This window comes from Capricornis sumatraensis, chromosome 8, assembly GCF_032405125.1.
Source record: "Capricornis sumatraensis isolate serow.1 chromosome 8, serow.2, whole genome shotgun sequence".
Classification (NCBI taxonomy): Eukaryota; Metazoa; Chordata; class Mammalia; order Artiodactyla; family Bovidae; genus Capricornis; species Capricornis sumatraensis.
Genome location: NC_091076.1, coordinates 64,384,391 through 64,528,569, shown reverse-complemented (window position 1 = coordinate 64,528,569; position 144,179 = coordinate 64,384,391). Strand labels below are relative to the sequence as shown.

Here is a 144,179-nt window from a genome sequence, read left to right as displayed (position 1 = left end):
GTGATTTCTACTTTGGGACTGTTGTGAATAATCTTCAAGTGAATCTTCAGGTACCAATTCACAATCTCTTTTTTTGCTGCCTTCGTTGCAACATGCGGGAGCTTTAATTGCAGCATGTGAACTCTGAGTTGTAGCATGTGGGATCTAGCTCCCTGACCAGGGATTGAACCCAGGCCCCCTGCACTGGAAGCCCAGTCTTAGCCACTGGATCAGCAGGGAAGTCCTTGTAATCCATTCTTGACTCTGCTTCATATCTTGTGACTGCATTGAGAAAGGTCAACTCTCTTTCTTGCTTCTAGAAACTCCCTCAAAGTAGAAAGGCCCCAGGGGGATGTTGCCCCCACCATAAGAACAAAAAGAGAAGAATCATTTAGCTGGAGGAGAGGGGATACCTGGGAGCCAGGGACCTCTTTTCGGTAGATTCCTGACAACTTATGTGAGTTCCTGGGCTCTGAGGAGTTTGAAGACAATGTGAGGTTTTACCACCTGCAGAATGGGTACATGATCCCTCCACTTCCTCTCAGCAGCCTCTCGTTGAGATGTCTACATCTTGGGAAATTTGAATCCCAAAGTAACACCATAGATAGACAGCCTCTTAAGAATGGTCAGACGGTGACACGTTTGGGAAATTTCTGCCCTCTGAAATATCCTGAATTCCTTAGGTCAACCCATGGATAAGGGTGAACAAGAACAGAGCCTGCATTTTTCAGATTTTCCTCACAGTCTTCACAAGGCATAAGAGTCCTTGCGAGGAAGCTGAGCCCTCCTCCTTGGGAGTGAGGGGAGGAATCAAGATTGGCTGGAGTGAGTCACCCTTCCTCCCCTGCTGAGAGGTGCCCACCCTGGAACTCTGCCCATCTGTCTGGATTCTTTCCGCACAACCTACTGAGCACCTCCTGTTTGCCAGATGTGCAGATAAAGATATCACATCTATTGGCAAGTGGGGAAACTGAGACTCAGAGTTCCCAAGACAACACAGCAAGTGACACTGTAAAAATCTTTTTACTTTATTTTTAATGGAAGGATAATCAATTTACAGTGTTGTGTTGGTTTCTGCTATACATCAACCTGAATCAGCCATAGGCATTCATCTGTGCCCTCTCTCTTGAACCTCCCTCCCACCTCCCACCCCCTCCCACCCCTTTAGGTTGTTACAGAGCCTTGTTTGAGTTCCTGGAATCATACCACAAATTCCCACTGGCTCTCTATTTGACAAATGGTAGCATATATGTCGGAGAAGGCAATGGCAACCCACTCCAGTACTCTTGCCTGGAAAAATCACATGGATGGAGGAGCCTGGTAGGCTGCAGTCCATGGGGTCGCTAAGAGTCGGGCACGACTGAGCGACTTCGCTTTCACTTTTCACTTTCATGCATTGGAGAAGGAAATGGCAACCCACTCCAGTGTTCTTGCCTGGAGAATCCCGGGGACGGCGGAGCCTGGTGGGCTGCCGTCTATGGGGTCGCACAGAGTCGGACACGACTGGAGTGACTTAGCAGCAGCAGCAGCAGCATATATGTTGGAATTTCCCTCATAGCTCGGTTGGTAAAGAATCTGCCTGCAATGCAGGAGACCCCGGTTTGATTCCTGGGTCAGGAAGATCTGCTGGAGAAGGGATAGGCTACCCACCCCAGTATTCTTGGGCTTCCCTTATGGCTCAGCTGGTAAAGACTCTGCCTGCAATGTGGGAGACCTGGATTCGATCTCTGGGTTGGAAAGATCCCCTGCAGAAGGGATATGTTTCCATGCTACTCTCTCCATTCATCCCACCCTCTCCTTCCTCCTCCCCACCCCTGTCCATAAGTCTGCTCTTGATGTCTTGCAGCAGAAATTTTAACCTAAGCAAGCTAATTACAGAGAAGCCATTAGAGAAACTTCCACAATGATTAAAATAATCTCCTACTCTCAGGGAGATTATCATATAGTGAGGAGAAGAGTAAATAAAAACTCAGCAGGCAGATTGGTACTAGAGGTTGAGTAACACAGAGAAATCCTGGGGGTAAAACCAAGGAGACTTGAACCAGTGGTGGGAGGAGGGGAACACAAGGTGGTCAAGGAAGTTCCCCCCAAGATACCAAGGTTTGAATAAAAAGGAAGAATCTACCAGGGAAAGGAGGGGAAGAAGGGTTTCCTTGCAGAGAGAGAGGAGAAGGTATGAAGGCTCCAAAGTGGCAGAGAGCTGTAAGAAGTCTGTGGATGACCGATGCCTGGAGCAGAGGGTATGAGCAGCCATCCAGAGTGTGAGTAATGGGCAGGGGTCAATAACAAGGGACCTTCCTATCACACTGAAAGTTGGATTTTATTCTGAAACTTATGGAGAACGATTGGAGGATGTTTAAACTGACGAATGTTAAAACTCGATCAGGTTCACTTGAGCAACACTGTGGAACACGGACTGGAAGTGGGGACAGGCGGAAGCTGAAAATACAAACCTCTTCCAAAGCGGCTGGAGCCTGTAGAGTGTTCTCCAGGGAAATCACACTGCCGTCACAGTGGTGTGGTCCACGGGGTCTTCCTGGGTCGGCCCCTGTTGTCCTCTTCTTGTCCTTGCCTTGTTGGAGTAGACTGCGGTATAAAGAGCCCAAGAAAACTTGCTTTATAGGTAACATTCCTGAGTTCTCATGAGTCTGAAATATTTTCATTGCGCCCTCAGTCATTTTTCCTTCCTTCTCCTTTCTTTCTTTTTTATTTGGCTGTATTGGGTCTTAGTTGCAGCATGCAGGATTTTTAGCTGCAGCTTGCAAACCCTTGGTTGCGGCATGTGGGATCTAGATCCCTGACCAGGAATGGAACCCAGGACCCTGCATCAGGAGTGAGGAGTCTTAGCCACTGGACCCGCAGGGAAGTCCCTGCGCCCTCACTCTAGACAGAGAGAACTCCCCTCAGAACCCCAGGCGTTGCTCCATTGTCTTGTGGTGACCGCAGTCTGCTTCTCTTTCCTTGGACCTCACATTTGAAAGAGTGAGCCCCTGCGATTCTCTGCAGCATCACACTCCAGCTCCACTGGCTTTCTCATCATTCCTTGCGTGTATCAAGTTTTACCTACCGACTTGTTTCTTCTTCCTGGAATTTTCTTCCCCAACTCTGCTCATGGCTGGCATCCTTTCATTTATCAGATTTGAGCTCAAATCTGCCAGTTCTGAAGGGTCTTCCCTTACTAATTTAGCTAAACTAGCAAATATGAGCTGTGCAAAAAAAAGATTCATCCAATTAATTTTAAATGATTCATTAATTGGTTCATTTTAACTAGGATTCAGTGAGAATTGTTCAGAAAGGAGTTAGTGTTTGGGTTAGGCCAAATTTGCAATCTAATTCATTTTCAATGGGCTATGCATATGGGAAAAAATGAATCTCAAATTCCTACCTCATATAATACAGAAAAATTTATTCATATGACTTAACAAATCTAAATGTAAAAGAAATACTGGTAAATATTTTAGAATAAAACATAAAATGCCACTGGTAATTTGACAGATACTGTATTGAATCTATAGATTGCCTTGGGTTAGTTTAGTTTACTCAGTCGTGTCTGACTCTTTGCGACTTCATGGACTACAGCACACCAGGCTTCCCTGTCCATCACCACCAACTCCTGGAGCTTGCTCAGACTCATGTCCATCGAGTCGGTGATGCCATCCAACCATCTCATCCTCTGTCGTCCCCTTCTCCTCCTGCCTTCAATGTTTCCCAGCATCAGGGTCTTTTCCAGTGAGCTGGTTCTTTGCATCAGGTGGCCAAAGCATCGAAGTTTCAGCTTCAGCATCAGTCCTTCCAATGAATATTCCGGACTGATCTCCTTTAGGATGGACTGGTTTGATCTCCTTGTAGTCCAAGAGACTCTCAAGAGTCTTCTCCAACACCACAGTTCAAAGGAACCAATTCTTCAGTGCTCAGCTTTCTTTATAGTCCAACTCTCACATCCATACATCTGTTTATGTCATCTTCAATTTCTTTCATCAGAGTCTTACAGTTTTCAGACCATTAACTTTTTAAGGGCATCGTTTTGCCAAAGAAACCTCAAACCTGTCCTACAATGGTCTGTGAGAATGATTTCCAGGCCCCCAAATTCACATCATAGGAAGAGGGGGCTGCTAAAACAGCTCAGAACCCCAAAGGGGCATCCTCATGATGCACACATCATATGGTCCATGAAGGACAATTCATAGAAGAAACTTTTCCAAAGTGACAAGCAGGAGCCACAGAGGGCAAAGGGCAAAGGGGAGCCTTTCACAGGCCAGAACTGGGGCAGATACATACTTGCTGCCAGGGCAGGACATCCATGTGATTTCTGCGCAATATGACATGGGTTATGTAAGGACAGTGACCGTTGAGAGTTGTTTCTTGTTCTTTTCTTTTCCAAATGAGACTTTTTACTGTGATTACTCTGTTCTCTCTCCATTACAGTTTACGGAGTGCATAACAGTGGTTAAATATAACCACTTAGTCTCACTGGACCACGTAGGACCAAAAGAGCTCCATTTGTGAGGTTCTGTTCCAGAGAACCAGACTGGGTGAAACTGTGACTCATCCTTTTAGGAAAAGAGGTTGCTCTTGTGTTTATGTAGAGAGTGGGTATTTTTGAAGATATATTTATGGGGATATAGGTGGGTGTGGCTATTGAGTAGTTAAAGGGCGTGGACTGTGCTAGATTGATACTGTTTTTGCAACTCAGCATCCACTCACTTTACTTCTGATAAAATAACTCCTTCAAATGTGGTTTGGTTGACATCATGATCCTGCCATCCACATCTAGGGATGGGCCTTGATCCTCTTCAGCCGATCGGTGTGTCTTATCCCCTGGCTATGGAAAGAGAAAAGACCGGATGCTGGAAAAGACTGAGGTGGAAGGAGAAGGGGGAGACAGGATGAGATGGTTGGATGGCATCACCGACTCAGTGGACATGACTTTGAGCAAACTCTGGAAGATAGTGAAGGGCAGGGAAGCCTGGCGTGCTGCAGTCCATGGGGTCAAAAAGAGTCAGACACAACTTAGTGACAGAAAGACAACATAAAGAGAGCCAATGAAATTTGATCTGTGTGCAGAGTTTGGAAAGAGAAGAGCCTCTCACTTCTTCTCCACCTCTCTTCAACGGAAGTTAGTGGACAAAGGACCTCCCTTCCTCTGGATGACATCCTGTTAAGACATGAGGTTTGTGGTCCCTGCAGGGATGGGAAAGAGCTGGCCCTTGGTGACATTCCTTGAAAGTAATCATCACCTGAATCAGTCCTATCTCAGCCCTTTTCAGTTGCAGAAGTTGTAATAGCTCCAAGTGGTTTGAGCCAGTTTGAGACTGGTTCTCTGTCCCTCGCAGCATAAGAAATTCTACCAGGGAGACTCAGGATTTGGTGCTTCTGTGTGTTTTCTTTTAATATTTATTTATTTGGCTGTGTTGAGTCTTAGTTGCAGCGTGCAAGGTTTTCGTTGCATCATGCAGGATCTTTCGTCGTGGCTCACAGACTCTCTAGTTGCGGCCTGTGGGCTTAGTTTCTCTGAGGAATGTGGGATCTTAGTTCCCGACCAGAGATCGAACCTGCATTCCCTGCCTTGCAAGGAAGATTCCTAACCACTGGACCACCAGGGAAGTCCAGCTTTTATCTTTAAAAAATAAAACCTGTTATTTATCAAGAGCTTTGTGGTTTAAAGGCATTTCCATAGACTTATGTCTTGACCTTGTCACCTCCCCTGTAGGGCAGGCAGAACTTACAGTATCATCCTCTTTCTTTTCTTTCTTTTTTTTTTTAACTAGATGAGGAAACCGAGATGAGATTCCACTTTGCCCAAAGACACCCAGCCAGAAATTAGAGGAGCTGGAGCTTGGACCCAGGTCTGACCCCAGGAAAGAGTCTCCCCTGGAGGAGTTGCTCAGAAACCATCCTAAACACAGCAAGTAAAACAAGTAAGTAAGCTCCCAACCCACCTGATTTCCTTTTCACCAAAAATTCTCCATAGCAGAGCCTGGATGCCGGTTCTGAGCCCCAGCACACTTGCTTCTGCAGGAGGGGAAATGACTCCGTTTGAGATATCTCTGGTGCAGTCAAGCGAGAGGTCATTTTCCCTTGTGGTTTCATTGATTTTATGACAAGGGAGTCTGTGATCTTAGTTGGAAATATTTCTGCTTCAAGGAGAGAGACTCGGGGGGGATCGGTCGTGTCTGTAGGCCAGTGACTCCCAGGGACCTTCTTAATTTAGGGATTCCTCTTCCTCTGCCCACCCCCCCACCCCCCACCTTCTCTGTCCATCTTCCTTTACACAGGGCAGGGCTGCGTGGGTGATGTATTTATGAGACTGGAGCTCCAGGGCCCACGTGGAGGAGTAAATTACAAGTGAGTGCACCTCCAGGATGGGGCAGCCTCCCTTGCCCTGGCGGCACTTCAAAGCTTCCTGAAAATTCCCCCAAGAACAGTCAGTCTCGGCAGGGCCTCCCTGCAACCCTCTAATGGTTCTGTCGGACACCTGCGCAAGGATTCTCCGCGATCTGCAAGCGTCCACCCATCAGTTTCCATGTTGTTTGGGCATTTAGCCACATCCCTTGGCAGAAGGAGGCTCTGCAACACAGCGAGGCTGAGGCTGTAGCCTGCAGAAGTCTGTCTGGGATTCCATCTATCCTTCCACAAAGGGCCAGGAGTGTGTCTTGTCTGTCTTTAAACTCTCATCTCTAACGCAAATTACGGCACTAGCTAGGACTCATGGAGAAGGAAATGGCAACCCACTCCAGTGTTCTTGCCTGGAGAATCCCAGGGCTGGGGGAGCCTGGTGGGCTGTCGTCTCTGGGGTCGCACAGAGTCAGACACGACTGAAGCAACTTAGCAGCAGCAGCGTAGCAGCAGCAGCTGGGACTCAATACCTTTCTATGGAAAGAGTGGACTATTTTGCTATCCTGGTCTTTGTACCAGATTTAATGAAAGTCCATTTTGAATTTCCAACTCCTTGAGACTGCAGAGAACAAAGAATTCAAGATTCCGACACTTTGGATAGTGTGCAAACTGGCTCCTCAGTAACTTCCAGACATCAGAATAAACACTTTACCTTAGTGAAATTGCTTACAATTTACAAAGCCCTTTTTCTCATAGCCTGCCATTAATCTCTGCAACAACCCGCGAAGCTGGCATAACAGCATTCTCCCCAGAGATGAGGAAACTGAGACACAGAGAGATTGGGTAATTTCTCAGCTGGTAAGTGATAAAGTCAGGACTCAAACCCAGGTCTTTTCATTCTGAGCCCAGTGTTCATTCCACTCCGTCATAACAAGGGCTGTATTTCTGCCCCTGCCTTCTGAGGGGCCCTGGAGGAGCTCTTGGAGAAGGAGGAAGATGAAATCAAGATGAGAAGTCTCTGACTTTGCCTGGGGCAATGGAGAAAGAGGATGACAGTTGTCTCCACGCTTTTCCCATTTCCTGAGCACCTAGTACACCAGCCTCCCTGCCACATGCATACCTGCTTCCAGGGGAAGATATATAGGGAGCTGATGCTTTAAGCCCCTCCCTTGTGCAGACCCCTCTAATGGTCCTGGGTAACAGGTGCCATCAATTCATTACAAAAGATGCTTTGAAGTGCCCTGAGCACCTCTAATCAGAGACACATGATAGAAGTTTTCCACATTTGACAACACTGAAGAAGTGCCTAACACTACAACTAATGAATTGTAAGGCTGAATCAAAGACTGATTTATCTTTCTCTCCTGACTATGGAAAATATTGCAAAATCTTTGTCAGGTTGAGACGTGGTCAAAAAATATGCAGTCAAAATGTAGGAAAGATGATATTTTAAAGAAGTAATGATTAGGTAATTGAATTTTTTAATTATCATTTTTCTAGGTTTTGTGATAGTTGTAGTATTTATCAGCTTTAAAAATGTGTTATTTTTTGATCATTTCTAATTCTAAATAAATGTTCATTTTACACCTAACATCTAATTGTAACTTTGCCTTCTCTTTTCTTAAAGAGGGCCATGTCAATTTATAAGAGCATAGTACCCTGTACAATTTGGATCTGTCCCTCGGTAGGCCATCTCATTTAATTATTATAGTAAGTCAATGAGAGAATTACTATTATCTTCATTTTATAAATGAAGACACTAAGGTTTAGAGATGATCATTTTGCCCCAAATCCCACAAACTGAAAAGAAGCAAAGCCTTGGATCGACCTCAAATTTGACTTGAAATCTGTGCTTTTCCTTCTATGTACTTACCAAAACTAACTTTTGTGGGAATTCATCCATGGTCCTTTAGTGTTTAGGGAAATAGTGATTTTTAACTATGTACACAAATCCTTTGAAATTCTTTCCTCCCTATTTCCCCCTCCCCTTGAGTGAGGCTGGACTTGATGGCTTTCTTCTAGTGAATAAATGTGGAGGAAATGATGGTGCATGATTAGGTCTTTAACAAATTTATTTATTTATTTACTTTTGACTGCTCTGGGTCTTTGCTGTTATGCGGGCTTTCCTCCAGTTTCTGTGAGCAGGGGCTACTCTCTAGTTGCAATGTGCAGGCTTCTCATTTCGGTGGCTTCTCTTGTTGCAGAGCCTGGAGCACACGAGCTTCATTAGTTGCGGTTCTCGGGCTCTAGAACACAGAGTTAATAATTGTGGGGCACGCGTTTAGCTGCTCTGCAGCATGTGGGATCTTCCCGGATCAGGGACTGAACCCGTGTCTCTTGCATTGGCAGGTGGATTCTTTACCACTGAGCCACCAGGAAAGCCCATGATTGGGTCTTAAAAGGCACTGTGGGGACTTCCCTGGTGGCTCAGCGGTTCAGAATCTGCCTTGCAATGCAGGGGGTGCAGGTTTTGATCCCTGGTCAGTGAATTAAGATCCCACAAGCCATGGGGCAACTAAACCTGCATCCCGCAACTAAGACCCTTCAAAGCCAAGTAAGTAAATAAATATTTTTTACAAGGCGGTGGGGGGTGGGGGGTGGGGCATGGGCGTTCCATGTCTTCCCTCTTGCTTTCTGTCTCTTGGGTCACTGACTTTGGGGGAAGCTCTCATCTCATGAAGACACCCAGGCAGCCCCTTGAAGAGGTGCTATGGTGAGGAACTGAGGCCTCCAGCCAACAGCCGTGTGATGAGCCGTCTTGAAAGCAGACCCTCCAGCCCCAGTCAAGCCTTCAGATGATGCAGGCCCACCAACATCTCGACTGCAGTTTCACAAGAGACCCTGACTCATGGAAGGAGCCCTGTGGCCTCAGGAGTCCAACCTCGGAGCCAAACACCCCCAGTCCGGATGGGTCCTCACTCTCCCCCGTGATGTGCAGAAACAAAGCTCGCTCTGGAAGCAGTGCGCCAATTCTGTCAGGTCTGAGGATGCCAGAGAAGCAGCAAGAGACACTTTGTCTGAGGGAAAGAGACGCACACAGAGGCTTGGGGCAGCCACTCCGTGTGTCCCGAGGGGAACCGCCGTGCCTGGGTTCCTCTTGCTTGTGGACAAACCCCAGGGCTCTGCACAGACAGACAGACTGGATGGTGACTTGGAGACATGGAAACTGCCCTGCGCTGTGGCTGGGGTTCATCAAGGGGTCGAGAGTCTGACCAAAAGTGAGGGACTTGACAGGAAGAAGGCCAAGGCGAGGGTCTGCAGCTTGTCTGGCGGCCCTCATTTGACATGGTCTTCTGTCTGAATCCCATCTCCTCATCATCGAGGCAGGCAGGCTGTATCCCCCTTTGCAGGGTCTGCAGGGCCAGGCTTACCGATAGTCAGCAGAGTGGAAAGTGCCCCCAGGGGACCAGTTTTGATTTTCCTCCCTGAGGTGAGCTCTTCTGATTTGAAATGAGTAAATTTCCTTGCTCATTAACAACAACAACAACAACAACAAAAATACAGACACTTCCTCTGGCTGACAAGTCTACCTGGTTTGTCATTGGCATTTACAGATTACCTGGGACATTTAGAGAATTTCTGTTTGCCTGGAACTGAGAGGGTTTCCCAGGATATGAGGCTTTCAGTGTTAAAAAAGCATACAATCTGGGAAAATAGGACAGACAGTCACTTATTGGCCTTTAGATAAGTGGGAAGTCAGGTAAATACAGATAGGGGTTTTTTTAATAAAAAATTAATGATAATATTTATCACTCACCTTCAGGGGAACATATCTTAACAAGAAATAAAACCCTTGATACTGAATTTCTTCAGAAAAGTCCAGTGTTCTTGCGGGGAAGGACAAAGTTCTGTTTCCTAGACTTGACCTCTTTGCCTTAAAGTTAGTTTCTGTTAGCAGCACTTGCAAACAATAACTCACCTGAAGAACTGGGCTTTTTCTAGAAAGACAATAAGGTTAAAGGTAGGTTGTTCTGTGAGTCAACATATCTGCAAGGAAGCAAGCAAATTTAATTTAAATGCTAGCCAGGCTCTCAGAGGGACACCTGATTCTTCACAGGCTTGCATTTATCTTGAATGTGATTATCAGGGTACAAAATTCACTGTGCAAGAAAAATAACTGTTTCAAATTAAAACAATTAACTTCATGTCCTTAGGAGTATTAGGAATCTCTGTTGTATTGTGATGGTTGGAACTTGATCTTAGCCAATACCAGAGTCCTCATCTTTTCTTCAAGGTTGTATCTAAGCTCAGGGTGGTGTTGGGGTTGAGGAGGTATAAGGTGCAGGGCAAGGATGGAGGCAAGGGCCTCTATTACTCAGAGCAAACCCTCCTGAGCCCATGTGCTGCACCAGACACTCAGTGCTTCAGAGGCATTCTTTCTCTTTGTCTCAGATCAGTATTGATCTGCACTATTTTTATCCCCATTTTACAGGTGAGACACAGAGAAGGGAAGAGACTTATGCAAGGATGACAGGGAGTAAAAGGCAGAGCTGAGGTATGACACCCAACAGCCTGATTCTAGAGGCAGCCGTCCAGGGTCCTTCATTTAATGAACGTTGGTGGAGTGTTGTTACCTCGGGATGGAGCAATGAGCAAAGCAGACAGAGCCGCCTGCCCCAGAGGTGCCCCCATCCTGGCCTCTATACTCCACCGCCTCTCTTCAGCAGCCACAAGACATCCACTCCTCACTTGGTCCTGGGGCAGCATTTTCTCTGGTTCCCACTCTCGAAGGCTCTGTGTCCAGTGACCCTCTTATTCCTTCCATCCTTCTCCTAGGAAGACAGACATTCATTCTGCTCTGTGCACCATGCTGGCCACAGTGGTCAGCTTTTGCAGAGCTAAGAGCCCATCTCCTTCCAACTGCCCTCAAGCACAGGGCACCCTTGCTCTTGCCACATCAGGGCCCAGGGAGAGGTCTGATCCCCGGGACCCACCGCACGTCTGGCTCAGGTGGATGCAGGGGCTAGCGCTCGACTTCCCAGAGCATCCATGCTTGCGTCTTTCCTCTTCTCATTCCCCTTCTCAGTGGACAGAAAACTGGCTGTAATTTACCCAGTTTATTCCATGTTCCATGTGACTTGACAGCTATAGATTTTCAGTTTCAAAACTCTAAAGCCTTCTCTGCTCACTGCAAAGAATCCCTTCCTCCAGCTGGATGTGTGTGGCTGATCCCAAGTGGCAGAAGAGTCAAGTAAGGAATAACCACAGTGGCTGCCCTGGTAGCTCAGATGGTAAAGAATCTGCCTGCAATGCAGGAGATGTGGGTTTGACCCCTGGGTCAGGAAGATCCCCTGGAGAAGGAAATGGCAATCCACTCCAGTATTCTTGCCTGGGAAATCCCATGGACAGAGGAGCCTGGCACGCTACAGTCCATGGGGTCGAAAAGAGTCAGACACGACTGAGCAACACTCACTTTCAGGGAGAAAAAACCAGCTGTTAGCAGTGCAGGATGACGGCCTATCCTCATCTTGACATCTCAGGCCCTGTAAATAAGCACCATTTGGGACTTCCCTGGAGCTCCAGTGGTTAAGACTTCACCTTCCAATGCTGGGGTTGTGGGTTCCATCCTGGGTCAGGCAGCTAAGATTCCGCATGACTCACAGCCAAAAAACCAACACAAAAAACAGAAACAATATTGCAACTGATTCAATAAAGGCTTTAAAAATGATCCATATCAAAGAAATCTTTTTAAAAATAAGGTCTATTCATGCATTATTAACGCTCACAATACCTCTTCAGCATACACCCTTCTTTGTGCCTCTGTTTCCTCACTTGTAAAGTAGGAATAGAGATAATACTCACCTCAGAGTTTGTTGGGAAGATTAAAATGAGTTAAAAGTTTCAAGTGCTCAGAACAGTTTCTGGCAAAGAGCTGCTGTGCGCTATCAGCTGCTGTCACTGTGATAATTTCGTGCCATATCTGTCTTTCCCTTTACATATATGCCAGGGTAAAGGACAATGTTTTAAAAGTTTATTTCTGTATCCTCAGCACATGCCATGGCCTGGCATGTAGTAGTTATTCAATACATGTTGAATTTTAATTGAATGAACAAACCCTGTTATATTTCTCTCTCTTAATGTTAAAAAATCATATTTGATGCAGTAAAGTCGGTAACTTCTCCCCAAAATCCCTCCTCTCCCATTCCTTAAAGAAGATGACATTCCTTAGAATGTCAGGGCTGGGAGGTCATGTGTGAAGTATTAGTCACTCAGTCCTGTCTGACTCTTAGGGCTCCCATGGGCCATAGCCCACCAGGCTCCTCTGTCCATGGGATTCTCTAGGCAAGAATACTGGAGTGGGTTGGCATACCCTCCTCCAGGGGATCTTCCTGACCCAGGGATCGAACCTGGGTCTCCTGCATTTCAGGCAGATTCTTTACTGAATCTGAGCCACCTGTAGCTTAACCTTAACTTACAAAGACAAGTCATGAGCCCCTGGAAGGGGAAGTGAGGCGCCTGTGGTTACCTGGTTATAATGCAGTGAAGGAAGAATCGCCAACCAGGGAGACAGGGGCAGGGGCTTCTCACTTTCTTTGCACAGCTCTTCGATGAGAAAACAAAGCTTATCCCTTCCTGGTACTCATCACTCACTGACGCCACTGCAGGAATACTTCACAAATAGGCTCTGGGGTGGGAGAAGAGTACAGACCGCACGATGCTAAAGAGATCAGTGTTCAGACCCTTGTTCCACCACTCACTGGTTGTGTGCTCTTGGATAAATGAAGCCCCACTTTCCTTGTTTATAAACTGTGGACAATAAGCCAGAGTCTGCAGGAGTTTTGTGAGGACAAGAGGAAAGGACGTGTGAGTGCTTCTAGCAGAGCAGACATGCTTGTCTCCTCCTCACCTCCCCTACCACCACCACCTGCTCTGGTAGCAAAGCAGAGAAGTGGAAGACAGGACCCTTTTCCTCCAAGAGAACACAATCCAAGATCATCGAACATCTTTCTGAGAAGGAAGAAGCTTGAGCGAAGATGAGCTGAAGGGCAGAGTCACTGGAGAGGCAACATGAACTGGGGAAGTTTCATGGAAGAGGCAGTCCTGGTTTTAAAGGAGAAAAAGCAGACAGATCACCAGCGTGGATGGAGCACAAAGCTTTTCCAAAGGGCTTTGCAGAGAGACACTCCCTCCCCCGACGAAGTAGCCACCCTCCCTCTCTACCCCTCTCTCCCAGCTTGGCTTCTGCGCAGCACTTACACCGCTCACTCACACTTGTCTTTCTATAATTGTATCCCCAAATGAGGGGCTTCCCTGGTGGCTCAGATGGTAAAGAATCTGCCTGCAATGCAGGAGACCTGGGTTCCATCTCTGGATCGGGAAGATCCCCTGGAGGAGGGCAAGGCAACCAATTCCAGTATTCTTGCCTGGAGAATCCCATGGACAGGGGAACCTGGTGGGCCACAGTCCATAGGGTTGCACAGTCAGACACGACTGACCGACTTAGCACAGCACAGCACAGCATCCCCAGCGAGAACATGAGAGACTCTCTGTTTCACGTTTAGGGCTATAGCTCCCCTTCCTAGAACAATGTTTGGCACAGAACAGTTGTCCAAAGAAAACATTCTTGGAACGAATAAGGAGTGACAAGGTACAAAGGTAGAGACTGGGTTATCCTGGCAAGGAAGGGATGGTCGGACTGAGCAGAGGGTCTATGCTTAAAATATTGAGGAATGCAGCAGACAGGGCTAAGGTGCAAAGGCTGAGATTTGATTCTTTTCAGTGACAGAAAGGCTTGGCCGTGAAGCTGGTGGAGTGGCTTCCCTCTCCAGAAGGCCCACATTCCTGACCTTTGGCCAGTCCCTTTCACTCCCATACCAGCTGGTGAGGCTCGAGAGATAACCTCCAGCCACCCAAGACCCTGGGTGCCTTTAGGTCAGCCCTTTACATGGGGATCATCTGTGGTCACAAGTCATTCTCAACTGTGTTTAACTCTGGCGAGTGTTGGTCCAAGGAGAGCAAAGTGTTAGCAAAAAAAAAAACCAGACACTCAGAACCCACAGAAGAACATGGTTGAATCACCAAGCATCTTGTTTGTCTTAGAGGTTGAGGTAACCTCTAGGAGTCTTACACCCATAAAACTGTCCGCAGTATTGAAAACATGCTGTAGAAAAACTCCCTGGTGACCAGGAATGTCCCCTCCAACGTGGAATGGAACTGGAAACATTCTGAAAAACCTGAAGGACCGCGGGTTGCCCAGTGTTGCTGCTGTCCGGTAGGGGGCGCCGTTGGTACAAATTGTGTCGTTGACTCATTGATTCCATTATTCTCCTGACCGTCTGGCTGTGTTTACAGCTTTGCACAGACACTTGGCCCTGGTATTTTTTTTTAACACTGAATAGGGGACAGGTGTGCCAGGAGAAGAAAGTGGCTTGTTCCAATACTTTGAAGGAAAATGCTTTCCTGGTCGGCACCTTAATGACCCTAACTAGTTTTCTTCCTACAAAAACTTTTTCACGGCTTTCTAGTCCTCAGCATGTCAGACTGGCTTTTCTCCTAAAGAGATTATTTTATGTAGTTAATCCCAAGGGACAAGGTTTGGTGTCCCCAGAATCCCTGAATTAAAGGAATGTCGAGCTGTCGATCTGGGGGAACCCAAAGTCCCATCCATCAGCTTGAAGAAAACCTAGACGACATAGGGTCAAGCCCAAGAGATGAACTTACCAGGGCAGCAAGGGTGGTTATTTTGGAAAACTGCTCCTGGGTCCTCCTGTAAGCAATGCACAGTCATTTGAAGAAGGGAGCTGCACCCTAGAAATCCGAAAGAGGGGGTTGATGAGAGCTTCCGAATGCCAGTTACTGTGTGGATGCTTCCCTGGGGGCTCAATAAAGAAAGAATCCACCTGCAATGCAGGAGACCAGGTTCCATCCCTGGGTCAGAAGATCCCCTGGAGAAGATGGCTACCCACTCCAGTATTCTGGCCTGGAGAATTCCACGGACAGAGGAGCCTGGCGGGCTACAGTCCATGGGGTCACAAAGAGTTGGGCAAGACTGAGTGACTAACACTTCACTTTTTTTTTTAACCCCCTTAGGCACAGGATGGTAGATTTGCATCTCTGGAAGCTTCGAGCTCACAGAATAAGGGATGAATAAAGGATGCCCTCCTGAATGCTAATCCTTCACCCCTTTCTAAGCAGTAAGCCTCCAAGGCTGGCTCAGCTTCCCCAGATCCTGCTTGGGCCACCTTGGGATGCCCAAGTCAGTATACGGGTCAGAAAAGCACCAGGACTCCTGGGAACATGCAGATACGCTGATCTTTTCTGGAGTCTTGGACCTTCCCTGTCCCCAACAAACCTGCTTCTGGTTCTTCTAGCAAAGGAGGGCAGTGAATCCCCCCAAAGTTCCAGGGCTCCTCATGGCTCAAGGACTCTGAGATCAGGCATCCAGTCTGACTTGGTGTCTCAGGACGGCCAGGAAGTCCCTTCTGGCCCCTCAACTCCCTCACACACACACACACACACACACACACACACCACACACACACACAACTCCAGCGGATGGAGGTACCAGAGAAAGGCTGGGAAACAAAGGTGGCTTTCACCCAGAACCAGCTGAGAGGGGACGACCGTGGCAGGGTCTGCAGCCCCGAAGCAGGGTGCCGTCCTGTGACTCTGAGCTCAAAAATGTGTGAAATTTCTTTTTGCTGGGTATTCTACATCAAGCGGAACCTGTTCTCAGAGAAACATTCCATTTCACAGACCCTAATGGCTTTCCTCTGTGCCGATGCATTAATGAGGCTCCGGCTCGTTCTAATCAGAAGGAAGCCATGCAGATAATTGCCTGAATTTTTAATTCAGGGTTATGATAGGGGAATCAAAGTCACACTGCAGTTGCTGAGGCTGCCTCTGGTTCCAGGCCATTGACTTTTGCAATTTTCTTTGATTCCCCCTCTCCGTCTCTTTCTCCCCCACCCCCAGCTCTCTGCTTCTCCCTCTGTCTCTGGGACTTGGTGGAGACTACAGTTTCAGGTATGGGCGGGCTTGGAGTAATGGAGCAGCCTTGGGGTCTCTACACAGTCTTTCTTCTTCCTCCTCCTCTTTTAAACCCTCTCTTTCCCCACCCCACCCCCACACACACCGTAAAAGGGTGCATACAGCCTGCACCTGTCACCCCAGGGCTGGTTCTGGGAGAGTGCCCCGCACTGGCCTTCCCACTCAGGGTCTTCATGCCTGTAGGCAGAGACAGGAAATTTGCCCCAGGAGAGGATCTCCCTTGGCAATTGACTTCTCATTTCACCCCAGTTCTTTGGAACAATGGAGAGAAATGGAAAGGCCAAGGGAAAAGAAACCAGGTGACCAGGGCAGCTCAGTGACCTGCTCTAGAGGATGCGGGGACCTAGAGCAGGTGGGAAGCTGGAGGGATCTAAGCCTAGGTCTTTCTGAATTAACTCACACCACAATCCCCACACACTGGAAATTCTAAAGGACTTACAGGTCTCTGAGAGCTTACAGGTGGTAGAAAGAGGTGCAGGCAAACTGGTTAGATTATTTGCCACGCACCAGCAAGGACCCAGAGGTTGGTACAGAAGGAGGCTCCCTGATGTTGGGCAGTCTTCCCACTGTATCCAGGACCTTGGAGTGAAAGAGAATTTGCTAGGGTGAGAGTCAGTCTTTCTGGGTCAACCCCAACCAGGCAAGCTGGCTTTTCCAGGAGAGTGACTGTTCCTGCAAGGAATGTGTCTTCTCCCAGCATCCTCCAGGGCTGGCTCTACTACCACAGTGTCAGCAGATGTTTGCACGGGAAGCCAGCAGTCAGCAGAGCGACACCATCCCTTCCAGATGGGGCTGCTGAATCCCTGGTCACCAGTCATATGGGCTAACAGGAGACTTTATTTCCACATCTCTGGTTCTATACAGGTTCAGGATTCTTACTTTTAAAAATAGAGAAAAGATGTTTGCACCATGACTGAGCATTTTCTAGGTACCAAGACTCCTTTACCATCATTCCACTTAATCGCAACAAGTGCCTCATGAAGAAGAGATGACCACCTCTACCTTACAGATCATAAAAACCAGGTTCACCAGAAAGAAACGGAAATTTTGCCGCCTCCTGTATCTCCCTTTCCATTGGAACGTTTCTCCGATGGAATCCAGAAGTTCCCTTATAGTTGTGTTCTCAGGGCTTGGTGATGCCCCTACAAAGGCAGCCTTCCCAACTGCTGGCTTCCAGAAATTGTAAGGAGCAGTTAGCTTTATCATGCTGGTGGAATTTGCCCTCATCAGGTCTTTTGTCTCCTCAATAAAAAATGTCACCTCATGCTTGAGACCTGGGTTTGACTCCTAGTTTGGAAAGATCCCCTGGAGAAGGGAATGGCGACCCTCTCCAGTAGTCTTGCCTGGAGAATTCCAAGGATGGAGGAGCCTGGCGAATTATAGTCCACGGGGGTCGCAAAGAGTCAGACCCGACTGAGTAGCTAACCCTTTCACTTTGGTGCTTGAAGAGCACCCCTCTCCCTAATGTGCCCAAGCAATCCTCAATACGCTCTGCTGTCACCTAGACACTAACCGGGAAAGGGGAGAAGACTCAACTCCTTAGCAACGTTCCATCCATTTAGACCAGTGGACCTCATCTTGGCTCTGTAATATATGAAGGTAGCACAGAATATCCTAAGAAATATTTGTGAACCTCTGTTGAACTTTTTATGCAAAATCACTCTCCATTTCTTTTAATTAAAAAAAAAAAAAGTCATGTGCTTTGGAACACCTTTATGCAGAATTCAGTTCAGTTCAGTCGCTCCGTCGTGTCCGACTCTTTGCGACCCCATGAATCGCAGCATGCCAGGCCTCCCTGTCCATCACCAACTCCTGGAGTTCACTCAGACTCACGTCCATCAAGTCAGTGATGCCATCCAACCATCTCATCCTCGGTCGTCCCCTTCTCCTCCTGCCCCCAATCCCTCCCAGCATCAGGGTCTTTTCCAATGAGTCAACTCTTTGCATGAAGTGGCCAAAGTACTGGAGTTTCAGCTTCAGCATCATTCCCTCCAAAGAATTAGGGTCTTATCTATTCAGGAATAGTTTGACCCAGGAATCAAAGTGAGGTCTCCTGCTTTGGATTCTTTACCAACTGAGCTCTCAGGGAAGCCCATCACCTATTCAGCCAGTCAGCAAACAATGAGCACATACTATGTGCCAGGCTCTGCCAAACGCCGAGGATACTAAGTTAAAAGACTCAGTCCTGCCCTCTAGGAGGTCGCAGTTTATTGGGGTAGATGGATGTGTAAAGACTTACTGTGCAGGCTAAGGGCTGCAGTAGAGGCAAGCACGATATGTTATGAATATTGACAGGGATTCTGAAATCAAGTTAACAAGATGATGAGTAAACTCCAACAAAATGGAGAGGAACAGCAAAAACGCTTATTCCTGAACCCAGAGTATAGACCTATTCAGGGACAAAAGACCCCAGTCTAAACTTGGTTCCTGGGACTTCCCTGGTGGTCCAATGGATAAGACTCCATGCTCCCAAAGCAGAGGGTCAAGGTTCACTCCCTGGTCAGGGAATTAAGATCCCACATTCTGCAGCTAAACCCTTGTGCTGCAGCTGTTGAGCCGATGCCTTCTAGAGCCCATGTGCCACAACTTGAGAAGGCCGCCTGCCAACAATTGTAGAAGCCTGTGCACCGCAACGAAGATCCAGTGCAGCCAAAGGTATAAAAAATGAAAGAAACTTGAGTCCCTTCTCATCTCAAGAGCCATCTTTCTCTTAGCTCCCTGGAGACCCAGACTGCTCCCCAGGTCCTGTGCATTCCAGCTCCAGCCCTGTGAACTTGGAGTTAATGGTTAAACTGGGCATCGGTGCCATGGCTTCCTTGGGGTGAGCTGGACTGCTCAGCTCTGGAAACTGCCAAGTTCCTGGCTCTGCTCCAGCCCAGGATAAGCCAGAGACACAGCCAGCCCCCACACCCAGAGGCAGCTCTTTTTCCAAGTCGGCTGGAATCTCAACGATATGCAGTCATCGAACCTTCTGCTGCACACCTAAGGCACTGTGGTACAGTAGAAAGGGGGTGTTCGAGGAGGTGGGAGTCTTGGGTCCAAATCCTGGTTCTGTTCCTAACCAGATGGGTGACCTTGGGACAGTCTCCTTACTGTTCTGAAGTTCAGGTTCCTCATCCATAACAAAAGAAGGTTGGACCAGAGCATTCCTTGTTTTCTCACACTCCCATGACTTTGCGCATGCTGTAACCTTCCCTGGCACACCCTTCCTATCCCTTCTGCCTTCTTACTCACCCTCCAGGATGCAGCTGAAGGGTCGCCATCTTCAGCAAGTCTTCCCCAACCTTCTCCCTCCAGACTGAAAGGAGGGTGCCCCTCCTTTCACTCGATGGCACTGTGTTTCCTTTAGCCCATTGTTATCGTTGCTTTGCTTTACCCCGAGTCTGCAACAGAACAGTGCCTAGCGTCTAGTATATGCGCGTTCAGAAATTTTAAGTTTCATCCTGTTAGAGTTGTCATGATTACCGATACTGATGAAATTATTTCTACCATTTTATTTTGTGTTTGCTTTCGATCGCTTCTTTTTATGCATTCTACCAAACTGACTGTATCTTCTTTTGTTTGGTTTGGAAGTTTTCCATTTTATTTCCATTCTTCTGGTAGGAACCCTTAAAATTTTAACATAAATACTTGCTTTAAGGACTATAAAGTTAACCAGTATCTCTAACTTCTTATCCCCAAATAGAAAGACTTTAGAACATTTTAACTGTTCTTCCTAAATTCCTATTGTGCCTTAGTATTTTAGCTTTATTTTATTTTTAAACCTCTAAAATTACTTTAAAATTTTTGTAGCTGATGATTATTTAGATATAGCAATGGACTTATATATATGTTTTATTTTGCTCATATTGCTTCTTGCAAGGCACCTCCTTCTATCTGGGCTCAATTCACTTCTTGAAGCACATCCTTCAGTAGTCCCTTCAGTAAGAGTTTATGATGATAAACTCTGTCTTCGTTTGAAAATGTCCTTATTTTGCCATCTCTCTTGAATAATAGTTCAGCTGGGTATAAATTTATACACCAGTGATCATTCTTCCTTTGCACTTTGAAGATTATTTCTACTGTGTTCTGACACATTCGGTGGCTAATAAGAGGTCTCATTTCAGTCTGACATTCTGTATAGGAAACGTGTTTGTATGCATACTTTTTCATACTTTTAACATTTAACAAACATAGCTTTCAACATTTTTGTGTTTTGTTTTGTTCTATGTTACTTCTGCAGCTTCATTGTGCTGATGTATCTATGTGTATAGTTGTTTTTATTTATCTTGCATATGACTCAATATACTCCTTTAATCCAAGAACTCATTTATCTTTTTTCCAAATTTCAAAGCCAGGATCCCTTTAAATATTCCCATTTCTAAATTTCCTTTAGACTCTCTTTTAGAGTCTCTATTAAAAGTATGTTGGGTCTTCTCATTCTATATTTCATGTCTCTTAATCTCCTTCCATAACATACTTTTCTTTACTTAACCATGTTTCATTTTGGGCAATTTCCTTAGTCCCACATTTCATATCACTAATTATCTCTTCATGCGTAGCTTTTCCATCATCTAACCAGTTTATTAAGTTTTTGGTTCCAGTGACCTATATTTTTCATTTCTAAAAAGTCCACTTTTTCAGACATCCTTATTCTAAATACTAAAAACTGTGTCCCTTTCTTAGCCTTTTACCTCTTTAAATATTTTAAACACACACATTTTATAGTCTTTTCCAGAGTGTTCTATTATCAATAGCTTTGTATTGTAGATACAAATGCCCCCATTCATTATCTCTGTTAACTCTCCCTCATGGAGCTTCGGTTCCTAGTGTAGTTTGTAAGTTGTCATCATGGTCTCATCTTCAGCAGTGATTATCTTTCGTGCAATTTCGCATATGACTCTTCTAGGACCTTAGTGATATTGCTGGTTCAGATTGTTTCGTATACGGTACCACCTGGATATTATAAATTCAAACTCCACACTGACATGTGACACTGGCGTGGGCTTACAATTTCTCAAGAGCATCTATTCTTCCATCCAGAGTCCCAGGTGGGTGTTAAGACTCCTGGTAAATTCCCTAAGTTGGTGAGCAGCTCTCCAGTTCCCATTCGTATACAGAGGAACCCTTAGAATCCTCCCCACTTCCCCACCTCTCCTTATCCTCAGCTTCTCTGCTGTGCCTTCGCTTAGTACTGAAACTTAGCCTCCCTCGCCTGTCTCTGGATCTGAGAGCCCTGTCAGTCATTATGGTCTCAGGGCCTGCTTACTATGCTAACTTTGAACCCTTCTCTTTCGGTCTTTCTTACAAGCTTGACAATGTATTTTTGGGGAAATTTTTGTTCTACTCAATCCAGATTTTCTATGAATTTGTAGACAAGCCCATGTCAGTCACTCTCATTAACCAGACATTTCCAGAAATTTCATTCTGATGAATGATATGCAAGATTCCTCCAGCTCTAAAGTCTATACTCTTTTTAAAATATTTATTTATTGGGGGATAATTGCTTTACACTATTGTGCTGGTTTCTGCCATACATCAACACGAATCAGCCACAGGTGTACATATGTCCCCTCCCTCTTGAACCTCCCTCCCATCTCTCACCCCATCCCACCCCGCTAGGTTGTCACAGAGCACTGGGTTGGGCTCCCTGTGTCACACAGCACATTCCCACTGGCTATCTCTTTCAAATGTGATAATGTATACGTTTCCATGTTACTCTCTCAATTCGTCCCACCCTCTTCTTCCCCTACTGGGTTCTCTATGTCTGCATGTCCACTGTTTCCCTGCAAATAGGTTCATCAGTACCATATGCATGAGTTATTTACATGTACTCAGAGGAGAAGCTTGACATCAGAAATAGAAATCCAAGAAACTTGTCCATCTTTCTTGCTTCTGCTGCTGCTAAGTCGCCTCAGTCGTGTCCAACTCTGTACGACCCCATAGACGGCAGTCCACCAGGCTCCGCCATCCCTGGGATTCTCCAGGCAAGAACACTGGAGTGGGTTGCCGTTTCCTTCTCCAATGCATGAAAGCAAAAAGTGAAAGTGAAGACGCTCAGTCTTCATAACCCCATGGACTGCTGCCTACCAGGCTCCTCCATCCATGGGATTTTCTAGCCAAGAGTACTGGAGTGGGGTGCCATTGCCTTCTCTGCCATCTTTCCTAGATATATGGAAATAAGACATAGGGTTCAGTGACTCTGGTGGACATGTCTTAGCACATGAACCAAGGTTCTCTCCTAGTTACATTTGGTGACAATAGTCAGAAAATATACTTTTTTTGTGTTATTTAAAATGGAAGCAATTCTATTGACCCAACTTATGGAATATTAGAAGACCCAAAGAATTGTTCTAAAGAGCTTTCTGTGTATTGTGATTTATTCCCAACATTGCTAGCAGTCCAATGGCAAGGCACATTACTGATGAGCTTTTCTTCACGGGTGTTAGAAATGTGCAAGGCTTAGGTGAGAGGGGAGTTTGGAGGAGAATAGATACATGTATAGGTATGACTGAGTTCCTTTGCTGTCTACCTGAAACTATCACAACATCGTCAATCAGCTACACTCCAATATAAAATACAAGGTTTTAAAAAATGCATACGTATGAAGCAGTATATAATATAGCCTTAATTTAGAAAAAAAAAAAAGAAATGTGCAAGGCTTATAGGAAGAAGACTGGTCCTCAGAAAATTCCCATGCAAGCCTGAGCAACTGAAGGAAATAGTTTCTACAATCTGCCTTTCTAGAATGAAGACATGATAATAATTTGCTGTATCACAGGATTTTTATTTATACTGCCATGAAACTACCCCAGAGAACACTCTGTTTGTTTTGCCCATGAAAATCATTGCAGTTTGACTCAGCCCTGAAAAGTAAAGTGTGCTGGTTTTCTGTCTGACTCTTTGAGACCCAATGGACTGTAGCCCACCAGGCTCCTCTGTCCATGGGATTCTCTAGGCAAGAATACTGGAGTGGGTTGCCATTCCCTTCTCCAGGGGCTCTTCCCGATCCAGGGATTGAACCTGGGTCTCCTGCACTGTACATAGATTCTTTACCATTTAGCCACCAGGGGACACAGAGATGAACAGGATGAGGGCTCTCCAAACCCTCACAGTCTGGATGATACGAAACATGGATAAAAATGGAAACTTTTCTGTGATTTTTTTTTCATTTTATTTTCATTTATTCACCTACTTAGAATCTTTGGCATTCCTCCTAAATAGTTCTGCTTCTGGAACTTCCTTGGTGGTCCAGTGGTTAAGACTCTGCCCTTCAACTGCAGGGGGCATGAGTTCAATCCCTGCTCAGGGAACTAAGATCCCACATGCCACATGGTGGCCAAAACAAACAAACAAACAAACAAAAATGCTGATTCATACCAAGAAGTCAGTCTATGAGATTACATCTAAAATAATAAACAATATTTTTCAAAATTCCCTTTTCTCCTGAACAGTGGGAGTAGCATTTTTGGACCTCACTTCATGGTAGCTTGTAAAGTATAAGGTGTCTCAAGCCCTACCACGTGAAATTCATTTTCCCCTTGAAGCCACAGAAGGGCAGAACTTAGAACAAGCCTGCAGGAGCCTGCTCTTTCTCTGAAGCCCAGCGCCCCTGCTCTGCACATCTCTTGGGGCACCTGCCACTTTTCACTCTGTATTATCACTGCTTGCATATTTTTCTCATCTTCATCACTGGAATCAAACCCACTTGAAATCACGGCTCATGCCTGATTCATCTTATAGTTCTGTAAGTGAAAGTGAAAGTCGCTCAGCCGTGTCCGACTCTTTGTGACCCCTTGGACTTAACCTGCCAGGCTCCTCTATGCGTGGAATTCTCTAGGCAAGAATACTGGAGTGGGTAATCATTCCGTTCTCCAGGGGATCTTCCCAACCCAGGGGTCAAACCCAAGTTTCCCACACTGCAGGCAGATTCTTTACTGTCTGAGCCACCAGGGGAGCCCATAGTTCTGTAAAGTTCTGCTTAAAATGGTTTTTGTCCTATTTGATCTAGTCCAAAGGCAGTTGAGGCCCAAGACTGTTCAACTGCTTACTAAAAATTGCACACCAATGAGGGAATTCTCTGGCAAGCCCATGGTTAAGATTCCGTCCTCCCAGTGCAGGGGGGAGCTGGTTTGATCCCTGATCTGATCAGGGAACTAGGATCCTGCATGCTGTGTGGCCATAAAAAAATCTTTTTAAATTAAAAAAAAAATTATACATCAAGACGGTGGCAAATAGTGTCAGCAACACTAGGACCGTCATATACACTCAGCAAACACCTGTTCTCTAATTCAGTGCTTCTCAGACATTAACCGACCACAGATCACGCAGGGTGATTTTTTAATGCAGATTCTGATTAAGAAGGTCTGGGATAGGGCCTGAGGTTCCACATTTTTAACAAGCTCCCAGGGATTCCAGTGCCGCTGGTCCACAGACCACGCTCCGACTAGCAAGGACCTAACACGAGACAGACCCTCCGTTGTGGGCACACACCATGTGGGTTGGCATTGAGAGGTTGGAAAAGAGCAGCAACGTGTAAGAGAGAAAGACAAGACCCAGACTCTCAAAGCTGAGAGTTCAAAGGCCACAGGAACATGCAGACCGGAAACGTGTGCGGTTAGGGTGAAAGTCTGTTCATAGTATCCTAGGTGACAGGAGAAGGAAGAACCAACTATTTCCCTGGGTTAACCACAGGAAACTTCAATGTATTTCCTTGCAGGGCACTCATTTCCCTCTCTAGTGACTAATGCTAACACTTTTTTTTTTTTTTCTGAGTTTTCAAGCAGAAGTGTACCCAAGGCAGCCTCCTTCAGGCATGCGTCCTCACCGGCCCAAGGACCCCATCCTCTCCCACACCCCCAGTGCCTCTGCAGTACTGGGGCCAGTACCAGACAAATCATCTAATCAGAAGATATTGACCCAGACTTCAGCCTCTCTGGTTCCTCTGAGTCCACCTGTTTTTGAGACACCGTCCCAGACAGAGCGTGAATGCCTGACTTCTTAGTATGGTGCTGGGCAGAGGGGGAAGTTGTGATGAAAAGGGGTGGCCATCTGCTGATCGGTTATCATGTAGCTGGGGTGCTTCTAGAGTGAGAGCTCCTTAACTCTGCTACTCTGACTCCGTGGGATTTTTTTCTTACAGAATGAAAAACACAACAACAACAACAACAACAAAAACCCTTGTTTCAGTAATAATCTCATTTACATTTAATTACATCGCCCTGGGCATTTTTCTTTCACTGGCAATGATTGCAGCCTATAAACAGTGTCTAGGGCCCTCAGGTATAGTCACTTCCTGCAAATGAAACTGAGATGGGGTCCCCTGAGCCAGCCCGGAGCTGCTGGGTACCCAGAGTCTGCCTCATTCCCCCTGGGGACAGGCATGCCAACTCTGACAGCAAGTTCTCCAAATGGCTCTTTGAAATAGGCTGGGAAAGGGAACAAAGATGAGGAAGTAAATTCCTCGAAGGGGCCACCCAAGTGTTTCTGCCAAGAAAGATGCAAAAGCCTCAGCTCTCCAATTCTGTATATCTTATCCTTTCTTTCTTAAAAAAGATCCCCTGGAGAAGAGAATGGAAACCCACTCCGATATTCTTGCCTGGAGAATCCCATGAGCCTGGAGGGCTACAGTCCATGGGGTCGCAGAGTCAAACACGACTGAGTGACTAATACTACTTTCTTAAAGATTAACAAGGGGAAAGCAGCTAAGCTGAGCAGAGTGCCTCAAAGTCAACAGACCCCAAGTGCATGATCAGAGGCAGAGCACAAGAGTGGTAGCCTGGGAGTGGGAATGGAGGTCGCTCTTCTGGGGACACTGGAAGTTTGGAAAGAGAGGAGCCTGAGAAGTTGTCCAGATCAGTTTACAAATGGGAAACCAAGGCCCAGCCAGGGGAAGAGTTGACCCAAGTCTCTATGCAAATACTCCTAGTATATTTTAAATGCATTTATGAAAATATAGGGATGAGGGGACTTCCCCAGCTGGCTCAGTGCTTAAGAATCTGCCTTCCAAAGCAGCGGATGGGGGTTCAATCCCTGCTGGGGGAGCTAATATCCTACATGCTGCGAGGCAACAAGAGAAGCCTCCCGCCCCTGCTACGGATTGTAACTAGAGAAAGCCAGCACACCTCAACGATGAGCTCCTGAACCTCAATAAAGACCCAGTGTAGCCAAAATAAACCAATAAATAATGAAATAGAATATGGGCATACGTCCTTTTAATAAAATCCCCTTGGACTATTATCAAGGAGAACTTCAGAACTGATCTATGAAGGTTCAAGAGCTGTAAAGCAAGCTCAACCATCTTCAACCTTCTCTTTGATGCTATCAGGACTCCCTGGATTCACTTGGGAAAAAAAAGTCATCACATTCATGAAAGATGTATGTGACCACGTTAAGTCAGGGGCAGGAAAACTACAGCCCTCTGGTTTGGACACCCATGAGTTGAGAATGGTTTGCACATTTTTGGATGGTTGAAAAGAAAACAAACAAACAAAAATGACACTTCATGACGAGAAAATTAGGTAAAATTCAAATTTCAGTAAAGTCTTGTTGGTACACAGCCACGTGAGTTTGTTTACAGATTAATTATGGCCAATTTTATACTACAATGGCCAAGTCCATCAATTGGCCAGACTATAGCATGTTTAAAGCCAAAAATATTCACCATCTTGCCCTTTACAGAAAGAGCTTGCAAGCCCTTCATGTCGAGAATAAAGGTTTGGAGTAGGATATTGGAAGTGATCCCAGGCTTTGCTTCTCTGTCCAAGGGATTCTACAGGCAAAGAATACTGGGGGCGGGGGAGGGGGGGGGTTTGCCATTTCCTCCTCCAGGGGATCTTCCTGACCCAAGGATCAAACCTGCATTTCTTTCATGTCTTGCATTGGCAGGCAGATTCTTTACCACTGTGCCACCTGGGAAGCCCTCATCTTCTTGTAAGGACCCCAGTTAGATTAGATTAGGGCTCTACTCTTCTGACTTCTTTTAATTTTCATTATCTCTTGAAAGTTCCAAATCTCCAAATGTAGTCATATTGAGGGTTAGAGTTTCAACATATATATTTGTTGCTACTGCTGCTGCTAAGTCGCTTCAGTCGTGTTCGACTCTGTGCGACCTCATAGACAGCAGCTCACCAGGCTCCCCCGTCCCTGGGATTCTCCAGGCAAGAGCACTGGAGTGGGTTGCCATTTCCTTGAGGGGCATGCAATTTAGGCCACATCACTGACTGCCTAATACGTTTCTTTTGGAAAGCAGGAAGGAAGGATGGATAGTACGTGCAAAAATATTCACAAATGGTAGAGCAGGTTACACGTGTGTATATTTCACTATCAGGCAGTAGAATAAACCCTCCCCCTGTTTAACTTCCCCTCTCCTCCTGAAACTAACTCACGAGCCACCAGACGTGGGTTCTGTTGAGTTTCATGCAGCTGACATGAGAAAGGGGCCTGTGCCCTTCTGGTCTCCCCAAGGGCATTGACCTCAAAGCAAAAGACTCTCCAGCCCTCTCAGTCATCCTAGGGCCTCAGGGCAGTAAGGTACACGTTTTACATCATAATCTGGTGGGTATGCTTCACAAAAAATAACATTGCTCTACCATCCACTGGCATTTTCAAACATATTCTTTGAAGAATAACTGATTTCTGTCTGTGAACCAACAAATTGACTTTATATCCCATTAAATGGACCAGGACCCACAGTTTGAAAACCTTTGCTATATTCCTTCAAAGGAAAGCGAAGAAGGGCCCCTTCCCTTTTTCCCCCCAGTTATTAGTCCTTCTCTACCAAACTTAACATTGTACAGAAGAGTTCTACAGACATTATCTCATTTGATATTACAACAATCCTGAGAGATACATTTTATAAAAGAAGAAGCTGACAGCTAGAAATATTAGTTAACTATGCTCAAGGTCATTCAGCCAGAATTCTACTGAGGTTTGAACCCATGTTCTCTGACTCAGATTCAAAATACTCTCAATATATCATACCAAGTAGTTTTATTTTTGTAAAAAGGGGAAAATTTTGCTCATTTTCCTCATCCACACATTTATTTTAATGTCATCATTGATTATTCTTACCTTACTTTCTAGCATTAGAAAAATTTTAAACTTTGGGGCAATCTGATTCCTGATTAGATTAGTCTCAAAATTTTTATAAAGCCTGAGTAAACTTTTTTCTGATTATTAAAAAATAGAAATAAATTATACAAAATTTGGTAAAATATAAAAAAGTTGAAAAAAATAAAATCAACCAAAATCTGAATACCAGGACTTTCTTGGGGGTACAGGGGTTAGACTCCACACTTCCAATGCAAGGGTGTGGGTTTGATCCTTGGTTGGGGAATTAAGATCCCACATGAGAAGGCGATGGCACCCCACTCCGGTACTCTTGCCTGGAAAATCCCATGGACGGAGGAGCCTGGTGGGCTGCAGTCCATGGGGTTGGGAAGAGTCAGACACGACTTCACTTTCACTTTCACTTTTCACTTTCATGCATTGGAGAAGGAAATGGCAACCCACTCCAGTGTTCTTGCCTGGAGAATCCCAGGGATGGGGGAGCCTGGTGGGCTGCCGTCTATGGGGTCGCACAGAGTCGGACACGACTGAAGCAACTTAGTAGTAGTAGCCCCATGGCCAAGAAAATTTTAAAAGAAATAAAAAGTAAAATCAAAATATAAATACCCAGACCCAGAAAAAAGAAATCATTAAGACATTTTGGATATTTCTTTCCAGTTTTCTTTTCTATACACAGGCATGTTTTTAGTACTTAATTGACGTCATACTTGATTTTATTGTCTGAACATTATCCCAGAAGTCTTTTTCCATGTTCTTTCAAGCTCTTATGTTTTTAATGGCCCCCAAAATATTTTATGATGTGAATGTGCCACAATTTACTTAACCATCCCCTAGTGTTGGACACTGGTTTGTTTCTCTAGATATCATTTTTGTAAATCAAACTTAAGAAATAATGACCTAACTACTTTTCAATGCCCAGGTGTTTTTCCTGGGTCAGTTCCAACATTCTCTAAATCTTTTTTGGAAATAAGACCTAGATGGAGAGCTTCAATATTATGTAGTTCAGTATCTTCGATTTAAAGGTGTGGATTCCTGCAGAAGTTCCCATGGGGCTCTAGAACAGAATATGCGAACAAAGTACAGGGCAGAGTCAAGAAGCCCATGCCCTTGAACTTGGGGATTCGGGTCATTTTAGCAATTAGAAATGAAAAATGATTTTATTTATTTGTTTGGTTTTGGCTGTGCTGCTTGTCATGTGGAATCTTAGCTTCCCAGGCAGGGTTAGAACCCCCATCTCCTGCACCAGAAGCACAGAATCTTAACCACTGGACCACCAAGGAAGTCCCAGAAATGAAAAATAATTTAAGGAGACTCTGGCCCAAGGGCTATATTTCCATCAGTCACCTGTAGCATGACCCCTACAGACTTATATGAAGTAAGTCCTCATGGAGGGAAGCATCAGAATTTGTGAAAGGGGGAAGTTGCCCCCAGATTACACTGTAAGGTAACTAGAGAACGGGGCCCTGAGCCCAGATCAAGCAGTTCTCAACTCAGCGTTCTCTTCATCCCTCTGAACAGATGTAGTATAAGTCATAAGGCATCAATGAAAATTTCACAGGACTGAATTTTCCATTCCCCAAACAGGCAAATGGTACTTGTGCACTGAGGTTTACAGTCTGGCTGGGCAGAAATAAAAACTCAAAAATAAAACTCAAGTAAAAACTCAAAAAAAAAAAAAAAAAAACAACAAAACCAGCAAAGCAATAGCTTCAGAGTATTATAAAAACCAAGATTAGATACATGGGACCACTTCCATGGAGAAGTTTAACTCCCCACAGAAGTTTAAGCAGAAATTTTGTTTAGACTTATTTTTCCCCCCAATGCCAGAAATACATTGGGGGAAGAGACCTATTGTCTTTTTATTTCTAAACTGTTTATTTTGTATTGGGGTATAGCTGATTGACCATGTTGTGACAGTTTCAGGTCAACAGTGAAGGGATTCAGCCATACATATACATTTATCCAGTCTCCCCCAAACTCCCCTCCCATCCAGGCTACCACATAACACTGAGTAGAGTTCCTTATGCTACATGATAGGTCCTTGTTGGTTATCCATTTTAAATACAGCAGCATGTATTTGGGGAAGAGACACATTCTAATATCAAATACTTGAACCCTACTGGGACTGATGCTGAAGCTGAAGGTCCAGTATTTTGGCCACCTGATGTGAAGAGCCGACTCATTGGAAAAGACTCTCATCCTGGGAAAGACTGAATACAGAAGGAGAAGGGGTCGACAGAGGATGAGATGGTTAGGTAGGATCACCGACTCAATGGACATGAATCTGAGCAAACTGTGGGAGATAGTGAAGGACAGGGAAGCCTGGTGCGCTGCAGTCCATGGGGTCGCAAAGAGTCAGACTCAAGTTAGCAAATGAACAACAGCTGGAGCACATGTTTTAACAAACACCCAGACGGTAAATATCTGCCTTTGGTTGGTCTAAAACTGTGCGCTGCCTGACTTCCACAACCTCCATGCTGTCTTGCCATCAAAATTCCACTAACTGTTGCATCTTGGTTGCTAAAGAACCTACCTATTGCTGAACTCCATTACTAGCATTACTAGTCCCTGCATCTTCCTTTGCTGCTAACTTTGGATCAAATACAGGTTACACTGTCAACTCTGTGAATTGGTAGCAGCTTTCCAGAAGGCAAATTGACATGGCATATCAAAAACCACAGAGAAGTCTATACCCTTGGGCCAAATAATCAAAAGAAAAAGGGAAAGAAAATTTACAGATGATGTCCAATTTGGTGTCATTTAAAACTATCTCACAATAAGTTAACCACAGCATATCTCTCTTACTAGCTGTTATTTGTTGAAGCGGTTCTCTTACAGGCCTGGACATCCTTCTAAAGCTCACAACACCTCTGTCACAGATGTGGAAACCAAGGCTCAGAGCACTAAGCGGTCACTGAATGCCTAATAAATGGTGGAATCCAGGCTTCAACCAAAGACTTTGTTCCGCTCATCCCAAGGATTACTTGGGACCCAGACACCCGAGCGGTGAGTGTCAGGAGTGAAGCATGATGCCATGACCTCCACAGTGAGCGTGAAGACGTTTCAGCCAGGTGACAGAGGCCTTCCTGAAAGAACCTTATGGGACCAGAGAAGGACTCCAAATTAAACCCACAGTTTGATTATAATATTCATAAAAATATGTGTAAAAACTGAAAGCAGAGACTTCCCTGGTGATCCAGTGGTTAAGAATCTGCCTTTCAGTGCTTGGGAAGTGGGTTTCTGGTTGGGGAACTGAGATCCCACATGCCATCGGCAACGAAGCCAGGGGGATACCACTACTCTGAGTCCACTTGATCTAGAGACTTCGGGACACAACTACTGAGCCTGCTCGATCTGAGCCCGGGCTCTGCAGCAAGAGAAGCTTATGCAACAAAGCTAGAGAAACCCAGCGCAGCCAAAATAAAACAAATAAACCTTGAAAGCAGTCACAGAGGAAAATAGTCGGCCTAGCATCTAGGGGAGGAAATGAGTGGATGTTTTATTCTATTTATATGGCCATAAATGTTTTCATGCCAAAGTCTTCACAGCAAGCCTCAAAAACAAACAAACAAACAAACCCGACTTGGTCACAGACTGGGGCTTTATAAATGTACGTGGGTGTTTTTCTCTGTCTCCTACCTTTGAGTAACTTCTCCACCCCAGCAGTTCTCTCTCGGTTTCATGATGCTTGCACCTTGTTGAAGCCACAACTTCCCCTCCGGGGATTGCTGAGTGCTCAGGAGGGGATCACGGGGAGGACTTTTTCAGCAGAGGCGAGAGGATATTGGAATATGACATCACTATTCAAATGGCGAAGGAGAGAGGGAGGGCACCAGGTGCCCAGGAGAAAACCAGTGGGCTTTTATGGCTCTGTTTATGGGAAGCGCTCCACCGGCTGAAAGGTCAGGAGCTGACGTGTCCAACGGCACTGGAGCATCACATGAAAAAATAGAACCTTATAAAAATTCATAAGCTCACCAAGCACCCACTTGACTCGGGTAAGGGGTATGGTGGCCAGAATGTTGTCAGGCCCCAGAAAAAAAGAAGCCGAGTAGCTAGCTGCATCCTGAGGACCTAGCCCGGTGCTAGGTCCTTCTAGGAAAAGAACACTCATAGCTCTTCTCTGGTGGTCTAGTGGTTAAGAATCTACCTGCCAAGGCAGGGGACACGGGTTCGATCCCTGGTCTGGGAAGATCCTACATCTTGTGGGGCAGCAAGCCCGTGCACCTCAACTACTGCTATGGAAACCTGCATGCCCAACACCCTCTCTCGAGCTCCACCGCAACGAGACGCGCACACACTGCAACTAGAAAAAGCCCTCATGCAGCAACGAAGAGTCAGTGCAGACCAAAAATAAATAATAAATAAACAAAGAACTAAAAAAAAACACAACACTGATAACTAGTAATACACATTGGGTGCTTACCGTATACATGCATTGCAGAAGCTCCTCTTGTAGTAACTGATATAATCCTACAATAAGTACCATGAGTTTACCTTCTACTTTACAGAGGAGGAAACTGAGGCTTAAAGAGGTTAAAAAAAAAAAAAACTGGCCCAGCTGAGATTCAAGCCCAGGTCTGCCTGATACCAACTGCTGTTCTCCATAGCCTTTCACTACCCTCACTGCCCCATGGCCTTGACCTCGTCCCATCAATGACCCTATGTGGTACCAAGCACGGCTTCCTTCATATGGAAGATGTTGCCATTCCCTTAGGTCACAGGAAACACTGCCTCAGACCACTCCTCTCCCCTGGGAGATCAGAGCTGAGGGAGGAAGTTCCCTGGGCTTCCTGCCTCTTCAGTAAAAGAAAGAGGCAACATGTCCCATGACGGAAAGAGTCTGGGCTTTGGAACAAAATGGATCCAGGTTTGCATGCCCTGTTCAGTAACTTGAGTAAGTCACTGAATGTCTGAGAGCCTCATTGTTCTCACCTGTCAAGTGGGGGCCCATTTGTGAGCAGTGAGAATTGGAGTCCAGTCCAGTGCCTGGCATGAAATGGGAGTCTTTTCTCTTGGTTAGCAATCTGTCCCTTACTGATTCTGAAGGAACCTCTTCTGTCCCGGTGCCCCCTCTTCAATGGAACTGCTATGGAAGAATAGGTTAGTACCCTCGAAGAGGCACCCGTCACCTGGCATGCATCTCTGGGCTGCTAGCTTTGGCCACTTCCTTGCCCTTGACAAGATGCATCTGATCCATCCACCAGTGGAATTTCTCTTTCCTTTGATGGGAGTTCTCTCCCTTTCAGCTCTCTATTCCCTAGTCTCCAAAGACGTTATTTGACCTGGCTTTCCTCATAGCTTGGGCTTCCCTCAGAGCTCAGTTGGTAAAGAATCTGCCTGCAATGCAGGAGACCCGGGTTCGATTCATGGGTTGGAAAGATCCCCTGGAGAAGGAAATAGCAACCCACTCCAGTATTCTTGCCTGGAGAATCCCATGGACAGAGGAGCCTGTCAGGCTATAATCCACGGGGTTGCAAAGAGTCAGACAGGACTTAGCGACTAAACGCCGCCACCACCTAGCTGCTCCATGCCTTCACTGGCCTTTGCAGACCCTGGAGCCTGCACACCAGGGTGTGGTCCGCCGGGGCAGTGACCCTGTCTGCTTTCCTCACGTTCTATCCCCCACGATCTGAGCACTGTGCCTGTCATACAGTAGGTACTCAATAATTGTGTGATGAGTGACTGAACGAAGGAATGATTAACGCATAGTGTGTATGGCCTGAGTGGAGAGTGAGTCATTCTGCAAACGTTTGCAGAGGACCTATTGTTGGCTGTGGGCAGAGAGTCGGAGACAGAAGGTCTGCTAGGCTCCCTGGGAATCAGGGTAGATTATGTGCAGCTTCTCTGTTACGTGTTTTATATACATCCTCTCATTTAATCCTCGGGAGAACTCTGTACACGTCAGGGAAATCCCCATTTTACAGGGAAGACTATCTTGCCTGTTACCCGCCTGGGTGGGGTGTCTAGCCCAGGCCTCCCTGCCTCCAGCGCTTGTGTTACCTCCTCACCAGGCAGACCATCAAGCACAGGGATGAAGTGCGTGGGCTCCAAAAGTCAGACGATTCGGATTCAGAGCCTGACTTGCCTCTTACCAGCAGTGGAAATTCTGACAACTCATGGGTCTCTTCAAGGCTTAGTTATCTTATCTGTAAAATAAGGATGGGGGTATTTCCTACCTCAAGGATTGTTGGGAGAATGGAATGAAGCAATTTAAGTAAAATACCCTGAGTCAAGCACAAAAGTCTTTGGCAACAGCAGCCAGCCATAACAGGGGCAGTGGTAGTGATTGTAATAGTAATGGTGGGCTTTCCCCATAGCTCAGTTGGTAAAGAATCACCCTGCAATGCAGGAGACCCAGGTTTGATCCCAGGGTCGGGAAGATACCTTGGAGAAGGAAATGGCGCCCCACTCCAGCACTCTTGCCTGGAAAATCCCGTGGACGGAGGAGCCTGGTGGGCTGCAGTCCATGGGGTCGCGAAGAGTCAGACACAACTGAGCAACTTCACTTTCACTTTTCACTTTCATGCATTGGAGAAGGAAATGGCAACCCACTCCAGTGTTCTTGTCTGGAGAATCCCAGGGACAGGGGAGCCTGGTGGGCTGCCATCTGTGGGGTCGCACAGGGTCGGACACGACTGAAGCGACTTAGCAGCAGCAGCAGCAGCAGTGATAGTGGTAGTAGTCATTGTTGTTCAGCCACTCAGTCGTGTCCACCTCTTTGCCACCCCCAGCACTGCAGCACCCCAGGCTTCCCTGTCCTTCACCACCTCCCAGAGCTTGCTCAAACTCATGTCCATTGAGTCAGTGATGCCATCCAACCATTTCATTCTCTGTCACCCCTTCTTTTCCTGTCTTTCCCAGAATCAGGGTCTTTTCTGATGAGTTGGCTCTTCTCATCAGGTGGCCACAGTATTGGAGCTTCAGCTTTAGTATCAGTCCTTCCAGTGAATCTTCAGGGTTGATTTCCTTTAGTAGCTGTAGTAGGGTGATTTTAATTTCAATGTATGCAGAAGCCTGCACGGTGATTTGAGGAGGTCGAGTGGGTTTGTCCTCTTAGTGCCCTACCACATTACCCTGGAGACTGTGTGATCACAGGAGCAGGAGAGGGTGCGACTCAAATCCAGCACTCAGGGCCCGCCCTAGTGGCCCAGTGGTGAGGACTCCAAGCTTCCACTGCAAGGGCAGACTCCTGGTCAGAAAACTGAAACCCTGCAGGCCACGCGGCAGAGCCCAAAAAGAAGAGGAAACAAAGTCATCCAGCATCTAACTGCCAGAGCCCTGAGAGCAGAACAGCAGAGCTGCAGCTTCCAGGCACAGTCCGAGGCGGGAGAAGTTTCTCGGCACCCACGGGACCCGAGCCCACCCCCAGGGAAACGCACCTGGGTGAGGAACGGGGTGAGAGGCGTGCCCTAAGGTAACTCAAGGAGAGTTGGCTTTAGAGACAATTTTATTCCTGGCATTTCAGGCAGACCTCACGAGAGCAAGTTTGCACAGAGGAAAACAGGAAGAGCCGGGGCACAGAGGGAGCAGAGCAGCAGGGGTGACGCTCCCCTGACGGTGAGGCTGGGTGGAAGCAAAGGAGCCCCAGGTTACAGCCAGCTCCCCCTCTTTTCTCACTCATCTGGACCCTCTTGTGTGAGTTTGAGAGCCACTGGTCTGAAAAGACATGGTGGCCAGTCGATGGGGAGAGAGTTTAAAAGGTCTTAAGAGTCATATTTAAAGAACACACACACACACACACACACACACACACACACAGAGGCCTAGAGTAGGGCAGAAGGCTGAGTGGGTTGTGGATGTCAACACCAAAAATGTGGCTTTGGAGCAAGATGGACTTGGGTTCAAATTCTAGCTTCTGTGGCTATGAGACCTCAGACAAGTGGGTAATATTAGCCTGCTAGGGTCATTAGGCAGATTAAATGAGACAACATCTGTAAAGTAATTAGCATGTGCTAATAAGTAGCAGGTACTCAGGAGTAGCTTCACTGCTCAGAAAAAGGCAGCTATGATGATGATGGTGATGATGATCTTTACTACTGAGTGAAAGTCACTCAGTCGGATCCAACTCTTTGCGACTCCATGCCTGCCAGGCTCTGTTTGTTTTGCCCATGAAAATCATTACGGTTTGACTCAGCCCTGAAAAGTAAAGTGTGTTAGTTTTCTGTCTGACTCTTTGAGACACAATGGACTGTGGCCCACCAGATTCCTCTGTCCATGGAATTCTCCAGGCAAGAATACTGGAGTGGATAGCTGTTCCCTTCTCCAGGGGATCTTCCTAACCCAGGGATCTAACCCAGGTCTCCCACAATGTAGGCAGATTCTTTAACAACTGAGCTACACGGGAACCCCATCGCTATTACATCAGGGTTCCCTGAGGGTTCAAGCAGTAAAGAATCTGCCTGCAGTGCAGGAGACACAGGAGACTTGGGTTTGATCCCTGGTTCAGGATTGAAGAGGAAATGGCAACCCATTCCATTATCTTTGCCTGGGAAATCCCATGGACAGAGGAGCCCAGAAGGCTACAATCCATAGGGTCACAAAGAGTCTGACATGACTTAGCGTGCACGCAGTGTTACATCAGCACAACAGTAAAGAGACATTGCTGAGACTTCCATGGTGGTCCAGTGGTAAAGAATCCGCCTGCCAATGCAGGGGACACAGGTTTGATCCCTGGTCCGGGAAGATTCCTCATGCCATGGGGCAAATAAGACCATGTGACGCAACTGTTGCAGCCCACACACCCTAGGGCCCATGTTCTCCAACAAGAGACGCCACCTCGGTGAAAAGCCCACAAACCATTACTAGAGAATAGCCCCATGCTCACTGCAACTAGAGAAAGCCTATGCATAGTAATGAAAACCCAGCTCAGGCAAAAATAAATAATAATTAATTTGTTAAAAATTGCTTTTACATCCACTCCCACAGTCTTCTCAGTTATAGGGTCTTACGTGGGAACTGTCTCATAGTTTGCTCAATTTGTGTCACGGGTGATGGAACTGAACAAGGTTTCCAGACCCATGAAGATCAGAATAAAAACACACATATGTCTCTTGACTATTACACAATTAAATTCTGGACGTAGAGTATTTGCGTGATGGGTAAACTCATCCCTTGGCCAATGGCGAAATTGATAGCTTGCAAGTTTTCCAGCATGGCATCTACTGGGGCAATCCAACAATCACCTGTTTAGCACCTGCTGTATGCCAAGAACACTGGGAGAGCCTGGTCTGGGGAGCCTGTCCTAAGTGTCCCTCTGTCGGGGAGCATTACCAGGCCAAGATGGCCACAGTCAGGCTCTCCCAAGGTGGCGGTGGCCAGGCTCTCTCACCTCATTTCCCGTAGACAATGCCTTAGCACGTGTATGTGGTAAATGAGCTCATACAGGGTATGGTACAGGCGCACCGTTACACAGCTCTTTGGAGAGTCGCCCCTTCTGTTGGCAGCGCTAAATAAGGCCACTCGGAAAGCCCCTGGCTGCGGCATCAGCCACCCCAAAATAAAGCGTGTTTACAAGCCCCAGGGCTCCTTGAGTCTTCTTCCAGCTCCCCAGCTTGTGCCTCACCTACCCGGAGTTCGTGAATCAGCAGGACATTCCTTTCCTTGTTGTTAAGTGACGGCCCTGGGGGAGTCCTCTATACTTCCCTCTGCTCTGACCAAGCTGACCCCACTCCTGGGCAGAAACACTGGCATGGAACAGAAGGGACCATACAAGAAATTAACTTGGTCCAGTGAATTTAGGCATTTGATTTTCAAGTTCAAGATCATTTCCTCAGAGACTAGACAGAATTGATGGATCAGTTACTCTGACACTGAAGGACAGAAAGAACTGCAAGGCCTGCTTAAATAAACTCAAGAGAACCCGAAGGGGTGAAGGTCCATTTTAAATATCTTTCTTGGCCTCACTGCTCTTTCTGCCTTACTGGTCTCTGTTTCCTCATCTGGAAAATGAGGGTATGAGACCGGCTGGTCACCGAGGTCATTTAAGGAGACCCTGGACGTGGCTCCATGTGGCATCTGACGATGGGCGAATTCTGGCTCTTCTCCAGTCGTGAACTGCGTATGTGACCAGGACCCAGAGTCATTATCCCCTCTGCCCTGCCCCATGTGCCAGGGACCACTAAGCTTGCTCTTGACATCTCTAGGAACCATTCCAGCTAGATCTCTGATGCCACTTCTAAAGTTCTCCCCAGCCTTGCCTTCTCTGCTCCTAGCCATGACTCAACACTAGGGCGGGGTTGGACGGCTTGAATAATGAGTTTCACTTCTTCCTCTGTTTCTCACTGCTGGGTAATTTCATGAGGACACACTCCTCCAGAGATGGTCAGGGACACTATGGGTAGATGAAGGCAAATACAACTGTTCCTTGATGTCTGTTTCCTCATTCACAAAATTAAGTGCATGCTTCGTTTTTAATCGACAGCGTCACCCCTAAAGAAATTTTGAATGACAATCCTATCATTCAATATCTCAGGCAGAAACTTGGATCAGTGACTCCTTTTTCACAAACTACAAAATAAATACCCTTGCCTCTCCTCCTGTGCTCCTGCCCTCTCTCTTCAATCCAGAAATGCAGGGGCTCTTTCGAGGGCATTTACCCCTTTAAAGAGGAGGGGAAATGATGGGTATTCATATGAGGTTTCTTTCTTGCCTGATTCACTCTCTGTCTTTGTGGCTGAACATTTCTCATATGACCAGGCAACATTTGAATAATTATCATTCAACAAGCAGAATGGTTGGCCTTCAGTAGCTGGGTGACTCCTAAAAATGAGAGTGTTGTAGGAGAGGGGAGCATCCAGGAGTCTAGGACAGTGCCCAAGTCAACGTCCCTTGTTACAATCACAAAATACAGGTTAGTCCTGACGTTCCCAGTACCGCCACGCATCACCCAAGCCTCTTGCGAGAGCTTCTTGGGTAGGAGCTGGGCTCAGGTGAACAGGCAGTGGTAAATGAACCATACCTCGGAAGAACTGCCATGTGACTAACAATGATCTGCTCTGCAGATGATGAAAAGCTAAAACCAGGCAGGACTGAAATTCAAACACCAGGGGAGTTTTTCATTCGTTCACTCATTCATTCAGAAAACACTTACTGGGGACCACTACGTGCCAGGCATTGTTCTAGATTCTGGGGTTATATGGGTTGCCCAGGGGGCACTAGTAGATTCTACCAGCAGAGAATGAGCCCAACCTCGCTGCCCCCATCCCACTGAAAAAAAAGGAATCCCTGCCTTCCTGGGGCTTAGTGTTGAGAAAGCAGACAACAAACCAATTAAGTAGTTCAGCACATGACTTGTCAGTTAAAGATAAATGCTCTGAACAAGAAGAAAAAAAGGCAAGGGAATGGGGCTTGAGAATATCAAATAAGGGTTGGGCTACAATTTTATTAAGGGTGAGCAGGAAAAAGCCTCACAGAGAAGATGACAAATCAGTAGAGACTTGAGGGAGAGATCTTTGGGGAAAATCACCCAGGGCAGGGAAAGAGCAAGTGCAAAGGCCCTGGGGCAGGGACGTGCCTGGCAGTTTCCAGGAACAGCAAGGAGACCCTGTGGCTGGAGTCAAGTACCTTCCATCAGGCTTTTGCTCTGAGTGAGACAGGAAGCCACTGTCTATTTAGAAGCAGAGAACAGCATGATCTCTCTTTAAATTTTTATTTATTTTTTAATTTTGGCTGCACATAAGATTTCTCTAATTGTGCACAGGCTTCTCATGGCGGCAGCTTCTCTTATTGTGGAGCTCAAGCTCTATGTGCGCAGGCTTCAGTAATTGCACCGTGTGGGCTTCAGGAGTGGTGATGCACAGTTTTAGTTGCCCCAGAGCCTATGGAGTCTTCCAGGGAGCGAACCCATGTCCCCCACACCCCCCACATTGGCACATGAATTCTTAACCACTGGACCACAGGGGAAGTCCAAACATTACCTTTTGATTGGACGAAAACTCCTTGGCTGCTCTGTAGAGAACAGACTACAGGGGGCAAGAACAGAAGCAGGGGACCAGATCAGACAATAGGAAAGACGCCTGGGATGATGGAGGGGGTGTTGATGGGGGTGCCGGGAAGGGACCAGATTCTGGGCTTACTCTGAAGGAAGACCCAACAGGGGTGGCTGAAGGTAAGATACAGGTGTCAGGGACAGGGATGCCTTCTTGTTCAGAGGCACGAACCAGTCGAAAGATGGACACACCATTTATAGAACTGGGGGGTTGGAGGAAAAGTAGGTTTGAGGAAGGAAATAGGAAGCCGTGTATAAACAGTAGGAAGAGGGAGATACATGTGGCATGCTGGCCCCACCTGGAAGTGGGCGGTTCAAAAAATCCTATAGAGAAGCAAGTCAGTCATCAATGCACAAGTGATGTGGCAAGGAGGGGAAGTTCTGGTTTTTTGAGTCAGAACACCTGGTTTGGAGTCCCATATTTGCCACTCTCTAGTCGAGGGATTTTGGGGCACAGCATGTAAGCTCTCTATGCTTTTCTAAAATTATTATTGTTTTATTTTTAATTGGATGATAATTCCTTTACAGTGTTGTATTGGTTTCTTCCACACAACAGTGTGAATCAGCCATAAGTAAGTATACATATATTTCTTCCCTTTTGAACCTCCCTCCCCAAAAACCCCTGCCATCCCACCCCTCTAGGTTGTCACAGAGCACCAAGTTGAAGCTTTCTATGCTTGAATCTGCTTGTCTTCAAAATCTGAAAACATATATACATGTATACATATATAAATATATATAGACACTTTGTAAAATGCAGAAGATTATACTCAAAGTAAGAGTTTCAGGGCTAGGGGACCTGACTGTGGAAACACAGACAGCCAAACGTGAAGCCTCTTAGTATAAATATGAAGTTGGGCTGGTTTCTTTACCTCTTAAAATTCTTGTTTTCCTTGTGTATAAAGTGAAGATAACATGGCCTACCTTTCACAAGACTGTTGTGAAAATTCTTGAGCTAAAATTTTTTAAGTACCTGACAAAGAGCTTGGTACATAGTAGGTGCTTAATAAAGTATGGCCATTGTTACACATAAATGTAACTGTTATTACAGATTGATTTATTCAGACATTGGCCTTCTGAGTGTGTGGTCACCTGTACAAAAATTCAGAGTGGACAGACAATATTATTTCAGGGAAACAGACAGTGTTATTTCAACATGCATTGTAATATATAATTGATGAAAAATTTATTATGTTTCCATGTACACCCTCTGAGATTGTGAGCTTGTAGGGAACTGCTGGGAGCTGAGAAATAATAAAAGAGTTTAAATATTCAATCAACCTTTCTGAAGACAAAGAACCTATTTTTCTTTGTATCATCTGCTGCTGGCCTGGTTCAGTGACTACACCCAAGAGGTACTTTATAGACAGATTGTTGTTGTTTAGTCACTAAGTCCCATCTGACTCTTTGTGACCCTGTGGACTGTAACCTGCCAGGCTCCTCCGTCTGTGGAATTCTCCAGGCAAGAGTACTGGAGTGGGTTGCCATTTCCTTCTCCAGGGGATCGTCCCCACCCAGGGATAGAATCCCAGTCTCCTGTATTGCTGGCAGATTCTTTACTGTCTGAGGCAGAAGGGAAGCCCTTATGGATAGGTTCAAAGAGAGGGATCCTAGAGCTCACTGTGTTCAGTCATCTCCTTTTAATATTAAGAAAGTCAGAGCCCAGAGAGGGCCAGCAAGTAAGTGGCCCAGCAGATGGAGGGCTGGTGCTCAGCTTGCCTGACTGTGAGATCAACGGCTTTCCACCGTACCTCTCACAGATGAGGAATTATCGGATCCAGCGGTGGCTAAATCAGGAGACTCTCATGACGTGAACCCATACAGGTCTCTGTAATGGGCTCATTCTGTCTGACAGGGATTCAGAGGGTTTCCTTGTAGGGACAGTACGACAGAGTGTGGGTTCTGGAATGGCCCTCTGAGCCTCCTGGATTTCTCTGGGGCCGGCAGTGTTTGCACTGGCCTAGACATTTTCCACCAAACCTCCCGGCAAATATTTGAAGGCCTTGATACAATGCCACACAAATAACCGTATCTAAAGCTCTCCCGTGTAAACAGCCTGGAGTCCTTAGTCAGTCAGCAGTGATCAGAGAAAAAAAAAACCCAAAACTTAGCTCCTTGAAATAGTTTTTGAAAGGTAAACCTCAAAGACCACCTAAAAGGTGGCACATTTTTGTTGTGGTTAAATTCACAAATGTTATTTACACTATTCATTGCAAACTGGGAGAGGTGTGTGTTTTCCATGATACAGAAGATATTTCCTGTGATAGCAAAAGTGGTTTTAAAAAGAAACCTTTTTCCCAATATTTTAACCATTAAAAAAATTTTTTTAACATTTCATTTTGTTTTTATTTTTTTTTACCTTTTTATTTATACTGGAGGATAGCCTACTCACAATGTTGTGATCATTTCAGGTGGACAGCAAAGGGATTCAGCCATATAGATATATGTACCCATTCTCCCCTAAAGTTAAAAAGTAACTTTAAAACTTCAAAAAACTGTCTCTCATTCTCTCCCAAGCTTTGCATATACCATGTATTAACAACTCCTATCTGATAGGGACAGGGGAAAGACTGTAGAATTAGATTAAATGGAAGAAATTTTTTCTGCTCTGAATTATGAGATGGTTCCTATAATATTTTCCATTTTTGGCAGAGGGGTAAAAAGTACTATTTCTTCACATATTAGCAAATCCGGCAGTAGCGCTAATGCAGGTTTGGACCGGGAGATAGGGAGAACGTCACGTGAAATCTCAGTATAGTGGTTAAAGTTTAGACCAAAGAAGCCAGGGTGGTAACCACAGGTTAGAAGTCCCAGGACCATCACCCAGCCTGACTATCTGTCCGTTACCACCCACCACTCCTGACTTTCGAAGAGTCTTCATACAATCGTCTCTTCCTCTGTTCTACCTTCAAACCTTGTAAACTGAGAATCCTACTACTTTACCTCAGGTGATCACAGATTAGTTGGATCAACTAGCTAACTGTCATCAGAAGCAGGGAACAAAATAACCTTCATCTATTATTAGTGACAATAGTAGCAACGAACATTTATGAAGGCTCCGTTTGTGACAACACTGTGCATTCTCTAAGCTAATCTGCACCCAGGCTATGAATTTATACTATGGTGTATCCATTTTTACCTGTGTTGAACCTAGGTCCTAACCAGTACATCATTATAATTTAAATACATGAAACTTCTTTATAAATCATTGGTAGAATTTCCAGATTATACAAACTGTGAAAGATCATATTCTCTCATTTTTTAATGACTTTGTTTGCTCATTCATTTTACTTTTGGCTGCGCTGGGGCTTCATCGCTGCAGGGATTTTCTCTAGTTGTGGTGGGCAGGCTTCTCCCTGCGGTGGCTTCTCTTGTTGCAAAGCACCGGCTCAAACACACGGGCGTCAGTAGCTGTGTTTCATGAGCTTTGTTACTGCTCTGAGATGTGTGGGATCTTCCCAGACCAGGGATTGAACCCATGTCTCCTGCAGGCAGATTCCTATCCACTGTGCCACCAGTGAAGTCTCATATGATGTTAATTAGCAACTTGCATGTTTCTTCTCATCACTAATACTTGATTGGGAGTAATTCATAAGCTATTACTAGGGTCATACTATAAAAATGTTTGAAACTTTTTTCTCATTTAATCTATTGAAATCTCTCTAAATAAATAAGGATTTCAAAGTGTCAACAGCAGCTATGATTATTGAAACTTCTACTTTTTCATTTTGCTTTAATTTTTTTTACAATGATTATATATTCCAAGGACAAAAAAAATAAGAAAATTATTTTCGTTCTTGAAAAATTTAAAAAAAAAGAATCTGCTACTGCATGGGCCTGTGGCAAAATATTGACATAAATCCATTATCACGATAAATTAGTAATACTCATTTACACTGGATTAAGAGCTGTATGGTTTGCAAAGCACTTTTGCATTCTATGGCAGTTTAATTCTCACAGTAATCTTATATAATATGAAATACGATGCCCTCTCTCTGGGCAAGGAAACTGAGGCTGGCAGCATTACAGTTTGCATGACTCAAGGTTATTCGTTTCTATAAGGTGGAACTTGAACTTGGGCACCTTGACTCCAAGTGCTGCACATAATACACTACCCCGGTATCTTCCTAATGTTACCAATCCATGTGCCCTGGGTCCCAGATATTTTCTGGATACTGTTCTGTCACTTCTTAAAGTTTGAAATATGAGTTTTCACTCCAAGGATCTACTGTTTTAAAAAGGATATCTGTATTGTAACAGCTGCTCTCGATAGCTGGAGAGATAAAGATAAACTGTTCTTAGCTAGACCGTCTGCGGAAAGATGAAACGCATGTTGTAAATAGGCGTTTACCGCCTCCTGGAAGGTCCTCCCCCACCTTCGCTGGTGGCAGACTTCCCTGAGCCCTGATTGCTCTCAGAGTCCAGGTCAAGGGAGAAACTTCCAGAGAACAAGGATTAATGGTGTACCCATTTTCAGATGCAGAAACTGAGCTCCAGAGAGGTTAAGTCCTTTAGTCCCTTGCCACAGGATGGAATGGACATTCAGACCCAGCAATTTGTCCCCGTTGCCCGTGGGCTTGAAGTCTCTTCTGGACAGCATACAACAGAAAAGAGGGAACCAATGACCTTGGTTTGGTTTTTTTTTAAGCGCACACACACACACACACACACACACACACACAGCCCAGTGTGAGCATGCAAGCAGGAAGCAGGTAAACTGAACAGCAGACGCTTAGAGAGAGAGACACTTGGGGATTGGGAAGCAGGGAGTGCACAGACAAGAAAGGGGTCTCTCTTTTTGCTTTATCCAGTTTTGATTGTTTTCTGTTTTGCAGGGTCTGTTAGGTTCTTAAAAATTGTGGTAAAACAAACAAAATGTGTCGTCTTAATGTTCTTAAACGTACATTTCAGTGGTAGGACATGCATCACAGCGTCGTGTAACCATCACCACCATCTTTCTCTAGAACGGTTTTCATCGGGCCAGACTGAAACTCTGCACCCTTGACACAGTAACTACCCCTTCCCCACTTCCACCACCCCCACCCTACCTTGAAACCGTCGCTGTAGTTTCTCTCTATGAATTTGATTGTTCCCCGTGTCTCCTCTGAGTGGAATCATACAGTATCTGTGCTCTTGGGACTGACTTCTTTCACTTAGCATAATGTCCTCAAGGTTTATCTCTGTTGTAGCATTTGCCAGAATCCCCTTCCTGTTCCAAAGTTGGAAAATATTCCACTAGATGTGGACACCGCATTTTGCTTATCCATCCATCTGCTCTGGCCACTTGGGTTACTTCCACACGTTAGCTGTCTTTTTTCTTTGTCATCCTGCGTGGTCTGTGGGATCTTAGTTTCCTGACCAGCCAGTGAACCTGGGCCCTCAGCAGTGAAAGCGCTGAGTTCTAACCACTGGACTGCCAGGGAACTGCCCACACTGCAGCTATTGTGAACAGTGCTGCTGTGAACTTTTGTGTGCGAATATCCCCACTTTTAGTTCTTTGGGTATACCCCCCCAAAAGTGGAATTGCTGGATCTTAGGGTGAAGTTTATTAGTTTTGCAACTTAGAAAACAAAAGTTGTTTTTGTGTTTTTTTAAGTGAATACTCACATAGATTAGAAAAAATGTTTACTAACGAGCCGTGGGAGACCACGGTGAAAATGAGCTTTGGAACCAGGGAGTGGGGCTGTTTGGACACCAGGAGTGGCCGTTCGGGCCGTGCCGTTCCTGAGGGCAGGGCTGGTTTGGCACCCCAGTACTGCGCCGCAACCTGGACCCAGCACCACACCTGTCTTCTCGTAGGTGCTCGGTACAAACCATTGTCCTCACGGGATGACTTCACCAGAGCGTCTTGGCAAGTGGTAGATCTCGGAGGAGACAAAAAGACGGCTTGGAAAAAGGTGACCGTGTAGGATGGGGCGTTGCCACCAGCTTCCTCACTGTGTGGCCAGGCACTTCACTTCCTGAGACACCGTCCACCTTGACTCATCACAGGACAGTCGTGAAAATACACCGTTCACTTATTCCTTCACCCAACAAGTATCACTGCCTCCCAGGGCCAGGGCTAGATCAAATTTGAAACAGAGACATTTCTTTCAATAGATAATGCTTCAGGTGTCCTCTGGTGTAATTTTGTAATTTTGTAAAGTAATTTTGTACTCTTTTTTTCTTTTTTTGGTATTCTTTGATTCCAAACAATATTCTTTTATTCCACATTGAAGTGCTCTTGTCTCATTCCTCTTTTTTTTTCTAAGTCTTTATTGTGGTAGAATATACATAACTTTAAGTTAATATACATTACTTAAAATATGCATAAATTTACAGTATTAATCATTTTTTAAAGACGTTTTAAATGTGGACCATTTCTAAAGCTTTTATTGAATTTGTTACAGGATTGCTTCTGTTTTACGTTTTGGTTTTTCGGCTGCAAGGCATGTGGGATCTTAGCCCCTCAACGGGGGATTGAACTCACACCCCCTGCTTTGGAAAGCGAAGTTTTAACCACTGGACCACCAGGGAAGTCCCCTAATCATTTTAGCTGTGACACAATATGTGCTAGATTCCCTGTGTTGTACGGTGTCTCCTTATAGCTTCACTTCTGCCTGGCAGTTTCCGCCTCTTAATTCCCTGCCTCTTAATTGCTCCTTGGCTCCTCCATCTCTCCACTTGTAACCGCTACTTCCTTCTCTGAATCAGTGAATCTGATTCTTTTTTGTTACATTCACTAGTTTTTGTAAGTTTCAAATCTATTCCTCTGTTTTTAAAAGCAAGTCTCTTATTGAAAAAAAAAAAAAAAGTGATTTTCTAAGAGCTGTGGACATGCTTTTTTGTTCCGATGGCTCTATAACCCAGAAGGTCACCTCCCATGTCTTACGGGAGAGAACACGTGGGTCAGGAACTTCTGGGAAACCGCAGGTCCCTCTGCTCTCTGAAGAGCCCGCTGGTTTTTCTAATCCGTAATGGTCACCTCCAGCTGCAAGGAGGAGTTAATGAGGTGTGTGGGACAGTGATGGGAAACGGTCAGCCTCTATATCACTCCTGACACCACTGCTGAGCGAGGCCCGTGGAGGGAAACTAGCCATCGGGTGAGAGAGATGGACCAGAAAACAATATCCACTTCATTAGCCGGTGATTCTGAATGTGTGGAAAGAGGCCAAGGTCCAGCCCACAGACTGTGACGGAACATTCTTACCAGGCTGAGGTCTGGGCAAAGGCCGGGCGGGGAGAACGCACGCTGCCTCCGTCCGGCGGGATCTTGGGGACATTCCCCCTCACTCTCTGCCTCCCTCTCTCTGTCTCTCTCCCTCCCTGTTTATTTTTTATTTGCTGTTTAATGCCTGATTCCCTGGGGGGGATAGGGAAGATAGCAGGTTACTGTCTGGGAACCCCAGCCTGTGACTCAGTACGTGCCTGGGCACACAGCCCACCAGTTGCCAGTTTCCCCCTTGCCCAGCCACTGGAGCAAGGCACGATGCCCCCACTGAGGCTGTGGAAGTCAAGCCAAGCATCTCTTCATCCTGGGGCCTCAGCTCTAACCCACAGCAGACAGACACTGTCAGCCTGGATCAGGGATGGCCACTGTCCTGTCCTTGCGGTGCCGTGGGGCTCCAGCATGCTCTCCCCACCTCTCTGTGCCCACACCAGGCTCCCTAAGGGTGTCAAGGACGGCGGTGGTTGCCAGGTGGGAGTTGGGAAGAAAGAGGACTGGTGGGGCCTGCAGCTGGAGCCCCAGATCCCCCCCAGAAAGGATCCTCCCTGGGTCGGGAAGAGCCCCTGAAATAGGAAATGGCAACCCACTCCAGTATGCTTGTCTGGAAAATTCCACAGACAGAGGAGCCTGGTAGCCTACAGTCTGTACAGGCCATGGGCTCACGAAGAGTCGGACACAACTGAGCGTGCACGCACACACACACATTGCCTAAGGAGAGAGGTTTAGACCCCCAGGCGTGGCATCCAATGTTTGCTCATATCAGTCCTCCCTAATTTCCCAGCATCATCATTAGCAAGATCCCTCCATGGTCCAGACAACTCAGCTTGCCCTCTGCAGCCCCCATCACCTCCTCACCTACTTTCATGCCTGCAAGCCTTTGCTTAATAATTCTTTCTGCCTGAAACATTCTCTGAGTGCTTGTCGAAATTCTACTTACCCTTCAAGCACTCTGAGTCCCCACAGAACTTGGCTGATTCCCCTAGTATTATTAGCATTTGCTTCTATTTATTTGTTGTGCCAAGTGGCTTGCATATTTATCTTTCCTGCCAAATTCTACACTGTTTTCCTTTTGACCGACGAGGAAACTGAGGTTCCGAGCGGCAGCTTGCCCAGGGTCACATCTGGGAAGTAGTAGAGACAGGTTGCAAACTCAGATCAGCCTGATTCCAAGCCCTACCCTGAGTCCCCTATCATTGCTGCCTCTCGGCAAGTACAGAAAATGTGTGAAGCTAGGCAACACAAGATCTCACTGTAAATCTTGAGCTTTCTGAGCACAAATGGAGAAATCTAAAGGTAGAAGGAATAGGTTTATCTCAGAGGGCTGTTATGAAGAATAAAGGAGATGTTTCATGTGAAGCGATCAGCACCGTGCTTATTGTAAAGCCTGTTCCACCCTGTCTAGCAATAGGAGTGAGTATATGGGGCTTCCCTGGTGGTCTAGTGGTTAAGACTCTGCTTCCACTGCAGAGGACACGGGTTAGATCACTGATCAGAAAACTAGGATCCCACATGTCACACAGTGTGGCCAAAAACAACATAAAATAATTCAACAAAACATTTTTTTAAAAAGAGAAGAGGGTGTATTTGTGTCTATCTCTCCCATTATAAAACCAACTCTTTCAGAGCAGCAACGGAATCACATTCATCTCAGCACAACTAGACAGCTTCTGGAGTGCCCAGCATCCAGTAGGTGCTCAAGAAATGTCTGTTGCATTGACTCAGCAGCCCTGTGTGCTCTTCACCCCCAGGCCTGGGAGCAGGGTCTGTGTCTAGTCACCTAGCATTAAAAAAGACCTTGCTCGTCCCTTAGCTGAGGCCCAGTGGGCACTCATGCCTCAGATCATGTCACCGACCTCCTGAGCAGACACCACCCAGCAGAGCAGGGGCATGTCCACCATGGAAGGAGAAGTGACACCACTTGAGCGTGACCGCAGGACTAGAATGGGGGGGTAACTCTTTTCACCGTATCCCTAAATCTTGTATCTGTTCTGGGCTGTGCCTTGTGCTGATCTCATCTCGGTGCAAACACAATGTTGTGGAGAGGACTGTAGAGTCCAGCTTCAGAAGACTTGGATCAATAGAGGGTGGTACTGCAATCTTCGGTGGATCTTTTTTCCTCTATGAGCGTCGGTTTCCTCGTCTGTGAAGTGTGAATACTAACACCTGCCTTGCCTTCTTTGTGAGACTGTTTTGAGGATCAAATGAAAGGAGGAAGCTCTTTGCACGCCATAAAACACTGTACAAATGTTAGAGTTCTTTATGTGGCTGGAATAGCCTTAGACAGGAAAGACTTTGACCTCTCTCTCTCTAACACATCACAAGATTTCTCTGCCCTGAAACTGTTCAGGGTGCTTCGCTATGCTCTGTCTCTCCCATCCCGTTTGGGTTTGGAAGATGCAAAGGACCCAGAACGAAGGTACTTAATGGAGCACCAGGGAGTCCTCAGTTCAAGGCCAAGGTTCCACTCCTTAACCATTTGTGGGTCCTTGGGCCAGTATTTACCCTTTTAGAGCCTCTATTTCTTCATCATTAAAGCAGGTCTGATGCTGCCTAGCTCACAGGTTTGCGGGAAGAATACAGAGAAGAGTACCACGAGGATCCCTCACTAACAATTCTTTGACTATTAATCTGAAAACAGATTCCAGGAAATCTTAGTTAAGGGTATTGCCTTTCTTTCTTTTCTGAACACTAGCCTGGCCCATATTGTTGATTCAATAAACACTTATACAGCCCCTGCTGTGTGCTGGGCCCCCTGCCAACCTCACTTTTCATGGATGTAGTAGAAGAGCTAGATTATTGCTCTGGAGTGAAGGCTGTCTATGCCAGGTGTAGTATTTATTAGTTTAATATCATACTAGGTCGCTCATTTTTAATTTAATCTTTTACAAGCTCCTGGGAACACCCTATTTCTAAAAATGACCCGGCAAGAAGGAGGTGGGTTGTTGAATCAAATGAGAGAAATCTCCTTTACCCTTAGGAGTTTTCCTGGCAAAGATCATCTGATAGCAGCTTGTTTGGGGAAATAAAAGCACAGAGCTGGAAGGGATTTCTAGAAAGGAAGCTGAGGGCTGGGTGGTAGGATCTGACATCCTCCTGGAGCCATTTTTCCCAAGCTTGCAGCTGTCCCCGGAGGACTTCACAGGTAGTAGACACTTGGTTGTGTTTGTCAGTGAACTTACCCTAGAAGTTGTGCTTTAGGAAAAGGGAAGGAAGGGATACAGAAAGGAGCCCTTGAGCTGTGTGCTATGATTGAGAAAGCACTTCATTTGAAACCAAGTCCAAGCCCCCTACAAGGTGTTTTTCTGTGTTATCTAATTTAATCCTTCCAATAACCCTAGGAGATAGAAATTCCACTATTATCACCATTAACATATGGTGCTAATATGAAGACTCAAATTAAGTAACTTTCCCAAAGCCACACCCACAAACAGCTGCTCTATTCTACTCCAAATACAGGATCTCCCCGGTGTTCTGTGCTAGTATCTCCTGGGAAAGTCATTTCTCCTCCCTGAATCTGTTTCCTCATCCCAAAGACGAAGAAGTGAAGTGAGATGCCTCTCAGGTCTCTTTCGGATATATAGTTTTATCCAAGGTTCAGCAAAACTGTAGCCCACAGGCTAAATCCAGCCAGCCAATTGTTTTTCGGTTTTGTTTTGCTGTGTCCTGCCTTGCCAGGTGGATTTTTAACCACTGGATCACCAGTGAAGTCCATCCAATTGCTTTTGTAAGTAGCTTTATTGGTACAGAGCCACACATTTCATTTGTGTATTTTCTACAACAGCAGAATTGAGCAGTTGTGATGAGACTATAAGCCTCAAAAGCCTAAAATACTTGCTAACGCACTGATGTGCTCAGTCATGTCTGACCCTTTGTGACCCCACAGATGGTAGTCCACCCGGCTCCTCTGTCCATGGAATTTTCCAAGAAGGAATACTGGAGTCGGTTGCTATTTCCTACTCCAAGGGATCTTCCCAACCCAGGGATCGAACCTGAGTTTCTTGCATCTCCTGCACTGGCAGGTGGATTCTTTACCAGTGTGTTACAATCCAGCCCTTTATGGGGAATGTTTGCCCACCCCCGAAATATGCTAGTCTGTAAGTTTCAATGGTAATAAACCATACATGGCAAATGGGAAAGAATGTATAGGGCCATGCAGCAACTGTAAACAAGGGGGCAGTAAGGATGTGGCTGCCACTGTTTACGTTTGACGCTTTGGAATTATATACTTTTTACTAAGTTATCATTTGGGCTTCCACAGTGGCTCAGGCAGTGAAGAGTCTGCTTGAAATGCAGGAGACCAGGGTTCAATCCCTGGGTCGGGAAGATCACCTGGAGAAGGTAATGGCAACCCACTCCAGTATTCTTGCCTGGAAACATCCCATGGATGGAGGAGCCTGGTGGGCTACAGTCCATGGGGTTGCAAAGCGTCAGACATGACTAAGCAGCTAACATCAACAAAGTTTTAATTTATAGCAACATCCACAAATCCTAAGTGTGTAGCCCGACGATGTATCCACCATCCTGATCAAGACAGAGAACTTTCCCAGCATCCCAGAAAGCTCCCTCATTACCCATCCCTGTGAATACATCCCCCAAAGTAACCTCAATTTTTTTTAAGAGGACCATTGTAAAAGTCTTCATTGAATTTGTTACAGTGTTGCTTCTGTTTCATGTTCAGTTTTTTTTGACCAGGAGGCATGTGGGATCCTAGCTGTCCAACCAGGGATCAAACCTGCACCCCCTGCGTTGGAAGGCGAAGTTTTAACCACTGGACCACCAGGGAAGTCCCAAGTAGCCTCAAATTTAGCCTCTATCACCATGGGTTAGTTTTTCCTGCTTTTTAACTTCACATAAATGGAGTTGCGCATTATATACCCATTTGGGTCTGGGGAAGGTATTTAAACTACAACTTCCTTGCTGACAACTAGGAAAATCAAGTGTAAATAAGGACACAAAAATCACTCTTAATGGTATTGTGGAGGAATGATTACTTGCTCATTTATCCAACAAGGTTTTATTGAGCATCTTTTATGGATCAGACATCTCTCTGGATATTGAAGAATAAGTCATGAGACGGTCTCCATCTTCTTGGAGTTTCCTTTCCATGGTGTCCCATGTCTAGTATTACTCAGAGTTCCAGCCTGAGCTCCTGTATCATCTGCCCAAAAGTCTGGAAATGGATAACAGGGTCATTCTGGAATTTCAAATCACAGAAAAGATAGGGCACTTAAACAGCCATGCAGACCAAGTGGGCATCTTTCAAAAGCAGAATCAGAGAAGGTGCCCAGCCAAGCCTTTCAGGGAGGTGAAGAGTTATCCAGAAAAGAGTTTTGTATCCAGAGATGGAAACTCCGGCTCTAATGACACAGTCTAGAATGCTCTCTAGGCTGCAACGCTGCTCTCTTAACAATAAGGCTTCCAACCAGTTTCAGACTAGGATAGGGCGGTATTCATGCTTAACTCTAGAGATGCTTTCATTTTGAGACTTTCTAGAGACTCTCCTGAATCATTGTGGAGAAGGGAGCATCAAAGAACAGAGAGGACTGGGTTCTCCCAGCTGTAAGCAAATCAGGGGAACCGTGGAAAGTAGGCAGTCTGTGTGCACAAGCTCAGGAAAGCAGGGTCACCCAGGCTGTGAAGTTAGGGAGAGACTGAGTCCATGGGAACCACAAGTGCCATTCTGTGAAATTTCCAAGATGGTGCCCAGAAAACTTTCATAGACTTATGAGCCAACTGGATTTTAAATTATCTTGGATCAGGGACTACATTTCCCATAGAAAAATCTTGGGATGTGAACGAGCAGATTCATCGAGTAGAAGAACCTAATCTGGTCTCCTTAAATTCGGTAACTCAAAAAAAAAAAAAGCTGGGAATAAAAGGGTCCCAGAAGGTCAGCTGCCTTACTTCTTTGCATGTTTTCATGATGGGCTGTCTCTTTCTAAACAGGTCAGACACTTGCACCTGCAGTTACTAACTCATTATTTTTTTACCGTCACACACACACACAAAAAACAGTAGAGTATTAGGATCCTTTCCCCCTAAGGAAACTGAGGCTCAGAAGCTTATGTAATGCAAGCTTATCCAAGTTGCACAGCTGGTTAAGCAGATTGCAGAACTCACATTTAGGTCTGTTTGACGCCAACATCTGCTCTCTATTCTCTGCTGTGGATTCACAGCAGAATCCCCCCTTTCAACTTCGCATCTCCCAACGCAGTAAAACTGGAGCCCTTTCTCTTTCATCCTAAACCCCTACTCAAAAATCCTGAGCCCCAATCTCAACCCTTCTATTAACTGATTACAGGAGCTCCAAGCCACCTCTTCAAAATGTCCTGCATCTCCTTTCCCCAGTTCTCTAAAACGGGGCTACTGTGTCAGTCCGTCACTACTTCATCCTGTGTGAAGCACAAACAAGAGTATTTCAGTTATGTTCTGGCTTCCTCTGTTCGGAGGAAGCCTAACCAAAGTGTTTTTTGAGATAATTCATTTGGTGAGCATTTGTGACCCACATCCCGAAGGATCCTCTGCGGGGATCCTTACACTTTTTCTTTCCAAATCTCCATATGAAGAGATAGATAATGGGTCTGCCCACAGAATAGCTGCAGTTACTTGGTGAGCACCCGTATTGCATCAGGTAGTATATACAGATACCTGAGCAAGAGGATTACAGGAGGCTGCTGACTTTGAATAGCCAGATTACCTGGACACGCATAGGAAATTTCCCTTTGCTCTGGGCAACTTTCTGTGTGTTTCCATTGGCTGGGGTAGGGGGGAAGAATGGGTTTGCTGACACCTGAATTGTGAGAGATAAGGAAGCTTGAGAGTCAGACTGGGCACACAGCAGTCGGAACTACAAATCAAAGCTTTGTTGTTAAAAGGGAAGTGATGGCTGGTTTTTTAATGGGTTTTCCCAGCTAAACACAGAAACTGATCTTCATTACACTTGACTGCTTCTATCATGATAGCAAGTGAGGGACAGAGAAAAAGTGATTGTTCTCCAGGGACATTTACTCTGAACACTTCATTATCCCTGCTGAGGGGAGTTGGGGAGGCAAAAAATGTTCTCCCATTGGGCTGAACTGTGAGGGGCAAGGAGGTGCCATATGTCACAACAAACTCCAAGACAATTAGGTGAAATGAAGAGCCCTTGTTTCTATGAACTTCTTACCCCTTTCTCGGGGAAAGACATTGAGATGCTGTAAAGGTCACCCAGAGCTCCATGCACACAACCACCCCTTTCTCGTGGGTGGTCCAGGAGTGCAGAGCAAACCCTGCAATTTAAAAAGTCAACCTAGGTCCTTAGCGGGGCTTCCCTGGTGGCTCAGTGGTAAAGAATCCACCTGGCAATGCAGCAGACATGGGTTCCATCCCTGAGTGGGGAAAAGTCCCCTGGAGAAGGAAATGGCTACCCACTCCAGTATTCTTGCCTGGGAAATCCCATGGACAGAGGAGCCTGGTAGGGCTACTGTCCATGGGGGTCACAAAAGAGTGGGAGACGATTTAGGGACTAAACAACAACAACAAGCTCCTTAGCAGCCTGACTTGGATCAACCACATCTGAGTTTGAGCCCTGGTACCTGAACCAAGCAGACAGATCTGATGACCCTCCCCAATCCCACTCCTACTCCTGCTGAAATTCTCCTCCTCCTCCTAACCGTCTTTAAAAGGTGGGAAAGTAGGGAGACTTTGCTTAGAAGCTCTTTTGCAAATGCCCTGTTCCTTCGGAATGTTTGTCCCTAAGCTCCCAGTCCCTCCAAGCCCAGCGCTGAATTTGCTTGGTTCTGAGAATCCTGAACCTCCCTAGGGGCTGCTAGATTTTACTACTAGGAACCGACTGCCTGCCTTCTCAGAAAAGTGTGAACACTGATCCTGGAATACAGGGTTTCACAGGTGGGCTCATTCAGTGTACACAATGCCGCATCCTCTGGGCTTTAGGTTTCAGTATTTCTTAGGTGATGAACCTGAGAGAGGAAGGAGGTGTCCTCTGCCCCAGGAACTATGGGACTGTGACCCATGGGTCCTAAAAAGCCCCTGCTGCCCTGGATCTTCTGCAGGTCCTGGGCAGCCTGGAGTCGGAGCACCTCGGGGAGATGCCGGTGAAACTCCGATAGCGCTGAGAGGTTCCCGGCTTCCTTCCTGGACCGGGCGGGCGTGAACAATCACTTCTGTCCCTCGCTGGCTTGGTCTGCCCCTTCCCAACTAGGCGTAGGAGTCGCCAGTCACCGCCGCCTTGACCTCGCGTCCACAGAGATCAGTCTCTGGCCCTGGGAACTGCTGTGTCCTGGAGCTGCGAATAAACCAGAAATCAGTGCGCCCAGAAGACGTGCGGCTTCAACTGTCCAGCCAGCTTTCACCGCCAGAAAGGAGGCCCCGCAATCCCAGTTTTGCCCCGAAAGCGCGCTTTGAGATTCTGGGTTTTAAAGCCCCGGGGCCCGGGCGCCCAGCTGCCCGCAGCTTGGCCAAGCTGGGTGCCGGTGCGGCGCCGCTGCACCCAGTTAGTCGGCGCCTCCTCTTCCCAAGGGTTCTCCCGGCCTCCTTCCCGCTGGCCTACGCTCTGGGGCCGACAGTTCTGCAAATCCAAGCCGCCAGCCCCGGATCCCGAAGGCATGGGGTCGGCAGAGCGGTAACCCAGGTAGAACTCAGTGCCCGCCACCCACCCCGCATTCCACACTCACCCCCGCCCAACACGCCCCTCTTTCTCCGGGTCTCCGCGTCCACTCCCCTGCGGTCAGTTTCTTCCTCCGCTCGCCCGGCTCTCCGGGCCTACCACTTGCAGGTTGGTCGGGACGCGTGTGAGGGTCCCGCTCCTCCGTCTCCTTCTCCCAAGAGCACCCCAGCTTCCTCCAGCCCTCACCTGAGCCCCCGAGCACAGTTTCTCCTTCTCTCCGGACTTAAAGCCGGACCCGCAGCGGGTGGAAAAGTCCCGGCGCCTTGCACACCAGGCTGCAAGCTGCTTGTTTAACGAGTCCAAAGGTCAGCTGAAGTTTGGCTGATACACGGAAGCGGTACACGAATCTCTTCAGCCCCCCGGCGTGAACACCCTGGACCCCAGCGTCCCGGCTCCCGGCTCCGGCCTCGGGCTCTCGGGTCTTCCTGTCACACTCTCACTCTCTCGGTTCCCCTCCCCCGCACCCCCCCCCCCGGCTATTTGCATCTTGCCGAAAGCCGGGCCCTCCCCGCTAATTTGCATATCTTATATGGCCTAATGGTGGCGATCATGGCAAGTTAGAAGTTTTCTGACTCCTCTCGGAGGAGACTCCGGGACCCCGGGGAGTAACAGGTGTCTGGAGGCTGAAGGGTGGGGGGGTTCCTGGACTTGGGGTTAGCTTGTGAAACTCCCCTCCACCCTCTCTCGCACCCACCCGCCCACCCCCTCACCCCCTTCTTTCTCTGTCCTTGGAAAATGGTGTCCAAGCTCACGTCGCTCCAGCAAGAACTCCTGAGCGCCCTGCTGAGCTCCGGGGTCACCAAGGAGGTGTTGATCCAGGCCTTGGAAGAGTTGCTGCCGTCCCCGAGTTTCGGGGTGAAGCTGGAGACGCTGCCCCTGTCCCCTGGGAGCGGGGCCGAGCCGGACACCAAGCCGGTCTTCCATACTCTGACGAACGGCCACGCCAAGGGCCGCCTGTCCGGAGACGAGGGCTCCGAAGACGGGGACGACTATGACACCCCTCCCATCCTCAAGGAGCTGCAAGCGCTCAACACCGAGGAGGCGGCGGAGCAGCGGGCGGAGGTGGACCGGATGCTCAGGTAGGCGCGGGCCGAGGTGCGGAGGGGTGCGCCTGAACACCCGGAGCCCCGGGCCCCGTGGCTGAGCCACACGGCTCCCGACTGCTGTTGCCAAGCCTGGTTCCCACCAGAGAAGTCCCCGGGGGGCGCTCCGCTTCTCTTCCAACACCTGGACCCCTCCCAGCCCCTCAATCGGACGGCCCGAGCCCCGAAACTTCGTGAATTCCTGCCCAACCCAGCTCCCGGGACTGGCGGGTCCCTCCCGGCTGTGTTTGGGTTCGGCCTGGGAGAACCGAGCTTGCAGAGCCCTTGCCCACGCGGCCGAAGGTGCGAATGGGCGCAGTGAAACCTCGGCGATTCCCCAGTGCCGAGGCTCCGGGCCCTCAGGAACCCTAGGCCACAAGCAGTTCTCCCGGGGAGCCGCATCTGCGGAACCGCGTCCTGCGGCTCTCTGCAGAGGGACCGGCGGCTCCGGGGCTGGGATCTGGGGGTCGCCTTCTCCGATGGGCGCTCTCGTCTGCAGCGCCCGCGCAAGCCCCCGAGGTTATCCGGGATCCCCAAAGCCCGTTTGGATCTGCGAAAGGAAATGCTTGCACGTTGTCGGGTTGGAGTGGACTCGCAAGGGGCAATGAAACCGCGTCCTAGCAAGCGAGGGATCAGTGCGTTTAAGCCTCCAGTTCGCCGTGGATTTGGTGGGAGAAAGGAGGGCGTTCCCGGATCTCGCCGCTGACACCCCGGCATCCCCGGGGAATCCAGGCAGGCCGGTTGCCCAGCGGTCTGTCTCCCGGCCCCGGGTGGTTTGCTAAGCCTTTCTGAGCGGCCTAGGGCTTTGACAGCTTGTTACTGTCGCTCCCAGCCAGGCTACTCTGGGACCGAGACCCTCGCTTGGCCTCGGACCCTCCAGCGCCGCAGTCCCCAGGCAAGGCCAGGGCCGGAGTCGCGCCCGGGACCGGGGCAACCCGGGTCACCCGCCCGCAGTGGCCGTTTGGGATGCGATTTGACCTTGCATTTGAATTTGCTACCTGGGGACCCGGCGGCTTACTCTCTAGCAAAACAATCAGGGGAATTTCTAGATTTTTTTTTTTTTTTCTAACTTCCCGAAAGTCTGTTGCTACAGTTAGTTCGTAGGGTTTGAGGTTCTTTCTTGCCTAGCGGTTGCCCCCTTGGCGGCGGTTTCTCCCCGGCCTGGGCTAGGGGTGCAGGAAGGCGAGAGGGGTCAGAAGAGAGCGGCTGGGGCGCCGGGGCGGCCCGGAGATTGACCCCGGGCCGGGAGGAACCGCCGATGTCCGGCCGCCCGGCACCGGGGCCCGCGGGGCCTAAGCCCATCCGCCTAGCCGCAGGCACCCGCCTTTCAGCGGGGTTTTGGAAGAAGAACCTGGGGCGTCCCTCGACACCCAGCCCCGCGCCGGGTTAGACGTGGCAGAGATGTAATATAAACTGAAGCACGTGGAGTTAGGGTGTTATTAATTTATTTCTATAAATCATCAACAGAAAGATACACAAAAAGTCGTGATTAGGTTGAACGGAGAGGCGGGTTATTCATTGGTGAAGTTGTAAACGCGGCTTCGAGAGGGAAGGAAAGCAGAAAGCGGCCGCGCGGGGCTGTTCGCGGCCCTCAGCACACACGCATCGGGCTGCCCGGCCCTCCCAGGAGAGCCCCCGCGCCGCCCCGCGCCCCGCGCCTGACCCGGGCTGCCCCGGAGGTCGCCGACACCGCAGGCCGGGCGGGCACAGAGCCAGGCCCGGCCCTGGGCTCCGGACCTCAGCGCTCTTCGCTGCGCAGAGCTCCGGGCTCCAGGGGGCGGAGAGCCAGGCTAGGGGGCCCAAGACCCCCACCGGGGGCGGGGGTGGGGAACACACAGGACAGGCCCTAAGGTTTCTCCTCCTTTCCCCAGCGGCTGCTAACTTCCCTCCCCCACCTTCAGGAGTGGTCAGACTTGATTAAAGTAATTTTTCAAGAAATCGCTAGCGGTCCCCAGGTCACTGCGCAGTTGGCTGCTACACGCCAGAGGCGCGCACTCCCCTTTTGGTCCACCCTGCTCCGCTAAGGCGGAAAGAAAAGAACAGGACAAGTCACTTTGGGGAGCGGCTGGCCGCTCTTTCCATCTCCAAGAAGAGAGAGACGAGGAAAGCGGGTCGGGGCTGCGCGCTGCCGGTTCCGGCCCCGGCTCTAGGCTGGCGCGCGCGGTGAAAAGTTGGAAAGTTGGTTGCTCCCCAAGAAGCCCCGGTGGAGGCTTCTTAAAGAAGAAATCGCGGCGATCGGAGCCGGGGTCCAGGGCCTCTCGGTTCGTGGCATTGTTTGGAAAGGAGTGTGCTGGGCCGACCAGGCGGGCGCCGAGGTCGGGCGCTTGACACCTGCGCCCTGAGGACAAAGCCGGGCGCCCTTCTCCCGATCCGTGTGTTTACCGGGGTTGCGAACCCCAGATCACTGGCTGTATTTTTAAATTTCAAAACGCAACCGACTCTTGGGGCCCTTGCCGGTGAATCCATGAGAATTCTGTGGTCAGAGCTATAAAGGTGTAACTACGCCATCTTATCCCCAGCTCTGGTCTTTAATGCGGGCTGAAACATTTGCTATCGTTTATATAGTTTCCCTGGCCTTTTGTTTTTTGTTTTAAACCTTTCCAGTCGTTAAGCTAATTCACTTTTTCCACGGAATTATTTGCTCTCAGAACATTACACTATTTCAGTTAGGTTTCTTAAACACAAAAAATAAATACTAGTAAAAAATTTAAACAAAATCAAAAATGTTAAAGAATCTGTCGAAGCAGCATTACCTTTAAAAACCCAAATACTTTTTCTAACTTTTGAAGCTGTTGTTGGTATCTGTTGAAGCTGTTTTTTTACCCTAAAAATACTGTACAAGTATTTAGCAGAAATAAACTTTAAAAATGAGTGCTGGTGTTTACACGGGCATGTTCAAAATGTTACATTACTTTCCTCTTACTCAAGGTGAATTATCCATATTTGAAATAGACGCAGTTCCTCATTTTTTGTTCCTGTTTTTACTTAAATATCGTATTACTTGGAAGTACCTTTATAAATACTTGAGATATTAAGCTATATGTAACTTTGAGTTTGCATTTATCAAAAACATCTCTATCAAAACTTGTGTTCTCATAAATTTAATATCAAAGACTTGCTAAAATAATCCCAATTTTTCAAATGCTTACAAAAATCTGTTTAATTACTAGGTTAAAAAAATTCATGACACAAATGTGATTTTAGTTGACATAGACATCATCTAGAAATAAATCACTTATTTCATCTTCAACTGTATCTGTTTTTTTGCCCTCTGTTTTGCCCTCTGAAATTTTGCTTATTGTTACCTCTGAACCTAATTATTCCCTTCATTTTTTTCATGTTTTATCAGGCTATTATATACATCAACATACCATAAGGGGATGCTGGGGTGTTTTAAGTTAATGATGTAGCTGCCTTAAACAAATAATACATATGGATATGTTGCTTCATGAATATCTTTGTTCTATATTGTGCACTCTTCTCTTAATTTTTGTTTTCAATTAAATCGCTCACTTTTAAGCCACCTATTCAATAAGCAAGAAGAGATATTGGCAAAGTTGAAAACATTTGGAATAAATTCAGAGGCACTAATACATTGTTCTAAAGAAGTTTTTTTTTATTACCTGTGTTTATGAATGAAATGAACTTAAACGAAAAGTTTTAAGTTCTTACCCCAACCTTGGAAATTTATGAGAAAGATTAACTTCCAGACACTCTTACCCTATCCGAGGAGACATGTAAGAATATATGAAAGAAAGATACACAGTAAGAATAAGTAAGAAATAAAGTAAGAATACACAGAAAGAAAGTGGCATTTGGAATCACTCACATCTTCTTCAGAAATTGAAATTATCCGTCTGTCTGTGTGGTCTTATTTGGGAGGCGGGGCTGTGAAGAATTTTTTGATTTAATTTTATTTGCCTCGCGTCAGTGCAGTGATTCCTCAGCCCCCCAGGGGAGGAACATCATTTCTTAAAAGTTTTCTGAAACTCTGAAAACTGTTTCACATTTGGCTAAGATGTCCTCCTTGCTTCTCCAGAGGTGGCCACTTATGTTTTACTGCCATTTTATACGCAAGGAGCGGAGACGCCCATCCCAAAGGGAGGTGATGTGAGAGAAGTCCAGGTGAATCTGGAGATGCTGCCTTCTATTGTGGGGATCAGCCAGCTTAGTTACAAGCGAATGACACCCCTGCTCTCTGGTGTGCCTCTTCCTTTCAAATCTCTCACATTCCAGGAAAGTGAAGGAAAGCAAAATAAACAAAAACGTAAAACAAAAAGAAACACCCGGGAACTTTTCTTTCTGCTTCCAGAGAGGGAGAGTGCTGGGCTTGCTTTCCTATTACTGAAGCAAGGAAATCATCTTCCTCTTTATCCTCCCGATCTCAGTTGAAAGAAATGGAGTACACTATATGGGAGCTTTTATCCCCTCTTTGGTCCAGGCTCTATTTCGGCCTCGCCTCTCTCCCTAGGATGTCACTTGGGCAGGAGGAGAATTAGGGGAAGGTCAGAGTTTTGCACAGAGTTTAAGTAAAACCTCTAGAAAGAGGATATTTGTCCCCAACCTCTTCCACCAGCATCCTAACCCTCTGCTTAATCTGCCTAGCGAGGACCCGTGGAGGGCTGCCAAAATGATCAAGGGCTACATGCAACAGCATAATATCCCTCAAAGGGAAGTGGTGGATGTCACCGGCCTGAACCAATCACACCTCTCCCAGCATCTCAACAAAGGCACCCCCATGAAGACCCAGAAGCGCGCCGCCCTGTACACCTGGTATGTCCGAAAGCAGCGGGAGATCCTCCGACGTAAGTGCTTTCAACCTGCCTCTGCCTCAGCCAAGACTGACCTTTGCCCTAACTCTGACCCCTGTGGGATGCCTCAGTTTCCTTCTCATCAACAAGGTCTGCGTGGCACTTGGCAAATATAAGGAAGCTGTCAGGTGGATTTGACTACCCTGCAATGAGTTGGCTTATGTCGTTTTCTTCTCCCAAGATGCCCTAGTCCCCAGCCAGTTGATTTGACAAGCCCATCCGTGTGTGTAGCACACCTTGAATATTTTGGTCCCTGCTTCCAACATCTTTCTCTCTGAAACCAAGTAGGTAACAGCAGAATATTGAACCCGAAGTAAGCCAAGCATCTTCTCGCTGGATCAGACTTCCCAAGGAAGACATTTAGTAGCAATCAATAATATCGATCACTACTATTGTTATTTTCCTTCTGTCTTGAGGAGTATAAAAAATAGAAGGCATTCGTACAGATAGATATATTAGGAACTTGACCCTGTTGTTTGGGAGGATGAGGGGCAGGGAGTACAACTGAGTTCTGAAGCAACTTAAGAAGCTTACTCACATTTACCAAAATTGGTAGAGCTTTGAGACCCCAGTTGGTGAGGCTGTCAGAGGAGGAATCTGCTTCTGGCTAAGGCAGGACTCAGTAAAACCGTCTGCATCTGCAACTCTGAGTGATGAATTCTTATCCTTCCCATTGTCTTTCCAAAATTTCCTTTCTGTCCCAAGATTTCTTCCACACAATAACCCTGAGAGACTTTTGTTTGGAAGGCTAGGGAAGTTTGAACTGCATTTGAATGATAAAAGTATCAGTGACCTAGTGTTTTTATTTTAGGAAAATTGTACTTTTACATTATATTTGGATTATTTCAATCCAGCCCTTTTTCTAGGAAAATTTTATGTAAGTTTTTGCTCTTCCCACATACTCTCCCCTGGGCTGTGGGCTTCTCTGTCTTTGTTAAGATATGAGTTTCCACCACTTTCTGGGCTGAGTGTTTCCCATCTTACTAGAGGACTACTTCTAAAAATCACTCTTGTTTTCTGTCACACACCGCCCTGAAGTGATGGTTTCAGTATTTATTGTCTCAATGTCCATGGGCTGGAAAGGCCTTCAAAATGCAAGGAAAGGGCTAGGGGTTCACCTTATATTGCAGTGATTTGCCCTTTTGCTTGTAGCATTAGATAAGTTGGAGCTTCCCTGGTGGTTAGATAGGTAGGTTATAAGAAGCACAGTGAGAGCTCTTTGCTACTGAGAGGAAGAGGCCCCTTTTACACTCTGGGGTGATCCACCATCCATGGTGACTATGTCTTTAAGAATTTGTGTGTCTGACATGAAGCAACTCTCTGTAATTCCTGTAAAGCCCAAGAAAAAATTTCAGGAGCTGTAGTCTCCAAAGGCCAGGGAACCCTTGGGATGCGCTTTGACTCCAATCCAAGCCTCAGGCATCACCTCCCATTTGAGTTGCCTCTCTGTGTTCTCTGAGATTTCCCTCAGAAAGATGGAGGCAGGAAAGATCAACCAAAAACTTCTACAAGGTAGAAGTCCCAGAAAGGTTCTCAAGATGCTTGAGAATGACATTTTGCAAAAATGTATGACCATCTCTGCAAAGGATTTTTCAATTATTGTTATTATTGTTTTAAAGTCCCATGAAACAGAAAGCTTAAGAAGCATCCCTTCATTCTGTAAATATTATATGGGCATCTATGAGGTGCCAAGTACTTGCTGGGCTGTGAGATACACAGGTTCTTTTCTCCAGGGACTTACAACCTAGTGAGGAAGATGAGATGTTTGAATAAATGACAGCTTTCTAAGAGCTGTTATAAAAGTGTACACAAGGGACAGCCAGAGGAATTGCTAAATTGCCTAGAGACATCATGGAGGGCTTCCTGGAGGAGGTGTCATTTGAACCAATTCTTGAAGGTTAAATACAAGATATACTAGCCCTGGATAAAAAATAGGAAGAGAGATGAATAAAAGAAGGAGACAAGTGGACAAGTAACAAGTGGCAAGTAGTAAGAGAGAATCGGGAGAATAAAAAAGACATGATAACAAATATTAATAAGAAGCTAAAAGTAATAAATGGTAATATTCATGAGCCTATCTTCACAGATAGAATCTCCTTGTCCAGACTGGCTCTTGAGCCTATAAAGAGGTTACTGATGCCATCTTCTCCAAGTTAATTTTTATGGGCAACAAACATTTTCTGTGCACCACCCCCTGTCCTCCTGCCATTAATCTGGAAAGAAGCAGGGGAGAGTTGGTGGTGGGTGGAGAATGTGTGGGAGTCTGGTTCTTCAAAAAGGGCGGCCAACAGCCAGAGGCAGCCCCTACTCTGTGGGCAGCTGCGAGTGTGTCTCACACCCACCACAGGCAGAACTTCAGGAGTAGGTTCTCTTACCTCCATCCAAGGCCAGTTGGAAGGTTTTCTGGGTGTGTGCTTTGGGTTTGTTTTTAGTGAGAGGTGATGTATATGGGGCATCACCATCAAGGGTTGTGACTTCAGTGTCTACAGGCTAGGTTCACATCCTGGCTCCTGCCCCTGCCTCTAATTGGTCTGAACCTCAAATTTCTTCATCTGTAAAATGGAGATAACAATTCTTCCTAAGAGAGGTGTGAGAGTTAGTTGAAGGGATATATTTGGAGGACTTTGTATAATAACCTCACTGTAGAAATGGTTCATTACATGTTCACTGTGATGACAGGTTATCTCTTCACATCAAATGAGGAACCTTGTATTGATCCTGGGTCCTTGCGATTATCCGTAGTGGCTTGGGCTGTTATGCATGACAACTCCACAGGACCACAGGGAGGAGAGGAGACACTGAGACAGACATCCACTGAGCAGGGGGCTTCCTTCTCTCCCTCTGATTGTCCCAAACTCCCTGCACTTAGATGGCTGCCGTGAAGACCAAATAATACGGGAATTGTAAAAGCGCTTTGAAAAGTAGAACTTCCCTGGGAATTTGGATGATTGTCATTGTCATCACCATCATCCTGACCAGGGGCGTATGTTCTAAAAGACTCTTTAGGGCCCTTAAGTCCTCACCAGGCCCATTCCACAGGCAGAGAAACTAAGGGACCAGGAATTGCATAACTTGCCTGGGACCCTCATTATCCCATGGAGTCGGTGACTTCCTGCTAGTAGATATGGCAGAGATACTCTCAGGTATCTAAAGGAATTATTGGGAAACAGTGAAAACAGCCCAAAGTGGCCTGAGAATCTTCCAAAGTGGATGGGGCTCCAATCAAAGGTTCCAGTGGCATGCTCTGTCTGTCTACCAAGGACACAGCTCATTAACTCAGCTGATCAACAACTAGTTAAATGCAGGCCAGCACTACTTGTATCGAGGGTCTAGGCTTTTTAGGGACCCACCACTACTTGATGGGCCAAAATGGAAACGGATCTTTAGATCTTGGCAAGTTCCCTATTGCTAGAGGTAGGTAGGTGGAAGGCCGCACGGTAGGGTGTTATGCACAGGATTCAAGCTGTGGCCTGACTTTGGACCTTGAGAGTTTTCTGAGACATGCAGGGATGACTCCAGGAACCGAGAAAGAAAAACATCAAGGTCCAGAACATGGGGACCAGGAGTTAGGAAATGAATCTGTTATGGGTCCTTGCTCAGCAGGGTGCTTGGCCTCTCTGCTTATTCATCTGTAAAACGGAGTTGATACCATGATGAGCTCTGCTTCATGCAGATGTAAGGAAGAAAACAAGGAGGCTGCCTCTTCCATGAGTGAATATCAAATCTCATTGCAGCCACAGAGGCTAGGGGACCACCACTGAGTGATTTGTCATCTTTCATTCATTCAATCAAAATATATTGAGGGTCATGATATGCCTGGGTCCTGGGAACTGGACTGTCAGGGGGCTCCATACCATCTATATTTACTTGTCTCCAATTTCTTGAAACACCATTCTTAAGAAAGTCCTGTGTTTGCCATCTCTTGCACTTCCCATCTTTCAAATGTGTGGGCAGGTGTGTAAGACCTTTCCCTGTTGGGCTGCTCCCCTCATAAATGGAACCCTGTACACACACACACACACACACACACACACACACACACACACACACACTCCCCTTTGCCTTTGAGATGATGAGCTCTAAAGAGCTGCTGCTTATTTTTCCAATACAAAGGTTCAGTTATATTTATTTCAAAGCAGTAGTCAAAAGGTTTGCGGTTTGGGGTTTTTCAAAGAGCATAACATAATGTGGATCCCTAGGATCTATGAGTGGAGAGAGCTATTTTCAGCCTCTGAACATTTTGTCTAAGTGCAAACTGTACCTTTTAACATTTTTCCCTCTAGACCTGAGACTTGGTGGAACTCATCTCCTTGACATCAAAACACAAGACTTCAGGATTCAGAGTGTTGCTTCATGTCTGAGAGCCAGTGAGCCAATGAAATAATAATAATAATAAATTTTCCTGAGAACAATGGTCAGCCACGTTTGAGCTCCTCCAAAGAAAGGAAAGGGGTTGGTTTTGGTGGAGCCAACAGAAATGGGCAGTGAGGGCCCTGGGGTGAGCCTGCCCCCACCTCAGTATTCCCACCTATAGTTAACAGCAGACCCCAAAGCTCAGGGGAGAGACATAAAGGTATTTTTGTCCATTGATCTGTCTGTCTGTCTGTCTGTCTGTCTGATCTGCTGAGTGAAGGCTACAGACCCTATCAAATCTACTCCTTTCTCTTTTCAGAATTCAACCAAACAGTCCAGAGTTCTGGAAATTTGACAGACAAAAGCAGTCAGGATCAGCTGCTGTTTCTCTTTCCAGAGTTCAGTCAACAGAGCCAGGGGCCTGGGCAGTCCGATGACGCCTGCTCTGAGCCCACCAACAAGAAGATGCGTCGCAACCGGTTCAAATGGGGGCCCGCGTCCCAGCAAATCTTGTACCAGGCCTACGACCGGCAAAAGAATCCCAGCAAGGAAGAGAGGGAGGCCTTAGTGGAGGAGTGCAACAGGTAACGCCACCAGAAGCTCCCCCAGAGCAGGCAGGCGAGCACAGGGACCTGAGCTCCATCCCCTCGGTCCTGGAATGTTGAGACGCTAGTGGTGCTGTGCTGAGTCACTCAGTCGTGTCCGACTCTTTGCCACCCCATGGACTGAGCCCGCCAGGCTCCTCTGTCCATGGGGATTCTCCAGGCAAGAATATTGGAGTGGGTTGCCATACCCTCCTCCAGAGGATCTTCCCCACCCAGGGATTGAACCCAGGTTTCCCACATTGCAGGCAGATTCATTACCGTCTGAGCCACCAGGGACGCCCACTTACCATCTAAATGTGGCCAAATCAGGCTTTCCCAAAGTGTGTCCTGCAGAACCCTCATTTCAAGTCATTAATAAATCAGTCTGAGAATCATCATCTGTATACTTTCTCTTAGCAAGTCACAATGTGCATTCCCATATTAAAGGCTCTGAGAAGTCCTGCAGTCAAGAAACGCACTTCACTTTACTGAACTGATTGTTAACCAGGGGATGTCTTTCTGTGGCATAGCCCTATGAGCTGTTATCCCAGGGAATGATGGAGAATGATGGTCTAAAATATGCCAATGAAGGAGAGTCATGCATTTGATCCCCTACAGACCAAGGGAAAGCTATTCCTTAGCCACAGACTGTCTTCGGACTAGACCAAATGTTGGTTCAAAGGGAAACTTAGCAAGAGAGCAAGAATTGGGCAGAATTTCCTCCACTCTGCCCACACTGATTAGAGTTGGTTTTGTAGAGTTCATTTGTTTTTAATGACATGGCATTTTTTTTAGGCTTTTATTTTGTATTGGGGTATAGCCGATTAACAAATAACATTGTGATGGTTTCAGGTAAACAGTGAAGGGACTCAGCCATACATACATATGTGTATCCATTCTCCCCCAAACTCCCCTCCCACCCAGGCTGTCACATTTTAAAGAAAACTATTAGAAAATCCTCTAGATATCCTTTAGCTTCATTCCTGCCCCATCTTCTCTGATTCCAACCTTCACTTTTTAAAAACTCTGCCCTTTGCTTTGGCTAAGACCTATGGGTTCTCTCTGTCTCTGGGCTGGACCAGCTCTGGCAGGGAGCTGATGCAGCTGGGGAAGTCTGGCAGGCACATGGGGAGGTGAAACCATCTTCCCAGATGTGTCACAGAGTCCTCAGCTGTGCTCTGGCCCCCACTGATGAGAGGGAAGACCCCCAGTATCCAGTGGTGTCTAAGAATCTCCCTCACGCCTGGCCCTGGGATTTCCTCAGCGATGATGACTGGAGACCAGCTGTCTCTGCTGTGTCCTCATTCATACCTCACCCAGCCTGCCTTTTGGAAGGGATTCCTATTGTGTGGAATCTGGCTTTCATGGCACCCTTGCGGGGTGTCCAAACTCTGGAAGACCAGAAGTCATTTCAGAGTGCTATGGAGGGGCTCAGACTAGGCCAGCAAAGGAAATGGTCTTTAGTAGGACAGGAAAAAGAGTCACATATGGTGTCAGGAGGCTCACCTGGATCTTCCTCCTGAGATGTCTGCCCCTCACCTCCCTCTCTTGTTCAGAAGCCCCACCAAAGGCTAAGCCCCAGACTTCTGGGGCAGTGAGCCTGCTCAGAACCTGGGTTCTACCCTGCTCCAGCCATCCAGCCATCTCATCAGATTACTACCCAGGCTGGCCATTCCGCAGGCTTCCCATACTCTATCCTTGGCTGCTTCACACTGCGTGCCAGCACCCACCCCCCTCCATGAGAGTATGCATATGAGCTCAGTCACTCACTCGTGTCCAGCTCTTTGTGACCCCACGGACTGTATGTACCTCCCTAGGCTCCTCTGTCCGTGGGATTTCCCAGGCAGTGACTTGTCATTCCCTTCTCCCGGGGATCTTCCTGACCCAGAGATCGAACCTGAGTCTCCTATCGGACAGGCGGATTCTTTAACCACTGAGCCATCAGGGAAGCCCCCCCACTGTCATGTACCTGGGGCCAGTTGCCAGGGGGCCTCCCCCCACCCCGACCACCCTCCCTTACCGTCTCCCCTCTCTCCTGTTCTCAGGGCAGAATGTTTGCAGCGAGGCGTCTCCCCCTCCAAAGCCCACGGCCTGGGCTCCAACCTGGTCACTGAGGTCCGCGTCTACAACTGGTTCGCAAACCGCAGGAAGGAGGAGGCATTCCGGCAGAAGCTGGCCATGGACGCCTACAGCTCCAGCCAGACGCACGGCCTGAACACCCTGCTCTCCCACGGCTCCCCCCACCACCAACCCAGCACCTCCCCTCCAAACAAGCTGCCAGGTAAGCAGGGCCCAGCCCCACCGCTCGGCAGCCCGACCTTCCGGCTTCTCCCCAAGGGGTCTCATGGTGTCTCAGAAGAGGACATGCTTTGGAACGGTCCTAGGGCTGACTTCCTTCTGCTGCTGAAATGTTCTCATGAGAGCTGCATGCAGCCGTGGTCAGGTTTCCTCTGCATCTTTGCTCGGCCTCCAGGGAGCCCTGCTCCCCATTCTTCTCTAGGCTCTTTTCGTGTGTGTGTGTGTGTGTGTGTGTGTGTGTGTGTGTGTGTGTGTGTGTGTGTGTGTGTGTGTGTGTGTGTGTGTGTGTGTGTGGCTGCTGACTCAGCAGATCAGGGCCGCCACCGGATGAGATGGAGCAGCCTGTCTTGTCGGTGTCCTGGGTCCGCACCGCCGGCAGAGGGGTCGCCCGTTCATGTGCATCCCCAGGGCTCTCCAGCTGCAGCGGGAGGAGTCCAGGGGCCTCTGGGCAAGGACCCCTCTGCTTGGGGATGTCTGTGCACTGCCAGAGTTAGGGTAGGGTTGGTCACATGAAACCTTGGCAGTGATGAGTTGGTCAAAATCGGCTGAGTACCTACTGTGTGCTGTGTGTGCCAGGCCTTACCTGGCCTGGGTGAGGATGCCCCTGTTCTGGGGCGTGGGCTTGTCGGGACGGAATCCCACACCTTCCTTCCTGGTGGGAGAGCACCCCCATGTGCCGAGGGCCGCGTGGGTCCTTCCGGGAAAGCTGGCTTCTTCTTAGTGTGATGACTTTGCTGAGGTTGGTGTAGACAGAGCGTGGTACAGTGTACCTGCTCGGGGAGTGGTTTGCAGAAGGAGCCGAGCACCACTTCCAACTCCAGGGATGGTTCTAAACTGCTCCGTGCCCTCGCCGGCTGGTTGCCCTTCTGCTGGGAGAGGCCTGAGACCAGGGAGCTGACCTGAATGCCAGGGGCACTGGCTCAGAGTCCCCACCTGGACCATCTACAAGCATCCAATCCACACTGCACTCCCACCCCCCACACTGCAGGCATGACCTCCTCGGGGGTCTCTGTCCAGTGTGAAGCCTGGGCCAGGGAGGGGCGCTTTTCTGGGTGCTGTTGCCACTGAAGGGAAGGGTTCAGCCACATAGGAAGAAAGTTGGGGTCACTCCTGAGAGGCAGCGAAGCCTGCAGATGAACACTGGCCCGACGGCAAAGTAACGCAGCCCCTCTGCGGTGGTAATCCACAGAGCTGGAGCTGAGAGCTGCGGGGGGCGTGGCTGGGGCAAGGGGCGTTATTGAGAAGACAATGGCCATTGTGCTGGGACCTGTGATCTCCACACCAAAGTCAGGGAGCCTGCAAGCCAAACAAAGGCCCAGTGGCTTGCTGACAAGCTGGGGTTGTGGTGAGGTCACCACGGGGTCGTCGGCTTAGGCTTTCTGTATAGTGACAGGAGACCCAGAGAGGCGGGGCTGGAGGGGCCAGAGCAGGTACCAGGGCCTGGGCAGGGGGCCGGGAAACACCCCAAGACACCGCCGATCGATCGGTCTCAGAAGGCACGTCCCACTGGAAGTGGGTTCTCCGGAGTCCTTGGAAGTTGAGACCGTGTTATGTATCAGGGAATGTTAGAACTGGGAGGTACTTGGAAGAAGGAAATTGAGGCCCAGAAAAAGGTAGTAACTTTGCAGAGTTCCCCAAAGTGATGGTAGTGGAACAAGGTCAAGAACCCAGGGCGATAGAATCCCACCCTGTACCTTCCTACAGCACAGACACACGCTGAGTGCGGGCACCAAGCTAGTGATGAGTAAGACATGCGTGCGTCCCTGCCCCTGGGGGCTTCTGGGCTAGTTGGGAGGCTGGCGTGGAGAACTGCCGGGGATCAAGTTTATCTTCGAGAGTTTTGTGCCCCTTTGTAGGGAGGAGCTGCTATTTATGGAACGATAATTATGAGCCACTGTATATTTTTAGTGCCTACCTTTCTCTCTCCCTGAATTTTAACTCAGTTCATCACGATGGTCCACGCCCACTAGGGACTGATTCTCTGGACTTAGTTTTGAGTCCTGGTTCTAACCCTCATAACCTACAGCGTGGCCAGTTCATAGAACTTCTCTGAGTCTGGGTTTCCTGTCTGTGAAATGGAGATAGGGTACCTACCACCTGGGGTCCACGTGAGAATTCCATGAGAGACTGTGAGCATCGTCTTTCCCAGTAAACCATAACCATTCTTTGGTGTTGTTTAGTTGCTGTTGTGTCTGACTCTTTTGCGACCCCATGGACTGTAGCCCGCCAGGCTCCTCTGTTCATGGGATTTTCCAGGCAAGAATACTGGAGTGGGTTGCCATTTCCTTCTCCAGGGCATCTTCCCAACCCAGGGATCGAACCCACATCTCCTGCATTGGCAGGAGGATTCTTTATCACTGAACCACCAGGAAAGCCCAAACCATAATGACTGTCACTGTTATCATTACCGGACTTCCCTGGTGGCTCAGACGGTAAAGCGCCTGTCTACAATGCGGGAGACACGGGTTCAAGCCCTGGGTTGGGAAGATCCTCTGGAGAAGGAAATGGCAATCCACTCCAGCACTATTGCCTGGAAAAACCTCATGGACAGAGGAGCCTGGTAGGCTACAGTCTATGGGGTCGCAAAGAGTCAGATACGACTGAGTGACTTCACTTTCACTTTCACTTTATCGTTATCACAGAAAGCTAAACAAGTGGTCATGGCAAGAGTCAGTTCAGTTCAGTTCAGTCGCTCAGTCGTGTCCAACTCTGTGACCCCACAGACTGTAGCACACCAGGCTTCCCTGTCCATCACCAACTCACAGAGCTTGCTCAAACTCATGTCCATCAAGTCAGTGATGCCATCCAACCATCTCATCCTCTGTCATCCCCTTCTCCTCCTGCCTTCAATCTTTCCCAGCATCAGGGTCTTTTCCAATGAGTCAATTCTTCGCATCAGGTAGCCAAGGTATTGGAGTTTCAGCTTCAGCATCAGTCCTTCCAATGAATATTCAGGACTGATTTCCTTTAGGATGGACTGATTGGATCTCTTTGCAGTCCAAGGACTCTCAAGGCGCTCGGCTCTCTTCTTTAGAATTGATGTTCAGCTTTCTTTGTAGTCCAACTCTCACACCCATACATGACTACTGGAAAAACCATAGCTTTGAGTATAGGACCTTTGTCGGCAAAATAATGTCTCTGGTTTTTAATATGCTGTCTAGGTTGGTCGTAGCTTTTCTGCCAAGGAGCAAGCCTCTTTTGTGACAGACAGCAGGAATCTATTTCCTTTTCCATTTCACACATTGGGGCCTTATTGATAAGAGACAGTGACATGTTCTGGCCCTGAGGCTGGGGTGCAGGATGCTACACCCCAGGAGGTGTCCCCGTCATCAGCTCCCAGGGTGGGCAGCACATGGGCTGTGACCGTCTCCTGGGAAGTGTGCCTGGGGCCACCCAGATGTCAGGCTGAAGCCCAGCGCTCAGGGAAGGTTTGGTCTGCACTTCTCAGGATATACTTACTTCCCGTCATGGTCCCTGCAACCAAGGTATGGTCTCTAACCAAGCCCCAAACATACCTGGATGCAGAAAAGAGCTCTACAGTGGCCAAGGAGAAGCGAACATCCAGACTGCAGACTCCCAACTTCTAGGGCTGAGCTGGGGAGACAAAGTCCCCATCCCCAAGCCCCCACCTTCCCCCCTCTTTCCCCTCCAAACCCCAATTCCCGAGCCAGGAGGACAGGAGGCGCCTCGAGACGCATCTTCCCTTGACCCTTCTCCCTGGGGAGGAGAGCATCTCTTCTGTACCTGAGCCCCCGCCCTCGGGGCCACGCTGACAGCGCTGTGGCCCCACTTGCCCACGGTGACCACAGTGTGACCCTGGCCCTGGAATGTCCGGCACAATAGGGGTGGCAGGAGGAGCCCTTTCCCTCTGTCAGCGGCCGATTGGTTACAAGGTGCCCTGCAAGCACACGGTCAGCAGAATCAGCTGTTTTCAGCGTCGCCCCTCCCGGCTTTACAATCACGCGCCAGCATGCAGCCCAGCGTTGTCATGGCTTTGTCTCCCTCATGCATGCTTAATTGACAATTAAGTTGGGGCTTTGAGCAAGCCTGGCTGCCGCTGATGGGCCTTCATCTTTCCAGGGAGCGTCACAGGGGCACCCTTTGTTTGCTCTGCTTGGGGGCCTGGAGTTACTGTAGCCGGCTGCCAGCAGCCATTTATCTTCAGCCGGGAAGGCCTTTATCTGCAGCCCCCCATCCCAGCTCTCGCCAGCAGGAGCTGTCCCCGGTTATAGGCCCTGTGACAGCCCATTCTGAGGCCATTGAGCAGGCCCGGAGTGATGGCCCCGAACTCCATTCTGGAGCAGAATCAAGGGAAAGGCCCCCCAAAGGTCAGAGAGCAGGGCTGTGGCGAGGAAGCGGACTGGTTGGAGACTGGTGCCTGTATTGATCCGCCCGAGGAGGAGGAGGAAGTTGGCGTGGGATGGAAGCTGGGCCAGCCTTGGCTCAAGCCCTGGGGCTCGGCTACATCATCTCTGGTGGCCTTGCATACTGTCCCCTCTGCTCCTGACTGTGGCAAACTCACCCAGCTCCCTCCAGCAAGGTCTCCTGACCTCCTTGCAAGAGCAAGGGAGGGGCAGAGGTCTCCATCAGCCTTCACTCACCCAACACCTGATCTCCTGTATCACCTTTCAAGGAGGTAGAGGCTCATTCTCCTGGAAATAAAGGGAGTCCCAGAGGCGAGAAGAAGCCTCGCAGGATAGATGCCCTGAGCCCCAAAGCCTCTTTACCCAAGAGGAGATGTGTCTTTCTTTTGTGTTGTTGTTTCATTATCATTTTGCATCTTTATTTTTGGCTGTGCTGGGTCTTTGTTGCTGTGTGGGTTTTCTCTGATTAAGGCAAGCAGGAGCTACTCTCTAGTTGTGGTGCAAGGGCATCTCTGGATGCACAGGCTTGAGTAGTTGTGACTCCCAGGCTTCAGAGCACAGGCTCAATCGTTCCCTGGTGGATCAGTGGTAAAGAAGCCACCTGCCAACGTAGGAGACACGGGTTCGATCCCTGATCTGGGAAGATCCCACATGCTGTGGGGCAACTAAGCCGGTGGGCCACTACTATTATAGAGACGTGTATTTCTGTGTCTCCTTGCTCCCCCCTCCCTGCAAATGCCATTCCTCCCTCTCCTAGCCCAGGGGCTGTCCTTGTCCCACTCCCCACCCCACCATGGTCAGATCAGAGCTGGAGAACCAGAGAATCCTGCCTCCTGCCTGCCCTCATCCCCTGTCACATCTCCTTCTAACTTGCCTGCAGAAATCTAACCCTGGGCCTTAGACTAACCAGACCCTGGGTCAGGACATCCGTGTGGTCACTCTGACTTTCCCTGACAGTGGAATCTACAGAATCCAAGGAAATCTCAAAAGTGCCCAGTGGCAGGGTTGTGAGTAACTTTGAATAATCACCTAATGCTGATTGAGCCCTTCCTGGATACCAGCCCCTGGACTGATATTTACATCATCTTATTTAATCCTCACAACTTCACAGGTTAGACACTGTCCTTACCCTATTTTATAATCAAAGAAGGTGAGGTGTTTGGAATGCAAGTATTTTGTCTAACTTCCCCAGTGGCTCAATGATAAAGAATCTGCCTGCAGTTCAGGAGACGTAGGAGACGCAGGTTCAATCCCTGGATGGGGAAAAATCTCCTGAAAGATGAAACGGTAACCCACTCCAGTATTCTTGCCTGGAGAATCCCGTGGACAGAGGAGCCTGACGGACTAAAGTCCATGGGATCACAAAGAGTGGAACACGACTGAGTGACTGAGCTTGCATGCGCATAGAGTTCATAAGCAGCAGAGACTGGTTTTGAACGGATACCCCCGACTTTCTCTTTGCGTTACGCAGATGCTAAACACTTTCAAGCATGGAAATCAACACACACGGGATCCTCCCACAGTTCCTTCTTCTCCCACATTCTTACTATTCCTCTTTGAATGACAAAGGGGCTTTAAGGGTGGGGTCTCCCAGTCTGGCTATTTTGCAGCTTCCCCGCCTTATCCCACCCCCACCCCTGCAACGGTTGCCTCTGACCAAGGTGGATTCTGTGCCTTGCCCAGGGGAGAAATCAAAGCCCCCTCTTCTACCACCCCATCCCCATCTGGGTGGGGATTTGAACTGCCCTTGCAGTCGGCACTGTCTGGGGCACTAAATGCCTTAACAACTTAATGGGGCTTTGGAGACAGTGCAAGCACCTCGGCTCACCTCTGGAGTCCCGCCCACTCCCTGGGCAGCAGACAAGCTGAGGGGGTTTATGAGGGCAGTTGTAAAAATATTCATCTCCGCAGCAGCAAACCTCCCCATAGTAAAGAAGCCCCATTGTCCCGCAGTAGAAGCTTCTTTTCGTTCAGAAGAGAAGTAAACCCTGCCTTGAGTCATCTGCTATTTTAGAAAACATGTTTATAGAGATGTGGAGTTCCGGGGTGGCAGGGCTCCAGTGTTCTCCTTGTAGGGACTTTATCTGACTGCCATTTTATCTGTTGAATTCAAAGGTCATTTTATCTTGCGGGTACCACCCCATCGGCTGCCACTAGATTGGGGAAGACAATCAGGATATTAATGAGATTAAGAGGCCCAGCCTTCAGAGCATTCTGCTGGCAGCCTCCCCCTGATAGCGGGCCAGCCCTGGTCTGCATACAAAGAAGCCCAGCTGCCCTGACCAGTGGGGCTCCAGCCTCGTCACAAAGGGGCCGAGCAGACACTGGAGTCCTATCTCTGAAGCAGCCCTACCTGCCTGCCTAATCCCCTTGAAGGACCCTTAGGAATTCAAGGGCTCCTTGCTGCCTCCCGTGGGGTCCTAAGGTGGAAGGAAGCTGCCTGCAAGCACATTGCCCCCGCCTGCAGGTTATGGGAGAAGTGTCCTTGGAGTCTGTTTGTTAAAGGTTTGATGGAAACTGACAAGAACTGGGAGAGAATTAACCACCAAGGGTGCAGAAAGAGAGAGGCAGGGAGCTGTGCCAGGTTTGAATCTAACTGCTTGCCTGGAAAATCCCATGGACGGAGGAGCCTGGTGGGCTGCAGTCCACGGGGTCGCACAGAGTCGGACACGACTGAAGCGACTTAGCAGCAGCAGCAGCAGCAGCTTCATAGGAAACCACAATATCAAACAGGAATGGGGAGGGGAAAAAAGTATATATAAGCAGATATACATATACACCATAATGTATGTACGTATATTTAAAATCTAGCCGCAAAATAAAATCAAACACATTCAATCCTGGTTATCATCCTAGCTGTTCATAAGAACTCTGCTACAGAACTTCCCTGGTGGTCCAGTGGTTAAGAGTCTGCCTGTCAATACAGGGGACACAGCTTCGATCCCTGGTCAGGGGAGATCCCACATGCTTCAGAGCAACTAAGCCCGTGCACCCCAACTACTGAGCCCACATACTGCAACTACTGAAGCCCGCGTACCTAGAGCCCGCGTACCTAGAGCCCGCGTACCTAGAACCTGCATACCACGACTAGAGAAGCCACCGTGACCAGAAGCCCAGGTAGCACAGCTAGAGAGGAGCCCCACTCGCTGCAGCCAGAGAAGGCCCACCTGTAGCAGCGAAGACCCAGCGCAGCCCCTGAAAAAGCAACTCTAGTGTTGAGCTTGGCAAACTTTCTTTAAAGAGCCAGATGGTGACTGTTTTAGGCTTTCCAGGCCATACTGTCTCGGTCACAGCGGCTCAGCTCAGCCTTTGGAGAGCAAAAACAACCAGGGACCAGGTGTGAACAAATGCACATGGCTGTGGTGGGGATTAACATGTTAATTTCCTATGATTTTTGTGTATCACAGAATACTCCTTTTTTTCTTTTTAAAAACCACTTAAGGATATAAAAACCATTCGGAGCTCATAGTTCACACAAAAACAGGCTGCTGTTTGCCGACCTATGTTCTAGGACAATGGTTCCTAAATCTCACCGCACCTTAGAGTCAGCTGGAGGACTTCTAAAAACCCCAGTGCCTGGCTGTGCCATAGATGCCTGACTATCAACAACACTGACATTTAATACATGCTAAAGATACTCCAGGCTACGGTTTTTCCAGTAGTTATGTACAGATATGAGAGTTGGGCAGTAAAGAAAGCTGAGTGCAGAAGAATTGATGCCTTTGGACTGTGGTGCTAGAGAAGACTCTTGACAGTCCCTTGGACTGCAAGGAGATCCAACCAGTCAATCCTAAAGGAAATCAATCCTGAATATTCATTGGAAGGACTGATGTTGAAGCTGAAACTCCAATACTTTGGCCACCTGATGCTAAAAACGGACTCATTGGAAAAGACCCTAATGCTGGGAAAGATTGAAGGCAGAGGATGAGATGGTTTTGAATAGCATCATTGACTCAATGGACATGAGTTTGAGCAGATTCTAGGAGATAGTGAAGGACAGGGAAGCCTGGTGTGCTACCGTTCATGGGGTCTCAGAGTCGAACAGGACTGAGTGACTGAACAACAACAAAAAAGATACTCTAGGGAGATGCTGCTATAAATTTAGTGGGCATAGCAACAGAATCATGAGCTATGGAGGCCAACCCGGATTCCAACCTCAACTTGGCCACTCATCAGCTGTGTGACCCTGGACAAGTATCTGGGATCTCTAAGTCTCAGTTTCTCAATGTGTAAAATGGGGGCATCCACTCACGCAGATGGTGACTGCAGCCATGAAGTTAAAAGACACTTACTCTTTGGAAGGAAAGCTATGACCAACCTAGATAGCATATTCAAAAGCAGAGACATTACTTTGCCAACAAAGGTCCATCTAGTCAAGGCTATGGTTTTTCCAGTGGTCATGTATGGATGTGAGAGTTGGACTGTGAAGAAAGCAGAGCACCGAAGAATTGATGCTCTTGAAGTGTGGTGTTGAAGACTCTTGGGAGTCCCTTGGACTGCAAGGAGATCCAACCGGTCCATTCTGAAGGAGATCAGTCTGGGTGTTCTTTGGAAGGAATGATGCTAAAGCTGAAACTCCAGTACTTTGGCCACCTCATGCAAAGAGTTGACTCATTGGAAAAGACTCTGATGCTGGGAGGGATTGAGGGCAGGAGGAGAAGGGGACGACAGAGGAGGAGATGGCTGTATGACATCACCAACTCGGTGGACGTGAGTTTGAGTGAACTCTGGGAGTTGGTGATGGACAGGGAGGCCTGGCGTGCTGCGATTCATGGGGTCGCAAAGAGTCGGACACGACTGAGCGACTGAACTGAAGTGAACTGAACTCATGCAGATGCCAAAGGATTAAATGAGATAATATATGTAAAGCACCCAGGATGTAGCAGGCTCTCATAAATGGTACCTATTAGCAGTCCTTGCAGAGCTTAGTGGTTTGGGTTATTCCTCTTTCCTTCTGTTCCTCTTATCTTTTGATCTTGACTTTGAGACAATTTGTATAGCTCTACTAGATAATCATCTTGGTGTTTGCAGCAGACTCAGGCTGACTTCTTGGAGTAATTGGGTCTGAGGAAGGCTTCCTACTTCCAGGAAGGACTGCTCTGTGATAGCCATAGGGCATTTGCAGCACCATGGGCTTCTCCAATGACTCAGCAGTAAAGCATCTACCTGCCGTGCAGGAGACAGGGTTCGATCCCTGGGTCAGGAAGATTCCCTGGAGGAGAAAATGACAGACAACCCACTCCAGTATTCTTGCCTGGAAAATCCCATGGACAGAGGAGCCTGGTGGGTTACAGTCCATGGCGTCACAAAGAGTCGGATGTACATGACTGAGTGACTGAGAATACATCCATTGCCATAGGTTTCAGTGGTCTGATGCTAAACAGTGAGAGAAAGCTGGGAAGAACCACGGATGGCCATGGGGTACAGAGGGGTCATGACCGTGTGGCAAAAGGTCAGGTACATAAGATGACCCTGAATTTCCTCCACCTAATAAGGTATTCCTTTCCTTTAATGAAAGATGTGAGTACCCTTGCTTGTTGGTAATTAGCCCTGGAAACCTGCCATTTAGAAGGGGTGTGGTGCTTTCCTGGTGGAGGCCAAATCTTCATGACCTTTGTTCTTAGGAAGGAAGCTCCCCAAACTTCAGGCCAAAGAGCAGTAAGAAGGGGTTGGGTTGGATGCAGTTCCCGCAGTGAACGCCGGAAACCTCAGATACTCCTGAGGGCTGCGTTTCTAGAAGCGACGTTCCTCTACCTGAGCCATCTGCTTTAAGACACCTCCCTAGCACCCTCCGGTCTGGCTTCAGCAGCCCTGTCCAAACCACACCTGTGTGAGTTCAGCCATGGAGGAGCTTGACCAGCAAGGCTCAGTCTCTGCAGTGCTCTCGGGTAGTCGAGAGATTTCTCAGGATGGGTACACTTCGTGTCCCTGCCCAACTGGAGACACACTGTGCGCGTAGACGCTCTGTAGTGTTTAATGACTTTTCTAGGGGAAGCCCACATCCCCCAGGCGAGCTGGTCACAGGCAGGCCGTTGTCAGGACCGTGCTCAGAGGGGTGTGTCTGGGTAGCAAGGTGTAGCACCCCAAACAAGCTTGGGCTTGAATTGTGACTCAGTCACTCTCTAGCCATCTGACCTCGAATGTGTGACTTAGCCTCTCTGAGCCTTGGTTTCTTCATTTGTTAAACGGGGGTCATAATATATATCTCCTTCAGGCTATCATGTGAGGCTTAAACATGACAAAATGCATCCAGCACCCCCACACGGTGCTTGACCCGGAAGGAGTTATTGGGTTGACTCAGGTACCCTCAGGGCGTCAAGACAGAGGAAGAGCTTTGGTTTTCCCTGAGTTCTGGACAAGGCTGTGGTTTGCAGTTTCACCCTGGAAGAGTTTCCCTTTTCATGAACCCTGCTAGTCATTTGAGACATCAGGAAGAATGAAACTCAAGTATTGACAAGATCTGTGGTTCTCAGATCTGCTTCCCAGGCCACATCAAAGTCTGGGGAGCTTATTATTATAAAAGTACCTATGTCTGTGGGGCTTCCCAGATGGCTCAATGGTAAAGAATCTGCCTGCCAATGCAGGAGATGCAGGAGACATGGGTTCGATCCCTGGGTGAGCCCTGGAGGAGGAAAGCCATTTCATTTCCCAGCTTTCTTGCCTGGAAAATCCCATGAACGGAGGAGTCTGGTGGGCTGCAGGCCATGGGGTAGCAAAGAGTCGGACACAACTAAACAACTGAAAACACGCGCTGACCCCCATCAACTCCTTTTAGAGTCAGAATACGGAATAAGCAGACAGGCAGGGGAGGTTTCAACAACTCCCTAAGAGATGTGGATGGATAGTCAGGGCTGGACATCACAGGCTAGATGGGACAAGGCTGGAGTCTAAAGGGGGTGGAGGCAGTCCTGAAGGTCTCCTGTTGAAGTAGAAGAGGTGAGAGAGCTGGTCTGAGGGCCCTAGACTAGGATCCAGGAGCCCCGAGGCACTGAGGACCAGGGGTGACCTTGGGCCAGTCGTCTAACATCTCAGAGATTCTGGCTGAGGAGACCTTTCAGCTCTGACAGGTTATTATTTGGAGACTGGGGCTCCGGGGCTCTGCTGTTTGAAGCTGCAGAGGGAGTTTGGCCATTGTGATATTTTATTGTTAAGCTCATATCTGCCTCTCTCCCTCCTGGTCACCCTAGCTCCCTTTCTCCTTCCCCATTTCAGGAACTGTGTGCTTTCCACCTTTATTAGGGACCATTAGAGCTTTACAGCTCCAGCAGATTGGGTGGGGCCAGTCACAATAAACAGATTTATAATGGGTATAAACGAGACACCTATAACTGCTGAAAATTAACACTTTCAGGGCCTTTGAGTGGCAGCGTGCCTGCCCAGGCCTTCTGGCCCTGCCCGCTACCGGGGGCATCTTCGCAGTTGGCACCTGTTGGATCGGGCTGGCCGTGAGGCCCAGTGAGTCCTTGCTTAGCAAGGATGGAAAACCTCTGGACAGCATCTCCCATTTGTGAAACATCAGTTCACATGGTGGATACAAAATAGGAGCTTAATTTATCTCGGGATGTCTTAGGGATGGAAACAGAAATGAGCCTTTTCCTCCTTCTTTTTGAGACTCCTATTTCCAGGTGGAGAGTAGGGTTTGCATTCCTACCTGTCAAAGACAGAGAAACAAGCTGAATAAGTCTTACTCTCACCATGAAGAAGGTCGTCCCCCAAACCCGCTAAAACTCCAGCTCACCCAGGAGGGAGAGAGACAGATGCTGAGCTTAACATGCATGCCAAGTGAGAGAAACTTGGGCTGTGCTGACATCTAAGCCTGAGTTGGCGTTTTTTCACCACTGAGTTTCCAGCCCACAGCCCCATGCCTGTCACATAGTATACCTTCCATGTGTCTGTGGACTGACAGTATCTCTTCCAGAGAGCTTCCTATCCAAAAGCCTCATACATAAATGCCCTGCTTTATAAGTCTCTTATTCACTTTCAAGCTGAATGTGAAATTACTTTCATTCTATTCATAATGTATGTACATATTATTATATAAAGCATATTCTCCCCTTTCTAGAAACGATGTCATTCAGCTCCACCTCCATGAATACTGCTTAACTAAAGTATACAGTTCACCAAAAAAAATCACTCACTGGTAAACACTACCAGGAAGTTTTCAAAGAACAAGTCATTATTCTTTCTCCCTTAAGTTCTAATTTAGCTTCTCCTGGTTTGGGGTACTAGCTTGGATTACTAGTTCAGTTTAGTTCTACTAGATGACTTCCTTTTTCAAAAAATTTGTATTGGAGTATAGTCGATTTATAATGTGTTAGTTTCAGGCGTACAGCAAAGTGAATCAGTTATACATACATGAAAGAGTGAAAGTGAAAGTCGCTCAGTCGTGTCCAACTCTTTGCGACCCCATGGACTATAGAGTCCATGGAATTCTCCAGGCCAGAGTACTGGAGTGGGTAGCCTTTCCCTTCTCCAGGGGATCTTCCCGACCCAGGGATCACACTCAGGTCTCCCGCCTTGCAGGTGGATACATATCTATTCATTTTTGTAGATTCTTTTCCCATTTAGGCCATTCCAGAGTACTGAGCGGGGTTCCCTGTGCTACACGGTAGGTCTTCATTAGTTATCTGTTCTATATATAGTCGTGTGTGTTTGCCAGTCCCAGTCTCCTGGTTTATCCCTCCCTCCCACCCCTGGTGACTATAAGTTTGTTGTCTATATCTGTAACTCTATTTCTGGTTTGTAGGTAAGTTCATTTGTACTCTTTTTTTTTTTTTAAGATTCTACATATAAGTGATGTCATAGGATATGTGTCTTTCTCTGTCCGACGTACTTCACCCTAGGTTACTCCCCTTTATCATCTCTTACCAGCATCCCTTGGGGCAAGAAAAGAGCAAGAATCACTCTTCCTGAGTTTCTGTTGAGCTACTGAGGTCTAGAAAAGGGATGGGACTTACTGCCTACCAGTCACCTGGAGAGACAGTAAGGAAACCAGGTAGCTATCAGGTCTCGGGGTGCTCCCTAAGCACATTGCTGGTGCTCCCGGTCAGTGGGAGCCAGTGATCGTCCACGTTCCGTGGCCTCAGTGCCCAACACTTGCTGCTCCCTGGTCCAGCCTCCGCGAGCCTGCCGGGTGATCTGGGGCTGTCTGTCGCTGATGATGGTGATGATGATGACAGTGATGCTGGAGCTGCCCTCCACGGCAGCGAGAAAGAGGCTGGGGTCTGGCCGGGCAAGCGTCCCATAATGAGGCAATTCTGACACTTGCCAGGCCTCCAGGGATCTTCTTCTCGGGTATCACCTCCCAGTAGGGTCCTGCGTATGAATAGGTCGCAGTGGAAAACCTCTCTCTTCTAAGGCAGCTTTATTAGCCCTCCAGTCACAATACAGATCCTGTTTATGGGCCCTCACTTTTATGTGGACACCCAGTGGCTCAGCCTGCTGATGACTTTATGGCCCTCCCCATTCCCACTTCACCAGGAGCGTCACGATTCTCCCCGTCAGCCCAGCTGAGGGGGCCTTTGTTGCAGCCACATTACCCTGCCAGCAAAGGCAGCCTCTCAGAAAGGAAACCCCAGGAGCCAGACTGCAGCAGGCCTCTGTCTGCCCCCACAGCCTTTAGGCCTAACGATGTCCATCGTTAACCCTTCTTAGTTTTTCCTTAGACTCCTCTGGAGAAAAAGCCGTTTGAGTTACCCAGGTTGCCGTAGTAAATCCCCAGTAATTGATCCTCCTGACCCCCACATTAACCCAAGGGCCTAAAACTGCATTCTAACATGGCAAGACTAAATTTGGGGTTCCTGCCAGCAGCCTAACCCCTTTAGAAATGGTCAGCCCATGTTAACAGAGGTGCCTATTCCCACACTGTTAAAGGCCCCTTGTATATGCTTAGGCCTCAAGAGGTAGGGAAGGATGGGAAGGATGGGGGAGGGAGGGATAGTTAGGGAGGTCGGAACATGGACACACTGCTATATCTGAAATAGATAACCAGCAAGGACCTACTGTCTAGCACCAGGAGTACTGCTTAATGTTATGTGGCAGCCTGGATGGGATCGGGAGTCTAGGGGAGATGGATACAAGTATATGTATGACTGATTCCCTTCACTGTCCACCCAAGACTGTCACAGCCTTGTTAATCGGCCGTACTCCAATATAAAATAAAAAGTTTTTTTTAAAAAAAGGAAGTGGGGAATCGGTAGGCTCCCCACAGGCATCCCACTGGCTCTTTCCACTCTGGATAAAGCACTGTCTGGGGTCTCCAGTGGGAAAAGAAGCAGCTTCTGTGTCATACTTACTCCTCAGCACCCCCATTTCGCACCTTCCAATGTGAAGTTGCTGCTGCTGCTGCTGCTGCTAAGTCGCTTCAGTCGTGTCCGACTCTGTGCAACCCCATAGACAGCAGCCCACTAGGCTCCCCCGTCCCTGGGATTCTCCAGGCAAGAACACTGGAGTGGGTTGCCATTTCCTTCTCCAATGCATGCAAGTGAAAAGTGAAAGTGAAGTCGCTCAGTCGTGTCCGACTCCTAGCCACGCAGTGGACTGCAGCCCACCAGGCCCCTCCGTCCATGGGATTTTCCAGGCAAGAGTACTGGAGTGGGGTGCCATTGCCTTCTCTGGTGAAGTTGCTGAAATGCATCAATGCTCTCTCTTCATTTTGATTGTATTTTAATCTCTCTCTCTCCATCTCTCTCACTCCCCCTTCTTCCTCCTTAAAAATGCATGTGTCTCATCAACCTCAGAAAACTCAAGAGATTCAGAGGATCAGTGATACCGTTGTCGCTTCTCCACTGCTTGGTCAGGGTTGAAGGGCAGGTCATGCATTCATTCATCATGTCCTCTTATCGAGGGCAGAGCATAGTCTGTGCAAGGTTCTGAGGAAGGAGACTGTGGAGAAGCCATCAAGGTCCTGCCCTCATTGGACTTATGTTCCAGTGAGAGATGCAGCCAAGGAACAAGAAAAGAAACAAAGTCATTTCAGACTATTTGTGCATTATCATGGGAGGCTCAGTATGTGTGTGCATGCTAAGTCGCTTCAGCCTCGTCCGACTCTTTGCAACCCCATGGACTGTAGTCTGCCAGGCTTCTCTGTCCATGGGATTCTCCAGGCAAGAATACTGGAGTGGGTCGCCATGCCCTCCTCCAGGGGATCATCCTGCCCCGGGATCGAACCTGTGTCTCTTATGTCTCCTGCATTAGCAAGCAGGGTCTTTACCGCTAGCGCCACCTGGGAAGCCCTGAGGTTCAGTCTGGGGTCAATGTGTATCTGGGGTCCACGTGGGGCTTTCAGGAAAGAAGGAGAGAGGTCAGCTTTAGAATAGCTCTTCTTTGCTGGGAGACCCTAGCTAAGAGGTGGTAAAAATCACTTCTTCCTCTCTAAACCTTGGCTTTCCACTCTATCCAATGGGCATCTGGAACCCAATGAGAAGCAGACCGTGTAAAACACTTACAGGTGTGAGGACCTCTCAGCTTCTCGAGGGTTAGCCCAGGCTTCCACCTGTAATTGCATCTCCAGGCTGACGTGTTCCCTGCAAATCCTCTGGCGTTTGCCAGCAGAAACCCTCTCTCTGCTAAGGAACAGGCGTGCTGGCTGAGCTGGGCTTTGTGCGGAGGACAGGCGGAGTTCCTGGCGCCCTGTCCACCTCCCCACCTGGGCCATTTCTCAGGTGCATGCACATTTGCTTCTTTCCTTAGCCAAGATGCTTTTGATAGAAGCCTTTTTCTTTCCTTGGTTACATTTGCTTTGATTTTTATAAGAAAACCAGTTTGTGGGCTTCCCTGAAGTATCACTCAACTTTTACTCCTTGAGTTCAAGAATGTTTACCGTCCCCACAGGTCTGTCTGTGTTTCTCCTCTTTTGAATTGGACTCCTAACTAAGCCACCTCGGGGAGAAAGAGATCTGGAATTGAAGCCAGCCCCGTGTTTAAATTGCTTTCATCTTGCCTCAGATTTTTACTCCTAGGCTTTCAGATTTTTAATCTCCTCAGCCTTTGGCAAACATCCATCTATATCCTCGGAGAGAAGAAAATGTTAATAACTGGCGATGGTCCTGTGTGGACAGTGAGGAAACTGAGGCAGCAATGCCAGCCTCTTGGAAAGTTTTCATTTATTGAGTTCTCAATTTCAAGCCGGGTGAATTGTTCACATTCTTTCATCCCCAAATGAGTGTCTTAGAAGTTCACCAGTCTGAATAATTTGTGTCTCTGCCTCTCTCCTCAAGAAAGGGAACTCCTCGGGACTTCCCTGGTGGTCCAGGGGCTAAGGCTGAGGTCCCAATGCAGCGGACCGGGGTTTGATCCCTGGCCAGGGGACCAGATCCCACATGCCACTACTGAGTTCACTTGCCTCAAATCAAGATCCCGCAGGCGGCAACTAAAAATTAAAAAGTGACTCCTCTTTAGGAAAAGGAGGAGAGGATTTATAAGGATGCAGTACTGGACCCATCAAGACTGCCTTAATTCCTTTCTGTCGCAGCCACCACCCCCGCCAACCCAGTGTGTTTTGACTTCACAAGGAAGACAGCTCTGTCTGCTTATAATTGATGGACGTGGTTGTTTCCTTTTTGGAAGCTCTTTCTCCTCTGCACTCTTGCTCCAGCCTGATTTTTCGATTCCCATATCCAGACCCGACAGGGCCGGGCTGCGCTCTGCGTGAGGTTAGGAACACAGGGGAAGAATGTGTGTGACAGGGCCCTGGTCGGTTGAGTAATGTTTACTCTGTTGGTGGCTGGGACGAGCCCTTGAGCTGGCAGAGGTCCACCAGCCAGAGGAACATTCCTGCATTATCAGGGATGGGTGATTGGCTTGGAAATGTCAAGGGTGAAAGGCATCCCACCGGATTCTGGGTGCAGCTCACAGACCCCAGTGAGAAGGACCCCCAGGCTTCGGGGTCAAAGGCCACATGGGGTCAAGCTGAGCCTCTCACTGCCCAGGAGACCCCACCTTTTTGCTTCTTTCTATAAAAGAGCAATTCTGGTCATACTTTCTAAACTGACCCTGCTCTTTTGTTTGCCCAGCATTTTCTTTTCCAGGAAAACCCAGAGCTTTGCTAACTTTATATATTTTTTTCTAACTTCATTTTATTCATTTATCATTCTGGCTTCTGAGGAAGGGAGATCTGTATGCCTAGGTTATGGACAAAAAGGTTGAGGCCCAGAAATTGACAGGCCAGGAATCATCAGAAAGTCAAACCAGAGAGGCAGAGTATGAGTTTAAAGTGGCTGGACACTGGTGCCCAGTTGATTTCTAGAATTGTGGAATTGGGGTCTCAACTGGTTTTTTTTTCCCACCATTTAAAAAAATTGAAGTGAGCTTCCCAGGTGGCTCGGTGGTAAAAAACAAAACAAAACTGCATCCCAGTGCCGAAGCTGCAGGATACACAAATTTGATCCCCAGGTCAGGAAGATCCCCTGGAGGAGGAAATGGCAACCCATTCCAGTATTCTTGCCTGGAAAATCCCACGGACAGAGGAGCCTGGCGGGATACGGTCCCTGGGGTCACAAATAGTTGAACAAGACTGAGTGACCGCACACACACACAGAAAAACTGACGTATAAAGAACAAAGTTTTGACAAGTGGGAGGAGATGGTCAGGTTAGACCCTGCTGTTGAGCGGACTACGTGAGACAGAAGATGGGGGGTCGAGAGTAGAAAGAAAGACGGCACTTTGCCCTAGCTCATCCTGAGCAGCATGGTGCCCTGGCTCTCTGGAGCCACCAGACTCAGCTTTATGCATCCAGTCTAGTCAAGTCCTGTCTACTTTCTTCCTCCTAGAGTTGATGGGATGGAAAAGGAATTGTGGAAGGACTTCGTAAATAAAGGGTACACGGGACAGACAAAAAAAAAAAAAAATGAAGTATAGTTAATTTACAATTTTGGGTTAGTTTCGGGTGCACAGCAAAGTGATTCAGTAATACATACATATATTCTTTTTCAGTTTTCTCCCCTGTAGATTATTACAAAATGTTGGGTATAGTCCCCTGCGCTATTCAGTAGGTCCTTGTTGCTTATCTCATTTGTATTTAGTAGTGTGCGTATGTTAATCCCAAACTCCTAAACTGTTTTTTGAAACTCGTCAAGAGCTAGATTAGACATGGAGGGCTCTCTGGGGGTAGTTCTAAGCTCCTGAGGCACTGGTATGGAAAGTTCCTGTGGTTAATTACGCCCTAGGCAACTCCTCCCCAGGGTCCTCCTGACAGGCAGTTGCATCCATCTTTGAAGACAGGGGCACATTCAGTTCTCTAGAACCCGACATACCCATCATAAAAACCACCGTGCTTTGCAAGGTCACACAATAAAATTTGCAGTGCTTATGGGAAAAAATAGGGTTAAGGGCACAATACTCAAAAACTTCGTCAGTGACACCTTTTAAAAAAGATAAGAGTCTAATAAAAAAAAAAACATTAGCAGTTTTACACCTGTTAAATGCTTAGGAAATACATAAACGCTGTACAACAATAAATATGGCACTTTACCTTGAGAAAGTTCTGAAGCTTGCCTATTGAAGTGGGTGTCGGAAGCGGCGAAGCTGGTGAATTATTGAGGTGGTGGGCAGAGACTTATCTGAAATCAGAAGGAGAGTTGTAACTTCAAATGATGTGGATGGATGTGGCTATGGCACGTGCAGTGAACTGACGTGTTTGAAGGGTGTGAGAGTGTGTGTGTGTGCGCGCGCGTGCATTTAGTGTATTCCTATGTGAATGGATAAACAAGCTCCTACTGTTTAGCTCAGGGAACTCTACTCAATATCCTGGGATAACACAGAATGGAAAATAATATAGAAAAGAATGTATATAATTAAGTCACTTTACTGTACAGCAGAAATTAACAGAACGCTGTAAATCAATGATACTTCCATTAAAAAAAAAAAAAAAGCTTTTAAAAAGACTGTAGGGTTTTTCTATTGTGGCTCCATTCAGCTGGATGCAGATTTCTGAAATTGATGTTGCACTCAAGTTATTCCTTAATATATCAATAGAATTGAAGCCCATCCTCGCGTGTGTGTAGTTGCTCAGCCATGTCCAGCTCTTTGTGACCCCCTGGACTGTAGCCCGCCACCAGGCTCCTCTGTCCATGGGATTCTCCAGGCAAGAATACTGGAGTGGGTTGCCATTCCCTTCTCCAGGGGCTCTTCCCAACCCAGGGATTGAACCTGGGTCTCCTGCATTGTAGGCAGATTCTTTACCATCTGAGCCACCAGGGAAGCCCAGAGTCAATCCATACTTTTGTTTAATTTGGCCTTGACACAAAGCTTGCGAGATCTTAGTTCCCCAATCAAGGACTGAACCCACACCCCGGATAGTGAAATCACAGCATCCTAACCACTGGACTGCCAGGGAATTCCCCCAATCCACACTTTTAGTACCAATATTAGCACAGCACTGACTGTATTTTGTCCTTCTGCCAGAAGGGATGCTCCCATGTTCTGGGGCTGGGATGCTCAAAGGGCCTGAGGGCTTATTCTCTCATTCAGGGAATATTCACACATCAGCTGCTCTGCTAGGTTCTGAGGATGCACGAATGAGTAAAAAGTCATCTCTTCCTTTAAGAGAGAGAGAGAAGGAAACATATCATCCAAGCATTTCTGTGCAGGTGACCAGCCTCTGCTGTCAGAGTCACTACTGCAAGTAGAATACAAAGGATAGAACAGACAACTACCAGGATGAATCAAGGAGAGCTTCACAGAAGAGGTGACATTTAGCCTGCTTAAAGGATGGGGCATGGAGAAGAAGGGAAGAGCATTCCAGACACAGGGGACAGCATAAGCAAAGGCACGGAGGCAGGAGATGGCAGGGTTCTGACATGACTGTCTGGGATGTGGTGACAGATGATACAGGTAAGGCAGAGTAGAGTCATAATGGCCCAATTCTGACAGTCTCAGGCATAGGGGCTTTTCCAGGAGGGAGTGAAGAGCAGTGTTAAGTGTCCAAACGGGGCAGTGCGACGGTGCCGTTTCGTTCTAGAAAGAAATCCCAACGTGCAGCAATGTGAAGAGTGCCCTGGAGATGGGTGTGTCTGCAGGAATGCAGGGCATGGAGAGAGGCTGGCTTCTGAAGCCATAGGCTTGCAGCCATGCTGCATAGAAATCAAGTGACTTGTCTCTGTCCCACATGCTGTTGGCAATCCAGAAACAGCATCCTCTCCCATGATGCTGAGGACCGGAAACAGGCGAGAGTAGACACCTCCTCACCAAGGCCTCAGGGATGTCTCTCAGTTCACTTCAGTTCAGTTCAGTCACTCAGTCGTGTCCGACTCTTTGCGACCCCATGAATCGCAGCACGCCAGGCCTCCCTGTCCATCACCAACTCCCGGAGTTCACTCAGACTCATGTCCATCGAGTCAGTGATGCCATCCAGCCATCTCATGCTCTGTCGTCCCCTTCTCCTCCTGCCCCCAATCCCTCCCAGCATCAGAGTTTTTTCCAATGAGTCAACTCTTTGCATGAGGTGGCCAAAGTACTGGATGTCTCTAGACACCAGAATTTGCTGCTGGACACACTTGCTGTGGTTCTTAGGGCCAGTGAGGGGGATGTGGACAGTTAACTGAACTGAAACCAGGAATTGAGTGGGAAATACGTGGCCACTCTCTGGCCTTCTCATTGCTCCTGTGGGAGCTCTGTGGCTATCTGCCTGGCACCTTTAGCCAGCCACTGTTAAACCAGAGCATCATATGTTCATTTTCAGAGAAGGGAAGATGCCATTCCACTTCTTCCAGGCTTCCTGCCACAGTGCCTGGCATAGAATAGGTGCTCAATGAAGTTCTGAGTTCTGAAAACTCAATCTTCCTAAAAATGCCTTTTAGACAAAGACCATCTCCCCACAGGAGGAACAGATGTGTCTCGAGTAACTGTTATATGCCAAACATGATCTGGGCAATTTCACAGCCATTAACACATCTGGTCTTTTCCCCAGTGACTGAGGAGATGGAAATTGTTAACAATAAAGAAACCAAAGATCAGAGAGGTTAAGTAATTCCCCCAAGGTCACACAGCTCTTATGTGGTAGAATCAGGATCTAAACCTCGGTCACCTGGCACCAGAGCCTATTCTACTTTGGTTTTCCTTTCGAGCCCTCTTCTGAGTTTGTGAAATACACAAGGACCTGGCCTCTCCATCCTCTAAGAAGAACACATGGCTGGTCTTGCCGGGGGCAGAGACCTTGTGATATTACCCTTCACCTCGGCATCCCCTTTCAAGGCAGCTGGCTCATTACGGCCTCCCTCTCAGGAGCCTGAGTGATTGCCAAATTCCTGGTGAGAGAAGCATCAGCAGGAAAAGTTACAGGTGCCCCTGGAGCAGGTTGTTGCAATATTTGATTATCCATTTGGCTGTTACAGAAAAATTCTTAACTGTAATTGATGTTTGTTGCTGTAATAGTATATTGCCTGTATTTCTACCTCTAGTAATGGGCTTTATGTTCTAGATTTTAATATCCTTGAGCCTGGGCAAGTGCACGTGCGTACTAAGATGCTTTAGTCATGTCTGATTCTTTGCAACCCTATGGACGGTAGCCTACCAGGCTTCCCTGTCCATGGGATTCTCCAGGCAAGAATACTGGTGGGTTGCCATGACCTCCTCCAGGGGATCTTGCCGACTCAGGTATTGAACACCAGTCTCTTATGTTTCCTGGGTGGGCAGGTGGGTTCTTTACCACTGTGCTGTGCTTAGTCACTCAGTCGTGTCTGACACTGCGACCCCATAGACAGCAGCCTGCCAGGCTCCTCTGTCCATGGGATTCTCCAGGCAAGAATACTGGAATGAGTTGCTATGCCCTCCTCTGGGGTCTACCACTAGCGCCACTATTGGTAGAGGTATTTCTACCTCTAGTAATGGGCTTTATGTGCTACGTTTTAATATCCTTGAGCCTGAGCAAGCGTGCAAGTCTTTTTAAAAGAAACATGGTTTCCTTGCACAGAACTGATCAGTTTTGAAAGATCAAAATAAATGCCCTTAAAGTGGTCTTTGTAGGTGTGAAACAAATGGTGAGACTTTGAACCCTCTTAGCAGTGGGTTTCCTGGTGGCTTAGACAGTAAAGAATCTGCCTGCAATGCAGAAGACCCAGGTTCAGTCCTTAGGTCGGCAAGATCCCCTGGAGAAGGAAATGGCAACCCACTCCAATACTCTTGTCTGGAGAGAGCCTGGCAGCGGGCTACAGTCCATGGGGTCGCAGAGAGTCCGACACGACTGAGCGACTAACACTTTCACTCTTAGCATATGGTATTGAAATAAGTCTGCTTAATTTATCGGGTCATGTTCATGCTCTGATTTTATATACTTGTATCTATCAATAAATATTGTGATACTTGAAAAAAATCACCTGCTTCCCATCCCACTTTGCAGTGGTAAAAGCCCCTCCCGCCCCCCACACCAAACCAGGCAGTCCTCTGACTGAGAGCTGAAGGGGGGCTGGAGCTCACCCAAAACACTGATGGTAGAGCTGAGCTCAAAGCAGAGATCCCCTAGTTCCCAGCCAGACACTGTCTCAACCAGAGTCCTTCAAGGAGGGTGCGGAGGTCTAGGCCCACCTGCTTTTCGAGAGAGCACCTCCCTGTTACATTTCTCCCATAATGAAGTTCTGCTAGGGGAGAAAACAGGACTGCAAGGCGCCGCAGCCTTGGGCTATACCGCCTGGATTCTAACAAATGGCTCTCACCTCCCTCCTGCCAGGCTCCCATGTAAAGCAGGCTTTTGTTTCCTGTGGATACCTTTGGTTAATTATTTTTAAATAAATAATTATGTAGCCTGGGGGTAGGGGAGAAGTCTCCCCGTAACCCATATTTGATTGTCTGAGGACTGGCCCTCTTCCTTCAGCCAAATTAAATAGGGGAAAGCGAGCGTCTGTTTGACTTGAGACCAAATCGATGATGGGGACAAGCTGGGAGGTGAAAACACACCTGACTCCCCGCGTTATCACTACACTCTCAGGAGCAGAGCATCTTGGGGAGGTAAATAGCTGGTCAGGGAGTCAGAGGAAGTGGGAGAAAAGCAGGGTGAAGTCCATTTTCTCTGAAAGGAAAGAACAGGAGGGCAGGGGCCAGGCCTCCCTCCCAAGTTGCTTCCAGGACGAAGTATCAGTGGTTGCAGCAAAGTCAGATTCTTTGGGAATGATTCTCCGTGGGAAGGTAATTCCATTCAGGACTTAGAATCTACCCTCCGTTGTCCAGAATTCTGGAGTCTTAGGACAAATATCTTTGAGTCCACCCCTACACCAGCTCCCTTCCTGTAGGATCCCAAGCCGTGGGTGCTATTTATTTGACATTCTACGAGGAGTTTCCTAGATATTATTTCTGATCCAGACTAGCCATATTAAGGAAGTGATCTCTTCATTTTACGAGAGGAAACTGAACCACAGAGAGAGAAGTGATTTCCCCAAGATCACACATCTGTTAAAGAGCAAAGTTAGGATGGAAATCCAAGTTTGTCCCGCTCCAGAGCACACAATCTTCCCATTAGCCCTCCTTGTTAGAAAACCCTTCCTTTTATTGATTTGAAATCTGCCTCCCCCCTTTTCCTGTGGGCCCAGCTGCCTACTGAGCTCACAAAGTTTCAGATCTCTCTTCTCCTAGGTAAGCATCCTGCTGGGAACCCAGGGGCAGATATGAGCGGAGCAAAAGGACCTAATTTAACCCAGTGGGATGGAGTAGAGGGTAGTGGCGATGAGACCTAGGAACTGCAGATCGGTGCAGAGGCAGACAGACAGGACGAGGCAGGCGATGTTGGTTTGGAGACGTGGAGATCTTCCTTTATTCCTTTGAACTTCATGGCCCCTGTTCCCCCTAAAATATAGTGCCCCAGCCCTATAACTACTGAATTCCAGTGTTGTCCTGCTGCTGACATCAGCAGCCCCTTGAATCAAAGGAAACCACCAACAGAAGAAGCGCACACACAGAACACGCATCAAACTGCTTTGTAGTCCGACAAGCTGCTCTTGAAGGTTAGACTCCTGCCCTGGCGTGTGTTTGTTTTCTCCCCACCCTTCTTAAGCTCTAGGTCATTTCAGCCTTGGGGAACGTCCTTCGAACAATCCAAGGAAAACTGGTTTGGGTCTCCTCTTGGCAAGCTCCGTCTTGGTGAATTATAGGCTAGTGGTTATGGCAGCCCTGCCTGGCTCCCAGGGGGACTTTTGTAGCCTCCTCGAGCAGGTGCGGGGGGCTCCCCTGGGGGCCAGAGGCAGGGCAGGGGGTGAGCGGACCAACAGAACTTGTATGCTTGATGCAGTGATGTTCCATCCTGGGGGACTGGGCGGAAGGAGAAATGAAGGAGAATTTGGCCCTCCGTGCCAAATGATTCCTTAGGCATCTGGTCTCTGTCTCTTGCAGGTAGGAACAGGGTGCCCTAAACCTTTCTGTCAAATCCAAGGCAGCAAATAAGAACGTGGTCTTTCTCAGCTTTGAGCTTAGGGCAGGATGGCCTGGCTTCCCCATCGGCTTTGTCTCTGGCCGTTTCAGGGGCACATCAAACAGGACGTGAACTCTGCACACTGGCTCCAGGTTCTCTTCCCACTTCAGCTTCCTCCAGTTGCTGGGTCTTTCCTGAACACAGACTCGCATTTTGGTTCCTGAGCGAGAGGGAGAGTCAGAGCAGCGAGGCTGTACACGTGCTTGCTTCTCCCCTCCCTCGCAGACCAAACAGCAGTGGTCTACTAGGCACTCACTTCCTGCCTGCGGGTGCTGCCTGCCCCACCTCTGGGCAGACGCGCCTTCTCCTGGGCCCTGGAAGTCAGCCAAAGGGGACCCCACTGAAGGAATGTGAGTTCCAGGACCAAAGAGTCCTAGCTACAGCCCTGGCCCCGTTCTGCTCTGCTGGTGTCCCATCGGTCACTGGGCCTTGGCCACAATGGTGGTACACAGAATGATGCATTTTGTTGTGGCCCTTACAAGGGCCACGGCTTCCCTGATAGCTCAGTTGGTAAAGAATCCGCCTGCAATGCAGGAGACCCCAAGTCTATTCCTGGGTCGGGAAGATCCACTGCAGAAGGGATAGGCTACCCATTCCAGCAATCTTGGGCTTCCCTTGTGGCTCAGCTGGTCAAGAATCTGCCTGCAATGCAGGAGACCTGGGTTCGATCCCTGGATTGGGAAGATCCCCTGGAGAAGGGAAAAGGCTACCCACTCAAGTATTCTGGCCTGGAGAATGCCATGGACTACAGTCCATGGGGTCACAAAGAGTTGGACATGACGGAGCCATTTCACTTTCAAGGGTTGCTGGGCCAGGGCCTCTCTGTAAAACCTGTCAGCTCATACTCTGCAGCCCTACATAGCCAAGCAATGCCAGGGAAACATTTCTAAAAGGCATTTTGAAGAGCAAAAGAAATACTCCAGCTGGGAAGGGAAAGCCCCTAAAACCTAAAAGCACTATGTAGAAACAACAAGAAGTAGAATCCATTCATTTGTTCGTTCATTCATTTGACGTGTTTATCTTGTGGCCACCAAGAGAAGGGGCTGCGCTTCCCAGGTGGCTCAGTGGTAAAGAATCTGTCTGCCAATGCAGGAGACACAGGTTCAATCCTTGGATCAGGAAGGTCCCCTGGAGAAGAAAAGGGCAACCTACTCCAGCATACTTGCTTGGAAAATCCCACAGATAGAGGAGCCCAGCAGGCTATAGTCCGTGGAGTCGCAAAAGAATCAAACATGACCTAGCAAGTAAACAACAACCACCAAGAGAATACAGCAAGGAACAAAACACAGAGTAAAAACATGCTGCCCTCATGGAGCTTCCATTCCAGACTTCAAGCAGAGGCCCAGCCACCTCTGCCCTGGAGAATGACAGCCAATATGTCTCACAGACAGACAGGGGAAAGAAGGCAGTGTTTTCCCTCCTTGTCGGGTACCCTAGGAAACAGGGGACCCCGGGGGGTCAGGTGGCACTAATATTCCGCTCTTGGGTCTGCCTTGTTTTGCAGGAGTGCGCTACAGCCAGCAGGGAAGCAATGAGGTCACTTCCTCCTCAACAATCAGTCACCATGGCAACAGCGCCATGGTGACTAGCCAGTCGGTTTTACAGCAAGTCTCTCCAGCCAGCCTGGACCCGGGCCACAATCTCCTCTCACCTGATGGTAAAATGGTGAGTACACCTGGGCCATTGTAGCTCTGGAGCTGATAAGATAAGAGGCAAAACAAACACAACTTCTCACAAGGCCTGCCTGAAACAATGAACCATTGTAGCCCCACAGGGGAAAATGGGGGCCGTCCAGAGTTGGGACGGAAAGGGAGAGCCAGTGACCCAGCCCCCGGCGGGTGGAAGAGGTGTTCGGTTTGAACCCAGCCAATAAATCTGACAGAGCCCTGCTCTCATTTTATTGATTGAATGCCTCATAAAGGAGCAAGCCGGGTGGGACCCTGTTTGTTTTGGGGCTGCCAGTGACATTTAAGTTGATAAAAATGTTCATTCATCCCCACCCCCCTCAACCAACCCAGGGCCTCCAAAGCCAGGTTTTTTTAACCCAGGGAGCACCTCACTTTGAAACCAGCCCCCCCACCCCCCCTTTCTCTTCAGCACTCCCCTGATGCTGCCCAGGAGGGTGAGTGAAGTCAGGATTGAGTGGGTGGCAGGAGGTGGTGAAGCTTCTGGCCCTTGGGTTTTAAAGGCCACTGGGCGCCCGTGAAGATCATAACACAGAACGGTGTGTGGGGTGGGGCAGTGCTTACTGGGGGGAGAGTGGGAAACACCGACTTTGAAGTTTGCAATGACCAGGTTCCAATCCCAGCTCCGGCACTTAATAGCCATGTAGCCTTGGCCAGGTTCTAAGCTCTTTCTTTCTCGTCTATAAAACGTGGGTAATAGCACTAGGGTTGTTGGCGGAACAAATATGATAACATGAGAGGTACTCAGCACTGTGTTTGGGACGGTAAATATTCAGTGAATGACAGCATGGTGGTTCTTAGGTGAATATCAGTATTATTTTCCCCTCAATGACGTTTTCTCTACCAGTAGCCACAGCCTACCCTCTCAGATGTCAGCTGAGCACCCCAGTGAGGAACAGTCTAGGTGATGCTGAGTTTTCAAGGTTCTAAGCCGCAAGCAACACCCGCGCACCCCGGGGAGGGTGGCTTCCAAGACAACACGAGCGTGATGACACTAGGAAGGGTTGGGCGTGGAAAACTTGATTCTTCGGGTCATGCTCTGTGTTTCGGGGGAGGGAGGAGCTGTGGATTCCCGGCTTCCCAGCTTGAGATGGTGCCCTGCACCCTCAAGGGGTCTGACCCAGAGGCAGGTGGGGGGCAGGGCAGGGAAGCGAGGCCATTTTAGACCTTGACGTGTGCACCGTGTAGGCAACACAGGACTGGTGAGTCACAGGTGATTGAGTCCCCGGCTCCCTGGAGGAAAAACAAAGTGTAGTTTCCGAGGGGAGTGCCAACTCTGGTCTGGGGAATCTGAGCCAATGGCTTTCTGGTCATGGGCTCTGCAACAGAAGACAAAGATGCTTCCATGGGAGGCATTTTGCAGCCCCCTTGCCCACTCCTCATCCCTTAAGCTTCTTCTTTGGCTGCCTCGTGAGACCCAAGGATTGCCCAGGCTTCCCCGGAGGAGGGGGGGCCTCGAGGAAGAGATCATGGCTTCCCAGTGGAGGACATGTGGAGGGAGACCTCTCCTGTTGCTTGAAGGTCCTTGGTATTTCCCTGTGAGCCCTTCTTCCTCCTGAGAAGCAAACGGCCTCGCCCAGGCTGGGGCGCTGCACAGGCAGCCTCAGGACACGCTCTTTTCTTCCTCTTCTGCTCAACAGCGCCCTAATGGGCAGTCTGTTATTGGATTGATGATTGACCAGCACAGCACACCTCAACGTTAGCAAACACCTGGAAGCTTGTTTGCAGCGACCAGCTTTTCACTAGTTTCCAACACCCTGGCTTGTATGTTATGTCACTATCGCTGGATGCCCAAATTCAGGAGTCTGTTTTTGGTTAATATGTAACGAGCCCATCGCAGATCTTGGTCCACTAAAGACAGGAGTGGAGAGGATGGTTAAAAATAACGCCAGCAAGGGAGCCAGTGTGCCCACGTCTTGGGCTGTGTTGTTTATCAGCTGAAGGATGGACGTTGCCTAATTTCAGTTTCCTCATCTGGAAAATGGGGGATAACAATGCCTGCGTCATTGGGGTGGGGTGAGGATTGCTTGTAATTCTGCTGTTTTGGGGGTGAGCCCCAGCCAGGGAATGACAGTCTCTGTGTGCTGACTTCAAGTAGGATGTGCATTTGAAATCATCCCCCAGGGATTGGTTTTGGAAACAAGGGTGACCCATTTGAGCTTTCTTTTGCACTCCAGGGACCCCATCCCATTCCCGAGTGACATACATCCACAAAGAGCTGGCCAGCTTTCAGGTTGCAGTCTGTGAGTTTTGAACCTTGTGTTTTAGAAAAGCACACGCCGGATAATCTCACGGCATCAAAGCAACAGACCCTCATGGTGAAATGCTCAGCCCTAAAGGCAGATCGCCTGCCCTTCATGGCCAATGTACCACTTGCGCACATTTCTTAATTTCTCCAAACTTCCGTTCCCTTGTCTGCCAAGGAGGGGTAACAGTATCAACCTCATAAGCAATAGGCATGTGAAGCACACAGCAAAGGACTGCAGAAGGCAACGCTAATACCACCCAAACTCTCCAGATTACCCTGTGAGGATGGTGACTGATACTCTTGGCAGCTCCCTGTCTTCCATCAGTCCTGGAGGCGAAGAGGTGATGGTTGCATTTTATTCATTTTTTTACGTCATTTTTTTTAATGACATTCATTTTTTCTCTCTCTCTCTTTTTTTTTAATGTGGATCATTTTTAAAGTCTTTATTGAATTTGTTACCTTATCTTTTTTTTTTTTTTGGCCTCGAGGCATCTGGGATCTTAGTCCCCTGACCAGGGATGGAACCTGCAACCCCTGCCTTGGAAGGTGAAGTTTTAACCACTGGACCACCCAGGAAGTCCCAATGGTTGCATTTTAGAGTAGGAAGGAACTTGACCAAGGTGACTGCCCATATAGGAAGGAGATAGAATTTGGGGTCCAGCAAAACTGGGTTTGAATTCTGGCTTCCTTGCTTGCTAGTCAGGTGACACAGAGCTTCTCTCTCAACTCTTTTGAGGCTCAGTTTCCTTATTCTGTGGCAGTGGTTTAGCTGCTCAGTCGTGTCCAACTCTTGCCACACCATGGACTGTAGCCCGCCAGGCACCTCTGTCCATGGGATTCTGCAGACAATACTGGAGAGGGTTGCCATTCCCTTCCCAGGGGATCTTCCCGACCCAGAGACTGAACCCCGGTGTCCTGCATTGCAGGCAGATTTTTTACCACTGAGCCACACGGGAAGCCCTTCTTAATCTGCAAAACAGGGCAATGATCATAATGCCTTCCTACATGTGTCCTTATCTATTGAGGACAATCAGTGAAAGCACTTTAGAAATGTTAAGGCTGAGGGCGGGGCACAGAGGCTCAAGGAGGCGGGGCTAAATGAGCACTTACAGCTGAGTCACACTGTTGCAGAGCAGAAAGCAACAGAGCATAGCAAAGCAAGCATCCTCCGACTGAAAAGAGGATTCTGCTTTACGTGCATGGTTTAAAGAAAAGCAACGCTAAAGCCATACACGTTTTGTTTTTATTATCGGCACCTACTTTTCTCTTTCACCATTGAAACCAAACATTGAAATGGCAGAGATTACTGTCACTCCATTCAGTTTCTGCAAAGGACTGCATTACTCAAGAGCGTCCGAAGGCAGGTCACTGATTTTTTTTTTTTTTTTTAATGACTGACATTTTGAAAAACAAGTCCGGCAAACAAGCTGGTTCTCTCTTGTTTGATGTGGTCAGAATTCCTTCTTGGTCACGTGCCCCCTAACTCACAACGTGATGCCCATTTTAAAAACACAAACAAACCTGTTTGAGGGTTTTTTTTTTTTCTTTCTTTTTCAAATTCACTTTGGAAGCTATGGGATTGATCAGAAGGGTAGGCAGGAGATAGTGTCTTCCAGGGGTACGGGTGTGAGAGCTATAATCTGAGGAGCTCTGGGTCACAAGGAAAAGGTGACTCAAACATCTGATGTATGTATCCCAACCCTAAGCCACCTGTGAGCATTCCTGGTGCCATCAAGAATGTCTGGGTTAGTTCAGAGTGAGGGGGGAACAGTCCTTTCTTAGTAATAATTTTTAAAATTATTTTAAAACCACAAAAAGTAAGCTACTTAATCATGAATAAAAGTATGTTGTGTGTATGTGTGTGTTGTGTGTGTGTGTGTGTGTGTAAAACTGAAAGCTCCTTGTAATTCATGGGGAACTAGTGGAAGTGTTTCTGATAACAGAGAATCAAATTAAGCATGTCTATTACATCTGTTACTGGTTAATACTATTCAGAAAGTTCTAACCCATACAATATGACACGTAGACGTATTACCACTAGCAAGAAGGAGAGACCTTTTTAGCATTATATGCTTGTAATGCCATTACATACACATTCGGGAAAATGATAGTCATTAAGGAAAAGACACTATCAGGAATAAATGAAAGGATTCAATCCTTAATAAAAGGAATCAGAGTGGCCGTGGATAAAATACACAGAACTCAGTAGCTTTCTCTTACTAATCTGTCATTAAAATATAATGATGAAACAGAGTGGGAGTACCTGGGACCAAGCCTTATTTAGCAGCTTTGTCATTAAGATATTAGCTCCTTGAAAGAAAAAAAGGGGGGGTTGTTTGTTTGTTTTAATGTATAGTAGAGATTTGGGAAAAGCAGAGAAGCCCAATAATGGATAATGACTGATCTCCCCCAGATAGACCTTAATAATAATTGCAGGGGAAGAACCCTCTGTAAAAAGAACGAACTTGAATTTTAGAGTCAGACAGACCTAGGTTGGAATACCAGAGGTATCACTGATTAGGTTGTTGGTTCTCAGGTAATATGCATGTCTACTCTGAGTCTGTTTTTTCATTCATGAAATGGGAATGGCAGAAGCATCTGCCTCACGGGTATAGTGAGGTTAGTGAGTTAATCCATGAGTAGTGTGTCCCAGATCCTGTACTCAGTGACAGCTTCCATGTGCTCTAGGCTCTAGACCTGGGCCCTAATCTGCTACACTAGGGAATCCCATGGAGAAGGAAATGGCAACCCACTCCAGTGTTCTTGCCTGGAGAATCCCAGGGACGGGGGAGCCTGGTGGGCTTCCGTCTATGGGGTCGCACAGAGTCAGACATGACTGAAGCAACTTAGCAGCAGCAGCAGCAGGGAATCCCGGGGCATTTCTCCAGTTATTATTTGTAGCAATCACATATTTTTAGCACCAATAATATAGACAGCATAGAGCAGAACAGAGGATACTTTTGTTCCTTTTTTTTTCTTTTTAATTTCATTTTTTAAACTTTTTTCTTTTACATTGGAGTATAGCCAGTTAACAATGTTGTAACAGCTTCAGGTGGACAGCAAAGGGGCTCAGCCATACATATCCATGTATCCATTCTCCCCCAAACTCCCCTCGCATCCAGACTGACATATAACATTGAGCAGAAATCCCTGTGCTACACAGTAGGACTTTGTTGGTTATCCATTTTAAATATAGCAGTGTCCATCCCCAACTCCGTAACTAACCCTTCCCAGCCTCCTCCCCTCCTGACGACCATAAGCTCATTCTCTAAATCTGTGAGTCTGTTTCCAGAACCAATTCCAATATGAACCAGTGACAATCATATCATACACGTGGGCTGAAGAATCTCTAAGACAGGCTGGTGATTCAAAGGAAATCAACAAAAATGCACATGAGGGAAGGGATTATGGTCAATATTACTTGCCTCTCTCTCCTCTGCATCTAGAACGGTGCCTGTCCCTCAGTTGGTGCTTAATAATTGTTACTGAATGCATGCATGAATGCACCAGTGATTTAGCTGTGCCAAGGAATTGCTAAGCAATGTCATTTTGGACACTGCTCTTTCCTGGGTTCCACTCATGCTGCTCTTGTTTTTTCTCTCCAGCAGATCTCAGTCTCGGGAGGAGGTTTGCCCCCTGTCAGCACCTTGACGAATATCCACAGCCTGTCCCACCACAATCCCCAGCAATCTCAAAACCTCATCATGACCCCCCTCTCTGGAGTCATGGCCATTGCACAAAGTAAGCTCTGTTCTTGGTCAGAAAACTTGGGGGCAGGGAGGAGTGCTTTGGGAAAGGAGTCAACCTGATTTAAAAAAAAAAAAAAAACAGTAAAGAAGACATTCTTCCAACTCATCCAACCACTTGTAGATTTGATTCAACTCATTTTGTTCCTTACCTCTCTCCTCACGATTTGGATTGTTCAGCCTAAAATTAGAAGAAATTCGGGAATGGAGTTGAATCTGGGTCATAGCTCACCAGCTGTGCATCTTGGGTCGAATCATTGCATCTTTATGAGGCTCAGTCTTCTCATCTGTAAAATGGGTTGTTGGGGCAATCCAATGACTGGGTACATAGACATGCTTGTACATTGATAAAGTATGAATATGTATAACATTGTAGCTTCTATTTTTGTCCAGTGTTCATTCCTATCCCTGAATGTGTGGTGGGTTTTCCAGGAGGTTGGGTTTTGCTGATGTTTCTTTGTGTTGTTTGAGGTGGAGTAAGACATGAGGGGTTCCCTTCTTTTTTTTTTTAAATATAAGATTTATTAATTGATTGATCTTATTTTGGACATGCCCTCACAGCATGGCATGTGAGACCTTAGTTCCCCAGCTAGGGATTGAACCTGTACCCCTGCAGTGGAAGTGCAGTCTTAACTACTGGACCACCTGGAAAGTCCATGGGCTTCCTTCTTAATGGGGAATTCTGTATGGTCAAATGAGACCTCTTTGGCAGGTGGTAAAAACATACTGAGAAGGAACTCTGCATGAAACTGTCAGCATCGACAGATTTAAAGAGAAATAGATTGTTTGTGCCCTGAAGACAGAGCGAGGCGTCAGGTCCTTCTAGCCCTGGGGGCTCACCTTCCACAGCCAGTCTGTCCCCATCCATCACTGATGGGCCATTTCAGCGCAAGAAGGCTGCCATGGGTGTGCCTGGGGATGCCGCTCTCAGAGTAATGACATTGATGCGTATTCAGTGTATTTTCAGCCTTGTGTTGACAGCTCAGGCCAAGCCTTCCCTGTGATCCGGGGAGCACCCATGAGAGGTCTTGGGGATAGCTATGGGAGGTACATTTCCCATCTTGCTTCTACCCTGGGGATCGCCCGCTGTCTTTGTGGCCTCCCTGTGTGCAGTGCCCATGTGAACCACTTTTTTATTTGTTCCCGCCTTTTTTGCTCCTCTGTCCACTCTTCCTAAACCTTATCTAGCCTCAGATCACTTCTGAAGGGATGGACTTTTGTGCTCCTTGAGAGCAAAACAGAGCCAGGCCCATAGGAGTCGCCTGAGTTTATTGAATGAGTGCATTTGGCCCCCTCTCTGTCCTCAGCTGCTGGGAAACTGACGCCCTCCCCACTTAGTTTTATAAAAGGAACCTTTAGAGGACTCACAAAATTTAAAAAGGTATTTTAAATTTGCTGCCTTTTCACGGGGCCATCTCCAGGAATATGGTAACCACACTAAAACCAGGGTTTGAGAATGAGATCAGATTCCTGAAACCAGCTTGCTTGACTTCTAGGAGATTTGATTAAAAGGCCCATGGATAAGATATCTCATCTATCTCTCTCTCTACAACCAAAACTATACACAAACTGTCCCATTTACCTTCTTTCTTCGCACCTCCAGCTTTGGCTGACACACACAGTTCTATATTTTCTTAGGCACTATCTGTATTAAAATTTTCCCTGGAGCTGTTACACTTTTTTTTCACTTTGCACCTCCTAATTTTTCTCACCTATAATTCTCTCTATTCTCTTATAATAATCTTACTCTCCAATTGCAGACAGCCAGTACCAGAGTGCACTGACCTTAGATGGGTGTGTGTGTGTGTGTGTGTGTGTGTGTACTTGGAGTGGGGAAAGCACAAAGTATGATGAGGGTCACCAGCAAACATGGTGGAGACACAGTAGTCCTACCCCAGGGAGTGTCAGAATGAAGAATCGGTTATGGAGTCCAAGCTTGTTCTGTTCTCTGCACCACAGGCCAGTAAATCGAGAGACAAGTTGTTGGGGAATAAATAGCCAACTCCTGTCCTGTTGAGTGGGGCTTCCCAGGTGGCGCTAGTGGTAAAGAGCCTGCCTGCCAATGCAAGAGACAAGGGTTCAATCCCTGGGTTGGGAAGATGCCCTGGAGGAGGGCATGGCAATGCCCTCCAGTATCCTTGCCTGGAGAATCCCTTGGACAGAGGAGCCTGGGGGTGGGCTGCATTCCATAGGGTTGCAAAGAACTGGACACGACTGAAGCGACTTAGCACACACATCCTGTTGAGTATGTGGGCCCTGCTTGCTGACTGCAGAGGCCCAAGGAGAACGTGATAACAGACTCCCCAGCAGTGCCAATTCATCATTCCCTACTCACCTGTTGGACTGGATAACATGCTTCTTAAGCAGGAACCAGTGCCCAGAAAACAGATGGGAAAGCTAAGAGTCACACTCTGCGGGAGCTCGAATGACATCAGTGGCTTTCCATCCTGGAACTGAGGCACATTAGGGGCACAGCCTGTGTTGAAAATAAAATTCCTGGGCCTCACCTCCAAAGGGTCTGACTCATTATGTCTCGGGTGGGGCCGAGGAATGTATATTTCTTAAAGGGCTCCTCAGGACGACTCAAAAACAATAGGCTGGTTGCAGGACTAGTCCTCTAATGCCATCCACTCCAGATGGCATCATTTGCTTTTCTAGGCAGAGACTTCCTGAAAAGAGCAGTGGCGATGGGCTTGGGGAGAAAACAGCAAACCCACGGGGCTCCCTTGGAGTCTGAGACCTTATGGGAAAGTTAGGAAACAGATCAAGGTGTCAAGTGAGACAGCGCCTGGAGGAGAAGCCGAGCCCTTGGGGAGTTAGAGATAGTGCTGTTCTGAGTGATCAGAGGACCCCTCCTTCCCAGCCCCACCCAGGAGAGCCAGGAGGGGGCTTATTCCCCTTCCCTTCTCTGCTCACCTTTTAGGGTTCCGATAACGGTATCAGCTAAAGCTCTGAGCAGGCAATTGTTGAGGCCTCTGTGCTGTCTCCACGGAGCACTTCCCCCTCCTGTGAACCTGCTTATGGAACCCTGTACATCTCAGGAAAGGCTCTCTAGGTATCTATTCCCGCATCTGCCTAAAAAAGACATCTTTTTTCTGGGTTTCCGTCTGCAGCTTGTTCTAGCCCTCCCCCCACCACTTCCCAGAAAAAAGTGAAAGAAAGTGGAGTCACTCAGTCGTGTCCGACTCTTTGTGACCCCACGGACTGTAGCCTACCAGGCAAGATTCTCCAGGCAAGACTACTGGAGTGGGCTGCTATTTCCTTCTCAGGGGATCTTCCCAACCCAGGGATCAAACCCCAATCTCCCGCATTGCAGACAGGCACTTTACCATCTGAACCACCAAGGAAGCCCCCCCTGCCAAAATGAGGTCAAATCAAAGGAAACTTGGCAACTCCAAGAAAGAAGTTGGGAGTGTCTTTCTCCTCATCCTCCCATCCCCAGCCCCAACCCGCTTCAGCTACCTGCCCCAGAATCCCGCCCAGGGAGCCAACGGAGGGTGGGTACCACCTGATCTTGGCAGCACGGGCCCCAGTTCTAAAGAAACCTCAGGATATAGACACAATACAGAAACACGGAGGTCTCCGTCCTCCAGAACAGAAAGATGGCAGCACCTACTGTAACCACCAGCCTTCAGCTTATTACTTCCTCCTTCCAGTACATGGTCCTTCCATTGCCACCAGCCCTGTGCTGCCAGATGAGACACACTCTCTTCACAGACTGGCTGAGTCGCAGTCTTTTATCCCCTCTCTGCTCTAGTTAAGAGAATGAGCATCTGACCTCTCTCAGGTCATTGCACAGCTGGCCGAAGGAGGGTCTTCAAGCTGCACACCTCTAGGACTGTGGAGGAGGTTTTGTCTTTTTATCAAAATGTGGGCCCCTGCACACTCCTGCCCCCTGCTGGACAGACATATCTGGGCAGTAATCTGTACCTTAGAGTGGACGCCTATAACTCAGTCCTGAGTGCACCAGGGCAAGCCTCCCTCAGAGCCAGACATGGATGGAGTGGGCAGATACATTGTTGTCATTCAATCACTCAGTCTTGTTCGACTCTTTGCAACCCCATGGACTGCAGCACGCCAGGCTTACCTGTCCTTCACCATCTCCCAGAGTTTGCCCGAGTTCATGTCCATTGAGTCAATGATGCCATCCAACCATCTCATCTTCTGTCATCCCCTTCTCCTACCTTCAACCTTTCCCATCATGAAGATCTTTTCCAATGAGTGGGCAGACATAGAGCGCTGCAACCCCAAGGGGACTACTTTGGGAAACAGGACAATTTTGGGAAACCCTCAGACCTCAATCAGACCTGTTGAAACCCCGTTTCCATCTACAGCTGTCTGTGGAATGTGGGCGAGTCACCTTATCTCTCTAAGCCTCAATTTTTCGATCTATAAAATGGGTCTATAAAATCGCTTCCCAGGCAACCTCTTATGTAACAGCCTCAACCCAGTGCTGGCAAACAGCAGGGGCTCTGTTGATGACTGTTCAAGTCTGTTCACCTTTGCTCATCCCTGAAGCCATCTCTGATCCTTCCTCTCGTTCCCACAGGCCTCAACTCCTCCCAAGCTCAGAGCGTCCCCGTCATCAACAGTGTGGCTGGCAGCCTGGCAGCCCTGCAGCCCGTCCAGTTCTCCCAGCAGCTGCACAGCCCTCACCAGCAGCCCCTCATGCAGCAGAGCCCGGGCAGCCACATGGCCCAGCAGCCCTTCATGGCTGCAGTGACCCAGTTGCAGAACTCACACAGTAAGGACCCGGGCTCATTGGGGAGGGAAGCCCCAAAGGGCCTCGATGGCCAGCGTGTTCACTCTCTGGGTCTGAAGTTTCTTGGAAGCTTCCTGGTTTGGTCACTTTTCCCTACCTGTGATCAACCAAGACAATTTCTTTCTTTCTTTTTTAAAAAAATGTGTCTGGCTGCACTGAGTCTTCATCGCGGCACATGGGCCTTTCAGTCTTCGTTACAGTACGTGGGATCCTTAGTTGCAGTGTGTGGGATCTAGTTCCCAGCCCAGGGGTTGAACCTGGGACCCCTGCATTGGGAGCACGGAGTCTTAGCCACTGGGTCACCTGGGAAGTCCCAAGACAATTTCTTAAGCACAACTCTTATGCGATGCTGTGCCTTTTCTGGTCCTCTTCTCTACCCCTGGAATTCCCAGGGGAGATTTTGCAGAGGACAGTTAAGGCCGATACGGGAAGAGAAGCTAGAAATAGAGATCTGGGGAGACAATATAAATGTGGCACGAACCCATGCCCCCTTTCCCGCCCTGGTTCCCATGGAAGAGATCCTCAGGCAGGCGCACCGCTTTTCCCAACGAGCCTCACCTTCGCCTTTTCAGTCCAAAATTCCAGGCAGCTGTTATCAGATGATCAGACTTAGCATATAACTTGCCTCCTAAGTATCTTCTCTGAATTTGAAAAATCTTCCAAAGTCCCCACACTCTCCGATTTCCACCCCCCAAACATCTCTAATAGAGAACCATGAACATGGGTGGAAAAAACCATGTGCACACGGAACATTAGTTTCTGCCCCATGCAGAGAGGCTGCTTCCCGCCTCTGATGTTTTCACCTACCCTAAGACTACCTTTCAACCATTTAGCTTTGGGTGTGTTGTTGTTGTTGTTGTTGTTTTTGCCATGCTGAGCAACCTGTGAGATCTTAATTCCCCAACCAGGGATCGAACCTGTGCCCCCTGCCTTGGAAACATAGGATCTTAACTACTGGACCCCCCGGGAAGTCCCCCTTTCAACCATTTACTTCCCATCCACCCCTAGCCCCCATTTCTCCCCTTCCTGAGCCCCAGAGCCCCAGCCCTCTGGCTATGTCAGGCTATAGGCCCTTGCCTCCAAGTCTGGGGAGAAAGCTTGGGAAGGATGGTTTTCTATCTTCCAGCACAACCCCATGCACACACCTGGGCTGCCTCTGGAATAGAGCAATAGTCTTGCACCAGACAGGCCTAGATTTAAATCCTGGCTCTGAGCCTTAGGAGCTATGTAGCCGGTGGTAATTTCCTCAGCCACTCTCAACTTCAGTTTTCTCATCTTAAAATGGAAATAGTGTGCATGTGGAGTCACTATGAAAGTGAAACAAGAGTAGGTATGAACTGTGTTTGGTGAGCATTAAGAGTTATTAAAATGCGGACTTCCCTGGTGGTCCAGTGGTTAAGGCTTCATGCTTCCAGGGCAAGGGGTGTGGGTTTGACCCCTGGTTGGGGAACTAAGATCCCACATGCCACGTGGCCAAAAAATTTGAAAAATGAATACTTTAAGAGAGTTATAAAAATGCAAATAATTATTTATTAAGGGTGTCTAACAGGAGGAGGCAGGGGTGGGAAACAGGATTTCAGTTGCTCTTCTGGCTGCGAGTCTGAGGGGCAACGGCTAAGTTCAGCCTCCTTCTACGCTCGGGGCTCCATCCTGCCCCAGGCCTGCGGAGCTGGTTTCTGCGTACCATCTCACATTCCAATCACATTTTCGTGGCTTTTAAAAAATCTGCCACAGCCTGCAGCAGAGCCTGGGACCATGTGTGTCACACTGTCCTTCCTCCCCAGCCCTGACAGTGTGCTCCCCCCGCCTCACCTGGGCAGGATTCCTCAGTGGCGAGGCTTGGGTGGGACAGAGAGGGATCACCAGCGACCTGTGGACTGCCGAGGCCCCGCTGTCCTGGCTGGCTCTGAAGAGAGAGCTCATGGGGCCCCAGACCAGGAAATAACCAGCCTCCCACCAAGGGAAGGACAAGCTGAGACAGCAGGCTGTGACCTTTACCCTCATTCCCTACTGGAGGACTCCTTGGTAGAACAAGCTGGTCCCTCCCTCAAGGCCAAACATCCACATGCTTTCTGGGTTGGTCATGTGACCTGGAATTTACATGAATCTTATGGACAAACTAGCATGAGTCAAAGGTTCCAGACTTGGTGGACACATACTGGGAAAACAAAAAGCGAAAACCACACGCTTCTGGAGCTTTTATTGAAATCTAGGCTCAGGGAGCTTCCCTGGTGGCTCAGACGGTAAAGAATCTGCCTGCAATGTAGGAGAGGTGGCTTCAATCCGTGGGTCAGGAAGATCCCCTAGAGAAGGGAATGGCAACCCACCCCAGTATGGAGAACCCAAAGGACAGAGGAGCCTGGAGGGCTACAGTCTGTAGGGTCGTAAAGAGTCGGACATGACTGAGAGACTAACCCTTTTGTCCATTGTACTTCATTTGTGTGATGTCATAAGGCATTTTAGTGCAAACTGGGGCAGCCCAAAATTATACTAGTAATGACACCCATGTCTATTTAACAATTATTAATCAATCTACAATTGCTAACATGAGACCTAGGACTTGAGTCACTGCAGAAATAGTAAGCAACAGGCCAGCTCCTTCATTTTGCCAGCTACTACGAACTTTCTTGGACTTAAATTCTCAGATGCACCACATATACCCCAGGATCAATTGTGTTTGGGGTGTTTGTTTGTTTTTGTCTTTGAATATTTCTTCATTTACTTGGCTGTGCTGATCTTAGTTGGAGCATGTGGGACCTAGTTCCCTGACCAGGGATCGAACCCCGGCCCCCTGCATTGGGAGCATGGAGTCTTAGCCACTGGACCACCAGGGAAGTCCCAGGATCACTTGCTGATATCCAGGCATCTCATACTTTGAAAGTCAGGGAAAGAAAGTGCTCCCACCAGGAAGCACCATCCACCTCTATACACCAGGCACTGTGGAAACCTGTTTATCTATTTGGTAAACTGCTTTACACACAATCTCTTTTAATCCTACAACAGATATCCCCATTTTACAGAGGAGGAAACTGAGGCTAACTGAGTTGATTAAGGAGCCAGGATGTAAACACATGGCCATTCTTTCTGATCACATCACACTGCCTTGCCCAAACATAACTACCACCCACCCCCACCCCCTTTTATCTGCCTGGGGAAAAAGGAACAGTGGTGTGGGATGACGGGTGGTCTGTGGCTGTGCTTACACTCTTGCGGGACCTGCACCTTGACCTTGTCTTCACTTTGTCTCTGCAGTGTACACACACAAGCAGGAACCTCCCCAGTATTCCCACACCTCCCGGTTTCCATCTGCGATGGTGGTCACAGATACCAGCAGCATCAGTACGCTCACCAACATGTCTTCCAGTAAACAGGTAATGCTGGCGAGAAGGTAGGGGGAGGGGAGGGATGACCATGACTGCTGATGTGCAGAGTGCATGACAAGCGCGGCCTCGGCCTCAGTGTGGTCCTTCTGAGGCTCCCCGGGTACTTTCTACAAGAACCCCTGAGGCCACAAGGCAAAGAAGATGGGCCACAGGCTGAAGGGGCTTATTGCTCCCCTAGCATCCCTAACAAGAGCACTAGAGTAGAGAAGTGTGCTCAGCTGCTGGAGACTGGCTTATGCAGAGCCTTGCAGGCCCTGGGGTTGAGTATCCCCAGTGGGTTGGTCATGATCCATGGACAGGGTATTTCCAAGGAAAGCTCAGAAAGTCAGACCCTCTGGAGTCTCATGCTTTGCAAGAGGGATCCCTGAGGATTTCCCATCAGTTAACGAATAGAGAAAACGAACAGTGAGTCAGAGGTCCCGAGGCTGATTCACCCAGTTCAGAACTCATCCTGAACCCTCAGTGCTGTAAGCTCCAGAAAATGACCCGATTCTGCCAACCCACGGGGACTCCCCAGTAGAAAGCCTGGCCTTACCAGGGGCCTGTGTTCACTTGGTGTTTTATAGAGAAGCTCAGAATCAGCTTCCTGGTGCACTGAAAGTGGGGAATCCAGAGGCTTAGTCACCATTTCAGTTGATGACTAACTCCCACCTCCACATACATAGAGGGGATGAGGGTAAAGACGACCCATGGTGAGGCTACAGCTTGGGCAGCTGGACTCGAACGAGACACTGAGAGTTAGGAAATGGGACAAGACGTCTGAATGCAGGTCGCAATTCCAGAGTAACACAATAGGACCTTTCAGTAGCTGGGGTCTGTGCAGTGTGGGAACTGTTTGGCCTTTATTGATTGTTAGATAAGTAGGTGACAACCTTGAACTTCATGTCAGAGGCTCTTGGCAGCGTTTGGTCCTGTGGATAGTTCCCCCCCCCCCCCGCCCCATCAAATCACACTTCATCCAGTGTTGATGTGCTCCTGAGCAAGTTCTTTCATGGACTCAGCCTTCTCTGTTCTTCCTTTGCCCCCATCTCCTCCTGGTCCTGCACTGTCATGAAACAGGTGGATTCAGTTCCTGACTTTGCCACTTGCTCGGTGACCTTGACCTCCCTGAGCCTTCACCTTCCTCATCTCTAAAACAAGTCGTGGCCTCTACTTGCTGGGCGGATTTGATTAAGCCATGTAGATTAAGTGCCTGGCACATCTTGGGCGCTGAAACACACATGACCTAGTCCTTCGGGCTGTGGAATGAGGTGAGGTAGGGCGGGAGAGGTGTGTGGGACCCACCTTGCTATCTTTCTCTCACCCATTGGAAGATGAAAGGACAGCCCCCGTTGCCCTGCCCTTCGGCTCCTGTGCGATTTCCCACTCTTTGTAGTGAGCAGGGAAAACATTTATCTGTGCTCACCAATCTCAATCAAGGGGGCAGCCAGGCGCAGCAGCCCTGCTTGGGAATACCTTCCCCTTTGAAAGGTTTATCAATCCATCTGCCACCTGGGCAGCCCTGGACAGGGCTGTGATTAATGATTCCTGTCTTTCCCAAGTTGACTTTGATGCTTGCTTGTTGAAACACGTCCTCTAAATTCAGGAAATGGCCTCTTAATCAAAATGCTTCAAGATGCTCTCTGAGATGCTGTACCGGCCCCCAAATGGGACCAAGTGGCCAGCCGACCTTGACGCCACATGAACGAGCCTCTAGAACTACTGCGAAGTCATCTTGAAACCCCCAGACATTTCAGGAGTCTGCTGATAGACTCACAGTTCTACAGAATGATGACGATGACATTTAGTAAGGCGAACACTCTTCATGTAATGCTGTGCAGTTTATGCTTCTCATGAACGTTATCTCATTGCTTTCTTTTTGCCAAAACCTCCTAAGAAGTACAAAGAAATAAACCAAGGCTCAGAGACGCAGGGTAACCTGCCCAAAGTCACAAGAGATGATATGCTAGGGCTGAACTTCCAGACTTTTGGTCTCAGGCTCTAAATCCTGGACTTTTCCCACTTAGACACTACTCGTCTTCCAATACCGGTCTTTTTATTTGTTTTTCACTGCACTGGGTCTTCACTGCTGCGCACGGGCTTTCTCTAGTTGCAGCGAGCAGGGACTGCTCTTCCTTGCGGTATGGAGGCTTCTCACTGAGGTGGCTTCTCTTGTTGCGGAGCACAGGCTCTGGGGCACACAGGCTTCAGTAGTTGAGGTGCAGGGACTTAGTTGAGCCAAGGCGTGTGGGACCTTATTTCCCAGACTAGGGATCAAACCCGTGGTCCCTGCATTGGCAGGCAGGTTTTTAACCACTGGACCACCGGGGAAGTCCTGGCAATACCCGTCTTTAGTCACTGCTCTTGTGGTCTGTAACAGTCAGGAACAAGAGTAAAAATTAAACCTACATAACTATATTCCAGTCAGGAAACTTTCTTCCTGCAAACAACAGGAGAAGAGAAGGTAGGAACGATGGAATGAAATAAGAGGAGAGTGAAGATGCTGCCTCCTGGCAGCAGGAGGAACCCAAGGGGAGGAAAAATTGTACACACTCTGTTCTGAAGGCAAAGGGTCAGAAGTGAGTTTCAGAAGAGAATTGGTGACAATTCTGCTTTTTTTGTTGTTTGAAAGTGTTCTTTTCCAAAAAGAGTTTCAAGACTATTGCTAGGAATCAGGAGCCCATGACGTAAGGAGAGGAAGATTCCCTGGCCAAATGTGTTGGGGGAACAGCCGGGTTTAGCAGAAACCCCACAGGACAGGGCTTCTCAGAATCTCTCCTGTTCCAATGTGGGCATTGAACCGGGACCCATCCCGGGCAGGGCTGCTTTAGAGGCATCATAGAATGCTAGGAAAAGCCAGCGGGTCTGAGCCAATCCTGGCTCCTTCACACCTGCTCCATGACCTTGGGCAGTTAATTCAGGGGTATGAGTCTCGGGTTCTTCACCTCTGAAGGGGAAGCTCCCACCTCCCTCATGCAGAATATTCAAAGTGCCTGAAGATCATGCCTGGTACCGAGTCATGTGCTCGAAGTGACAGCTTCCTTCCTGTTCCTACCCCTTTCTGTGTGTAATCCCTTAGAAGACACCTTCCATTAGTTCCTTCAGGATTGAACTCGCTGCTTGGTCTGGATGTGGTCAAAGGAGGTTCTGACAATAACATGTCTCAGGGTTAGGACCATTTCTCTGGCACATCCTGCCTCCTGGGCCGGGGCTCCAGATCCCTGCTTCCCACTCTCCTGCTACACAAGGATGCCCTTTCACCCACCTCCCAGGAGGAAAAAAAAGCCAATAGTTCAGGGCCTTTCAAAGCACCCAAGCCCTTTGTGTGTGGCCAAATGCCTGGGCTTTAGTAGATGTTCAGTAAATATGAATGAGTGAGTGAATGAGTGAGTGAGTGAATGAATGAGTGAATAAATTCAAAGCTAGCATTTTTATTTTGAGTACCTCCCATTTGCCATGTAGCACTCCAGGTGATTTTCCATCTTACCTTTCCTGGCTAACCCTCCTGGAAGGTAGAAATTTTTATGCCTAATTTACAGAGCCAAAAACAGAGGTTCAAAGATGGGGCAGAATCTGGCTAAGCATACAGGATGGTAAATCTGGAGCTAGAGTTCCAGACTTTGGTTCTTCTCACTCCAAATCCACTCAACAACACTCATCTTCTAAGATCCATTTTTGAAGTGCTTATAAAAATGACTCAAGGTTATGCTGGCGTGAGGCTAAAATCAGGATTTGACCTTGTCTCCCAGTGTTTTCCATCGTCAGAACAGGCATGCCGCAAGACCTTGTGGATCATGTTTCAGAAACCTCAGGCTGGAACTTTCTTGCTGGAAATCCTTGGCAGCTACTGCCCTCTGTCCTTTCCAGAGCCTGTCTCCTGTCACCAACCCCCCACCCAACCCCCAATGAGTCCTGGCGAGTTGCCATCTGAGTGGGTCTCTGCCTGAGCCTCCTGCGAAAACAGCAGCCCTCCAGCCCGGAAACCAGACCACAGCAAGCACCAGCCTTGGCTAAAACAAGTGTGGGCAGGCTGTGAGCAGAATCCTGTTTCCACAACTCTACCCACCTCTCCACTTCCTAGTTTATATAGAGAGAGGTCAGGAGAGGACCACCAGCCCCCTACCCCCATCCTCTGCCCAGAGCAATCACCCATCAGGGGTGCTAATGAGAAGGAGGTGGGCAGCCTCATCATAAATCCCTTGAAGCTACACCCACCCCGCCACCCCCTCCCACCCCTTCCCCACATGCTCCTGACCTTCCCCCCACCTCCCAGTGGTGAGGCAGTGTGGGCTTGATGGTAAAGAGCCAATGTGGGAATTCGACAGACCCCGTCCCCAGCTTCTGCCACTTTCTACCTATGTGACCAAAGGCAAAGGTCCAGCCTCTCTGAACTTCAGTTTCCTTACCTGTAATATGAAGATAACGATTCCTCCTTTGTGGGATCATTGAAAGGGCAAAATGCAATAAAACTTGTGAAACACTCAGCTCAGTGCTTGGCTGGGAACACCCAGTCTGTGGCAGCTGGGTCAACCCTGGCTTTCCCTGAGGGTAACTTTGGGTGTCTCTCGAGCTTAGGAAGGAGGATTTTAAATGGTAAAGGGCATTTATTTCCCCCTGGTGTCCCACTTAGAAGATAAAAGGCAGTAATCTTACATAGTGGGTTTTCTGTTGAGACATCCTGGGCAAGTCATTTAAAATCTCTCTAAGCCTCAGTTCCCTCATCTAAAACACTGGAAGTATAATCTTTACTTGTAATGAATAGAGCTATCATTAATCTACCTTATTAGATTATTAATAATCATCTGTATTCACTGTCTCCACCTCCTCACCCCCAATTCTTTTTATTTTTTTTTTTATTGAGGTATAGTTGCTTTATTCTCTGAGTTTCAGCATAGCAATTCACAATTTTTAAAGGTTATACTTCATTTATAGTTATTGTAAAATATTGGCTGTATTCCAGTATCCATGCTGCACATTAGATCCTTGTGGGTTATTGATTTTTTTCATAGTAGTTTGTACCTCTTAATCTCCTCTCTTGCCCCACCCCTCTTCCCTCTCCCCACTGGTCACCACTGGTCTGTTCTCCATACCTGTGAGTCTGTCTCTTTTTTATTATATTCACTAGCTTGTTGTATTTTTTAAATTCCACAGGTAGTGACACCATACAGTATTTGTCTTTCACTGTCTGACTTATTTCACTAAAGCACGATGCCCTCCTAATCCATCTATGCTGTTGCAAATGTGAAATCTCATTCTTTTTTTTATGGCTGCATAGTATTCTATTGTATATACCTGGGGTGGGGGGTGTACAGAGACCTGTATGCCCCCACAGTTCTCTCTTGAGAGCATTCCAGACTGGCTTTTGTCCCCACATTCCTGAAACCCCTCTTCTCCAGCTCACTAACGTCTCCACATGGCCAGATCCAGCGGTTACTTCTCAATCTCTGTCTCTGACATAGCCGATCACTCCCTCTTTTTCTCTCTCGAGTCTTAGGACATTCCCCATTCCTGGTTCTCCTCCTATGGAACTGGCCACTCCTCATTTCCTTGGCTGCCAGCTCATCTTTGCAACATTTACTAGTTGAGGGGCCCTGGAACTCATTCTTTGGCCTCTTCTCCTCCATGTTTATTCCTGGGTTCCTGGGTGATCCCCAGTCACATGAATTTGGGTCAGATGTACACGACCATGGGTCTTATCATTCTGTCCCCAGTACTGACCTCTCCCTTCAGGGCACATTCACAAACCCAGTGCCCCTTTGGCATGTACAGGTGCACGCCCAATATACCTCACCAGCATCTCGGATCAAAACTGCCTAACACAGCAGCTCTTCATTTTGCCCCAGTTTCTCCTGACCCAAATTGCTTTCTGCTTGGGCTTGTCCATTTCCCAAAATGCCATCAGTTATTCAGGTGAGACTCCTGAGAGTACCCGCTATCACTTCACACCCTGCATTCCACATCCCGTCCATCAACAAGTTCTGCTAAGGGTCCTTTAAAATGCGTCCTCTACCTGACTGCTGCTTACCCACCCCATTAGCCTTGTGTTCCTGCAGCAGCCCCTAACTTTCCATTCCTGCCCCACAGGGATGGGTGTGCTCTGTTCGTCACTCAGCAGCCAGAGTGGTCTCTGAGAAAGGAAAAGCCATCATGTCACTCCCCCCGCCCCTGTCAAAAGTCTCCACTAACTTCTGGTTGTAACCAGACTGAAGCAGAGACTTCCAAGACCCTAGGTGGTCAGACGGAAGCCTCTCCTTCATCTGTCCCTGGGCTTCAGCCACACCAGAGCTGACGGGCTCCCACCGCAGGACTTCCGCTCCTGTGGCACCTTCTGCTGGAGTATACTTTAGTGTGTATCTTTGCATATGCTCGGCTCAAACCTCAAAGAGTAGGGGGATCACCTCCCGACCCCCCTGCATAATTTCTTCCCCCTTCCCTCTAGTCATTGTGACCTTTTATCATGCTTATTTTTCAAGAGTATTCATCTCCTCCTGAATTTTTATGTGATGCATTTGTTAATTCATTCATCGTTCAAAACTCTCACTAAAATGTCAGCTCAGTGGGGGTGGGGACGGAGTCCCATTCACAGCTGCACGCCCAGTGCCTGCGAAAGTGCTGAGCATAGGAAAGGCCCACAAAACCGTGTTAAATAAATGAATGACAATTACCTGCCTCAAAGGCATGATGTGAGAATTCTAGGGAATAATGCGTGTCAAGGCTTTCCTTAGCAATGCAGCCTGGCACACAGTAGGACCTCAGTAAATGTCAGCTCTTCCCATTATGGATCAGATCTTCCTAGAGTGAGGACATCCTTAAGAATCCTCCGGCTGCCCCACCCTCCAGACAGAGGGCTCTGTAGTCACTGGGGGACCCCCAGGCAGGGTCCCCGCGGGGCTGGCTGAGCCGGGCCTCTGTTCTGAGGGAGCCCAGCACGCCCCTTATCAGATGTTTGTGTTTAGACTCTGAAGGGGGCAAATAACTCTAGTTCCTTTGACAACATTTAGGGCTCTGCCACCATTTTATTATGTGAGCAAACATTTGATAGCTGGGAAGCCCATCCCTAATGACAGGTCATAGAATCTCGCTGGCGTCTGCTTATCTGTTCTTGGTGTTTGCTCTTCCATTGAAACCTGCAAGGTCACAAGCCGTTTTCTCTCTCCTCCACCTGAAATCTGAAAATTGGAAAAAGCTTGATAGTGAGGAGTAAAGAGACTGGAGAGAGCAGAGGTGGGTGGAGGGAGGAAGAGGAGGCAAAAGATATCAGAGGACCCTGCCCAGGGGCTCAAGAATGCAGAAGGGCTGGAAACCTGTCTCTGCACATGGACGCACCACTCAGCCCTGCTCTGAGGAGCACTGGCGGGGGGGTGGGGGGGGGAGGGGTGCGGACGGGGAGCAGCCCAGACCGGGGCACCCCGGGCAGCTTAACAAGGACAGTTGTACCAGCACCATGGGGAAGACGGCACGCCTAGCAGCCCATGTAATCCCCCAACAACCTTCATCATAAAGGTGGGGAGACCGAGGCCCAGAGAAAGGAGTTTGAACAAGAGCAAAGCTCGTAGGGGCTTCCCTGGTGGTCCAGTGGCCAAGACTCCACACCCGCAAGGCCAGGGGCCCAGGTTTATCCCTGGTCAGGGAGCTAGATCCCACATGCTGCAACTAAGAGTTCACATGCCATAGCTAAGATCTGGTGCAGCCAAATAAATAAATATTAAAAAGAACAACAAAGCTAGTAGAAGGCTCTTAACCTCAGTGTAATGTAAAGAACACTGTCTGGGAGGTCTCCCAGAACTGGTTTGAATCTCTGGCCCCACACTCTCCTAATTCCGAAACCTTGGGCAATTCCTAGATTCTCTTTGACCTTGCTTTCCTAATCTGTAAAATGGACATAATAGCAGCCCCATACAAGGCTATGGCTGGGAGAACTGGTTAATGGGATAATAGTGGGATAAGAGGCCTTTAACAGTGTGATAGATATGTGAATGTGTTGTGTGTGGCTGTGTCTGTGTCTGTCTGTGTGTGGAGGGGGGAGTGTTTGAGGGGGAGTCTTGAGAAAATGAACTGTTAAGTCAAAGGGCAGAACCTTCCTCTGAGATGACAACAAAGGGGAAAGGGAAGGAAGAGAAGCAAAGCGTAGGAAAAGGGACTCCCCGGAAGGAAAACGCAAGCTGTGATCTTCCATGACAGTTGAGATGAGTGAGGCCCATGGCTCTGGGAGTGCAGGCTGCCCCATGTGGGGGTCTGGCTCTTCTCAGGGACTCTTCCATGCTGGGTCTCCTTCCCCAACCCACCCAGAAGCCTGGTCTCAAAGGCCTTTAGCCCTTGGATCCCAGTTCTCTGATTTCTCGTCTTGATAGTAGCAAGCATTATAGAAAGCACTTTGCAGTTCCACACACTTCTTCCTGATGGAGCATTAGTACGTGGTGATTTTCTCTTCTGCTCTGTGGCCTTGGGGCTCAGCCTAGACCAGCAGCATCAGCCCAACCTGGGACCTGATTAGAAATGCAGGTTCTTAGGCCCACCCCCAGCCCACTGAGTCAGAATCTACCTTTTAACAGGATCTCTGCTACTCCATTTGGGAAGGGATCTGGGGGACCCCTGCTCTTAGAGGTCTTAGGAAGAGACCCTTACTTCCTGCAAAAGCTCCCATCCAGCTGTCATTGCCACCAAACTGAGCAATTTATAAAAAGCACTCTCACAGGAAGAGGAGTCCCATTTCAGGATAAAGGTCAGCAAGTTATGACTATTTCAAGGCCATTGGCAATTCACTTCTCTCTTCTGAAGTGGCCAGGGAATCCAGCTCCTAGATTTTCCTAAAGGGAGCGTGTTTCAGGACCAGCCCTGTAAGACTCTGAGGGCCCTGGGTCCCCACACCTCCAACCTCCAGCTCTTTGCTGGTTGAATTGGGTCTCAGCTCCCCCAGAGAAGCCAGACGCTAAGGGCCCGGGTCCCCGCCAGAGGTGCACAGCTGAGCTGTCTCTCCTTTCTCTCTGCAGTGTCCTCTCCAAGCCTGGTGATGCCCACACATCACTTACTTTGTGCACAGCAACAAGGACCCTTTTTTTCCACACCATCACCCTCTGGGCAGCTGTCACGGAGAAGCGCAGTGACCCGACACGCAGCACCTGCGAGAGGTCCCTGCTCACCTGCTGTCCTGCTGGCGCCTCGGACACTCGCTCTGACAGGCGCAGCCCCTTCTATGCAGTATTGTCACGATGCCTCTCCCAAGAAGTCTGGTCTGTCCTAGAGGCAGGGGACAAAGAAGCAGTGGAAGAGGAAGAGAGAAAGCCGTAGCGTCTACATCACTCTCTCTCATCGAACAAACTGAAGTGAAAACTTGAATCTGTTACTGAAATGAGAAGAGGAGGACACGTGCTATTGAACTGAGCCAAACACACTGTAAATATCAGCCACCTCCCCCTGTCCTGCCCCCCATCCCGGCTGATCTGGAGATTTCTTTTAAAGAAGTAAATTTGTCCAATGGGTGTAAACTATAAACTATTGTAATTAAGTGCAATTTCCCCCGTCTACTTCCTCTCCCCTCTGCCCTGTATATAATACTAAAGCATCTATCGGTTTTCTTTGTAAAGGTCAGAGTTGAATTTTCAAAGTGATTCGCCCCCTCTCTCTTTCCCCCACGGAGAAATACCTAAGGCAGAAGTGAAGCCCTTGACCTGCTTCCTCGGCCCTGGACACACACAGAGACTGTATTTTGGACTGACTGCCAGCTCACTCTGATCTCCTGATGTTAAGACACACCTGGAAGGGCTGAACAGAGTGTCAGAGTAGTGTCTTAGCTTCCGGAAGGGTTGGGGGGCCAGCCAGGACAGCCCCAGGAAACGCCAAGGCAGGGACGCTGGCTGTTTGATATAGCACAAGAAAAAGTTGCCGTTTCAGAAAACCTCCCATTAAAACAATTTATTTTACCATGGCCCAGAGTCTCATGTTTCTGCCTCTGATGCTTTCCCTGCCTTGGTTTCTCCAAGAACCCCTGGCCCCTGGTCTTCTTGGAACTTTCCACTTACTCCACGGGGCTCACTGCTGCATGTCCTATTGTCTACGGCCAGCCTTATTGCTAAGGTAAGAAAAGTTTTTTTCCCCCAGTCAGACTCCAGTACTTTGTCTTTCTGTGACTCATCGGAGTAGACTTGGAGCCAACTCTTGGTGACTGTTGGTCACAGGAGCAGAGGAAAAAGGAGGAAACTTGGAATCACCATGGGTAACATTGTCAGCTTCATTGTAAGCATGAACGCCAACCTTTCTTCCCTCCCGTAGGGCTGTTAGTCAGGAGAATGGCTCCTGTGCGTATCACCTCCTGCCTGGGTTCTTGCCTCCAGTGAGGATGGTAATGAAGACAAATAGTCCAAAAGGTGAAAAGCCAGAGGACTAAACACTCTCCAGCAGGGGCTTTGCCACAAAGAATCCAGCGTTGACTCTAGGAAGAAGGAGGCTGGACCTTTCCTCCTTGCCGTCTCCAGCACAGACTTACCAGCGTGTGGTTTCTGGCTTCTCGACAGAGCAGTTCCCAAGCTGGCTGTAAGCGAGGGCATCATGCTGAAGAGGTCCCAAGAAACAGGTTTTTCAAAATCTCAAAGTAGTAGAAGATGCAGTTCTTAGTGAGCCAGGCAAAGGTACTGAGAGCCCAGGGCAGGGATGGAGACTGTTAGAAATGCTGACCTCTTTTGGCTCCTGGCTCCCCTCCAGACAATGTTATTTGGGCTAAAGTGGTCAAGAGAAAACTCATGGATGGGTTGAAAAGGGCCGGGGCCAAAGCTGAGCCCTTTGTGTCAAGAGAGGCCAGGATTTGCTGACTCTGGTGGAGATGGCTTATTGGTTGGCTCCTGTGAGTTCAGGAAGAGGAAGGGAATACAGGTCTTGAACTCCAGCCTTGACTGGAGCCCTCTGTTTGAATTCACATTGTTTTTGGAGCAGTAAGTGTCTGCATTTGATAGATTTTATATCTTGTGTTATTGTAATAATCCTGAAAACCCAGGAGGTCTTAATCACTCTAGAAGCCATCCAGGAGTGTGGAGGACTTGGGGAGGGGCGGAAATCTCTAGGAATTTTTCTTAACTAGACCCTATGTGGGCCAAGACTCATATGAGGTGACCCTGGCAGGTGAGAGCACCTCCCTTCTAAATCAACTCTCTCTTCTCACTGACTCTAAGAGGAGCAAGGAGGCCCACTGTGCATGGATTCAGGTGGGCATTACCCCCTCCAAAGATTCATCTGCAACTAAAGCCCCCCATGCCTTCTTCCCTTATGGACCAGTCACTTGGGAATTCCTACCCCAAGCAACAGGTTTTTCAAAATCCCAGTGTAGTGGGAGATGCAGTTCTTAGTGATGCTGCTGCTGCTGCTGCTAAGTCACTTCAGTCGTGTCCAACTCTGTGCGACCCCATAGACGGCAGCCCACCAAGCTCCCCCGTCCCTGGGATTCTCCAGGCAAGAACACTCAAGTGGGTTGCTGTTTCCTTTTCCAATGCATAAAAGTGAAAAGTGAAAGTGAAGTCACTCAGTCGTGTCCGACTCTTTGCGACCCCATGGACTGCAGCCTACCAGGCTCCTCCATCCATGGGATTTTCCAGGCAAGAGTACTGGAGTGGGGTGCCATCGCCTTCACCATCTTAGTGGTGCAGGGGTCTCAAATGCTGTTTCAACCAGAGGCAGCAAATCTTGGCCTCTTTTGACACATGGTACTTGGCTTTGGCCCCAACCCTTTACAATTCAACCATGAATTTTCTCTTGAATAGCCTAAACAATATTGTTTGGGGGAGCCGGGAGCCAAAGGATCAGTTCCTTATGGACTAACATTTCCAGAAGATCTCTTTACACCCTGAGCTCAAGCTATCAGACAATTCTATTTTCACTGTGGCCTGCTGTGGTTTCTTGGGTGAGCTCTGGGGAAAGCAGATTTAATTTTCACATTGTGAATAAGCAACAAAATCAGTCATGGAAAACTGCCTTACAGTGGATTTGAACTGTCCATGCCAGACAGTGAATTATTTCCCCCAAAGGCAGAGAGAACTGGAGTGTTTACTAGATTCAGGTGGATGAGAACACAGTGTAGACAGCTGGGGAATCTGAGCTCTGGGTTGGGGGGAAGGTCTCTGATGTTCTTTTTGGAGCCAGAACGCCTTGATTAGGATCTCCAGCATCACCACTTAACCCTGTCCTTATTGTCCTCCTACGGAAAATTGGGTGATTGCAGTAGTACCTACTGTATAGGATTGTTGAGTAAATGAGTTCATGCGTGTTAAGTGCTTGGACGTGGGCCTGGTACATTGTGAATGCTGTGTGTTAACTATTCTCTCATCCCAGAGTGAGTGATAGTCGCTCAGTTCTCTCTGACTCATTGTGACCCCATGTGCTGAACCCCGCCAAGCTCCTCTGGGATTCTCCAGGCAAGGATACTGGAGCAGGTTGCCACTTCCTTCTCCAGGGGATCTTCCCGACCAGAGATCAAACACAGGTCTCCTGTACTGCAGGCAGATTCTTTACCATCTGAGCCACCAGGGAAGCCTACTATTAAGAGACATTTTTAAGTATAAAGATGGGTCAACTTAAAAAGTATCAGCAGATACATGCTTGACTTTATCTTAGAATCTATAGATAATACATTAGAATATGTAATGAATCCATATACCTTTTCTAAAGTCATGCCCAAGATAGAAGTAGCAATAAGGTTATAAATGACAATTCCAGAGTGCCTTCTCATATATTCTTCTGGACCTGGTGGATCTTTCCAGATACCCTCAGCACAAATGTGATGTTTGGTAAAGAAAACTGCCAATAGTTGGTGAAATGATTTGCTCATGTCTATGGTACATGACCAACCGAGCAGAGAACCAAGGATGGGTCAGGGAGAAGAGGTCTGAGGAGAGAGAGGGCAGGGTTGACTGGGGAGTCTGTCTCTTTAGGGGAAGAAGAAGGTAAAAGGTGGGGATGATCGGGAGGAGACGACAGAGGGCCAGGAAGCTAGGATTAAAGCCGGCTATCGGCTCCTAAAGCTGGAGGGCGTTGGTGGTGGTGGGGTGGTCATGGGAAATACAAGGATCTAGGAACAGTCAGAGCTGAGGTTGTCCCCTGTGAATGAGGAAGTAATTCAAATAAACACCACTGAAATCTATTCTGAACAGATTGCCAATAATGGACCACACAGTGGATTTGCCACACAGTGACAAATCCATGTTTTTAAAAATACTTTAAACACTTCCCAGTTGTTTCAAACAGACTGAATATTTACAAGAAGTTGCAATCAGCTAAATAAAATGTCTATAAAGCCCCTCCCTGTCTCCCTCCTTCTCTCTGCCTCTCTGTCTCTCTCTGTCTCAGTCTGTCTGTCTCTCTCTTTCATACAGAGGTCATTCCAGCTGGGCAAATACTAGACTGTCAGATAAGATTTATAACATGACAGTATTTTATTAATGAATCTTTGGGGTATGCAGACCTTCACACACGCCTGGGTGACCAGTTTTCTCCCTTTCTTTTCAAAGTCGCTCAGTCATGTCTGACTCTTTGCAACCCCATGGACTATACACACCATGGAAATCCCCAGGCCAGAATACTGGAGTGGGTAGCCTTTCCCTTCTCCAGGGGATCTTCCCAACCCAGGGATCGAACCCAGGTCTCCTGCATTGCAGGCGGTTTCCCACTTTCTAAAGAAGAATGAGCAGAACAAACATGAGGTAGGGATGGCATCAAAAGCAGAAATCGTCAAAGCAGGTTTTTTGCAGTCTGTATATATATGCGTATGCCAACAGACCACCCAAAATTTCTTTGCAGTTTCCACACACTTAATTGTCTCATTAGATACATACTGGGATATCCTCCAAAGGCTGGTTTCCTTCCTGTGCTCTATTGTTCAGACATCCTTAATAAAGCAATTATATTAAATGATTTCCAATTAATAATGAAAGGGATAAAAAGATAAAGTTGGTTTTTTAAAAGACAAAAAAAAAAAAAAAATCACACTCTAAGGAAAGCATGCCTGATTTCCTAAGCCATTAAAAAGCCTCTGTGTATCCCTTTGCTTTTGGAAACATCATCTAGCCCCAGATAATATTTCTCATTTATTTATTCAAGAAATACTTACTGGGACTTCCCTGATAGTCCAGTGGTTAACACTCTGCAGTTGCAATGCAGAGAATGCGGGTTCAATCCCTGGTTGGGGCATTAAGATCCCACATGCTACATGGCCAAAGAACAGAGAAAGAAAAGAAATCCTGACATCTACTGTGTGCCAGGCACCATTGTTGTAGACCCCGAGAATACATCAATGAATCAAGTAGATGAAAGTTCATTTCCCCTTGTGGGCTTCACACAGTGGTTAGGGAGGCAGGCAGTGAGGATGGCATGTGTGAATGGTCATGTCAGGTGACTTAAATTTATGAAAAGTGCAGCAGGGAGACTGGAGCTACAGAGCTGAGTGAGAGTGGGGGTCAGGGGGTGAGCAGAGTGCTGGCTGGGGGTGAGCACCAACGACGAGGAGTTTGTCACATTTGCACAGACTGCTATGAGCTACTGGAAGGACTTTTATTCCGAGGGAGCTGGAGGCCATCAGGAAGTTGTGAGCAGAGCAGGGGCAAGATTTTGCTTTTTTTTTTCCGGCTGTGCCGTATCTTCGTTGCCACATGTGGGCTCTTAGTTGCAACATGCAGAGTCTAGTTTCCTGACTGGGGATCAAACCCTGGGCCCCCTGCATTGGAAGCGCAGCATCTTACCCACTGGACCACCAGAGAAGTCCCTGGTTTATGCTTTAAAAGGATCCCTCTGGCTGCTGAGTTGTAGGGAAGGCCCAAGAGTGACAGCAAGGAGACCATCAGGAAGTCATTGCATCACTGGAGCCTGACACCAGGGGCTGGCGGTGGAGGTGAGGAGAGCCTGTCTGATTGTGGGTATGGTTTTAAAGGTAGAGGATCTGCAGGCACTAGAATTTTCTGATAGTTTTTCTGTGACATCAAAGAGGATTCCAAGGTCTGGGGCCTGAACAAAGCAGGAGATAGAAATTGATGCTACAGAAGGCAGTATTACCTGGACAAAGACTCTGTGTCAGGCATTTTGTAACCTGGCACTTTAGGAAGCATCTGGGTAGTATGTCACGCTGTGATGTCAGGGCTCTCCAGGTGACAGTAACCTGACATCTGATATTCATCCAATAAACATTTATTGGGTGCTTACTACTTACTCTTCTGGGCATGGAGAGAAAAGCAGTTTAAAAAAATGTTCCTCTTCCCATGGGGCTTACAGTCAACTGGAAGGGAGCCAACAATAACTTAATAAGCAAATTATGCAATATGCCAGATATTGATTGATAGGTAATGAAAAGAAACACAAAGCTGAGAGAAGGAGGTGGGGATGGAGAAGGAGGTGGAGTCATTCTGGTAGGGGGATCCCCTCGCTTTCCAAGACAGGGATTTCTTGCAGGCATCTTGACTAGAAACAGAATATACGGTTTTTTTTGAATTGAAGTATAGTTGATTTACAGTGTTCTGTTCATCTCTGTTGTGCAGCCAAGTGATTCAGGCTTTGTGTTCTTTTCCGTTATCACAGGATATTGGCTATAGCTCCCTGTGCTACACAGTAGGATCTTGTTGTCTCTTCCATATATAATAGCTTACGTCTGCTAGCTCTGACCTTCCACTCCACCACTCCCCCAAACCCGTCCCCCTTGGCAACCACAAGCCTGTTCTCCGTGTCCAGGAGTCCGCATCTGTTTCATCTGTGTGATATTTAAGTTACTCACTGATTTATTTTGGACTGCACTGGGCCTTTGTTGCTGTGTGCAGGCTTCCTCTAGTTGCAGAGACTGGGGGCTGCTCTCTCTTGGCAGCATGCAGGCTTCTCACCGTGGCGGCTTCCCTTGTTGTGGACCGCAGGCTCTAGAGTATGCGGGCTTCCTTAGCTGCTGCACGCTAGCCCAGGCTCCCAGGCTCTAGAACACAAGCTCCACAGTTGTGGTACGTGGGTTCATTTCCTCCACGGCAAGTGACATCCTTCCGGACCAGGGATCAAACCCATGTCTCCTGCACTGACAGGCAATTGTTTACCACTGAGCCACGAAGATCATGGCATCTGGTCCCATCGCTTCATGGGAAATAGATGGGGAAACAGCGGAAACAGTGTCAGACTTTATTTTTCTGGGCTCCAAAATAACTGCAGATGGTGACTGCAGCCATGAAATTAAAAGACGCTTACTCCTTGGAAGAAAAGTTATGACCAACCTAGATAGCATATTCAAAAGCAGAGACATTACTTTGCCAACAAAGGTCTGTCTAGTCAAGGCTATGGTTTTTCCAGTAGTCATGTATGGATGTGAGAGTTGGACTGTGAAGAAAGCTGAGTGCCGAAGAATTGATGCTTTTGAAGTGTGGTGTTGAAGACTCTTGGGAGTCCCTTGGACTGCAAGGAGATCCAACCAGTCCATTCTAAAGGAAATCAGCCCTGGGATTTCTTTGGAAGGAATGATGCTGAAGCTGAAACTCCAGTACTTTGGCCACCTCATGCAAAGAGTTGACTCATTGGAAAAGAGTCTGATGCTGGGAGGGATTGGGGGCAGGAGGAGAAGGGGATGACAGAGGATGAGATGGCTGGATGGCATCACCAACTCGATGGACATGAGTCTGAGTGAACTCCGGGAGATGGTGATGGACAGGAAGGCCTGGCGTGCTGCGATTCATGGGGTTGCAAAGAGTCGGACACAACTGAGCGACTGGACTGGACTGAACTGAACTGAACTGAGCCATCAGGGAAGCACTCTGTTGTATTTCAGATTCCACATACAAGTGATATCACGTAGTTTTTGTCTTTCTCTTTCTAACTTACTTCATTTACCCCTAGTGGCATCCGTGTTGCTGCAAATGGCATTATTTCATTCTTTTTATGGCTGAGTAGTATTCCATCGTACATAGGCACCACATCTTCTTTATCCATTCATCTGTTGATAGACATTTAGGTTGCTTCCATGTCTTGGCTATTGTGAATAATGCTTCTATGAACATAGGGGTTCATGGATCTGTTTAGATTAGAGTTTCATCTAGATATATGCCCAGGAGTGGGATTTGCTGGATCATGTGGTAATTCTATTGGGTTGACCAAATATTCACTTGAGTTTTTCCATAAGATGTTATGAAAAACCCAAATTTTTTGGCCCACCTCATATTTTTTAATTTTAAAAGAGCGTAATTCTGAATCACCTGCACTGGTGGTCAAAAATTTATTCTCCCTGCTGTCTCCTTCTCTAGAAGTGTATTAGTTTCCTGTAGCTGCTCTAACAAATGACCACACGCTCAAGGGCTTAAAACACCAGAAGTATATACTCTGACAGTCTGGGGCTGGAAGTCCAAAATCAGTGTCATCAGGCCCAAGCCAGGTGTTGGCAGGGCCAACTCGCCCCCCCTCCCCCAGAGGTTATAGAGGAGAATCTGTGCCTTGCCTCCTACAGCTCTAGCAGCCTCCCAGGTCCCTGGCTTAATGGCCACATCATTCCAGTCCCTGCCTCTCCGGTCACATTGTCCTCTCTCCTGTGGTCAAATCTCCCTCTTCCTCCTCCCTCTAAGGATGCATGTCATCACATGTAGGGCCCACCCAGACTATCCAGGATATTTTTCCTTCATCACATCTGCCAAGATTCTTTGCCTTTAAGGAAAAGAGTCCTTGACAGCAGTCCTTGACGACTCCCAAAGATTCAGACCTGATATTCTGGGGGGTTGTTATACAGCCTAATGGGCTCCCCAGGTGGCTCAGTGGTTAAAGAATCTGTCTGCCAATGCAGGAGATACGGGTTCAATCCCTGGCTCAGGAAGATCCCCTGGGGTAGGAAATGGCAACCCGTCCCAATATTCTTGAATGAAAATTCCATGGACGGAGAAGCTTGCCAGGCTGCAGTCCAAGAGGGGCCACAAAGAGTCAGACACAGCTGAGCCACTAGGCGCGTGTGCGCGCATGCATGCACACACACACACACACACACGCACAGTCTAATACAGACTTTACCACAAACCCAGGAAAGAAAACTGCAGGTGCTAATTTCTTTGGCACAGCTTTATCAATGATAATTCATGATTATTTCTGTAAAATAGCTTGCCTTCCCCAGGAAACACAGATGATGAGGCGAAAGATATTTGTTTGTTCATCTTTGTGAAATCTACCTTCTGTGGAGTCACACTTTGGAAAAGCTTGACACAGTTAGTAAATGAAAAACTTAAACATGGTGCTCACGTTTGTATCATGGAAGCAAAACAACAGGCTGCTACTGTAGTGATGGTTAACCATTCATCCAGCCCTTTGTTCAGCTGGTAAATATTTACTTCTGCCATACAGAGTCGTGATGAGGAGCTCAGGCTGGGCGAGTCAGGCAAACTGAAGTTCAAATCCTGGCTGTACCACTTACCAGCTGTGTAAGCTTGGGAAGGGTGCTTAACATCTCTGAACCTGTTGTATTATCTGAAAATGGGGTTGTTGTAGAGATTAAATGAGATACAAGGTGGATCAAGTCCTTTACCTGGTACATGAGAAAGTCTGCACTAAATGTTAGTTATTTGCATCCAGTCTTTGTGGACCATGTGAGAAAGAACACGATGCTCCCCATCCCCATTGTCACTGAATGCCTGCCCCTAACTGAAGTGTAAGTTCTGTGAGCATGGGGGCTTAAAGTTTTATTCACTGTTTTGTCTCCAGCATCTAATACCGGGTATGCATTAGGCGCTCAGTAAACATTTTTTGAGTGAATGCATGTGTATATCTATGTCACAGAGTTTACTAGTTGTATGCCTGGAAAATGACCCCAGTGAATACCTACCACCACCTCTGTCTGGGCCTCCCAAGCTTCAAAAGAAGGAGCAAGTCATTGTTATTACTGTTATAAATGGGGGTCACAAGAAAGGAAAGAGAGGAAAACAGAGGTCCTAGGTAATGTCTTATGGCAAGTTCAGTATTAGGGTTAGTTAGACCAGCTTGGAGGAGAAGGCAACGGCAACCCACTCCAGTACTCTTGCCTGGCAAATCCCATGGACAGAGGAGCCTGGTAGGCTGCAGTCCATGGGGTCGCTAGGAGTTGGACACGACTGAAGCAACTTAGCAGCAGCAGACCAGCTTGGAACCCATTCTGGCTTCTGAGCTGACACTCAAAAAGGAAAACCAACGACAAAAACAAACCACTTCTGTCAACCTGTGAGTCTGATCTCTCTACATGCATGTGCGCCAAGTCACTTCAGTCATGTCTATTTCTGACTCTTTGGACTATACCCCGCCAGGCTCCTCTGTCCATGGGATTCTCCGAGCAAGAATACTGGAGTGGGTTGCCATGCCCTCCTCCAGGGGATCTTCCCAACCCAGGGATTGAACCCGATTCTCTTGCATTAGCAGGTGGGTTCTTTACCACTAGCACCACCTGGGAAGCCCTCTGATCTCTATACCTTTGGCAAATATTCCTATCACCCAAAGAAATATAACCAGATTGCAGACTTCTCAAGGACAGAAGGTTATGCCTCTCTTTACTGGCTTAACCCAGAGCTTCATACCTTTGACAATATTCTGTGTACATGCTTCATATATAAAGCCTCTTAAGTGTGGCAGAGAGATACATAATAGATGCCCATTCACTCATTCATCCAACAAATGTCTTCTGCACACTGACTTGAGCTGGGCACAGTGGTGGGTACTGCAGGTTCCAAGATGTCTTGAAGTAGTTGCCTACCTGGCTGGGGAGACAGAAAAATTAGCAAGTTATCATGACCAATGTGTTATGTCAGTGTTAGAAGATAGAGTGGTAGGACAATGGAGGAAATCTTGTTTGGGTGGAAATCAGAGAAGTTTCCCTGGAGGACACTTGAACTGCGTCATGAATGAATGTCAGTTCACCAGGCAGATGGTGGAGGGGGTGGGAAGACACTTCAGACCGACGGCCCACAAAATGCAAAAAGAAAGTCCAGATCGGTTCCAGTATGGTCTCCACCCAAAAGTTCTGTCTTCCGTGTGCCCACGACCCCCCTGCCTGAGATTCTCTTGCCCTGGCTCTGCAAATCATGATCGGACACACTGAAATATGTTCTCCAGGCTCTAGGTCCCTGCTGCTGCTGCTGCTGCTAAGTCGCTTCAGTCGTGTCTGACTTTGTGCTGACCCTATAGACAGCAGCCCAGCAGGCTCCCCCTACCCTGGGATTCTCCAGGCAAGAACACTGGAGTGGGCTGCTATTTCCTTCTCCAATGCATGAAAGTGAAAAGTGAAAGTGAAGTCGCTCAGTCGTGTCCGACTCCTAGTGACCCCGTGGACTACAGCCCACCAGGCTCCTCCGTCCATGGGATTTTCCAGGCAAGAGTGCTGGAGTGGGGTGCCATTGCCTTCTCCAGTAGGTCCTTGGGTCAAGGTAATGGGTCACTAGCCAGCCAGTGCCTCTGAGAAGTGAACTAAGGCCTAAGAATCAGATATGTGGGCCCCACATCTCAGATGAGCAGAGCTGAGGCATGGGGTAAGGCATGTGATGTTTACGTTCAGAAACTGCAAAGCCACTAGCTTGTAGAGTGTCATTACGTCTGCAGGCGGAGGGTAATTTTCCTGTTACTCAAGGACTCCTGATCAGGCTCTGATTGGTCTCTAGGGAATTGTTTTATGACCCAGAGCCAGGCAGTGCTAGATAGGAGATGTGGTTTGCTGGGCAGAAATTTACAAGGCAGGAAATTGCTTCACTGGGCACAACCATTCATAAGAAACACCTCTGGGAAAAGGAGCCCGAGCTCCTGGCAGGTCTGTCCCAGGCCATTTGTTTACATCAGCAACAACCCGTGTTCCTGGTTACACAATGTGGCAGCGTCACTTTGAGTGGGGGATCTTTGCCCCTTGGAAGAATAAACACATTCCTCACTCGCAGGGGAATTAGCAGACCTCATAAGACTTTTCAGTGGCTCCCCTGGAGGTCTTAATGTCATAAGAAGGTGACTCTACACATGATTAGCTATACAACCTAACTGACTCTGGATTCGGTTGAATTGCCCTTTACAGGGCAATGCAGGCCAAGATGCAGAGAATCTAGTGTTGAAGGGTGAAAAAGGTGGCAACCCAAGAAGCTGCCAAGGCCACACTAGATTTCTTATGAGCAATCCAGGGGTTTAGGGGTCACTGGGCAGTCTTCAGGGAGGAAACAGGCTGTGGGGTGGTTTAGATGTATTCCAAAGCCCAGGTTCCCATTGTCCACCAGCTCTTGGCTGAGTTCTAGAGTTTAGAGCTTTCAGGACGAGTGCCATCAGACCAGAACAGGTCCTAGGGAGAAAAGATAAGGGTCTGTGGTTAGAGTCTCCGGAACTATGGGCATCTGTCTGGCGAGTTATGGGAGCTTCCAGCCCAGCACTGTTCGGTAGAGTCAAGAATCACAATTAGGCCCCACTCTGCCCCACTCCCCTCCCCGTGTAAACCCCATCCCAGGCCTAACCTGGCCAAGGGGGCTTCCATAGGCTGTGTCCCTTCTCCAAGACCTTGGGGTCTGTGTCTGTGACATGGAGGAGAGCCTGGTACCAATTCACGTGGCTGCTCTGCTGCTGCTGCTAAGTTGCTTCAGTCGTGTCTGACTCTGTGTGACCCCATTGACGGCAGCCCACCAGGCTCCCCCGTCCCTGGGATCCTCCAGGCAAAAATACTGGAGTGGGTTGCCATTTTCTTCACCAATGCGTGAAAGTGAAAAGTGAAAGTGAAGTCGCTCAGTCGTGTCCGACTCCTAGCGACCCCATGGACTGCAGCCTACCAGGCTCCTCCGTCCATTGGATTTTCCAGACAAGAGTACTGGAGTGGGGTGCCATTGCCTTCTCCTGTGGCTGCTCTAATGAGAGGATTATACGAAACCATGAGTTTCCTCACTCTAGGGCGTGCTTGCACATTTAGGGTTGGGTGCATTGTCTCTGGGGCAGTTGGGCAGGTCAGGAGACTTAGAGGGAAATTTCATTTTATGTTTTTTTAACCTTTCTAGGAAGAGTTGCAGGCAATTCACCCTTACTCTGACTTAGTTCCGGACCATCTCACTGTATCGTTATGCTATGAGTGTGAGGCAGCAGTGGTCAGTGGCAGAAAGCCCTGGGCTTGGTCCATCTGAGCTCCTTCTATTTGCTTCCTGGAGACCATTTCATTCTATCTACTACTAGCAAGTTCTAAGAGGGCCCAGACCATGTTATCCTTATTTACCACTGCACCTCCAGTACCTTGTGTAGTGCCTGGTACACAGTAGATTCTCTGTAAGAGGCTGTTGAATGAAGAGCAACTTCATGAATGAATAAATGAATTAGTGGCACTTCTTTTGAAAGTTGAAATCCATTGATATAGTGAATCCATGATAAATCTCCTCTGAACTTGAGATCACCTAACTTCTGCATCATCACGTAAGCAGGCATCCTTGATTCCTAATTTCCTTGTACAGTCCCTTGTACAGTGGAGCAGTTGTATCAGGGTAAGCAAAGCCTGCCACAGCCATTGCAAGGACAGTCCCTAGCCGAGAACCTTTTAGATATGAGTTCATTAAGGATCCATTTTAGGAGTTATTTTTGACCCTGCTCAGGATCTCATACGTACTGCCGTGTGCATGCTCTGTGAAGGAGATTGCAAAAAAGTTTAGAGCCGTTGCCTGTAGACATCTGAAGAGTCGGGTTACTGGCCAGCATATCTCCAAATTCTACTAGAGGGACCAGGATAAATCCAGAGGTGAAGGGATGGTCCCCCAGGGTCAGACTGGAGGAGCGTGTCAACAGGGCAGCATAGGACAAACCCGGAAGAGTGGTTTGGGATCAAAGGTGTGGGCCATCCAAGTGTGTCAGAGGTCCACTTTGGGTTGGAATGGGTGTCTGGGTCTGATGTCCTGAAAGGTATCCTTCTTCTCAAATTGGGATACAGGCCAGTGAGTCAGGGAGTCCAAGAAGCAATAAGAAACATAGTTCATCTTGGAGCATCCATTTTATTCAGAGATAAGTAATTTTAACCTCAAAGGTCATGGTAGAAAATATAAAAGTTACATGCATTTTTAAGATCAAATATGGGGCGTCAAAGAAATTTCCTGTTTGAGTGATCTAAAGCCTCAGGCCCGATAAGAAGTGTGAGGTTCACTCTTCTCTGCCACTAATGTTACTCGAGTAGAACAGTTTCAGAAACACTAGCCTAAAAGAGTCACATGGAAAATGCCACCCACTGACAGTGCTCCCACTGTCCCTGAGTATTACTAGACCCTCAGTCCATGCAGTGAAGACGTCCTTGATGAGAAAATGGCATCAGTCCGGCAATGGGCGCTCACATTGTCTGGCTTCTCTGGGACCCCCAAGAGATTAACTTGTTTTCCTCCCAGGCTCTTGGAGATATAAAGTCTTCTGTCCGAGAGGAGGAGTTCTAACGCCACTATTGTTTTCTCTATTCTTGGTGGCCAGCACAGAGGTGTTGAGCTGTGTTGGGGTAGCCTGAACTTCAGAATGACATCTCCATTTCCTCCTTCCTTTCTCCGGAGGGCGGTGGCAGCTCTGGCCTCAAAATCCCTGGAGAGCTCAAACCAAACAACACAGGCCCAGCTCACAAGTGTAGCTCTGGGTGGGATTCCTCGGGGACAAGTTTCACTTCCTTGGTTCTCAGGACCAAATGGTTGAGAAATTCTTCCCAAGCAGAGACTCTACTTTTTAGGTTTTATTCACTTGTTTGAGACAAAGTCACGGAATCACGTAGGGAAAGTCAGACACGTAGATCATCAGTAAGTGAGCAGCTCCACTCTGAAATATACAGAGATGCACAGAGAATGGTTATCTGGGTCTGGGGGCATCCACAGTGAGTTTACGTTTTGGCAAACTTTGGTGGCCAGATTATCCGGGGTCCCCAGTTCCAGCCCCTGCCCCTTCCTCTGACCTCCTAGCAAGGGAAGCTTCTCTGGGTCTCCCTGACTCTAGCATAAACCCTGAGAGTGGGAATGAGGTCTCATTCATCTTTATGCCCACTACTGCTCAGTGGAATCACTGCATAGAAGTTGTCCTCAATAAATATTTGCTGGTGACGAGTTTGACAAGCGTTAGGCCAAGCCACTTACTAAATATTTATGTTCTGTGCAGTCTGCTGGGCATAGGGATTTGATGATGAATAAGAAACAATCTCTTCCCTCAATGGGCTCGTGACTTAGCAGAGAACGCTAATATGAAAAACGATGACTGCGCGACAGAACAAACCTGAGCGGCAGCATCCGAGTCACCCCTCCCCATCCCCAGACAACGAGGGTGCTGTGTGCTCTCTAGCTGATGGGCTCAGCAGCTGAAGGGAGGTCTTCTAAGTCCACCGAGGTGGGCTTGGCCTCCTGCAGCTGAAGTCATGGGGGGACCAAAGGGAGGGTCACATCCGAAGGTGGGCTTTTGCAATTGCAGGAATGCCCGGGGTGGGGGGGCCCGGAGGTGACCTCTCCATCACCCTGTAGAAAAGTGAGGCCAGGCTAACACCTGTTGAGACAGGTAACTCCCATTTGCTCATTGTCCCGTGTTTGCAGAAGAGGAGCAGGGGGCTTCGGGGAGTGAGAGGGGATGGGTCACAACCGGGTGAGCCTCTTTTGGGCGGCACCACCAGCATTAGCATGGAGATAGAGTGGCCATCCTGGAAGGATTTATAACTCCAGTTCTCCAGGTCTTATCATAAACAAGCTTTTTCTCAATCTCAACATGTCAGGGGTTGGGGGGTGGGGGGAGCGGGGGGCAGGCCAGGCGGGTAGGGATGGACCAGAGAGCAGTGTTGGAGGTAAAACTCCAGCAGACGTGAACCTTCGGCTGTAGCAGAACAGGGGCATTTAGGGGGAGAGAGAGAGAGAGAGAGAAATGGAGCTCTTCGTGACTAATAGTGTATTGGACCCTGAACTGGTTAATAATAATGCTTAATTTCTTGTCTCATTCCCTGTGGCTCAGGCCTGAAAGGTCACAAACACGCTTTGGAAATCCTAAGGCAAGCCCTGAGAGTCAGCCCAGTGGGAGCATTGTGTTGCCCAGGCTTCTGGAAGCTTCTCCCCCTCCTCCCACTGGAGCTTCTCACCCAGTGCCTTTCGTTGTTTGCAGGAGGGGCTGGGGGCAGTGTCTCTGGTCATGCCTAGAGCCTCTGAGGCAGGAAGACAGCAGTGCTGTCCCTGGGGGACCCCCTGTGCTGTTTTGGGGGTGGAGGGAGAAAGGGTGTGGTGTGGTAGGGGGAGTCAAGGAGGCAACTGGTGAAGCATGAAGATGGGGAGGGGGAGCCTGACTGCAAATGGGATCCTCAGGTCTACGGCTACTGAAGGTACCAGTACTGCCTCTGTCGTCTCTTTCTTCAGAGTCTCCCCTGGCCATTCATTCTTACCTCCCGCCACCTGAAGAGACGGTATATGGGCTTCCCAGGCGGCTCAGTGGTAAAGAACCCGCCAGCCAACGCAGGAGACATGAGTTCAACCCCTGGATCAGGAAGATCCCTTGGAGGAGGGAAATGGTAATGCACTCCAGTATTCTGGCCTGGACAGAATCTCACGGACAGAGGTGCACTTGGCGGCCTACAGTCTGTGAGTGTCGCCAAGAGTCGGACACAACGACTCAGTGACTAAACAACAACCTAAATAGAAACAGTGCCCAAGGGAAGCATCATCCTCTGCCTTCCGCCCTGGACCACACCCCAGCGGCCCACCTCGAAGGGAAGGGCCTGGGTGTTCCCTTCTGTCACAGGCCTGTCCCCTGTGATGGCTCTTCTGAACTCAGGCCTGGTCTGCATTCGGCTCGCAGGCAGGACCGCAGGCTCTGCAGGAGTTGAAAGCTGTCCCTCAGAGGATGCCTCGGCATGCCTCCCTCCTCCTGCTTTCCCTGAGACATCAAACACCCCAGGCCTGGGCGGCCGGGAGGAGTTAACAAACACAGCCAGGCTCAGGGGAGGCTTGAAAACCTCTCCTTCAAGCTCCCCACTCCAGCCTGAGCAAATCCCCCGCTGAGACTTCAAAGCTAGCTGCTTGTTTGCCCGGCCACAGGGCAGCGACAGTGCTTTCCCTTTTGACCTAAGACAGCATCGTTGCCGGAGGAAGGCTGGCTTGGCGCCGACCTAGAACACGGGATGCTGCTTAAGGGCTGTGATGTGGGCACTCAGTGACCCGACCTGCCAGCCCAAGAACAAGGGAAAGGGACTGTCCCCAGACCCCTGGATGAGCCTCTGCAAAGACTGTCCCAGCTGGGACTCAGTTCCTAAAAGGCAGGCTGCACCCCACTACAGCAGGGAGTAATTGGCCACATCAACAAACTGGGAATGGAAACCACGGAGCCCATGAACTTGCTGCTCCTCAGACGCCCGCCTTGTCTCCAGGCTCTGCTCATCATAAATGTGGTGGTGTGATGCGTGTGCTTGTCTGGGCCATGTGTGCACAGAAATGTACACGTCTCTGATCCCAGGTGCCACCCCACAGTTCTCCAGGAATCATGCCCCTGACTCGAATTCTGAAAACAAATTATTATGCTTGATCTAAAAGCAAGAGTAGAGAAAAGTATATGAGAAACAGTAAGTTTTTCATAGCAGTAAATTTGTATAGCAAAAATTATAAAACTTTATTCAAAGATGTATGCATATATTTTTGAAGTCTAACTGATTTACAGTATGGTGTTAATTTCAGGTATACAGCAAAGTGATTCAGATATATATATGTATATATAATATATATATCATTCTTTTCCCTTACGTGTGTTATGTGTTAGTTGCTCAGTCATGTCCAACTCTTTGCAACCCTATGGACTATAGCCCACCAGACTCCTCTGTCCATAGGATTCTCCAGGCAAGAATATTGGAGTGGGTTGCCATTTCCCTTGTGGTTCATTACAAACTATTGAGTAGGGTTCTCTGTGCTATACAGTAGATCATTACTGGTTATCTATTTTACGTATGTGCTATGCCGTGATTAGTTGCTCACTCACGTTAGACTCTTTGCAACCCCATGGACTGTAGCCCTCCAGGCACCTCTGTCCATGGGGATTCTCCAGGCAAGAATACTGGAGTGGGTTGCCATGCCCTCCTCCATATAGTACATATAGTACTGTGTGCCTCTGCATATAGTAGTGTGTATATATGTTCATCTCAACCTCGTATTTATCCTTCCCCCCACTTTCCCCTTTGGTAACCATAAGTTTGCTTTCTATGTCTGTGGATCTAAGAGGAGTAAATTGATTCAACCCATCAGCTCCAGAGATGGAGAAATCTATCTTAGGACTTATTTACTTACTTGGGCTTTATTTACCCTTCAGCTTACTTCTGCCAGGTCAATGATGAAACACTCCCATTTTCAAGGACCCTCACTTTGAGGCCTGAAAAGTGATCCCAGATTGTCAGGTTCAGCACCCAGCTGGGCCTTTAACAGGATTTTTTATAATAATGATGATGATGATTTTTCCCTGAAAACTGTCCCCCGCATATTGCCTGTCCCATGCGAAAGAGGGAATTGAGAGTGTGTAGGCTCTTTCTGAAGATCTGGCTCCATGATAGAAATAGCATAGGGCAGGAGACATATGTGAACACCAAAGGCACCCAGAGGAAATTACCCAGCAGTTCAGTGGTTAGGACCCTGCATGGGTTCAGTCCTAAGATCCAGCAAGCTGCATGGCCAATAAAATAAATTAAGCCACCCAGAGCGGGGTTCCCATTCTAATTCTGCCACTTACTCCCTACGTGATACTGAGAACATTATTTAACACTCTGAACCTATGTTTCTTCAGCTGTAAAGGGGCTAAAACCTACTGAAAGATTCTACCCTAAGAACATTCTTAGGGATTATAATAAGAGGAAATCATTTGCCAAAGAATAGCTTTGGGGCAGAAACCCAAGCTTGGGGCTGCAGACCCCACACACACCATATCCACTGGAGCTCCCTTCACAGTTCATAGGAATAGCATCCTTGGTGGTTTAGAGCCAGACACTAACGCTTGCTTGCCTGGAATCCAGTCCCACCTGCCAATTTTAGCTCTGTGACCTTGAACAAGCACATCTCTGTGCCTCAGTGTCCTCATCTATAAAACAAGGATAATAACAGTCTCTACCACAAGAGACAGTTTGCCTTTGTTGTTAAGGCAAAATGAGCTAACGTAAATAAAGAGCTTAGAAGAATGGGTGTCATGTAGTAAGTGGCATTGAATATTTTAAATTTTTATGATTGCACTGTCAGTGCTACAGTCACTAGGGCAAGGAGGATTTGAGTAGCTAGAATTCCAGTAATATAGTTCAGATGGAAAATGTATGGATTTATCAGCTTGGAGGCTGCCAACAGACTGCAGGAAACACCTGGTTGGTCAGGGGTAGGTGAAGTCACTTGGGGCTGCTGTCCCATGACAGGCTAAAACTCAAATTTCAGAGTTTCTTGTCTCATCCAACCCCCTTTTTAATGCAGTTACATTTATGCTACATCCCTGAGAGATCATTCTCCAGGCTTTACCAACTCCCTGGGAGGGTTTACCTCACTGTCAAACAGTTGAATGATTCTCACATGGATCCGCAACCTGCCCACTGGTCCAGAGGGCATGGCCCTTTCTCCTCTCCATAACACCTTTCCATGTGTTTATTCTCTTTAGGCCTTCCCTTTGAGACTATTAATTTCTAGGATATTTGCTATTGTCTTCGTAGAGAATCCGAGAGAATATGCAGATAAATTATCAAAACTAATAAAAGAATTGTGCAAGGTGACTGAACTCAAGATAAGCATGCCCAAACAATAAAAAATCACTCCTATATGCCTGGACAAAACTAAGTAGAAAATGTAATGTTTAAGAGTTTCTGTCGCCATGTCCACAAAACTAAAAGATATTAGCAAAGGCTCTACTAGAAGTCTTAATTAACGTGGAGAAAAATAAAACTTTATTGACAGACAGAAGGTCTAAATAAATAGAGCAATATACCGTCTTCATGGATGGAAAACCCAATATTGTTTTTTGATCCCAAATTATATATTCTATGCAGTTGCAATAAAAATACCAACTTGACTGTATCTATGTATAGGAAACTTACAAGCTAAGCTTAAAGTATGATACACAAAAGCTAAGAATAATTAAGACGATCTTGAAAAAGAAGGAGGAGGCATTTGCCTTACTACATGTAAAATGTTTTTAATAAACCTGTAATAACCTAAAATGTATGATTTTGATACACAGAAAAATAAATAGAATAGAATAGAATAGAGAGCTCAGAAATAGACCTGTGAATATAAGAACTTGGTATATTATAGAAATGACACCACAGATCACTGAGAAAGGATGGACAATTCAGTAACTGGTGCTAGAATGACTGATTATCAATATGGAAAAATAAAATAAAATTAGCTTTCTACTTCATACTGTATATAAAGAGCAACTTAACAGCTTTGATTTTTAAAAAAAGGCAAATTTTTAAAGCTCTTAGAAGAAAATATTGGAGAATAGTTTTGTGCCCTTGGGGTAAGACAGGATTTCTTAGGTAAGACCCTCAAAACACAATACCATAATGGATAAGTTTGACTGAATTAAAATGAAGATTTTATATATTAAATAGATTTAATGTTTATTTTATTGAAATGGGAAAAACGCTGTAAATAAAGTTAAAAGTCAAACCACAGAGTGGGAGTAAATTTTTACAATGAATGCTACTAACAAAGGATGAGTTCCAGATTATATACGGAATTCTAACAAATCAATAAGAAAGAGACCAACAACCAAAGAGAAAAATCTTCAAAGAATATGAACGAACAAACAAGTCACAGAAATGGAAACCTAAATTGTAAAAAGTGTATGCAAAGGTAATAGACCTCAGTAATATTTTGAGAAATTTAACTTAAAATCACAATAAGAGAGACTTCCATCATCACTAGGTGACAGTAAAGATTCTTTTTACAAAAGGCATAAACTCACAAGGATAAAGAGAATGGGAAAGGAGATTACAACAGATTTTGGAAATTTTGGAAGCTAGAAAGCAAATAAATGAGAGATAACTGACCCAGTAAACCTAAGAAAGCTGAATCCCAATCTAGAAGTGGAGAAAGTAGAAAGCAGTTCTACCAAGTACTTCAGGCAATGAGGATGAGTGAAGATGGAGTGAAACATATCAAGATTGGGTGGAAATCTTTAAAAAGCCAATGTGTGTGCTTAGTCACTCAGTCGTGTCTGACTCCTTGTGACCTCATGGACTGCCTCCCACCAGGCTCCTCTGTCCATGGGAATTCTCCAGGCAAGAATACTGGAGTGGATTGCCATGCCTTCCTCCAGGTGATCTTCCCAACCTGGGGATCAAACCCAGGTCTCCTGCATTGCAGGCAGATTCTTTACCTTCTGAGCCACCAGGAAAGTCCAAGAATACACGAGTGGATAGCCTATCCCTTCCCCAGGGGATCTTTCCAACCCAGGAATTGAACTGGGGTCTCTTGTACTGCAGGTGGATTCTTTACCAGCTTAGCTACCAAGGAAGCCCCTTAAAAAGCCAATAGGGTCACATTTTTTTTTCCCTTGCTTCATGCAGCCAAGACTTTGAAGAAAGTCTCTGGAAAGAAAACAACAGACAAAGCTGAGGGCAGGTTATCATATGGAGAACAGGAGGATTAAGTGAATGTTCGTATGCCAAGTGTTGATGAAGTAAAGGAAGTCTTCATTCTCCAGGATGGAGAATGAGCGATGCTTCCCTAGGGATTCTCACTAGTCCACATGAAAAAGCTTAACACTTCTGACATCAGGGATTCCCCCAAGGAAATGGAACAGCCAGGTAAATCTACAGTGAGCCTTTTAATTGATAAGCCCTACTCTCAAATTCAGAGCTTACAATCAGTTTTTAAGTTCCCCATGCTCTCTTAGAGAGCATCTTAGAACCACCAGACTTCTCAAGAAGAACTCCAACATGAAAAATAGAGACCAAAACAAACAGGAAATTACAACCTGGAGAAAACAGATTCTAAACTAAAAGCAAATAAACAAAATAAAAGCAAAAAAAAAGACAATAATTATAATTCCTTATCAGGTAAGGGTAGATAGCACATCCATAAAACAAGAGCAGGAAACTATAAAAGAAACATTTAGACAATTAAAAAAATAAAAAATTAGAAATTTTAAATATATATGATAACATCAGTGGAAAGCTTAATGAATGAGTTGGAAGATAAAGCTGAGAAAATTCCCAGAAAGTTTAAGTAAAATACGAAAAGAAAAAAAAAAAAAATAGAAGAAACCAGAAGGGAAATTCTCAGATAAATAATGAAAGAAAATTTTCTTAGAAGTAAGTATCTAGCATGTTAATGAAAACATCCTTTCATACAGATAAATTATCAAACATGTAAAAACTCAGAATGGATTCAAATGAACTTCAGAAAAGTGGTTACTTCTGAAGGCTGAGAGGTGAAGAATAGGAGTGGGGATGGATACAGAGTGAGTTTCAACTAAATCTATAAACTTTCTCTCGAAAGAACTGAACATGGCAAAATGTTAGCATTTCTTAAACATGAATGGTGATCTATGAATATCTGTAATAATCTCTGAACTGTTTGCATACATTTTATAATTAAAATATAAATGCAATGGGGCTCAGGAAAATATGTAAGAACAATCGTAACAGCTTTATTCATAACAGCCAAAAACTGGAAAAAAATCAAATGTCCATCACAAGAAAATGGATAAGTTGTGGTATATTTATACAATGGAGTAGTATTCAATAAAGAGAAATGTACGTGAACAACGTGAATGAATCCCAAAAAATATGCTTAAAAAAAGGAGGCAGATAAAAAAATGTGTAGCATCCAACCACAGGCAACATGAATCTAGGGGGATAGAAGTCAGAATTGCCTAGAGGAGGACTTCCCTGGTGGTCCAGCTGCTAAGAAGCCATCTGTCAATGCAGGGGACATGGGTTTGATCCCTGGTCCAGGAAGATTCCACATGCCTCAGAGCAACTAAGCCCATGTGTCACAGCTTATGAGCCAGTGCCCTGGAGCCCACGCTCTGCGACAAGAGAAGCCACCACAATGAAAAGCCAGCAGAAATCATTGCAATGAGCAGCCTGAGCACCGCAGCAAGAGAGCAGCCCTTGCTCTTTGCAACTAAAGAAAGCACGGACAAAGCCCCAACATAGCCAAAAATAAATAAATAAATAAAACAATTTAAAAGCAAAAAAGAATTCCTAAAGAGGGGAAGTGGAAGACTGGGAGGTTGAATGGGAAGGAGCAAGAGGGAACTTTCTGGGGTGATAGAATTGTCCCTTACCTTGTTTTGAGGGCAGGTTACAGGAGTATATACCATTATCAAGATTCATTGAACTGAACATTAAGATCTGCATTTTATTGTCTGTAAATTACACTTCAGTAATGAATGAATAATGAAATGGAGAGAACACGTGACATAGAGGAGCTTCAAAACTGAGTTTTGGATAGATACTCGTATCACTCTGTGACCCTATCGTGTCCATAATGTAAAACTCCACTGTGGGTTGGAGAGCCAGTGTTCATAGATGGTCTATGTGTTTGGTGTATTTTCATCTTTTTATCTGCTTCCAAGTCCATGTGCAATGGTTCTAGAGTGATGGTCTGTTTCAGAACTCTGGGCAGAGCTAGACAACTGATTCTACGAAACTACATAAAAGTTAGAAAGAAAATTCACAGAACTCAGACCTCATCTTGGCCAACTACCAACTGATCCATTAATTTTCCTCCCAACATTCCTGATGAAAGGTAAACCAGCCTAATGCCTGACCCCCTGCACAGACAAAGCACTCTCTCCTTCCCAGGAATAATAATAATAATACTGACAACTGGCATTGCCTGAGTGCTAACTCTGAAGCCTGCAACTGCTTTAAGCCTTTAGCATGTGTTGACACGAGTCAGCTCCTTCCAAATTTGGAAAGCCTTTCAGTAGAAGGTTCAGACAGGACTCCAAAATTCCCCTCCGATCCTCACAGCTCTCTTAACTAAGGGGGAATGAGAATTTTCATCTTGGAATGGGTTGCCCATGGAGATTATAGAAGAAGAAAGAGTCGATATTCATTGTGTTACATGTTTATCACCATAAGTGCAGTCTATGCTGGGCTCTGAAGAAATAACAATAGCAATAGTTAACATTTACTGAAGCATATGCTCACCTTACATGCATTTAGCTCACTTAATCCCCATAACAACCCTGTTTTTCTACAGATGAGCAACTTGCTGCCTTGAAAGTTTAAGTAAGGATTGTAAGGTCCCAAAGCTAGCAGCCAGCATTCTAGTTCAGGCTGTCTGGCCCAGAGGCTGAGCTGTTAACCAGTCTGCTCAGGTTTTCAAAGTTAATATGTTTCTGAGAAGAATGTCATGGAAAAAAAAATCTCCAGCCCAGGAGGAAGAAAACCTGAGCTCTGCTCCCTCCTCTACTCCTTGCTCTGAGAGTTTGAGCAAATTGCTTTCCTCCCTTCTGTGGGTCTGAAACAAGAGAGCTGGACTAGGTGATCCCTGAGGCCCAGACCTAACTAATTATCTGTGATCCAAGCTCGGGGTGGATCCTTTCTCATCTTATGAATGTGCCCAGCATAACATTTCCTAGGGCTTTCAGTTCACATATGGGGATAATGATGACAATGATGATGAAGGAGGAGGAGGAGAGGAAAGACAAGGAGAACGGGAAGAAGCAATGCACGCGTGCATGAATGAGTGGAGTGGAACCTTCAGCATTTTCCTTTGCAAGAAGGTCCTTATCTCACTTGCTTTTCATTGGCCTGGAATCTCGGACATTAGAAAAAAAAAAATGCAGCCTGCTAGCTTCCACCCTATCGCTTTGCCTCCAGGCCCAGCTGTAGGCTAGAAGCAGAAAGTGAGTATGCACAGAGTGGCCAATTAGTTTCCTGAGTGCCCTCCTGACCTCTGACCCCCGCTGGGCCCTCCCATCCATTAGCTGTCCTCTTCCCCCCTCCACCCTCCTCTCTCTCAGTTTGAATCGCTGTCCGGCCATTCTCTTTCAGCAAAGAAACATGCTCAGGCATTCAGCCAGCCACTGCCACTTTCTGTTCTTTTGTCTCCTCCCCCTTTGCCCTTGTTGCTAACCTGGTCACCACTCCTTGACCCTAGGCTGGGCTCTCTCCCCTCCTGCGATGGGGAGCGGGCAGTAACTGGAGGCAGGGCTGGCTGGGAAGAAGAAGGTGAGCTCTGGCTTTTCCTTTTCACCTGGGCTTCATTCCACAAACTTGAATTTTAGTCCAAACCTCATCGTAAGAAAGTCCTTATAATACTTTCTCCGGGATGATGATCTCTTTCAAACGCAAGGACTTTGAAACGTTCATGCGGGTGAAGGCAGTATTCTGTTCCTTTGAGATGTTAGCTATTCCTCTATGAGGCTGGAAAATCA

At 47.6% G+C, this 144,179-nt stretch overlaps 1 protein-coding gene across 1 annotated transcript; it reads left to right on the top strand.

Annotated features, from left to right (window-relative positions):
• Positions 1 to 56,949: 56,949 nt before the first annotated feature.
• HNF1B (HNF1 homeobox B) lies at positions 56,950 to 118,982 on the top strand. Its single transcript, XM_068977120.1, has 9 exons — positions 56,950 to 57,293; positions 61,902 to 62,101; positions 66,858 to 67,044; positions 69,090 to 69,325; positions 95,603 to 95,763; positions 101,640 to 101,772; positions 106,327 to 106,521; positions 109,792 to 109,910; positions 118,892 to 118,982. The coding sequence occupies exons 1-9, from the start codon at positions 56,950 to 56,952 to the stop codon at positions 118,910 to 118,912; spliced, it is 1,596 nt and encodes a 531-aa protein (XP_068833221.1). The 3' UTR covers positions 118,913 to 118,982.
• The last annotated feature ends 25,197 nt before the right edge of the window (positions 118,983 to 144,179 follow it).

Bases quoted from the DNA above. Each gene is read 5' to 3' on its own strand.
- HNF1B (XM_068977120.1), top strand. From the start codon at position 56,950: ATGGTGTCCAAGCTCACGTCGCTCCAGCAAGAACTCCTGAGCGCCCTG. The intron at 57,294-61,901 runs GTAGGCGCGGGC...TAATCTGCCTAG, and splicing joins GAGGTGGACCGGATGCTCAG to CGAGGACCCGTGGAGGGCTG. The intron at 67,045-69,089 runs GTAACGCCACCA...TCCTGTTCTCAG, and splicing joins TTAGTGGAGGAGTGCAACAG to GGCAGAATGTTTGCAGCGAG.